Source organism: Hesperophylax consimilis, chromosome 7 (assembly GCF_061612785.1).
Source record: "Hesperophylax consimilis isolate HC1 chromosome 7, BYU_Hcon_1.0, whole genome shotgun sequence".
NCBI classification, from domain to species: Eukaryota; Metazoa; Arthropoda; class Insecta; order Trichoptera; family Limnephilidae; genus Hesperophylax; species Hesperophylax consimilis.
Window position 1 is genome coordinate 37,249,340 of NC_142842.1, and position 144,179 is coordinate 37,393,518.

General features: G+C 35.6%; 2 protein-coding genes across 6 annotated transcripts; one reads left to right on the forward strand and one right to left on the reverse strand.

Moving 5' to 3' along the window:
• Positions 1-4,236: 4,236 nt before the first annotated feature.
• Positions 4,237-104,567, forward strand: crc (bZIP transcription factor crc). Of its 2 annotated transcripts, XM_089633467.1 has the most exons (5): positions 4,237-4,446; positions 5,460-5,631; positions 15,374-15,507; positions 43,144-43,440; positions 102,359-104,567. In XM_089633467.1, exons 3-5 carry the CDS (start codon positions 15,393-15,395, stop codon positions 103,288-103,290), a joined length of 1,344 nt encoding a protein of 447 aa, XP_089489593.1. In that variant the 5' UTR covers positions 4,237-4,446; positions 5,460-5,631; positions 15,374-15,392; the 3' UTR covers positions 103,291-104,567. The 2 variants fall into 2 exon arrangements, with proteins under 2 accessions (XP_089489593.1, XP_089489594.1); XM_089633468.1 differs by lacking the exons at positions 4,237-4,446; positions 5,460-5,631; positions 15,374-15,507 and adding an exon at positions 41,012-41,329.
• Positions 96,342-100,580, reverse strand: LOC149422708 (uncharacterized). Of its 4 annotated transcripts, none has more exons than XM_089633464.1 (4): positions 99,749-100,580; positions 98,722-99,670; positions 98,436-98,570; positions 96,342-98,285 (listed from the first exon to the last, which is right to left on the reverse strand). In XM_089633464.1, the coding sequence occupies exons 2-4, from the start codon at positions 98,798-98,800 to the stop codon at positions 96,388-96,390; spliced, it is 2,112 nt and encodes a 703-aa protein (XP_089489590.1). In that variant the 5' UTR covers positions 98,801-99,670; positions 99,749-100,580; the 3' UTR covers positions 96,342-96,387. The 4 variants fall into 4 exon arrangements, with proteins under 4 accessions (XP_089489590.1, XP_089489589.1, XP_089489588.1 ...); XM_089633463.1 differs by having other exon boundaries at positions 98,722-99,428; positions 99,581-100,580; XM_089633462.1 differs by having other exon boundaries at positions 98,722-99,142; positions 99,294-100,580.
• Positions 104,568-144,179: the final 39,612 nt, after the last annotated feature.

Sequence of the window (144,179 nt, forward strand, 5' to 3'; positions counted from 1 at the left end):
TTATTAAGTCCCGTTAAACTGATCGACATCAGTTTGTCAACGGGTTGTTTTAAAAATTACTTTTTTTTAAAATACATATACAATGTTAACAAGTACATATAATACACACATAATTACATTAGTACAAAAAAATACTTTCACATTACCATTTTTTTAACATAAATTTCCTTCTAACATGTTGTAAATTACTGGAACGAGGTATTCTAGAGTTCTTTGACCGTATTTATTCAGGTATCTGGGAACTACAAGTCCATCGTTTGCAATTAGTCTTGTATTATGAACATGTGTCACTATTTTATTATGTTCAGATTTAGATGTATGCTGATCGCAATTTTAAGCCACAATATAGCAACCGATAATAAATTTACAGAATCGTATCGTAATGACTTTGGTTCGTCGTGTCTTTGTTCATATTAAGCTTTGTTTACTAATAATTTTACCAAAGAATAATGTACATTTTGGACTGAAAGAACATTTGTTTTTGTTGAATGTCCCCATAAAGTTATTCAATATCTTATTAGGGATTCCGCCAATGACAGGTATACTATTTTAAAGGTATTTGGTCTAACAAAAAACTTCAATCTATAAAGTTTGCTCACTATAGCTCTATCCGTGTGCAGACGTTTTGTATATGTATATCCCATTTAAAATTACAATCAATTGTTAAGCTTAGATATACGTATTTTGAAACGAGTTCAATATTTTTACATGAGCATGGATGTATTACAGAGTTATGGATGCAATTAAAATCATGAGAAACAATTTTAGAAGTTATTGTGATGTTATTATGAGGAGATCTGATGTGCATAAGCTTCGTTTTTAGTATTGATTATTAAACCTACATCATGTGAACATTTTTGAAGAGTGAAAAAGTCAATTAATATAATAATAATAATTGGATGACTTGTATAGCGCCGTTTTTGTGCAAAATCACCTCAAAAGCGCTGTACAAATTTATAATACATTTCTACAGTGATATATGTTATTACTAACTATTTATGGAGATAATATAAAGTACAATACTTACCTGGTAGGTCACTTGAGATTAAGATAGTTTAGTTATTTGTATAGCATATAATCTGCTGTACCCCCATGGGTGGGGTGATTTCATTTTCCTTGTATTATTTATTTTCTACTTAAAAAAATTATTTATAGTTGTCCTTCCTTAATACTTATTTTCTGTAATGTTTTAGAAAAAAATGTAAAGCAATCAAAATATTAATTCTCCGAAAGTTGTTCTCTTCTATTTGAAATTTGAAAAACAGCGTCATCTGTTGGACGTAAAAGCAACACGCGCTATTGTTTCTCTATCTGCTACATACTGAGCAACAGCAACGCGTGTTCCCTTTACATTCCATCAGCTGTTTTCTGTATCTACTTATTCATTTTTTAAATTTATTTTTATCTTCAAAAGTAGATATCGGCGTAGATTTAATAAAACCGAACTTATATTAGCGCCCTTGAGGTGATTTTGCACAAAAACAGCGCTATACAAATCATCCAAATATCATTATCATTATATTACAGCTCGAACTCAAGCCTTTATTACAAAAATGACATCATAATTTTAATTCCTTCTTTATTAATTAAACCTGCGTAGTTTGTGAGAAAAATAATCGTAAAATTTAGATTTTTTTGGCGTCCTTTACGCAACTATCATCTGTTTTATTGAGCACTCGTATTCTATTCAATTCTATTGTTTATATATCATACTCTAGACCACAAGTTCTCAAACTTATTCGACCACCGCCCACTTTGAGATTTAAAAAAAAATCTTTTGCCCCCATTGACTAAATACAACCATCAATGTGCCTCCCATTATTTTTTTAAATTTTTACATTACCATCTATTGCGTATAGAGAGACGAAATAAAACTCATACTTCATCATATTTTAGAAGTATTTTTATTAAGATTAAAACAAGGCTTTGAATTGAAAACTTAACACCAGACTCAAATTCACTTAAAAACTGCCGTAAGTCGCCGCGTTCAGTAACTTGCAGCCGATTTCTCTTTTTAGTTCAACGTTGCTACAGCACTAGATCTGCGTTCACACGAAATGCGACGGTGGAGATGATATCAGAAATCGACCATAACCCAGTGTACAGTTCTGTTTATCAAAAATGTTTTGTTATAAGAAAGTAAAACAAACTAATATTATTTAATTTAGCTAGATTCCGTCGCCCCTTTAGATATCCTTAACGCCCCCTATTTTTCTTTTAGACTTTCTACTGCCCCCCTGAAAGCCTCCAGTGCCCACAAGGGGGCGTTATCGCCCACTTTGAAAAATACTGCTCTAGACTGCTAGACTTCTAGACTGCTCCAACCGACAATATTTTTTTTTAATTAAAAATATAAGTTGGCGGTAATGGTATAGTTGCAAAAGTGTGATATTTTACAACTTCACCCCTCCCGATTGACTTCACCTCATTTTACCTAACCCAAGAGTCTTCTCCAGTTGATACCTAATAGTATGACTGATTTTCGTTTCACTTGTGATACCTATTTATTTATCTGTGATTCGGAATTTTTTATTATTATGTTTTAAAATAATTATTTTTCGATTTATTACACGTTTTGTGTCACAAGGGTACCACAGTGATAATAACAATGTCCACAGTGGCACACCAAGAATTATAATATTTAAAAAAAATATGATTTTGCACAAAAACGGCGCTATACAAATCATCCAAATATTATTATCATTATATTACAGCTCGAACTCAAGCCTTTATTACAAAAATGGCATCATAATTTGAATTCCTTCTTTATTAATTAAACCTGCGTAGTTTGTGAGAAAAAGTAAAAAAAAAAGCACAGAAGTTTTTCCAAGAAGAAGTGTAGGTATCATTTGATGCGTGTGTAATGCGTGCAGTGGTTTTTAATTACTTTAACTGGTAGGTAGGTACTGGCTCGAGAACGGTGCATTATGGGAGTTATTGTGTAATTCATGAACAATATTTTTCTCACGATTATTACGGACTGCACCTCGCGGCAGGAAAATTACAGAAACGGACTGCGCATTGCGAGAATCAAAGAATTTTCTTCTGTGCCCAATGCTTTTCACTAGTCATTGTATTTGAAGAAGTCAAGTTTGCTATTCAAAATCCAACTTTGTCTGAAAAACGCGTGCAAAGTGACAAATCAAGACTAAATAAAAATATCAAATTATGCCGGAGAAAACTTACTGATATGAAATATTGTTAATTTATTAAAAATCTTGTCAGATTATTAATTTCCCTGTTTAAAACGGGACTGTGGGTCTATATCGAATGAATCGACAAATTTCATAACAAACTTTCATTAAAGCACAAATATGTTACGAGGAAGTCGGAACACGTATTCTTAAAAATAATAATATTTTCGCATCTCGTCAATTATCTTTATTCGGACAAGGCCACCTGAACTAACACGTGGTCAGATATATTTTGAATGACTAATATTTTATTAGGAAATAGTCATGCGGCCATATTTTTAACAGTATCTAGTATCGATTAAAAGAATCCGTACGCACTCATTTTTATCCGTGAACCAGTGGCAATATCGGTGCAATAAAAAGTAATGATAATGTGATAAATTCTGTTTCCAATTTCGCAGTTCAGACATAACCTTCGAATCAACCAGAAGAATGTATTCGTACTTCCTTTTCAATTAATAATTCACCCACCAAGACAAGATCCTGGGGGCGCCACTGAGTCTCTTTCCATACAGTGGGTATCCTGCTTGTATCTTGTTACTTTCCTTAGCCCTTGGGTAGGTACCTACTTAAGGGCTTAGGGCCGACGGTCAAATAATACTAGGTTGTATTATTTTATTCAACACGTATCGGAACCCGATTGGTTCACGTGGGGAACAATGCGGAAAACCATGGAAAACAATAAAGTTATTCATAGTCCTTTTTTACATAGCTGTTTTGTATACATGTATGTATACACATGAGAGATATGTAGGAATATTATAGGTACCTAGTACAAAAAGTGATGATGTTTGTAATGACGTCACGCATTTCCACGAACTGATTGTGAAATTCTGCCTGAGAGCACGTGCAAGTCTCGCCGCAAAGTGGAATAAATCAGTTATTTCTGATCATATATGAACATTATAATATTTAAGCTTACTGTAGACAAAATAATTGAGATATTGCAGATTGCAACCATCACGAATAAACATAACAAGTTTTATTATGGCCTAATTTAAAAATGTTTCGGAATTCGAAAGTAACCTATAATTATGCCGTCTCTTTCTAGCGCTATGGAAATGTCGCCGAATGGTTGAGACAGCGATATGCGACAGCGGTCGGCCGATTCCAATTTTGCTCACTCCTTTTCCATGACACTTACAAAGAACATCAATTATTTTATACCTCTTGTGCCACCGCGGTAAAAATGGGTTACTAGTTGCGTTTTTTTCCGCAGACGCAAGTCTGCTAAACAATCACTAATCATGGAGTAAGTACAACCTATTTTCTATAATCAATTCGGTATATTTCTCGAGATATTTAGATTTTAAGTTCAGAGTTCGTGTCCCCATATTGGAATACCAGATGGATGACGCAAGGAAAATTTCATTCAAATTATATAAAATCAGTGTTAATATAGTCAAAATATTGCTTTACAATTTTTTAATGCGGGAAAAAGTGCTTTTTGTGTTTCGTTTTATCTATTTTGAAATGCATCCAAGATGTGTCACTTTTGTGTTCAAAATGGCGGCCATTTTTGTTTACTTCGTAGACTTGGAATGTTATACAAAATTTGACATAAACATAAACCCTGAAACGGCTGTCACAATAATACATTTTAAAATATTTGCAGAACATAATTAATAACATTTGTTTTACTTTAAATTTTAAAAGAAATTCAATGGAATCTTACAAAAATACAATATTGCATAATAAGCATGTCTCTAAAGAGCGGCAAAATGTAATTTTTTTAAAATTTCCAGCAAAGTATTTTTTGTAGTCAATGATTTTATTTTTTTGTTATGTGAAAACCGCACAAGAGTCCAACTGCTCCCAACCGTCTGGAGCCAGTGAGACTATGGCATCCCTAATTGAGGCATGTTTTGAGGCTGAAGGTAGTGGGGAAGGAAGGAGATGGTGAAGTACCTGGCAGTATTCAGATCTGGTCACCACACACGGCTAAAGCCATTTCAACCAATGTTTCAATTCTTAATGGTGGTCTTACACCAGGGCGTTACTGAGAGTATCTTCCACTCTGGAACGCGCCGTAAATACTAATATATTTGGGCACATCGGAATTTGAACACGCTACACCCGGATTGCTTGTCGAGAATCTTACCCCTCGACCACGGAGGCCCTATTACAACCATAGTATTAATTAAATTCATCTAAGTACCTATGTAAATTTATTCAATTCCACTAGATTTTTTTTCTTGTTAGGTACGGTGTTATAATATTGCTTTATTTGTTTGCAAAATTGACTAATTTTGATTTTCTTTTCAGAGCCATCATGGCGTTTTTAGCAAACCTTTTAGTCGTTACGACTCAAATATCATCTTTATATCAAGACATCATCATCATTCGACCTTCTCCTGAAGCATCAGCAGTATCCTCATCTACTACATCATTATTATTATCGGATAAACTACCTACGATCTATCTTTCATCTATCAAGGTAAGTTGAACTACAATCATTATTTTATATAACAAATACATGCCCCGGGTGTAACGGTCTCTCTGGGACAGGAGTCCTGGTTGGGACGGAACAATTGTATCGATTATATTATTGCATTTGATGAAAGGAGAAATCAATGACATTACAATTCATCTAGATCCGTTATTGCCTCAAAAATTTAAGACCAAATGTGGTGATTAAGAAAAACTCTTCTGTTTCCAGTAAATTTTGAATTCAAACATTGTTCATACATGATAATGATAGAAATGCAAAGAATGTGAATGTAAAAACGAAATATTTATTTATTTATTGCATCTCACTCACTCACACGTAAAATAAGTTTTATCTCATAAAATCAATCGTGACCGGATAACTCATCAAAATGACAATTCAACACACCTATAAAAAGTGATGTAAAGTTATGAAAAGTGATGAAACAAAAACTAGTTTAAATAGTTCATGTAATCTATTTAACCTAGTTTTGTTCATCATCGTTGAAGTACAGAAAGCGCTCCAGCAGACTGGGAATCCTACCAAACATAAGCACATAATATATCCGACATTCTAAATGTTAAATAGAAGAGTGTTTTTTTACTTTGTAGAAAAGTGAAGGAAAAAAAAAACAAAACATAGGCACCTATTATTTTATAGTGTTCTGTTTTATCCGGTTACAGTATGAAGCGATGCGTGACAGTAGATAATGAAGCAAGGAGTCTGTGCAAGACAGAGTCTATCCTCTCTGCGAATGGAATTTTCAGTAAAATGGAAAGAGGGTTAGTTAGTTTGTAACGACCATGTGACTGACCTCTATTACGAAAGACAAGAGATGAAACAAAAACTATATGTAATCTATTTAACCTAGGTTTTGTTTCATCACTTTTCATAACTTTATAGCACTTTTTATAAGTGTATTGAATTGTCATTTTGAGGATTTATCATGGAACCGAAGCAAACATACATAGAGTAATCACAAACATAAAGTAATACTACGTACAAACACAAAATATTTCAAAAAGAAAGAAAAAATATGTATCAAATGGTTAATTTGACAGTGTATTGTAACAAATGTACAGCAAATATAATTATGCTAAAGATATACTATTGAAACTATTCAAAAATACTGAATCCTCTACAATACTGGGTATTCATTAAGCAAGGTCAAATCACGCTGACATAAAAAAATATTCCAGGTCATAAAACGACTTTCGGACAAATTATATTTATTTTGCGACGATACTCCACAACATCCTTCTCCCTGATATAAACCGAATAGAAATTTTGAATGATTACAAATCAAGAATAAAAATCTAGCCGAAAGAGATTAATGAAAAAAACATTAAAAATGACATAAAAAACTGAAAACTAATAAAACAGAAATCAATACCTTTAGTCCGCCTCAGCAGAGGTCACCCTAGTGAGGAGGACTAAGAAATACAATTCACTATACATATATTGAATATCATATTTTGTATGTACAATCAGAGGCGGATTTGCCCTTAGGCCCATGTAGGCCCGGGCCTAGGGCGGCCAGATATTAGGGGCGGCCAATCGTGACAAAAAAGTCACAGATGATAACAAGAAATTACTTCCTAAGTACCTAAATATTCTACGTACGAAATAGCGATATGCAAGAGCGTGTTCACACACAGCACACAGCGCGCCCCCACGCCCCGCAGCCGCCCTCGCCACACCTATCATGCTCCGTCGCTCGCCCGCTCGCGTATTTCCAATCCTTAGCCCAGCTACACTACTCGCGAAGTTGATCGAATACGATAGTGTGGGCACGAACTTCACTTCGCTTCGGGCAACTTCGCTTCGCTTCGCTTCGCCCGACTTCCGATTGTTGTCGGTAAATGCGCCCGAGTCAAAGGACTCGAAGCGAGTTGGACTGAGTTACTCGCGAAGTTGCACGAGTGTGTGGGCACGCACTTCGAACTTCGGCTAACTTCGTCGAGGACTTCGTCGAAGCGTCGAAGCGAGTAGTGTAGCTGACACTCTACCGTGATTCAGTTGCGCTAGTGACTGAACCGCGTTAGGTATTGTTATGCATAATAGCGTGTTCACACACAGAGCTATAATATGCGTGGGATGGCGTATTTCAGCATATCGCTCGCCATACTTTCCAATTTGGAATGTACGGCGAATGATATGCCGAAATACGCCATCCCACGCATATTATAGCTCTGTGTGAACACGCTCTTAATCACCTTACAAAAGCTATAATAAATAAATAAATCAGAGATTATAAAATAATACAATAATAAGATGTTATTTATGCCAATTATGAACTTTCCACTGATGATAGTGAATAATAAAGTGTGACATTATAAAGGTATTTTCTTAAAAAAAAAAATATATATATATATTTTTAGTTAAAATCTATGAAAAAGGGGGGGGGTGGAGGAACGTACGAATAGGATTAAGAGGCAAAGGATTTTTATTTCTTTTTAGCATTGTTCTAAAGTAGCCTACGGAGTTCGGATTTGTGACATCTATGGTCAAAATAGATAAAGCATTGCAATAGCTTCGTGTTAAAATAAACGGCTGGCCCAGAAAATGTTTTAAATAATTACAATAAATATTTTACGAATGGTAGGAAATGTGGTCCATTTTTGGACCGAAATCAATCGCAGAAAAATAAAAGTGGTCCGTTGTCCATTTTTCGACCGAAATCGTTCCAGAGGAACAAACCCGCGTAGGGATTGGAAATACGCACCCGCTCGCGACAGGCGACAGCAGTCAGTGCCGGCAGTGGTCAGTATGCCAGTGTGCGTACAGCAATTGCAGCGAGTTGACGAGCGTTTTTCTAATTTCTTAAAGGTATTCGCGACGCGACGTGTATGTACTGCAATATTAACAAAAATCAAAATATTTTACAGGACGTGGACGATACCTCACGTAAAAAGTGTTATTTCGCATAATTAGATATGAATGGAAAGAAAAGGTTAAGTGGGGCTGAGTATCGCATCCTATGTCGTCTTAGGTGATGCTGTGTGGAGGGTCTTTTTAAGGAAGGGAAGGATAGGAAGTTCTGAAAAGGAAAATGTATGAGGGGTGGGTAGGAATCTGGGGATTAGTGCGTCCAGGAGTGACATACGTATGAATACATCCCTCCAACTGCGGTGCAAGGCGATGGGTCAAGATAGTCCGGCTGGAAAGGTCAAAAGGCCTCCCTCACCCAGTCTCTCTCGATCCGGCCCGCCACGCAGCAGGTGGGCAGACGTATCCGCCGCCAAGACCTGGACAAATCTCACCCCATGAACCATAAATGATAATGGCAGGAAAATTAAAACGGTTTTGACCCTAGGAACTTACTAAAAAGTTTGGATACTCCTGGTCAATATGATGGGTACTGAGAAAGGGGCGGCTACATGGTCTGGGGCCTAGGGCGGCCAAGACTGCAAATCCGCCTCTGTGTACAATGTTTGAATAGTCGCTATAATAAAAAAAAAATTTTTTTTTAAAAAACACCAACATTTTGAACCATAATTATTAATCATTATTCCCAAGAAGAAATTAAGTAGATAATAAAGTCAGCTAGGGTGATATTCAGTTTTTAGCAAATGGGACTTATATAAAATCTTATTATTAAAGAAAGGACAAAGATGAGAAGATTTTAAGACAATTCTCTGTCAATACAAAGAGATATAAGACCGGGGAGCGTTTAAATACTTCAAAGTCTTGGCAATTACTACATACTTCATCGGGGGTGTGATTGAGATGAGAAGATACGCTTACTCGCTTACACTAAGATGATGTATGAGACAACCTACTGCCAGTAGGTTGTCCTTCTTATATTTATGTGCTGCTAAATTCGCTATCTCACTTTGTCTAATGGTGCTGAAAATTTCCAGGAAACAATTTAAATAATTGTATTATTTATGATTTACAATAATATATAATTTGCGAATGAAATGTTATTCCTTGGATTTTTCTAGTGTTTGCCATGTAATGAAAACACTTTTGATACAATGTGCTAAATGTCCTTGTGTGTGATGGACACAAGGACATTTTAGACCTTCTTTTGCAATTTAGTTAGAGATAGCACAGAACCTTTCGCGTCATGACAGTTTAGTTCTAAAACCACTAAATCGAAAATATGGCGATTAGCGAATGATTCGCTTGCCACTTTAGAGATCTCTACAACATTTCTATAGTTTGTAATGTCATTGGTAGAAACAGTTCATTTGAGTTGATGAAAGCAAGGGTTTGTCCTAGAAAGACGGCTTGAACAAGTGAATCGAGAGTCAGTTCATATCACAACAGAAGAGATTCAAATGATTGAAATAGCATTTCGTTTCAACTAAATTACTACAAGAAACAACTGTTTACGCCGGGGGAGATGGAAAAATATTAATTTAAATTCATAATTGGTAAAAACCTTTTTTGTGGAATTTGTCGTTAGAGTTGACGCCTTGTTAAATCTTGCCGGTATAATGTATCATTTGCCAGAATTGGTACAATAGTATGACATTATCTCTATATTGATAAAATGTATCAAAATGAAAGGTGGTGGCGTTAGTTTATCTATTCGTCAGCTATGGGAAATGGTTTTAGGAAGTAATTTGAACAAAATTGTAATTTAATTGCATGTTTTTGCGTTTTCCCTGGTGTTAATAGTTACGGTAAATATCCAGATACGCTGGACGTCCTTGAAAAACACTTAGTATCAGTTCAATATTAAGATGAAGAGCATATATTTCAGTCATCGGAGAAGCAAAATATTGCATTTTAATGGCTATTTCACTGAAATTAAAATGGACAAATTCGTTGTATTCACTTGGCGGCCATCTTTTACTATTGATGTGACTAATATGAAAACCTAAAATAGGTTCTTAGTTTGGGTTTAATTAAAAGCAGAACTAACCTATCATCATATGGCGTGAACAAAAGGCGTTAAATTTTCTGTATGTAAATTTGAACAAAATAGCTATTTAAATGCAATATTTTGCTTCTCTAGAAACTGAAATAAACGCTCCTCATTATTATTAAATTGATTCAAAGTGTTTTAAAAATGATTTGTGTGTATTAAGGATATCCAGCTTATCTGGTTACCATGGTTGCTTTATGTAGTAATTAAGTTGAAAAGAAGTGTTCTTTCAAGAATTAGTATGTATTAGGATGTAAGCAGAGTATGGAAATTTTGCGTAGAATGTATGAATATGATTGAAGCAAGGTGGTTATGCCAAAACAGAGCTGTGTGGCAGTTCGTACTCTCTGCCCACCCCTGTGGAGAAATGCCTTGATTATCAGTGTACCCACATTGTTCTATGTGCATTGATGACTTTGATGCTATTCAAATGACATTGTGTGCAATTAATTAACATTATGATGAATCATCAGAGCAAAAGAAAAACATTGCTTTTTAATTTAATGTGTCTGAAAAATTGAACCAGTGGGCACAATTAAGTTTAAGGCGATCCAATACCAAGTAATGCAAAATCAGATGTTTTTGCTTTGAAAATTTGATTGCTTAGAAATACTACAGATGCTTTAATTAAATACTGCAAGTAGAACGCATCTTGGCCTTGTCAGTAAACAATCATTTTTTTGATGATACCTTTAATAATCCTAGAAAAAAATAAAGTATCAGGCCTAAAAAAAACCCGTCTACTTCAAAATATCCCATTTACAAACCCATTTTCGGATATTTTTTTTATTGTGTAATGTGGGAAATTCATTTTTTTATTCGATTATCGGAGGAAATTTTCTTAAATGTACCAGAACTTTACAAAATAAAACAAAATATGCATTTTCGCATTGTTTATTTTTACACGAATATTGATCAATATTCGGGGAGGTAAACATTGAATTTGCCATTGTGAAATAACCTGTATGCCGTCTACGTAAGGGTTTCACGCTTTTGTATTTAGTTACCGCCCAGCGCTGGCGGTATGAAGACGTTCTTTATCTTAGTGCCGCTCTGTTCTGTGAAATTTTTTCAACTAAAATCAGTTTACGTGTAATCGTTTTTTTTTAAATTCCTAGTTTTATACAATGGGGAGGAAAGATAATAAAAAACTGGGTACGCTCAGTGGCCTAAAAAAAATAAAAAAAAACCTGCTGGAATATTTGGGTTAGTTCAAATAATTTTTTTCATAATTACCTAGAAACAATAACGCAAGAAATATTTGTTTATTTTATGTTATTATGTTTTGAAATCAAACAGATATACATAAAGAATAATAACAAATATACATTGCAAAATGAACGCACAATAAAATAAGTTACAATTTAAATATAGAAAAAAAATATTATAAATCGGTCATCATCGATTATCGAACACGATTAGACTATTAGGTAAGATATTTTCATGGAGTAGGAATTAATTTTTATTTTTTCAATGCATGCAATGTCTTTTGTAATGTAATTTATCTAAATGTTTTTTACAGGCCTCTTCGTAATCTTTCCGAAAAACAATTAAAAAATACTGCTGTTTCAATAATTCCTAACTATAATTAGGTATTGTAATTTATTTAATTTTGTCGATTTATATGATAATACTATTTGACAAACAACCATGCAATAATTTCTTTGCCAAGAAGTAAAGAGTGTAAAGTGTAAAACCAATTTCAAATTTCGCGCGCTTTTGCGTACCGAAGCGACGCACAGTGGTAAAATTTAACGAAAAATCGGGACGTATTTGGTCTTAAAAGGTTCCAAGGGTTAAGTTTATTACTAGGATTGTTATAAAGTGGTCATTTATTGTCAATTCATGCATTACATATTGCTTGTGTTTTATATGTTTATTACTAGGATTGTTAAAAAGTGGTCAGTTATTGTCAGTTCACGCATTACAGATTGCTTGTGTTTTATGTTTTATTCTAAATGGTCAATGCAGGTTTTGGAATTGTTCATTTTTCGAGTGCGTTCATTTATAAGGCTTAAAAAAAGACCATGAGAGTCCTTAGATATTTTTTTAGGTATCACAATTATCCAGAATAATGATGTAAATCTCCAATAAGACAAACTTTTGATCGATAGATTGATACCATAGTTGATTCCTTTCCAAATAAAATTTTGAGACAATTGGCATTTATTATTGCGATTTACTTCACCTCGGCTTTTATTTCATTCTTATGTTTATAATTTGTCTTTGGTAGCATTTGGTTTATTTCAAATTAAATTTGAGTAAGTATTTCATCCAACAAATTTCCAGGCTTGGAGATTTTTAGTTTATTAAGTTAAAACACGGCTTTGCTCCATTCCGTCCATTACTATTTTTTTTTTATGCATTAAAGATTGATTTAATCCTATTACAATACACGTATTTATTATTATTTGAATGTTAACAAAATGTTTGCATTAATGAACACTTCTCCTCCAACCAAAGCTAATGATTCTAATTCTGTATTGTAAAACATTACTGTGATGTTAATGGAATGTTATTCCTATTATGTTGGTATATATAACCTACCTTATATATTTGGACCAATCTAAAAAATTACTTAATATAAATGATTTAAAAATTGTTACATAATTTTATTACACAAACTGTACAAATTTTAAGTACATTTCTCTCTTCAAGACCCGCATTAATATACCCTTCCTTCAACCTCTTCCTTAATCCGCCCCGCAACCCTGCCCAACCAGTGGAGATATAAATATATATATATTTTTTATAAATATATATGTACAGACAGAGGCGCTCTTGTGAGATGTCACATAAAAAAATCGAAAGAGTTTAAAAAGAGTTTTTTGTGCCTTCTGTAAAATTTGATAAACGGAAGAGTTGTGCATTATGCCGATATTATATTATACCGGATTTTTGACAAATTTTACCAGTGTGCGTTTATGGGCGTAATTGGGTAGATATAAATCTGGCGTTCGGCTTTCTCTGATTGGTTCTCAAGTTTTCTTTAACCTACCCCAATAGGCCGCGCCCCTTCCGAATTCGAAGGTCACGTGGAATATGAGATCGCCTTAATTGTTTACCTTCTGTTGGATGAGCTAATTAAGTATATACACGGTGTCCGGAAACTCGCAGTACAAGCGGGAAACTGGAGAATCTACACCACATGGGGAACCCAAAAAAACATAAAGTTTTTTGATTTGAGAATTTTCAAAAAAAAAAAACAAAAAACCAAAAAAAAATATTTTTCGGCTATTTTAGGGTTAAAGTTTTTTCTGGTGTTTAGGGTTGAATAACAGATGTTTTAACCCTGCAGAGCAGAAATATTTTATGATTACACCGGGTTAAATGAAGGGTGATTTCAAAATAATGCTTCAAATCCGAGTTTCTTCATTTGTTTTACTTTCAAATAGTTTTAATTAGTTGGGTACTTTGATCTTCAGTAATAATTTATAAGAATTTGATTAAAAAAAAAAAAAAAAAATCAACTTCAAACTCGATTTACTCGATAACGAAAGCTCAAATAAAAAAAAAATATACTACAAAATCGACTCCAAATGTGATGTAGATTCACCAGTTTCCCGCTTGTACTACGAGTTTCCGGACACCCTGTATAACATTTACAAGCTTGTCTAGGGTCATCCAATTAAAAAAAAGATTAAAAAATGAACTTTTCAAATCAATATTAATTGTAAAGCTACCAAAAAATATATTGCTTGTGACAAATTTGCTGAAAAACAAGTAACAAAAATACTTAATGTATTTTCTAAAGTTTTAGGCCATTCGTGCACGGAGATACTAGTGACTAGAGTTTTGTGCGTGTAACATACGCGACAGTCATGAGTATCCGCTGTACTATTTTGCTAGTGTTCAAACATGGTTTGAATGTTAAATTTGTTCTGGAGATGTGAATATATCCTTGTTTATATAACTATTCTTTACCGGAATGGGTTAGAAAGGATTTAGCGGAGAAGGCGTGGACTGAGGTTGGAAAGAAAAGTCAATTTGACATCGTTCCCATGTAGTTCCTTGGTGGCAACGAATACCCTACAGTTAACATTTATTTCGTTGTATGGGTTAACCCAAAATCTTATTTTATGCTTGTAAATTTGAAGAAGAGCAATATTACTGTCTTCGTCGCTAGAGTCACTTGACATGGTATTAATTCTATGGCTGCACTTGAAAAAATGCTCAAGTTCAGTATAATCTGGGTAGCACCGTGTACGGAAAGCAGTTTTAAAGAGTAGCATGTCGGTAGGCTACTACTACGGTAGGCTACTACTACGGTAGGTTGCGTCACTGTCATGTAGTTTGTAAGTATCTCTGTGTATGAAGAGCCTTACCTTAATCTCTAAGTATGAAACCCATAAAGGTATACCACAGATGGCTCTGTTGTAACCTTTCCCTTTTTCTCATGAAAGACAACATGTCTCAGAAAAAGAGGTTACATTTCAGCTTCTCAACAACCTATTCAACCAGACACCTTTTTCCTCCCAACCCTGTACAACCAGCTTCACACGAGCAAGACTTTTTCTCTAAAAAATTGGGACAGAAAATAAATCTGTTGGAAACGGAACCGGTGTCTATCGAACGTGCGGGAGCTGCTTATGTGGGGTACCTTCAGGCGCATGCGTATCAACCAATAAGTCGCCCAGCGCTATTGGATCATAACTAAGAGCTTTACGAGTGTGGCCCTATGTCACCGAAACAAGCGGACACCAAGTGAGGGAGCCTCTATGGAGCACTATATATTTTGTTTGGTGTCCCAACTGGTATGTCCCGGTGAAATAGCGCCCTAAATGAGCTCATAACTGAGCGATGATCTTCTCCATCTTCTGCTTTACTTTAACTGTGTGAATTGTATCAATAATGTGTGATGACTTATTCCAGGGAATAACAACAGCCTGCGATGAGTTCTTCAAACAACGGCTCGCAGTGGTCCGCCAAGGCGGAGCCACTGTCCCCCTTCTCCTATGATGACAACTACTGGCTACACGACGATGACTTGGCTCTCAATAATCAAGGTAGGCATCCATAACACACATACTCCTCTGTTGAACACAAGGTATTCATAGCATATAGAGACATACTATTTACAACCACTAACTTAACGGCATTCACCGAATTCTTACAAGATAATATGGATCAGCGTATACAGGTAGATGCAATATATACAGATTATAGTAAAGCTTTTGATTTAGTTATTCATGATATCTTGCTGAGAAAATTTTTACAAATCGGTGTACACGGAGACCTCCTCAGATGGCTCTCGTCCTATATTGCAAACCGTAGCCAAGCAGTAGTCGTCGGTGGCTATAAATCGAACTGGGAAACCGTGCCGTCGGGAGTACCCCAGGGGTCATTATTGGGACCATTACTCTTTAATATATATATTAATGACATTGGGAAATGTTTTCACCACTCCAGAACTTTATTATACGCAGATGACATGAAAATATTCTCCCCTGTCACGTGTATCAATGAGTGTACCCGCGTGCAAGAAGATCTAAATCGCCTAAATATTTATTGTGCAGAACACAACCTGCAAATAAATGTAAAAAAATGTGGCACCATCAGCTTCACCCGAAATAAAAATCCCATTTCTTTTAATTACTCCCTTAACGGCACAATACTGAGCAAAATGACAGAGGCTAAGGATCTGGGAGTAGTGTTAGATCCGAAATTACTTTTTGAGCGCCATATCGAATCCATGGTTGCAAAAGCTTCCAAGGTACTTGGCTTTGTACTCATAACCTGCAAAAATTTAAAAAAAGTAAATACCATGAAAATGCTGTACTTTGCTTATGTACGCAGTTCTCTGGAGTACGCCTCTCAAGTATGGAATCCCATGTATAAGTCACACATAGAAAGGATTGAGAAAGTGCAATATCGTTTTCTACGATACCTTGATTTTCGGGCCTATCGTCCTCATCTGAGTCACGAGGAGTCAGCAGCGTTTTTCAGGATTTCGTCACTGGAAAGTCGTAGAAACTCCGCAGACGTACTATTTTTACAAAAAATTGCCACCTCTGTGATAGATTGCCCGGAATTACTTGAAAGAATTCAATTAAGAGTACCCATCAGACAAACCAGACAAAATCACACATTAAACATCCCTCAATGTAACACGAACTCAAAACAAAATGCTTTTATTCACCGTGCTTCATACAATTTTAATACTTCATACAGTGAATTAGACTTATTTAACTCAGCACCCCACAATTTCAAACCTAAAATCAATAAATAATTATATTATCATTTTTATTTTTTATTACGTACATGCTACACATTACACAGACTAGATCCATCCCATACCCCTCCCTTCACCATCCCATCCCTATAGGCTAATGTAACTTTTTTTATTACATAAATATTATATATTCACTAAATAATTAAAATACTTAAGTGAAAACCTATTATTGGTTAAATAATTAACACTTAATACACCATACTTTGTAATTATTATAACTGTTGGTTTTCCAAATAAAATAAAATAAAAAATACTCCTTTGTGGAACACCAGGGGCTTGATTCTCCATTGGCGATTAAGAATTAAGGATAACGAATGATTTTACATATTTGTAGATATTTAATATACGTACATATTTGAATGTCGTAGAGTTGAAGAGATGATTATATTGGGGGCGGGACCCTGTGATTATTGTGTATGTTTCTGATATCTTTTATACATTGAATTACTTTCTACATCTAGAGCTGATGAACCGGATAGGGGTGTTATGAACGGACACACAATGACTGCCAGCCAACGTACTAAGGCTTTGTTAAGCCTAAAACTCCTAGTCTTCATCTATCAAATTGGCGAAAGAATCGAGCCACTGACGAATGTATGTACTTTCGACGGCGATTGCGAGCGGCCTAGAATGGAGAATCGAGTCCCCGGCATTCATATGGAACATTAGGAATCCATACTCTTGTGGAGCACTAGGCATTCTTAGCACATAATACATAAACATAGGCACTCTTTTGTAAAACATTAGGCATTCATTGCACATAATACATATACATACTCCTTTGTGGAACACCAGGCATTCATAGTACATATCCATAGGCACTCTTTTGTGAAACATTAGGCATTCATAGTTTTCATTATCGTATCTGATTCCTCAAGGCTTTTGTATTTTTAGGAACTAGGAAAGAAATGTCATTGTCTGTTTTAAGAATAGAAATAGTCTTTCGTCTGTGTTTCTCTCTGTATCCTAGCAATTAATTCCAAACATCATTTGACTATGTACATACATATGTATATGTAGCAGTTTGGAATCAGGTGTTTCGATAATGTCCATCTACATGTGTTAATTAATTCTTAAGAATCAAAACAATAAAAGCTGTGTTATTTGCAAATAAAATTATTTTTACGGCTCCATCTACCACATGTAGACATCACTAATGCTGACCCGTACTTAATTAAACATCCAACATGAACTCTGATCATCCATGTTTCACACAAGCTACTAGATTGTCTAGTATTTTATTCTTGCTGGACATCTGTTGATGTTTAGTTTAAACATCTTTTGAAACAAGTGTGGTTATCTTGGTGTACTAAAATAAAACTCTCGATTTAATAATAAAATAATAATAATACTTGGATGACTTTTATAGCGCCGTTTTTGTGCAAAAACACCTCAAGGGCGATTTATTCAGTTGGAGCGTTTATTTAAGAATGCACAGATAGCAATTACTTCACAATAATAACGCATTTATTTTACGGGATAAATACGAGTAGGCACTATATTATTTAGCGTGGAATGCAGGCGATATCTAGGTCAAGGTTACGAGCGCGCTAGCTGGTTGACTGAATACTCCCTCCGTCGGGCCTATTTATATGTGGCGGTAGTAAGCACGAGACAACTCGCTCAGTCTGGTACTTCTGGTATTTTCGTTGGCGCTGAAATTATGCCTAGGCAACAGGCTAGAACCTTCTAGCTAATGCGCGTAATGTGCTAGTCCAACTCGCAACGTATTGTCTCAGGTAGTTCTAGACGTCAGTAGCCCGTAGACAGGAAGGTACGTAGGAACGCTTCGCATTGTCTGGAGTATTCCTGTTACGATGCTTTTTGTATATGCGAGACGTTCTAGATGAATCTCGTCGATCGCTACACAAGCATTTGAAAAAACTAATAACAGGTTAGGAAAACTGTGTCATCCATATTCAACACGCTATAACTTTAAAACTAGAGAAGGTAGTCAAAACTGCATGCGGACAAGAATTTTGATTTATTCAAGAAAAGGGCCAGCATAAAAACAACATGTCGCGACAGTTCCCAGGTTTTCACTGTGCATTGAAAGTTATATTGACACACACATGCCAATTGGCGGATGCGGAGTTTCTCGAAACATTTGAATTCCAACAATGTACAGTTAAATTGGCAGTTATCCTGTTAAACTCTGTTTTAAAACAACTCGTTATCTTTATGTTAAAATAATTTGTCTTTAAAGAGAAGTCTCAACACGAACACACAGTCATAATTTAACACATTTTGATCGGGCAGTTTTCGGCTGCTTACTAGTGCTGGTAACGGGTGATTTTTCGCGCTAACGTAGACCTCTAGAAAAATTGCGATAACTTCAAAAATATTTGTTTGATTTCAATAATTCTTTTTGCAAATTATTTATTTTATTTCATTTTATTTTATTATATTTAGAAATGTATTCTTCATCGTTAAACTAGTGCAGAATTTCACATAAAGTAGGAAAGTTTTGAAAAAAATAATATTTTTTTTACATAACATCCTTTATTTTACAAATTATACACAAAAATTATTTTTAAATGTAAAATAAAAATAATTATTGCATGGCTACAACCCTACAGACGCTATATAGCTAAAACTCAAGTATATTGGAACCCGTATTTTAACATGACCCGCGCTCCACTAACAATCTATCAAAAACGTATAAATACGTGATCCGCTCTCTAGCATTAATTTGCTAAAAACGTATTAATACGTGATCCGATTACAATGTGTTAATAATCGCAGAACATTTTTTTCTCTCACCATCTCATTTAATATTAAGGTCAAGCACATCAACGCTTCGTTTACGTACACACATTCTTCTGTTCATATTCATATTAGCTTGCTAAATATTTGCGAAATTTGTTGTAACACATCTGGTAAAATCACGTGAAATTCGCATGCTATATTTAATTCGCTCCATAACAGATCAGAACACTGACAAATCAAAACACTTTTGAAGTGAATAAGTAAGTGATAGATAATGGCTTTATATCACTTTTTAATAGTGTTCTGATTTGTCACTGTTCCGATCTGTCAATGAGCTAATTAACCCATTCATGACGAAGGTGCCATATGGACCTCGAAAAAGTGTTGGACCTCAATTAGTCACATCATGCCGATATATTAAAATGGCGATGCGAAATTCAGTTTTATGTAGTCTACAAGCATGTACGAATACGTTTGTCTTAGAGGGGCTCAGTTCGTTTGCATGTGCCGGCGTGGACAGACGTGTATAAACGGAGTTTGAAAAAAAGTGCAAATTTTTCAAAATGTCAAAGCGAGTGAAGTAAGTAATCCAATAAACTTATGTGTAGATTTGATTTTTTTTTTCCAAAACCGTTTATGATCCGTAAAGAATGAAATTTACTAACTATTTATAGACATATTGTTACAAAAATAATCCTTATTGTATCAAAGAGAGTACTTTGAATTGAAGGTTTTGATTTTTGGCTCCATATGGACCTTTCGGCAGATCTCACTATACATAAATTGTAATTTTTCGCAGATTTCATTGTTTTTTCGTGTTTTTTAGGGGTCTGACTGTTGAAGAAGTGATGTTACTGCTTGAAGAACAATCGGATACGAATTTGGAGGATGATGAGGTAGTGGATGTGGATGTGTATGTGGAGCCGCCAAATGAGAGTGATTTGTCCGGAGCAGATTCAGCTGATGAAGATGACGGTGGAATAATTGCCAATATTTCTCGAGCACAATTGTTTTCTAATTGCCAAATCGTAAATCGCCGTCGACACAAAAAGGGACAAGATACGCCCGATTATGATTCAGATCAAGAGAACCCTAATCTAGAGCATTTCGGAGACGAGCGTTTGGATTCAACTTTCAGTGACTTCGACATAAATTTATTCGACGCTTCAGCATCACACGGTCAAGCGTCTGCAAGCACTTCTTTCGAGCCTTCTTTGAAACGATGCCGTGTTAGTACTGGAGACAGAGTGAATGATCCCGCTGAACCACCTTATTGCATTCCAAAACGTATGCCTGGTCCGAAAACTATGTTTCGATGGAAGTCTAACGATGTGACGCCAATTGTTTCTAGCATATTTCCCGAAGGAAATTATACCGACGTAGCTGCTTTATCACCGGTGGAATTATTTGAACTAAATTTTGACAACGAAATGTACGAATTCATCGTTACAGAATCCAACAAATATCAGACCCTGAAAATAGTCATAAAGTATCACCTTTAACTGTCGGGGATATCAAAGCGTACATGGGTATACTTATAACATCGGGATTATGCCCGATTCCATCAACTCGATTGTTCTGGAGCAGCTCTCGCCCTTTCTACAGTAAGCAGATTGCGTCCACCATGTCTCGTGATAGATTTGAACAGATACACAAAATGATACACTTTGCTTCACCAAATCAGTTCAATAGTGCAGACCGGATGTGGAAGTTACGTCCATTTACAGATAGGCTTATTGAACGGTTTATGCGAAACTTCCACCCAGAAGAAAATTTAAGTTATGATGAATCGATGATTCCATACTATGGCCGCCATGGATGTAAGCAATACATAAAAGGCAAACCCATTCGATTCGGATATAAAGTGTGGAGCCTAAATACACCCTCCGGTTACTTGATCAATTTTGAGATCTACCAAGGCAGCAATCCCCGGATTCCAAAGGAGTATGGTGTTGTAGGCTTGAATGCTTCACCACTACTTATGTTGGTCGATCAATTGCCAGTGGAAAAGCGCGAATTGCCATATCACTTCTACTTTGATAATCTTTTTACGGGTATGCCATTGCTGTACTATTTGCATTTTTATGGATACAATGGCACAGGTACAATTCGAGACAATCGGATTCCCAGTTCATCTCCTATCCCCAAGAAGAAGGCAACAATGTCAAAATACAACAAAGGTGTGCTTTCTCGAGGACATACTGAAAGTGCGCAGACATCATTTGGCAAGACCCCCATCTACGTTACTCAATGGGTTGATAACGCTGTTTGTTCTGTAGCTTCAACAAAATACGGAAAGAATCCATTGGATCTAGCAAGCCGTTACTCACGGAAGGAGCATAAAAAGATCAGTATACAGAGGCCATATGCAATTCATCAATATAACACGAATATGGGCGGAACTGACAGAATGGACCAAAACGTTGCATGTTATCGCATTACTGTTCGCCAACAGAAATGGTGGTGGTCCATTTTTACCTGGGCCATTGATGTAACCATTCAGAATTGCTGGCTTCTGAAGCGCAAAGCCAGGGGCAATTTTAAATTGGGGCAGTTAGAATTCCGTGAAGAAATATCAAAGCATTACTGCGAGAAGTATTCTATCAAGAAATACTTCAAGGCACCCGACAAATTCACCAAAATAGGTCAAACGGCGATGCAGTATGATACCTCCGTCCCCCATTATCCTGGGCCAATACCGATAACTGAGACTAATAAGGGAGGAAAACTGTCTTGTGCATCTTGTAAAAGCAAGCAGCGCATCCGTTGCATCACATGTAAGGTCGGACTATGCGTGAAATGCTTCGAGGGCTATCACACTAAATAATGTTGTTGAAAATTACACTTTTTGAACAATAAAGATGAAAAAATGAAATTTCTGACTAGTTATTTGCCGAAAGATCCATATGGACCTCATCCTTCTCGAGGCTCCTGGGGGATGAGGAGACGATTTTTTCAAATTCCGAAAAAAACGTTCTTATTCTACTTTCAAAACCAACCACTCTGTGAATTTTCTGCGCGAAATTCGAAAAAAAAATAGTTCGTCATGAATGGGTTAAATATAGCCTGTGCGTCTCGTGTGATTTAAGTGTTTACAACACTGGCCCGATTAGCAGAAGATCACCTGTTATAAGTCCCAGTTGCATGAATTATCCTCCTTTTCTCAATTATCTTATTTTATTACCTGTTTCAATGCCAGAATTAACACAATGAAAATTAAATTTGAATCTCTTGCCATCTGTTGTAGTATTCTCGTAACTATGTTAGCATGGAATTGCACCAAAACTGCCCATCGGCATAGAGATTTCACAGTAATTTACAATTTGTTTATTTAGTTTACTATTCGGTACTCGAACCTACGCATAATGTCTATAAATATATTGGATAAGTTAGCCGAATTTTCTAGTATTTATTTCTTTATTTATTAACCTTTTCTATGCGTCATTAATTTGTATCACTTCGTTCACACGCGGGGCTATTTATCATCAATCTAATTTATGACTTTAAACAATAATCACGCATGGATTTTAAAATTTGTTTTAAAAAATACGTCGAATTATCTTTTCAAGTATAAATAAAAAATCCGCACATCAATGGGACTTGATAAAAATTCGAAGTATATATTCATAATGTAACTGATATGGTATGCCCGGGCGGCCATGTTAATATTTCAAGGATAACGATACACATGATTATAAACAAACCGGAGTAGAGCTCTTCAACTGTGGTGCGATGTAAGTGGTTGATTTATGGGTGCGATGTCGCGTTTGACTGGATACATGAAATATTGACACACTTAAAAAGGTTCATATAATAAAAAATAACTACACTTAAATTTACAAAAATAATGAAATAATTTTTCTGTTATTATGTCACCGTAAATATGTATCACTTAATATATTTTTTTATCGTGATTTTGAAACAGTTCTCAACGCATAACGGCAGAATCATGGCTTTCATGTATTTCAGCAGCTTCGCAATTATTATCGACGTCACTGTCACTAATTTCAAAATCTGAATCTATTTCTAAAGTAGCACCAAATATTTCTTCGTCATTAAGACCACGACCCCACATTTTGTATTTTGGCAATAAAAATACTTTCAAAAATTGATAAAAAGTCAAACTTGTACAACTTTACACTTGATTTTTCACTATAAAAAAGTTTTAACCACGTATCTTTATTTGAAAATAATCTAACACTGACGAAATTTTATATTTCTTCAATAGTTTGAATGAATGTATGTAACTGAACTTATTTTAAAATATGATAAATCAGATTAATGTACACTGTAATTAAAATAGTTCATATCCACGAAAAAGCAAACAATAATTCGATAAAACAATGTAATCTACACGGCGAGCGTCTCTGTTTGAGAATCTTATAAAATGCGCCTGCGCAATAACGTGTGTAAAGACGCGGGAAGAATTCAAACTGATTCATTTTTCGCTCTGAGTTGGAAGATCCCTTCAAATCTTTGTATCGATGATTAGGATACGTATTATGGATAAATATCGTAAGATGTCAGTAGTGCAAAGATGTGAGATTTTTTAGGAGTATAAGTTTTACTGTGCTCAAGCATGTTTCATACCCATAACGCCGAAGAAACTTTGCGTCGCACAGATGTGCCACCCGCGTACAGGGCATGTACAGTGCGTCGCAGGCGTGCGTCTCCCGCAGGGAAAGGGTTAATATATGTTATCTAATGGATAAGCTATCAAAATGATGGTTAAATACGTCTATATTTGAAATGTGTATTTTTTTTGTTTAAATTTTTTGACATCATGATTGTCCCTAAAATTGACAAATTTGTACAAAATACAGTTTATTTGGTAGTTTGGGAACATTTTACGCAATTAATGTCCAATCCATGAATTTATTTTATTTAACCACTCAGAACATTAGAACGTCAAAAGACGTAAATATGATAATAGCGGTCAAGACATTAGTACGTCTTTTCACGTAAACGCGCGAGATTTTACTAAAATCGATTTATTTCCATCACTAGTATACAGATTGCCATGATTTAAAAAACAGTATCGATAATGAATAACGCTACGCGTCTGCATTCAAGAATATCTATGGAATTTCGAGGTGCATTATCTAAGTCGATTGGACTTGTCATCTTGTTTGTTCATAATTTATTGCGTTTTTAAATAATTTATTAAAAATATTTTAGTTTGGACGGTTAATATTTTGAGGTGACTAATAGTTTTTAATTATATTTCTTCAATATATAAAGTGTTATTTCTTTATGATACTCAGAAAATAGTACATTTTTCACAGCTTTGAAATAATGGTCAGCGATTTTTACATATTTTTGACGTTTTCAGAAAATGTATATTTAGAAACGCAAATATTTACGTATAACAAAACAATACGATAGTGAATTTCATAATCTTTCCAAAACATTTTTTAGAATGAGGCTACGTTTCCCAAAACGTGAGTTATGAAGCTTTTAACAAAACTCGTGAATAACACAAAAATTTTCGCGTTTTGACAGTTCGCAAAGGAACACAAAGTAAATAAAAGTCCTTTTCTGAGAGGTTAAAAATAGACCAAACTAAGGACGGGTTGTTTCGGAGAATTTGAACAATTCATCAAATTTCAACGTTCATTTTCAAGTTCTGTGAAAGATTTTTTCAAGTTCTGTTTTTATTTCAGTTTTGTCACGCAACTAGCCTACAATGATATAATAACAGAACTCGAATAGGACTTTCACAGAACCCGAAAATGAACGTTGAAATTTGATGAATTGTTCAAATTCTCCGAAACAACCCGTCCTAAGTGAATGCCTGTATCATGTTTGTTTTTAACCCTTGAGACGTTGTTGATTTGCATGGATCGAACCTTCTACAAGCTTCCATTTTTTCAAAGACACTAACAAGCACTATTTCGTTCTCTTTCTGACATAAAAGAAATAATTAATTTTTAGATGAGAGGAAGAGAGATATATGCATTTTAATAATGTGCGGTCGTTCTGGGACAAATATGGTCTTAGGAGAACATAATGCGCGCACGGCATTTGGGACTGTTTGGGTCTTAGAAGGTCCCAAGGGTTAAAAGGCTGAACTTGTGACAAATATGTATATTTTTTAAATATGTTCTTCAGCTTAACAAATCCTACAATTATAATATCCCATGATTTTTCAGTGGTTTTTGGTATATTATAAAACAAACAAAATGGTAAATTCTCTTATTTCCGACAGTTATTTTAAAGCTCTATAAGTTTATGATAGAAATTACACCAAATGCTGAAAATAGTTTCATTGACCTTGAAATTCTGTTAAATGCTGTAAGGATCTTCATACGATCCGACTTGCAGAACTGAATATATTTAACCGTCTTGTCGGGCCGTCAGAATAATAATAATTTGGTTGAAGGCTTTGCATACACACAATCGGACCTGACATGTCGGATTCTGCAAGTCCGGTTGTGTGTAGGGCCTATTATGAAAGCCATACATTGATCACTGTTCAAGAAATTGTGTCTGCTTCTATTTGTAACATAATGCTGTTTTATTCAATCCTCTTCAGTCGTATACTCTCTCTCCGTTCTGCCTTCTCACCAATTCGGTCACTCGGCTGAAGAAGGGGACAAGGAGGTGAATTTAATTATAAAGATATAATTAAGTGCATGGATTTTAATTAGGTTTGACACAATCTTTTATGGATATATCTAAATCTTAACTTACATCTACTTAAATCTTAGGCTGATTTTAGTGTCACGCTCACCGTCAGCGCTCATAGATCAGCGCGTTGTTCGTCAGCGCTGAGGCTCAGCGTGGCTCGTTTCAGTATCGTACTGACCGCCTTACTGTACAGTCGAAGACCAAAATGCGGAGTGTATTAGTTATTACCGCTTTGTACTACCTATCCCAAAACAATAAAAACCGGCGACGACGAAGACTCCATGTTCATCCATTGATTGAGCAGAGAGCCGTTGCTGGAGACTTTGTCTTGTTATTTGGCGAACCTCATCGATAACTCGACCTGTATCCACTTCGCGATTCGCCATGACTGTACATGCGATGACGTCTGCTCCGCTCGACACTAGAACGCTCGCTGAAAGCAGAGGCGCTCGTGCGATCGTCAGCGCCGACAGCTACGCGGCGCCGACGCGCGACGCGTACGGCCGCGTAGCCATCAGCGCTGACCACCTTGCGCGCTGACAGCGAGGCGTCATTCAAAAACGCTTCCTAGAAGTTCATATATCTCGACCATCAGCGCCGACGGTGCGCGTGCGGTCGGCGTGACACTAAAATCAGCCTTAACTAGTTATCACATGGTTTGGGGTTAATTCTCGCAGAGAAACACATATCTAAAATTTAACTGGACTTCTTCATCCACCGCCCAGCATTACGCCGCCGGGCGAAGAAAGCGTATTTGGTGGTCCACCACCACTCCTGTCTCGGTCTTGACTCCTCTCTCCGCCTTGGTCTTGACTGTCTTCCTTCCTGAGCTCGTAGGACCTGTCGCTCCACCCGCACTTCTCACTCCTTTCCTTGCAACCCACATCTGTCAATACTTTCTTTGTCTTTTGGTGCACACTGAGGGACACAGTCATTTTATAACACAAATTTACTTGTGAAATTTGATTTGTCACACATTCAAAGATTTTATGTCTTTACCGTTAAGATGCTTAACACGATAATATGCCAATCGTTGAAGGTGTAATGGAACACTGTCCTTAGCTATTGAAAACATATAAATATATGATAAATTCAATAATACATATTTGATTAGTTAATATTATAGAATATATTGCATCACACCACCCTTGCGTACCTTCTGGAATAATGATAATAGGAACATCATCGCAACACGAAAACAAGTTGGCCATTTATTCCATGTCAATTCTCACTTTGATATCACTTCTCCATCACACCCACATGGGTCCTGAATGAACAAGCCATGTGACTGATAAGAAACACATGTAATTGACAGCTTCGTGATTGGAGCCAACCTTTTCTCACACGGAACGATTCTGTCGATTGATTCAAGTATAAAACGTGATAATTATAATTAATTGAGTAATTCTGCCTCATTAACAAATAATTTTACTTTACATCCTGTAATGATTTTCTTATCCGAAAGCAATTATATAGTTGACGACGAGCTGGATAAAATTCGATAAATTAATTAATTAATTTTTACTATTAACGACCTTTGTATCTTCATGCCTTGGGAGACAATGGGTTTCTCAGAATTATCTCTCAAGAATGGTGAATATGTGTTTACGAATTCCTTTGGCGAAATGAGGAGACGGCCTCCATGCTTTAGTGCTATTTGTTTTTCAATGAGTTAATTATCGAAAAATTTTAAGAATTTTTTTACTTAAAAACTAAACCTTATTATTATTTACATTGTTTTCGATTTTGATTAACCCAAAATATTTTGAAAGTACATTATATCTTCCAGTAATCCGAATCCATCATATACTGAATCTCCAGTAGTATCCGAAACCACTATAAACCGATCTTCCAGTAATATGAACCTAATATAAACCGATCTTCCAGTAATCCGAACCCACTATAATTCGAACCTTCAGTAATCCGAACCATCAGGTGACGGGTTGTTAGGTGGAAAGCACAGGACATTAACCATTGAAGAAAAAGTGTAATTTTAAAGAGACTTGAAAGTGGAGAGAGTTGTAGTAAGTTAGCGAGAGAATATAACATTCGTAAATCCACAGTCGCCGATTTAAATGGTAACAAGAATAAAATTTTCGACTAAGTAGCATCTACTTTGAAAGGTCCTGGAATACTCTCAAAAAAAAAGTTCTGAAAAACTTGCTTTTTTTACATTAACCCCACACTGGAGGCCCTGGGAAAAATAATTTCCCTCTTAGTCTATGTCATCTTTGGGGATGCTGTGTGGAGGGTCTTTCAAAGGAGAGGAAGGTCTGCGAATGACAAAAGGGATGGGTAGGAATCTAGGGGTCAGTGTGTCCTCGAGTGACGTATGAATCTATCTCTCCCGCTGCGGTGCAAGTGAGTCGAGAGAGACCAGATGATCCTTAAAGATTCCAGTAATCTGAAAATCGGTTTTTAATTATTCAGATTATAGGGTCTATACTATATTTACGTAGAGAGTTGACAGACACATTCTGGAAAAATTATGGGAATACTATTTATGGGAAAATTTTGATTCAGACAAAAAGTACAAACTGCCTTGGAATACCAGGAATCGTCATGTAAATGAAACATCTGTTTTTCGTCTCTTCGGCAAGGAAAGGTTTTTTTTTAATTTTTTTTTTTTTATATTAACTCCACACAGGAGGCCCTAAAGAAAATAATTTCCCTCAGGGCCTATGTCATCTTTGGGGATGCTGTGTGGAGGGTCTTTTAGTGGAGAGGAATGAGTGAACATGGGTCTTGAAGAGTCCCATGTTGTAGGAGGGAGGAAACACAGAGGCCGGCAGTTCGTTCCACAGCCGAGCTGTTGAACTTAAGAACGAATCGTAGAAGCGACCCGTTCTCATGTGACAAATGTCAACTGTGTACAAATGTTGGGCACGCGTTTGGCGTGTATTCCGACTACGCACCGGTGCCGAAGGGATCAATGACGCTAGTTCCTCAGAGCATCTTCCATTGTAATACCGATAGAACAAGGACAGCATACCTACCTGACGCCTGTGCTCTAAAGATTGCAGTCCGTTTGTTAAGATTGGGGAATCTATCAAACGGACCGCCCGTTTCTGCACAGAGTCAAGGGTTTTTTTCAGGTATTTAGGGGCTCCGGACCAGAGATGGCTGCCAAATTCGACAGTAGGGCGCACTTGCGATTTGTACAGGGTCAGCAGTTGTGTACTATTAAAGTATCTGCGGGCCCTGTACAGTACGCCCAGCTTCTGAGAGGCCAACTTTACTCTGGCTTCGATGGAGCCCCCGTACCTGAGCTGGTCACTTATAGTTACACCAAGCATATCAATGGAAGGCCTGTTCGGAAGATTGCTTCCGTTGAAGGAGACTAGATTATCATTTAGTTGAGCACTGCGAAGTGATGCAAAATCGTGTGTTTGTGGTTTGAAAATTTGATCTCTTAGAAATATGCTTTAATTAAATACTGCGAGTAGAACATATCTTGGCCTTTGAAATAATCAAGAAGTCTTTTTATAAGCCAGAAAAAAATTATTATCAGACCTATAAAAACTGCTTCAACCTTTAAGTATGGACGTGTAGCCTCACAGGCTCCGCAACAATTTTCCATTCTTATTTTCTCACACTTACCTCCACTCTCCACGACTGAGCGGCACAGTAGCTTCAGTTTTAGTATCAAAATGACCAGCGAGGAAGGAGATTACGTCGCTCGATGCATAACACGTGTGAAATAATTTTCGAAAAATTGGAGCCTGTCAGGCTATATGTCCACAGTTGTCATATAAAATATTTTTACAAAGTGTTCATGTTCCTTTTAGATTTTCTTGTAAAAAATGGAAGAAAATATTAGGTTGTTCCCGTTGCAAACGACAATCTCAAAGTTCACTTCAGCTTTCGGCAAGAAAAATATTACGTGTAACCTAGGCCTCATATGCAACGTGTAATAAACATAAATTTGCCGATAGAGCTCAGGTCGACTCGACTCGAGTTGTAGGTAAAGATATGGTTAAAGACGATGCCCAGGCACCAGCAGTCATGCAAGAGACTAGAGGAGAGTGCAGACTTTGTCCCCCAAAGAAGCATCTTGAGTGCAGCAAGCCTGTCTGCCTGCAGTGTTCACATCCTTTGTGCAATGACTGTCAATAATTTAGCTTATAAAGTCAGTTGTCAGAATTTTAGTTTTTTGTTACCAGAAGTGCATTTTATGTTTTTTTGTTCCAAATTTGTTGTACAAATAATTTTAGATTCTTTTAATAGCGAAAAACTAGTTATAGTTGAAATTACCTAAAAATTGCCATGATTGTTGATTTTGCAATTTTAAATAAAATATGTTCACATATTTTATATGAAGTTCAGGACACAAATATAAAAATGTTTTCCTATCATTTTCTAAACACTGTTGTGCGGCTAGCTACATTTGCACAGTAGGGGTTAAAAAATGATCAGAAAACATTTTTATATTTGTGCTCTGAACTTCACAAATTAAAATGAAACATGCCTTTTGGCTACGTTTTATTGCAGAAATCAAAACAGGCGGCTGGTGTAAAGTGGGAATTTAAACCTTTTCGCCATTTACGTAAGGAATGCGTGATTTTGCCCGATTACGAATGTTGCACACTGTGGTGCATCGCCTTAATGCCGGGATCGCACGAGGTAGAAGACAAGCACGAGTACAGAAGACAATCCAATAATATCCTGTCCCAACTCCGTGAACAGCCTCAACTGCGTAGGGCAGGACAATGGGACAATACAAAAAGTCTATTGTAGTTCAAACGCGGAACAACACGGCCAGGCGCGGTGGTGGGGATAAGACTATCCTGTGGAGATAGCTTGCCCGTCTATCTCTTGTACAATTGCCTATTGTCTTCTGGCTCACTGTCCTGTCCTCCAAACTATTGTCACAATAGGAAAAAAGGTCCGGAACTGGGACAAGACAGTATTGTACTCTCCTCGTGTGATCCCTGCATTAAACAAAGGTATTACTGTCCCAAAACTAGTTGTTCATTCGTCAACCTCTTCAGAATTTGGGAATACATTTGTACCTCACTGAAGTTTGTTAACTAATTACTTTAAGCTGTATCTTGCCAACATTGTTTTCTCAATTGCATTTGGATGCTACATATCGTTTGCGTTTTCTAGAATATGTTGCGGCAAGGTCCTCTGCCCAGATTAACAATAATAGCTGCATGTCTTGACCTGCAGATAAACTTTTGACACACCCAGAAAATATGTAGCCGCGAAACGAAAATAAGCGCTTATAAATATAGAGTTGAAAATTTTTTCATCTTATTTCTTTTTTTTTTTTCTTGTTATTCAATGTAACATTTTACTTAGCAACCACTGATATGAATATTTGTTTTTTAATAAAAATACAGAATAAATAATCTAGATTTATCCGAAAACATGATAAAATAGTACGATTACATAAAAGTATTTTTATATCACTCTCTCATAATATAATTTGTGACAGAACACGCAAATAATAATGGTGAAAGGGAATATGCAATGCTCACTTGCTCTTTATTATTTTCTTTCTCACGGTATATGTACATACTCTGCCACAGGTAAAATAATGATCAAAACCCATACTGTCTCCTGTTTTACATATCAATCTATTTGTGACATTACATATTCCAAAATAATCCTACTAACAATAGCATATAAGCATTGTGCCGGGATCACACGAGGACAATACAGGAGACAATACAATAGTGTCCTATCCCTGCTCCGTGAACAGCCTCGACCGCGCAAGACTGGACAATGGAACAATGCAACAATTCTACCGTAGTTCTAATGCAGATTGCTATCAAATTTTTTGATTGCTATCAAAATTCATACACGACGACGTGCCTTAAACACAAGTTTGCCAAAAATATTATCTTTCTCTCGGTTTTTTAAACCAAGATGTATTGTAGTGTTATACAACATTTTTAAGCCGATATACAGGTCCGAGCGCAGAGAGCCGAGATACGTATGCGCTGAGTGACTGGCTATTGTCCTCCTGTTATGTCCTAACTCGTTTACACGCGCACAAAGCGGCCGGGCGCAGTGGTGGGGGTAAGACCCTATCCTGCGAATAGCTTGCCCTTCTATCTCTTGGACAGTGACTTGATTCATTGTTCTGTCTTCAAAACTACTGTTCACACCAGGACAGTGGGTCCGGAGCTGCAACAAAACAGTATTGTACTGTCCTCGTGTGATCCCGGCATCATAGTAGTCCATAAGCATTACTTTTACACCACAAAAGTCCGTCAATAAAATAAATCAAAAACTAGGTAAATACCTACTATTCTTTTTTGAATTCGAAAGAAGTTTGATGTTTGTTTGTTTGTTGTTGGAAACAGGGAGTGCTAGTACCTACCCTGATGTATGGTAGTGGGGCATGGAACTGATAGAGGAAGTATGAAAATAGACTCAATACTGTAGACTTGAGATCCCTGAGGCATATGTATATTGAACCTTGTACGATTGTGTGAGAAATGTGGAGAATGCAAGGCTTAGTGAGTAAGATTAAGAAAGGGTTGCTTTGATGGTTTGGGCAAGTAGATTTAATGAACAAAGAAAGTAGTGTAAAGCAGGTATCAGACGGTTCACTCGAGTGAACATTCATTTTTATTTCATTCCGCGTTCACACGGCACATATAGAATGATATAGAAACATTCATCTGTCCTTTCTCACTCTGATGCAAACGAAGTGCGCGAAACATGCGTCTTGGTGCACCTGCACGAATAAAACTGCAAATTGTACTGATAGAAGTGAACGAGCGTTCATTCCATATTCACATGTTTGGAGTGAACGAGCGCTACATCGGCGGATCGGTTCACTAATGAATTCATTTGGAACTTTTCTTTCATTTTGTGTTCGGACGGTTCACTTCGAGTGAAAGAGGCATAATAAAAGGCAGAAATGAACGAAATGTGAACCGTCTGACTCCTGCCTGAGGGAGAATATGTTACGCGAATGATAGAACACTAGGGGAAGCCAATTACTTGAGTCGGGCCAGGTCAAGAGCCAGAATAACAGAATAGTATGTATGAGGAGATGTATGAATATGATTGAGGCAAGGAGTGTGAGCCAAGACGGAGTTTTTTTTTGTTATATGTTTTTGGAGTGTTATGCCGTGTTGCGCTAATTCCTTCTTTAGCCAACGTTTCGGACAGCATTGCAGTGTCCATCATCAGGGCAGATGTGTATAATAACACATCTGCCCTGATGATGGACACTGCAATGCTGTCTGAAACGTTGGCTAAAGAAGGAATTAGCGCAACACGGCATAACACCCCAAAAACATATAACAAAAATACTTTTGGCCGTGAAAATCTTAAATCATATTTCAAGACGGAGTTGTTTGGCGGTACGTCCTCTCTGCCTACCCCTGCAGTGAAAAGTTGTGTTGGTTAAGCAGTTGATTAACCAGTTTGTTTGGGATCTTAAAATTATTATTTTCCATCTGTGAGAATGATCTTTGTTATCACATCGGGTCATCTCCCTGAAAATGTTCTGCAAGTATTTTATGAAATATACCAGTTTGTACGTCTTGGTTTATCTTCTCTTTGTTGTGGTAAAGAATAACACCATTATTCTGATTGGTGCGTGCGTGTGTTGACTGCATCTGTATTGATGTGGGCTAGTTTGGGATTGACGTCATGAATCTCGTGCTCGGCGCCGGTGTATCTACAGTGATAAAAGGAGTTGATTGCTGCTTGTATTTATTTACCCCTTTGAACCGCTCGATAAAAGTTGTTTCCAAAATCGAATGCATTTATTTTCTCTGACCCGTGTAAATTCTGATTACTTTCGCCACATTGTATTTTTTAGTGCCTCTTTCTATTGATAAAGAAGTTTTTTTTTATCCAGGCCTTGATAGGCAAACCGGTGTCTTTTCATTAGTCCTTGGTCGATCATTCTATATGAACCACCCAATCATTGTAACCACGAACCACCAATGAGCGATTAGGTTACTTTTTCAAAAAAGATTCGATCGTCAAAGGTGAATCCTTGTTGGGTGCAGGTGTGGCCAGCTTCCCCGCGGAATGTATGAATTTTGTAGACTGGGCATCCCGAATCTCGTTATTGCGACAGACACATGGAAAAGTGAGATATCTGAAATTTAAAATAGGCTAGCATTTACCTACATAAATCTAACAAAAGTACCCAATCAAAGATCGGTTACGACGAGTGCTTTCGATTTACAGTGGCCGGTGGCAAGCAGCGCATGTATCGATCTCTCTTCCCTTCTCTACTGCATTTTTCCATGTGTCAAAATACCCGATCTAAGAGCGGGTACTCTCGACTCGATAACTTCGCCAGTGGGTCATGAGCGACCCGGGTCCTATATACATATTTTGAAAAATGATTTGCACATTCAGACTTAATTGAATTCGTAGGTAGATTAGTCTTAGTTTTTTGTTGTTTCATTACTAAATAAGGCTATTATTAATATGAATAGCTCTAATGAACCTGGGGTGGTCTTTGATAAAACAATCTGACAAATGTTTTTTTGCTGCTTTTATCATGTTTATTACCGATATAGAAATAACATTGTAATGTCTTCTTTATGCGACCTTTATGATCACACCATTTCATAGTCAGTGTATAAAATATAAGTTGTCACAGAATGTAAGTTGGTATGCCTTATATTTTTGAAGTAAAAATAATGTGATAATACTAACAAATGACTGCAGAAATACATATCTCACACTTTCATTGTTTGACTTACTCCATTGTGTAAAAAAATCTTAACTATTATAATCTATGCTAGTTTTATTACCTGGCTTCCTCTGAGATATCAAAACCTTTCGCTATAATACAGTTATTAATATTATAGTTGTTTTGTCTTTAAAATTGAAGTTTTTAGTTTTCGGATAAGTTCAGAAATATTACATTTATTTGGATTTTATTTCAAAGAGGAATCCTCTGACCTTCTGACAGAATATGCCAGAGACCAGAGAGGTTAAAAAAGCATTTTGTTACACTGAAACAAATATAATGAGTATGTATTTGGACGTAATAGACATAAAAATAAATTAATGTAATTATGTATAAATAAAGATAAGCTTTTGCTTTAATACTTTAATGTTATCTGAGTGGCCTGAGAGGATAGACAGCCAGAATTAACTGTCGTGTACAGATAAATTAAAAATAAAACATGTTTCAACTCGTAACATGAATTATTTTTCTTAAAATGCATGGCAACATGATAGTGATACATTTAAATAATATTTTTCCCAATTTGATTAATATTAATTTAATGGCTTGTTGTTGAATTGTATTAGTTATACACACTTTGTATATTGTTCAATTTCTATGACGTTCTAAAAAATTATCAATGAGTATTTATTTTCCTAAATAATTCCCTATCTGCAATGGTTATGTTTTTCTCTAGAACTGGTTCTTTGTGTTTTTAGCACAAATCTACTTAAACAACACTTAAGATATGCTTCAATGATTACGTTTTATATATTTTAAATTAATATATAAATAAATAAAGCAGAGACGGTTTATAGATGTTTCCATTCACACTCAGCCCTCAGGCCGTGGTTGCTATCTCCCATTTTACCTCATTCCTTTGACATTAAGGTTAAACGCAACGCTCGTTGTATTCTACGTGTTCACAGATGGCGTTAATTAATTAATTTTGTTTAAATACGCTTTTGCAAGGTATTGCTTTACAATATTAAGACAAATCATTTGTTTGCGCCCGTATATACGCAATATGAATATGAATCAATAGTTTTGTTCGTTTAAAGACTTAATTCTTTCGAGAAAGGCACACAAATACAATATTTTACCTATGATTCAATCCAATATTGTATTTGTATGCCTTTCTCGATAGAATTGAGTTTTTATATGGACAAAACTATTTATTCATATTAATATTGCGTATATGAGGGCGCAAACAAATAATTTGTCTTAATACTGTAAAGCAATATCTTGCAAAAGCGTATTTAAACAAAATTAATTAATTAACGCCATCTGTGAACACGTAGAATACAACGAGCGTTGCGTTTAACCTTAACCCGGTCCCTTTGATAAAGTTCACGAGGGTCCTCATTGGACATTGGCTTCTACAATGTGTCTTCTCATGTATCTGAACCTTGGATTGTTTATTTAAATAATGCTTTTTTTTTTCTTAAGTGTATTTTTATTCGAGGTTTGACACCGCATGGTGATTTTTACTCTGCTATTGTTTTTACGCAAAACTGATTTTTTTTTTCACATTAATAATAAATAATAATAATACTTGGATGACTTGTATAGCGCCGTTTTTGTGCAAAAACACCTCAATTATTGTAAATCATCACACCACTGTGGTTATTTTTACATTAGAGGCAACTGATCTAAACAGTGAAATCTTATAGTAACTGAAACATTAATGTGTCCTGATTTTTAGTGGTTTTTCCGTCTCCAGTTTTCTATATCCATGTAGATACCATTAAGAATAAGTAACAGATGGCGTTAATTTAATTATTTTATAAAAATACACTATTTGCGAGTTATGCTTTAAAATGGGAAGAATTATTATTTGTTTGCGCCTATACAGTCTTAATATTTGAAGATGAATCATGGCAATCAGAAACCTCACCTAATACCCGTTGCACATGTTCCACCTTAAAATCATCAAAGAAAGTTGTGGTTGTGCCGAATCTTTTATCAATCCAGTTATTACAGTGCAAAGATTAATTTTAAGAATTATATTTAAATTCCAATCGACCATCCTCAAACAAACTATTTGCTAAAATTAGGGTCTTAGATATTAGCCAGTTATTTACTAAGCTTATTTTTTTTTATAGTGAATACCTCACAAGAGTCCCAACTGCTCCCGTCTGGAGCCAGTGAGACTATGGCATCCCCAATTGGGGGATGTTGTGAGGCTGAAGGTAAGTGGGGAAGGGAAAGAGGAAGGTGGGGAAGTACCTGGCTATTCAGATCTAGTCACTAAACACGGCTAAAGCCATTTGGAGCAACGTTTCAATTCTGAATGGTGGTCTTACACCAGGGCGATACTGGTAGTATCTTCCACTCTGGAACGTGCCGCAAATATACTATATATTATTTTAATTAATTAATTGTGAAATAACACAAATTAATCAAATAAAATTTATTTGCGCACGCCGGGTTCGAACCCGCGACCTTCGGAATGGCAGTCCAATGCGTTACCACTGGACTATGCCGGCCGTCATGCTACATACGGAAAAATAACCTGCTGCTGTCTCCACAACATCAAGCACACAGCCGCTTTTCATCAAACCTGGGATGCGTGCTCCCTAAAACTAGAATCAAATTCGCTCAGCGACAATTCTGGTTCATCTATTCTTAAATATACAATGCATTCAACACCGATATAAAGTCAATTTATTCTATATCCCTTTTGAATATCTGTGTTCAACATTGGGTATTTGAAAGGGGACGACCTTTCTTTAGAATGCATAAGTTCCTAGCACTGTTTAATCAATTTATTTTTTTATTTTTTATATCACTAAATTCAAATGTGACAATGTGACCGTAAATAGGTACATTTGTAGATAAGTACGTACCCCGATTAACCCGTGTTAAAGAAAAAAAAACTGATGTAAAATAATTGGTTTAATTTCTTAATTTATTTTAATCTTACATTTAACATTTAGATTTTTTTAAATTTTATTTTAATTTTTTTTTATCAATCAGTTTAATATTTATTTTTATTTCTAATATGGTTTCTATAATATTATTTATTTTTTAATTTTTGTTTTACTTATAACATGTCCTTTTCCCTTATGTTTTAATATTCCCCATAATACGGCCTAAATTTACATATAAATAATATGAATAAATAGTTTTGTTAGTATAAAAAACAATTTTTTTTTAAGAAAGGCATCAAATACAATATTGTATCAGTGATTCAATCCAATATTCTATTTGTCCCCTTTCTTGAAAGAATTAAGTTTTTATACGGACTATTTATTCATATTCATATTTGGTGTGTACGTGCGCAAACAAATATTTTTTCTTAAAATTTTAAACATAACTTTCGAAAAATGTATTTTAATAAAATAACCAAATTAACGCCATCGATGAATGTGTACATTATAAAGTATGTTGCTTTTAACCTCAACAACTAATGATATATTATGTACTTGGTCAATGACACCATGAAATGAAATGAATATGCATTTCCAATTATTGAGTTTACAATAGAAGTGAAGTTTTCCTATTTTTTAATGACGTCAATTATATTATTATCTGTTTAATATAAGAGAATATTAAACAGATAATAATAGATAACCTTGCAGAGTAAGTTATTTACTATTTCTGCCTTGGAAAATGTATTGCATGGCTCTTAGCACAATATTTTGCTGGAAAATTGTAGTTAACTTTTGAAGAATCATATCACATATTATGACTTTTCAAAATCAAAACAAAAAATATTTGGATCTCTCGCTTTGTTTTTGTGTTTATTAGAAGATAGACATAGGACGGGTTAGGTAAGTTTTTAGATTCTCACGGCCAAAAGCATTTTTATTATTTGTTTTTGGGGTGTCACATCTTCGGATCTACCGGATCTGCCCTGATGATGGACACTGCAACGCTGTCCGAAACGTCGGCTAAAGAAGGAGTTAGCGCAACACGGCATAACACCCCAAAAACAAACAATAAAAATAGGACGGGTTGTTTCGGAGAATTTGAACAATTCATCAAATTTCAACGTTCATTTTCAAGTTCTGTGAAAGATATTTTCAAGTTCTGTTTTAATTTCAGTTTTGTCAAGCAACTAGCCTATAATGATATAATAACAGAACTTGAATAGGACTTTCACAAAACCCGGAAATGAACGTTGAAATTTGATGAATTGTTCAAATTTTCCGAAACAACCCGTCCATAGATTCCGTGGAATTAGTTCTGCTGGTTAGTTCATTTTCTGTCGCTTTTAATTAATTTTAATTTCTACCGCTGAGCACTGAGATACAATTATTGAAAGACAGATCACATTGCAAGAGTGCAAGGCTGATGTAAGCGTAATGAGTAAGATCAAGAAAGGGACGCTTAGATGGTTTGGGCATGTAGAGCGAATGATTGAAGAAAGGAGTGTAAGGAGAATATACAATGCAAATGTGAATGATGGCAGAAGTCGGAAACGCCCGAAGAAGACATGGCACGACCAAGTGAATCAGATACTTGATCGGGCCCTGTCAATAGTCAGAATAATATAAGAGTATGTATGAATGTGAATGAGGCAAGGAGTGTGTGCCAAAACCGAGTTGTTTGGCGGTCCGTCCTCTCTGCCTACCCCTGCGAGGAACGGCGTGATGGTTAGTTAGTTAGTTATTCACGTCATATTGACATGTCCTACCTAAAGTCCTCTGAAAATAGTTTTTGTCTTAAATTAAAATATTTCTGAATAATTTATGACGCAAATGCTAAAAAAAAGGACACTGGTATGTGTAAAAAAGTAGCTGATTTGTGTTTGCAGTATTTTATATAAGGTTTTTTCTTTTTATATATTAACTCCACACAGGAGGCCCTGAAGAAAATAATTTCCCTCAGGGCCTATGTCATCTTTGGGGATGCTGTGTGGAGGGTCTTTTTGTGGAGAGGAAGGAGTGAACATGGGTCTTGAAGAGTCCCATGTTGTAGGAGGGAGGAAACACAGAGGCCGGCAGTTCGTTCCACAGCTGAGCTGTTAAACTTAAGAACGAATCGTAGAAGCGACCCGTTCCCATGTGACAAATGTCAACCGTGTACAAATGTTGGGCGCGCGTTTGGCGTGTATCCCGACTACGCACCGGTGCCGAAGGGATCAATGACGCTAGTTCCTCAGAGCATCTTCCATTGTAATACCGATAGAACAAGGACAGCATACCTACCTGACGCCTGTGCTCTAAAGATTGCAGTCCATCTGTTAAGATTGGGGAATCTATCAAACAGACCGCCCGTTTCTGCACAGAGTCAAGGGTTTTTTTCAGGTATTTTGGGGCTCCGGACCAGAGATGGCTGCCAAATTCGACGGTAGGGCGCACTTGCGATTTGTACAGGGTCAGCAGATGTGTACTATTAAAGTATCTGCGGGCCCTGTACAGTACGCCCAGCTTCTGAGAGGCCAACTTTACTCTGGCTTCGATGGAGCCCCCGTACCTGAGCTGGTCACTTATAGTTACACCAAGCATATCAATGGAAGGCCTGTTCGGAAGATTGCTTCCGTTGAAGGAGACTAGATTATCATTTGGATCCCTTTTAGACGTAATCAGACAGGATTGGGTCTTTGAAACATATATATAAGGTGCTTCCTTATATCCACATCTTATGCTGCATATACATTTGCGAACCAAAGTTTCTTTATTCCTTTCCCACAATGTGTTATTTTCACAAACTTCTGAACACCTAAAAATTTAAGATATAAACTTTATTTTTCTGTTTGTACTAAAAATGTGTGATTTTAATATTTTCGTTCATTGATTCGTAAACCGCACGTTCTGAAATGTTTCCAACTGGCTACAACGTCATTGTGACATGGAACATCGCTACTGGCTGGTAAGACTCACTAAGGAGCTGGTCATCCACGTTGCCCGACGTGATGTAAACACCGCCAAATTTTCGAATAAAAACGAACATGTCATTTTAGCGTTAAATCGAAAATGACACATTTTAAATTTATTCATTAAAATACCATTATAGTAAATTTTCGCTTAAATTTTTTTTAAGAAAGAAAAAACAGTGAAAATATTATTATTATCCTATTCGTGGTTTGACTCTCGATTTTGTTCGAAAATGTGTATGTAACATTATTACATGTCTTGAATTACCAAATATGTTTTAATTTATCTATTTTAATTCAATAAAAACTATCACCATTTATGATTTCCAGTTTGGGATGTCAAGGGTTAAAGTATAGATAAACACCCTTCTTGTTTTGGCAGTTAGTTAGGTCAATTGTCACGGAGCGCGTCATCTGGGCGGGAGGTTGTTTTGGAGCTTTGCCTCCCGATTCAGTGATATCAACCACAAGTTGGCAGTCGGTTGTGTGTCCCTCTTTGCATTCTAAAGCGAGGATTCATCTTGCCACTACAAACAAATAAGACATTCATTATTGGCATTTCAGATTAATAAATATTTTAATTTTATATTTAAATTGTATCGGGCCATTTTGGCAGTTATCTGATTTAATATGTTTTCATTGTGATTGAGAGGAAAGACTGATTTTATAATTTATTATTTTAACCTATAAGTTAACTATTAATTGCTTGTTGGCAATTGAAATCTAGCAACATGTGTTACCAGTGTCAAGAAATTACGTATTCGCTCCTGCAAAGTAATTACAATTTTTATATTTTTATTTGAGATTTACTAACGTTCATGCCGTTTTACCATTGGGGTATGCCGAGAGGACTTGGAAATGTTAAACTGCTCTGTCTTTGCACACACTCCTTGCTTCATTCACATTCATACATCATCTCATACATGCCATTCTGTTGGTGATTTAACATCTCATCAAAATGACAATTCAACACACTTTTAAAAAGTGATATAAAGTCATGAAAGTGATAAAACAAAAACTAGATTAAATAGGTTATGTTTATATGTTAGTTTTTTTTCATCGCTTATAGTGACTATATCATTTTTTAAAGGTGTGTTCAATTTTCATTGTGTTCAGTTATTCTCACTCTTGACATGGCCCGATTCAAATATTTGGGTTGCTTGATCGTGCCGTGTCTTCCCCAATATCTTCTACCATTTACATTTGCGTAGTTTATTTTCCTTACATGCTTTGTTTATTCCCTGTACATGCCTAGACCATCTAAGCCTCCCTTTCTTAATCTTACTCATTACACTTACATCAGCCTTGCATTATTTGCCAATCTCCATATTTCTCACAAGATCATACATGGTTTTAACACAATTTTTTTTTTTTTTAAATTTTCTTTATTCATTGAATTTTAGGTTACGTGCATTGAGGATTTTTCGACCACCATGCTAGGCACTTGCCCGTGTTATGGTGGTCAATATGACTGAATACTTGAGAATATGGGCTTGGTAACTTTGTTGTTAATTTTGAAATATTCGGAACCCCCCATTTGAACTCTGTTTTACGTTCCTAAGTTCCGATTTTAACCATTTTCGAATTTTTTCTATAAATAATTGCTTTTGAATTTTCCTTATTTAGAAGACCATTTTTTCCAAGTAATTTGAGTTTGAACGATGCGATATTTGTTGCGACGCAATGTTCTGTCTCAACTAGTGCACAATTTTTAATTTGTTTAATGTGACTATGTGTTACGAAAGTTTTTTCACACCGAAGCTGACCTAAATAATTAACAAAATGAATCAAATTCGAACCCGAATTATTACTTCAGCTGCAATATGAATGTATAATGCCCATCTCTTTCAAACCTCATCTTCTGTGTAGCAGAAGATGCTGTTTGTTAACAAATCCCAGTTGCTAGACTGTCAAATCTATGCAAATTCTAAACAATCTTTCGCTAACTAGTGGAGTGTTTTTAGCTACTAAGCTATAGTAAACAGTTTGTCGTGGAGAATCACACCATATGCATTCAATGGATAACAGGCATAGGACTTTTGTTGTTCTGATAAAAAAAAAACGCCCTTAAACCCAGAGCGACTTGTTGAATCTGACTGAAGCAACCGATTTGTGGCAACCGTGATATGTTTCAAGTATCCTTTAATTGTGTGCAGTCAATAATAATTTAATGATTTGTATGGCACCATTTAAAAAAAAAATCATCTCATGGGTACGCTTTATTAATATTAGGTACTGCGATTGATGCTCGGTGATAATTAATAATTTTATTGTTTGAATAATGACGTTTTGATGGCACTTCACAAACCCCGGGCCTGGTGATTTTTCCCTTGAACTCTCTCTTGGCGGTCCTGGGGATGGGAACAACTTCAATAGAAACTTGATCATTTTAGACATACTATTTTTTTCATCTAACTAAAGCTGGAAACAATGCCACGTATACGTCAGCACTACGTCGTCGGTCGACCGACCGTACACGTGCTACTATTTCAAAGTTTAAAGTATAGTTCAGTTTTCTGACTCGTAATTTTCTCCGATGTTGTGCAAATGTTGGTTGGTAGTTGTAATGGATGTTTATTTGTCCACAGATATATATGCATCTCTCCCACTGTCCCTGATCCAGCAAGACAAGAACCTGCGCAGTCAGTTCCAGGAGGAGCTGTTCAGCTTCGCCCAGTCGGCCTCGCAGTCGCCCACCTTCAACTACTCGGCGGCCAGCCTGTACGATGGGGCCGAGGAGTTCCTGGGGGTGAAGCAGGAGGAACAGGAGGAAGACATCAGTCCGCCTGATTCTCCACCCGACTCCTGGGGACAGGCGCCGGCCAAGCCCACACGGGCACAGCTGGCCTCCCGACTGCTAAACGAGCTGGATCAGTGCAAAGAAGGTAGGACCCACTCTATTTTACATTTAATAGCAGTTAAACCTTTCCATTGCACTTTTATTTTAATCTAAAATGTAGTTTTTTTTTTACTATAATACATCTATTTTAAAAGTCTTGCATGCTTTATATATTTTTTTGGTTATACTGAGTATTGAACCTTCCTACCCAGGAACTGGAGTCGACAAGTCTACCAATCTCGCCAAATGCCGATTGGGTAGGACCGACATTTATTTCGTATATTAACTGCTATAATGTGATCCAATTTCAGAGAAATGCGTATTTGTTTGTGTGTGTGTTCATGATTGCCACCAAAAGTTGAGAGAATGCATTATCATCAACAACGAGCCTATTTGAACCCTCTCTACTTCCACTATTCTTCTTCTTCTTAAGTCAGTTCCTCATTGCTGTGGATCTTGAAACCCACTCCAAATTCCATGGACTATGAGTTTCTCCAAGTCCCTCAAGAGTCCTCAGGTTGGCGAGCAACATGTCCAACGTATGAAAATATGTTGTAGGCAGACAGTTAAAAAAGCCTATTGTAGGGATGTCTAGCGCTTCCATAATAGACCTGTTTGTGCGTCTGGCTATCCATGGAATCCTGAGCATTATTACTAGAGCTGCTCCCATTACATACAGCTGATATTATTGCTTGTGCAACTATGGAGAACTAGCTAGCTAACAGACTCTTGAGCGCTCCTGAGGTGATTTTCTCACGATAACGGCGCTATACAATTGATCCAATCATTATTATTATTTATTGAATTGGGTGTAATCGGAATGCTCTGATCTACCTAGTCACTCTTATTGTTGTTGCTTGCTTAGTGATTTTTGCATTAGTTAGTAGACGTCTCTACTTTTTCACCAATTTTCATGATAAAGCTGCCCTTTCAGGGAAGAGTTGTGATTTTCAGTTTTTTGTGCAAATCTGAAAAAAAATTCCTCTTAAATTAACTAATTTATTATCTAAGGACCTTATTATCACACTCAATGAAAAGTTTATTTGATAAAATTCTAGTTTGTTTACGTAGTCGCCAGAGCCATCTGTGAGTTTCAACCTAAAACTAAATCTTTCGTGGAATGGTTATCATAACAAGCATAGTTGGTTTGAATCTCGACTTATACCGATTGAATTAATTTTTTAATTATATATTTAATTTATTTTAAGAATATGTGTGACGTTATTTGTTATCTATGAAGTAAAAAAAAAGTTCAAAATTATCTGCAATGGAAGTTTTCCATTGACATTGCATTTAATTTTTAATTATCATTTGAAATAATATCAAATTATGATTAAATACTTTAATATAACTTTTTTTTAACTTTTGAAAGAAAATGAATTTGAAAAAATTCTTCCGTTTGCAAATCAATCTTGAAAACATGAGGTTTGTGTGTAAAATGTTAACTACTTCTAATTATTGACACCGAATATTTTCATGCCTTCTGAATTCAGCTTTACTCTAGTTGTATCAGTGTTACTATTCATGTCGTTAGTATCAGACCGAGATTGGTACAAGAGTTCATGCTGTTGTTTTACGAGAAGTACCTTGGACTAAAGATATGATTTTCTCACGGTCAATTGGCAGACTTTGAAGGTAGTCTCTTTGCCTTTCCTCATTGTTAGGAGTTGAGCTGTAAGAATTGGGAAAACGTAAAACTTATGAATACAACAGTTATTAAATTTTATTAGTCCTTATATGTCTTGTAGTCCATATTAAATACACTACACGTCTGCCCTGACGATTGACACTGCAAGGTTGTCCGAAATGTTGGCTCAAGAAGGAGCAAGAGACAGATGTTTTTAACTTCTTTATTTTTTTATATATATTTTTTCATTTATTAAAGGAAAAAGTACATGTAAGTAATAAGTTTTACAATTTACCATGACAATATTTAATACTACTTTTCCAGAGAAGCATTCGCTTGTGGTTGGAAGAGGAGTGTACATAATGTTATTGTAGATATACATAAAGAATCAAGAGAAGTTGAAAAAAATATATATTGTAAGTAAAATGTACTACTAGTAGTTCCCGCGATAATGTACACAAATATATAAATACTAATACGTATGTATGTTTTTGAAATTTATTTAGAATTTTCTCGAAAATCAGCAACATTATAAAGTGACCGAAGTGGAAGTAATAATTAATTACGTTGTACGGTTGACCCCGGCATCATTGAGTCTTTTATCTCGCCAATATTACAGGTTCAGCATCTGAAGTTGCCGTTTCGTAAATGCTTATTATATTATTTTGTCGTGTTATAATGGATGCTAATTTATTTAAAAAATTTGTGTTATTCGCATGTTTTATTGAATTTGTTGCCAGGTGATACCAAATGGGTAGAAAAGAGACAGTTTCTGGATTTATTTATTGCTTCTCACTGTAGATAAATCATATTTTTTCACATAAAATTAACCTCACTAGGACTTCAATACCAACATAAACAAAAAATATTATAAAATCATTAATCATTATTCCCAAGAAGAAACAAAGTAGATTAGAGATTCATCTCCGTGGCAGACGGGTTGAGATCCTTGACCCGAGGTTGCGTGTTTAATACTAGCCGAATTGCAATGAATTGGCTCAGTCTGCCTGCGCAGATAGAGAAACAATAGCGTATTTTACTTTTACCTCCAACAGATGGCGCTGTTTTAAAAATAAAAACATGTTTTTACCTATCACAGGTGACATATATATAAAGTAGGTAAATAAAAAACACACGCGTATTCAAATGCAACATTGTGTCAAAATTTCAAAGCAATTTAAGATTTTGAACAACCGAACATTTACATTTTTATTTATATAGGTTGAAGAATAAGATAATTCTAATAAATCTAAACGAAACATCAAACACCACAACACACAACACAAAAAAAAGGTAACGTTTATAACTGCGATTCGAATCCAGGATAACAGAACAGTGTCTTTAACAACTCGGTAAGATAGAGATCCTGGGTTCGATTCCCAGTTGCAACCGTAACTTTTTATTTTCTGTGTCTTGTTCTTTTTCATGTTTTGTTTAAATTCACTAGCATTGTTTTCTTCTTCAATTATTAAATATTACATTGATGGGTATAACCTTAAAAAGTAATTCCAGTAATATTTATTATTGATTTGGCTTTCTCACATTATTGTAAGTTATCGCTATATTTAATGTTAGCAATGGATAATTTCGCGTACCAGGAAGCATTTTTATGGTATCGCCCTGGTGAAAAAAACATGTTACAATTTTATTTAAGTGTAGCATGAAATGTTTTGGTTTTTATCAGTAACGGTGAGCGCTAAGGAGTGTTGTACCAACACACTCCCCAAATTTCGGTCAATCTAAAAATAATAATACCACCAAAAATCAAAGCAAATAACAGTAATAGAAGTAATACTATAAAGTATTATTTCAAAAATCCACAAACATTTAAGATTCTCTGCATATCTTACGTCCGAAGCCACCTAGAGTATGCATCAACAGTGTGGAACCCTCATAGTTCTACATATAAATCAAACATAGAAAGAGTTCAGAAAAAGTTTTTGAAATATGTCTCTTATCGCATGCGAAATGATGAAAACAATGTGTCCATGAACCTTAAAACTCTTGATCAACGTCGAGATATCAGAGACCTAGTAATGCTATATAAGATAATCCACTATTTTATTGATAGCCCATATACCTTTTACAAAATATTCATTTCAGACACAGACATAGGAATTAATAGACGAGAAGATAAAGGCGAGGGGTAAAATCAACTGTTGAAGAACGAAGGGAGTGAAGATGACTGTGATTCGTCAATAAATCAATCTGACAGTAAATAGGCATCTCGCATTATAATATCACCATTTACTTCTTAAAAGTAAAATCTGCTTTGAATGAATAGACATTTTTACATGGGAGCGCAAATTACTCGCCACGTTATGAACAAATTTGCGAAGTCCAAATTCGGCAAAGTAAGGCAGCTTCTATATTCAGAGTCGTAGTTAGTTCAGAGTATTTAGTTAAGACACTTTTATAAATGTTCATAATTTACTTCCCAGCAACCAACCAGCTTTGTGTTTCGCGTCCAGACGTTTCTCGATGTGATAGTAACAACTGATTCATATTATACGATGTGAATATGCTTAAAATAAAATAAAATAATGCTTATATATGGAATGTAATACGACAATTGGGTTTATTCTCTTTTTTCGCATCTATTTTTACCAGTTTTCATAGTACAAGTAAACATTTTGCCGTGTTATTTCGTAAAATGAACCGATGATGCCTCGACCATAGTTCGCACAAGAATGATGACGTCACGTTTTCAAATATCACTTGAGGCCGTACGCGAGCCCAGCCGGCTCAATGGAACCGGTATGGGGAGTGGGGATAATACGCTTTTAATCACTTAGGGCAGGTCTACTAATATTCATATGTCTATGATTTCAGATGTCCATGAGTAACTCGATCTCCGGACACATTTTATATTCCTAAGAGCAATACTAATTATGTTGAAAATGTATTTATAAGAAGAAGCTGTAGCACCTTTAATAGATTATGCACAAATATCGATGTGTTCAATACGAGCCTCGCAGGATTCATATCATTCCTAAGAGAGTAGCGTTCGATCGTTGCGGGAAACTTAGTAGTGTTAATGTGTGTATTGTTTTTGTATGGGTTGAATCTGTAGTCTTTTTATTTTTTTGGAGATTTTCCTTTTCTACTAGTTAGTATTTATATTCATATGTTTTTCTACCTATATATAAAATGAATCTTCTGTGGAAACTTTACTGGTTTATGCAACTTGGTAAAAATGATTTGTATTAAAATATATTTGTATAACTGTTTGTTTCCCAAATAAAATTAAGTTAAATTCAACCAGCTTGAATTTTCGTTCTTTGTATCACGTGTCAATTAGTCACGTGGTTTAAGCAGATGTATCTAACCGAGAAATTTCACCTGGGAACATTGTTTATCTATACGCGCAGAATGAGCAACACTGAGCGGCGGAACTCGTCAACGAGGTTGAAATACCCGAAGACAAAACATTTATTTGTCGCACCTAGATGGCACCACTTTATAACTAAATTGCTAGTATTCTGTGAGTACAAGCCGCTACTATTTACTATGAGTAACCAAGTTCTTCCAAATCTTTTTCAATCCTTTCTCTTTTCCTGTTTTTGTTCTATCTGATAAACCGTGATCAAGAACATATGAAGTTAAAGATCCTTTTTCCTTTGCCATTTACACTAAAATATTTTACACATTTATAGCAAGTGCCTTCAATCAATACAACTCTGTCAAGCAGTCGCCCTTGAGCTGACATATCACAAATAATAAAATATATTAATTTAATGTTATATGCTCTGAACAGTTCTGAAGGATAACTGGCTAGCAATTTACATGGTAGATTTTTTAAACCATTCGTAGCGCTTGCCGTTTGATTTTATTTATTATGTTGCCAACGCCTTGAAGTTGTATAGATTCGACCTCGATTTGGACCCGCCCAGATTCGCAGGGGGATAAGGAATTCTCAGCATCCATGTGGCATTGTCTGAATTGAATTGTATGCAGAGATTAAACGGCCCTAAACCAATGCCACTTAGATTGTCCTCTCAGAGATCCTGCTTAAACCCTTTCATGAGCCTGTAAGCTAATGATGTACTTTCCCATAAAATGTTACCAAGTGGTTTAACACTTTCACATAAAGTAAACATATCCTTATTGGTAATTTAGGGTGGCCATACTTTGAGGAAACCAATATTTGATTTTAATTTTTACAAAAAATTATTAATCCGAGAATCAGAATTTGACAAAGACCTGTTATTTGAGGTGGCAATTGTTTTTACAAAGTGGCCCTGTTTGCCAATTTGTCACTAGACGTTAGACAATTTTTTCTCGCAATGGTGTGGTATGATATATCGATTACCGCGAATTTAATTTGTTATTTAAATAAATAAATATTTTCGATTTTAAAAAATCGTTTTTTAATTTTCCGGAAAATTGTAGAAATTTTCCTCTCCCTGTGTGTTGCTTGGTATTCGCCAAAATAATTTACAAAAAATGTTATTATTTAAAAAAAAAAAACATGCTAATTTCCTGAGCGAGTGTAGCGAAGTCCTTTGCATTTCGTCTGTCTGTAAATTTGTTTGTATGTTCCATGTCCGGTCAATCCTGTCAAGATGGTAGCCATGTTTGATATTCTTATCTTCCGCCAGAGCGCGTGAGCGTTGTAACTGTTGCGAGCTGTCAAGTCGTAGTAATCAACATTACTCAAAGTCTGTTTGCAGAACTACTAGTATTATTTTTAATAATTTATTATGCTTTTAAAATTTTTGTTATTTATGTTTAATGATATTAAACCCGTGTTGTTTGTGGGTCAGAGCTGCACTAATAATGCCATTTATAAAACTTATAAAATGTACGTTTTATCTGCTGGCATTGCTGTAATATTAGCAATGTGGTTCTTACGTGCCATTACACCAGTTCCTTTCACTTTCTTCTGTATTCAAATTCTCAATCAATTCTATTTTATCAGCCTTACACGGTCCGTGAGGTGATTGATTAAGGTTGAAGCACATATCGGGCGCCACCTGTTATATTTTTATTTAGTTAGGTCACGTGCCCCGCATTTCTCAGACCTACTACAATTCAACACACCTATAAAAAGTGATACAAAGTTATGAAAATTGATGAAACATAAACTAGGTTACATACGTAACTATTTAACCTAGTTTTGGTTTCATCACTTGTAATGACTTTATATCACTTTTTAAAGGTGTGTTGAATTGTCATTTTGATGAGTTATCATGGAACCGTTAACTGGACCCATTTCAGTAAAACCATGTACGTTGTCATAGTAACGTATCTTCACACTAGTGTTTCGTCTAAGCATCGGTTGACCGATGTTTGAACATTTAAACAAAATATATTCACATTTCAAATAAAAAATCTTATCAAAAATGATTTAGGTACCTTACCGCTTGTCTGATGTGATTTATACATACAAGTTCCAATTTTGAAAATTAAAATTTCTCTGTACTGAATAATTTTACGCACTACTTGAATAATATTTTACGTTTTATAATTTTAATTAATATTAATTTTTATAATTTTACGCAAGAGTACAATAATTTCAATAAATCATTATTCAGTCAGTGGCTGAGTTCAATTCCTCGGCTGGCTTAGTCCTTCATCACGACACAAGCAACATTTTCAGCTTACTGTGATGGTAGTAGGAGATTTTCAAATATTGTCTAGTTATTCGTAACATGAGAGAAAAATCTCTTAAAATTATTCGTAATCCGGTTAAAAACGGGATTTCAGGCCGTTTCCTGATAAAATTGTACTAAATTCTTAAAGCATCGAAACTCGTGTTCATGCACACGCTTTTGCCTTGATTTTAGTAACCTGCAATACCGTTTTTAACTGGATTACCAACAATGTTCAGAGATTCTTAATAAATTAGCAATACGATATACGAAAACCGAAATGAATAATTGTCAGGAACAGAGGATTTGATAGAAAAATATGTTGGGGCGTGTGCAGTGTGTCCCCTATGCATTACTGTGCATCGTACATTTATCACGATTTTAATTTATTTACAAAAAATCTGTTGACACTATTCGTCTTCAGCCTCACTATTGCCTAGAGTGGCTTGATCGATATTTTATTTTACTTATTTTTATTGGATTTAGGAATCAAGCAGTTATATAATATGATTAAGATTGTGAAATGATCACACGATACACCGGTCTAGTTCCCATTAATAATCAGTAAGAGTAAAAGCAAAGTGCAATTGGCCTAATAAAGTGGCGCGCGCAAATCTCCGGAGAATTTTTATAATTTTTTAAATGATTTAAATTTGGAATAATTTTATTATTTTATCTCCAGTAGCGACCTCCAGCACTCAAAAACCTGATTAAGCTTCCATTTAGCCGAGCGAAGGTCCGCAGACGACATTATCTCGACACTATCCTTGAACATTTCCATTTGTCAACCGACTACTGATAATGCTCGCTATAAATACGAAAAGCGTGTAATATGTTTTCTTGCACTTGGACCTACCTTGTTCCCAAGCAAAATGTTCTCCCAACGTCAAATTGCTTTCTTACCGACTCTCGATGAATTCAAAATACTTAATAGTTTTTCCGATTGCCTCCGATACCCTTGTGAACTTTTTTTATGTTTGCATTAAATTATTTTTCAAATACTAAAATTAAATTTATATTTCTAATAATTAAAATTGAAAGCGTATTTCTGATTTTATTTTTAAAAAACATTGTTTAGTTTTCGGATACATTTAAAAATAATCCATTTATTTGGATTTTATTTCAAAGCGGAAATGCAAAATTTTCCGACAGCATATTTAAGAAATTTGCCGGTTAATATGAATCAATTTAACTTTAAACGCTACTAAAGGATTTACAGGAAAATCTACAAAAATTGACTTAAAAGTATTGTATTGTTATTAAAATTTAATTATAAATGAATTTACAAGTCCATTAGCGAATGGGCGCAAATAGGGGGTCTAAAGAGAATATACGATACAAATGTGAATGGTAGCAGAAGTCGGGGACGCCCGAGGAAGACATGGGACGATCAAGTGAATCAGATACTTGAGTCGGGCCATGTCAAGAGTCAGAATAATAGAAGAGTATGTTTGAGACGATATATGAATGTGGATGAGGCAAGAAGTGTGTGCCAAGACCGAGTTGTTTGTCGGTCCGTCCTCTCTGCCTACCCTTGCGGGGAAACGGCGCGATGGTTAGTTGTTTTTTTTGTTGTTAAATGAATTTAACGCTTTCGCGTATTGCGTCTTGATATTTTTTATTGTAGAAAGACACCACATGCCCTGTTCATAATGATGAAAATCTCCGCCGTCTTTTTCTAGCCCATAGAAACCACGAAAACGTTGCTACTGCGGATAATGGTGCCAATTTATTATTGGCGACACTATTCAAAGGATTTTATTGGATAGAATAAAAACTATGGGAGTCTTTTAACCCTGTCTAAATGCGGCTTCAAGACACATACCTAACGGAAAACTAAAATTAATTCCACGGTGTTAACAGCTCTCGATTTTTACACGTAAAACATTATTGTCAGTTTTATTTACAAATAATTCTTCTTAAATTGATTCTTCACGTTGACATTGTTGATTGATTCATGGGGTTTTAGAGATTAATAATATAAAACGTCAGCGCTCTTTTACTGTCCCGTAATTTGTTTGCCTGTTCTGGGATCCTAAAAAATATCTCTCATGTTTGATTTTATATTCAATTGCGACAAATTCTATATTAAGACGATGCCATACGTAGTAATGCAAAATAATGTGTTTTTGGTTTGAAAATTTGGTCGCTTAGAAATGTTTCAGATGCTTTAATTAAATACTGCGAGTAGAACACATCTTGGCCTTTGAAATAATCTAGTATTTTTTAGATAAGTCTTTTTATAAGCCCAGAAAAAAATAATGTATAAGGCCTATGAAAACCGCTTTAAAGTTCAAAATCTCCTACTTTCGAACCCATTTTCGGTTATGATTTTATTTTTGTACAATGTGGAAAATTAAGTTATTTATAAAATGATCGAAACAAAATTAAATATTTATGCCTGAACATCCACAAAATAAAATAAGACATTTTTTGGCTATGTTTTTTCTTGCATAAATCAAAACAGGCGGGTGGTTTTAAGCGGGAATTTAAACCTTATCGCCATCTACGTAAGGGTTGTTATTGATAGCGTCTCAATTTAAAATATTACACGACGTAGTGCATCGCCTTAATGTTTTTTGCGTGTAGATAATCCCATATTCCAGATAAGACGCGGGAACTGCGAGGTTTACGCGTTCTTATTTGATAAATCGAATTATTTAATTTGAGCATCAAGCTAACCTTCACATCTACGCCACTTTCACTAACAGTAGAAAATTAATTGTATTATTTATCTTTAAAAACTAATGCGTCCGATCTTATCTCTAATCATCATTCGTTAATTATCTAACCAATCTATGGCATTATTATTTATATCACAAATAAAATCTTACAAATCAATTTGACATGTTTGTAACAAAATTATATCTCGTTATGGTTAAATGTAACGTACGTAATAATCTTCTAAGTCTTCATTTTTATAGCGTAACTTGCAAAACGTGTATTTTACATAAAATAATTATATTTATGTCATCCTTGAACGCGTAAATTATAACGTACGACACGTTTACCATTAGGAGCCCGCATTCCGAATTCTACCGAAATATAACATACTTTCCTTGGTTTTTTAAACTCTTAAAATAATATATGTTATTTTTTAAGATAATCTCTATAAATTAGCCGAGTTGAAAATTATAAGAAATTTCCTCTACGGAAAAAAATTGCAAAATATGCTCCGAAAATTATAAAAACACAATTGGTTCTCTTATTTAACATGTTATAGGTTTCGAAAAAATTCACCTTGTCTTTAAATACTTCTTAAAACATTTGTCAAGAAGATGTTTATTAGATTTTAAATATTCATGCTTTACTAAATATTTTCGCTTACACCTATAGATTATAATATTTTTTTTAACCATTAGCGCGCTCCCTAACATTGTATTTACAAATCTCTCTTCTAAACCATATTCTTATTATTTTTAAATGCTTACTACGGAGCCTTAACCTCTCGAGCGCCGCCGTATCAATATGGATCAATAAATAAATAAATATAATAAACCTGGTAAGACCGTACAATTTACAAAAACTAATGTTATTACGAAAATAGAGTCAGCTGGCAGGCGGCGAAAATTTAACATCGGTACTTCAAGATTTTTAGAAATGCGCAAGTAATTACAATTTATTGCACTTTAATCGAACTCTTTATTGCATATCTCATTGTCCTATAGCAATTAACCGCTGTACCACAGATGTCATCTATTATTAAATTATTTGTTTAAATATTGGTACAATCTGTTTTGTTGTTGTATGCATGGTTGTCTGTTACTTTAACACGCTGATGGCCAAGTACCCAAGAAACTAAAAAAAAATTGTTTCAATTGTGTAATTGAGATCATCGATGATGTGAGACTTGCGGAATGCAGTAGTTGTTATAAATTAATATTTTTACATTGTTATTTATCACCAGTGGCGCAGGGAACGTTCGGGTCCAGGGCATTGATGGCGCCCTTGGCAGGATATCGAAAATACGCTGTAGGTTATAACGGTTTATATTAAATATCTAATTTGTTGTAAATGACTTGCGCGGGGCTAGTAGTTTGTCTCTGTGCTGCTTTATAGCTCCCTTTATAGTATTATTTACTGTCTTATCTCGATTCGATGTTTATTTTCTTACACTAGTGCAGGGCTTCCCTAACTGTGAGTTGCGACGCCCCGGGGCGCCGCGGGATCATCCCAGGGGCGTCGTGAGGCAATCCTTATAGAGAGAATATCGTTCCATCAGCACTGCAGCGTTAAGGGTTTTATTACCGTTTGCGACATCACACTTGTGTGAGACAGGTTTCTCTGCAGTTGTAGTAATTAAGAATAACGGTCCCGAAGAACAATGTCGGATGTGCAAATTTGTAGTTTTGCAGTAGAACTGTTTAAGTATCGTTTCTTCAGTTTTACTGTTTGTGATAATATATTTCTCCAATTAAATAGACAGGGGTTAATTCAACAAATCAAACATCACTATATTTCTTGATCTCAAAATGTTGATACGGCACTTGTTGTGATCATGGACCAAAGCTATGTAGACAATCTAAATATGAACTAAAGCAAATATTTCGAAGCATTTCGCGTGGCAAATTTGTTAAATTCATCTTCAATAATTAAATAGTAACTTTGTTTATTTCCCGATGATGCTTGTGCTAAGCGCACGACCTCTGTGGACGAGGGGTAAGGCGCCTAGCATGCTGGAGGTCGCGGGTTCAAATCACGGCGTGCGCAAGTAAAGTTTATTTGATTAATTAGTGTTATTTCACGATTTACTCATTAAGAATAATACATAGTATATTTGCGGTACATTTCAGAGAGGAAGATACTCTCAGTGTCGTCCTGGTGTAAGACCTGGTGTGACGGCCGGCATAGTCCAGTGGTAACGCATTGGACTGCCATTCCGAAGGTCGCGGGTTCGAACCCGGCGTGCGCAAATAAATTTTATTTGATTAATTTGTGTTATTTCACAATTAATTAATTAAAATAATATATAGTATATTTGCGGCACGTTCCAGAGTGGAAGATACTACCAGTATCGCCCTGGTGTAAGACCACCATTCAGAATTGAAACGTTGCTCCAAATGGCTTTAGCCGTGTTTAGTGACTAGATCTGAATAGCCAGGTACTTCCCCACCTTCCTCTTTCCCTTCCCCACTTACCTTCAGCCTCACAACATCCCCCAATCGGGGATGCCATAGTCTCACTGGCTCCAGACGGGAGCAGTTGGGACTCTTGTGAGGTATTCACTGTAAAAAAAAAAAAAAAAGACCACCATTCAGAAATGAAACGTTGCTTAGAATGGCTTTGGCCGTGTTTGGTGACCAGATCTGAATAGCCAGGTACTTCCCCACTATCCCCTTTCCCATCTCCTTCCCCTCTCCACTACCTTCAGCCTCACAACATACTCAACTGATTATGCCAGTCTCACTGGCTCCAGATGGTTGGGCAGTGGGGACTCTTGTACGGTTTCATTATTAATTAAATAAATTCATGGTTATAAACATAGTCAGTATTGTTTTATTTCATCAATATGTATGTCAAACCACAAAGTGACCACAAGCATGCTTTTACCAAAAATAGTAAATATAACATTTGTTCGTATCCAAGTCAGTAGTCTAGTAACAAGGTGTATAATTTTTGATAGCTCACTAAAATGGTTAGAGATACGAACTTCTACCATTGTAAAAAAGAGAGGATTTAACATTTCTATAAGTGGTGTTCAATGAACCAAAGCTCCCAGAAGCTGTTTTCCTTAGCAGCAGAACACCACAAAGCAATTTGCAATACCTGTTTGTCGCATAATCAATAATTTAGAATATTATTACCATTAAGATTATAATTTTTCCATGAAACCAGTAGTGTCCTAAGTCGGTCTCGCCTCCATCGACCATCGGTGCTGCTGGGCAGTTTCCTAACCAATATTGCAGATTTTATCCGAATTGATGCTAGATCGGGGGACAACAATTCCAATGCTACCTATCACTATACTTTCTGTCCGGATTTGAAGTACGTATAAACAATATTGCAGACTTTATCCAACATTATAGGAAATGTTATGATGGATTGGGTGATAACAATTCGACCGCTACATGTAGCTATACTTTATGTCCAGATCAAGTGTAATCAATAATGCAGATTTTATCCGACGTTCTAGGAAAAGCTAGATTTGGAGACAACAATTTGCAATACCGCTAACTATACCTTTACTCTGTGTCAAGATCGGAAGTAGCTCCAGATATTGTGCGTGCTTCGTCTTCTCCCATTCCTAACCCTTTTTCTTCTTCCTCGCATTCCTCAGTTAGGGTTACCATGATCTCACTGATTCCATATGCGCTTGATTCATCTCCAATTATAATCACCGGTAGTTTTACCGTGATATTGAAGGTTTTTAATCGGTTCAAATGGTAGCAGGATGAAAGTTTAAGGAACATCACGATAAAAACCCCATCTAAATTTGAATTTCGTTGTAGCAAAGAAAATAAATACACCCTCACATAAGTCTATCGAACCAAACCAAATACCTCGTTGTATTACTTTCCTTTGGCACGTGACGTAAATTAAGTTTCGAGGCCAAATTCGATCAAATTGTTTATTTGCGAGGGCGTAGTTACTTTATTATGTCTTTTTGATTTTATAGAAGACTTTGACACATGGTGTGCCTCCCCGTGAAACAATTGACTTGTTATTAATATTATCTTGTCACAATAATTAACATCTACTGCAAAATTATCTGATTATCATTTATGTTATAAATATTATTGTTATTAGAATACAAAATGAAACAAACACTTAGTTTTAAACCACTTTAATTTCGAGTTATATTAGTCGACCGGTTTCGATTGGACTCAATCTTCATCAGGACAATAAAATATAATACTAAATTATAATACAGAGTAAGGTATAAGGTAAACATAAAAGAAAGAGAAAGTATGTAGTAGAGGGAGAGAACATCAGAGACTGGTTGGTGGTGGGGATGGGGAAGGGATAGGGGGAGGGGTTGGGGGAGGACCAAAGGAAGGGTGGGGGTTATGGGTTAGGTTGGAGCAAGGAAACAACTTTAAAATCGGGATAAGTTATTAGAATAGTTGTAACACGAGTCGCTCCGACACATTAAATATACATAATACCGCAATTCTTCGAGGGTGTGTCAAGCTTGCACGCTTTATTACATATACCCATAGACTAAATACTACATCAATGCATATACCACAAGTTGGGTTAGCACCTAAGGATTGAGAACCTGTGCTTATTACAACATACATTACAATGCGAACCATCAACAGATCTCCCTTGGCTCCTCGTACTTAATTACTTAACATAATTTACATAGCTCCGGGTTTGTGAAAAAATTCTTAATGACGTTTATAAATAACCGCGTTTGCGCTTGCTGCAAAAGTAGATATTAACCCCTAGAGCAATTTTAGGAAATGTTTCTCCCCGACTTCAAAAACCCGTGGAGTCTTTTTGTGAGATATTTCCCCCAGCCTGATGAAAGTCTATGCTATCTTATTTTGTATTACGGTGAGTTATATTATTTAAACATTGTTAGAAATAGAGAACCTCGCGCGTTGTATTTTTATTTCAAAGTTGACAATAGAGGCTCCGAATTAAAAAAAAAAAACATAAAATAAGATTTTCATCATTTAAAAAATATTTGCGAGATTTCCAAATTTCTGATTATGTACATATTTTTAAGTAAAACGAAAAAAAAGTGAAGTAACAATAAATTTATAATATCTTTGTCTAATGAACTATGTTTTTTTTACTTTCGTTAAGTGGAAATTTTAGTTTACACGACAGCGACAGTTAAAAACTTTCTTTGCGTAAAAAAATTCTTTCATTAGCTTTCGAAAACATTATTTTATTTTGAAATACGGCCTAAAACAGCGAATTTATTCTGAATCGAATGTAATACGAAAATGTGTCCCACGTAATCCGCATTTTGACAGTTCGCTTGAGAAATATATCGCAAAATGGGTTAAATTAGTTTTAATTTTTATTTCTAACCTAAAAAAATAATTAATAAAAAAGATTGAATTGTAACTTTTTGATCCTGATAACGTCAGAGGACGGGCCTAGTAAATAATAAGTATATCTTGGCTTAGGTGAATAAGGCCGCATGAGTAATAAAAGTTTTATTTTTAAATTATTATTAGTGTGTAGAAGGAAACATTGTCATCGAATATGCCGAACCACTCGTCGTTTTGGTAATATCGTTTCGAATCAAAAAAGTAGATCGCTGGCCTAGAGAAACGGTCTCCCGTCGAAAACCTGTTTTTTTAGCCGTAAATACATAAGCATTTAGGCATATTTTTCGTGCTGGATTTTTCCACAAGTATATTTACGTACCGTAGCAAAAACATCTTTGTTGTCAATTATAATAACGAACTGAAATGTGATTTTATCTACCTTCATTATGAATACATGGCACCTGTTTTCGACGACGCTTTACTTTGTCGTGCTTTTAAAATGAAATATACTAAATCAACCCGTTTTGTTCGTAATCGAAGTTCTGCATTGTAAAATTATATTTTTACTTTTCAACAATAGGGATAAGGCTCTCGATAAGCAAGCCAAAGGTCGCGGGTTCAAATCCCGGCGTGCGCAAGTAAATTTTATTTGATTAATTTGTGTTATTTCAAAAATTACTCATTTAAAATAATAAATAGTATATTTGCGGCACCTTCCTGATTGGAAGATACTCTCAGTATCGCCCTGGTGTAAGACCACCATTCAGTATTGAATTGTTGCTTGAAATGGCTTTGGCCGTGTTTGGTGACCAGATCTGAATAGCCAGGTACTTCCCCACCTTCCTCTTTCCCTCCCCAGCTCCTTCAGCCTCACAACATACCCAAATCGAGAATGCCATAGTCTCACTGGCTCCAGACGATTGGGAGCAGACTCTCTGCTTTATACAGGGTGTATCGGCACGTACCCGACAAACTTTAACCAGCTATTCCTTAGCACATTTGGAGTAAAAAATGTTATTGGCACTTTGCTGTCCGGTAACATTTTTTTTAATAAAAAAAATATTATTTATATTTTCACCACATGTCACCAATGTTTTATCCTTTGTCAAAGTTTGAAAACCCATCTGGCAATATTTTGTTCGAGTTTCGTTGAATAATGTACGTACGTATCTACGTTGGCGCGCTTTTACAATCACAACGAAATGGCACGGCACCATTCGTCTCGTTTTTAACTATTATTATTTAGTGAGTACGAAAGAGCGAGGACACTTTTTGACACACTTGTTAATAACAGCTGTTGAACACGAGAAACAATGCAAATGACAGTGACGGAGTGTGGATTTTTTATTTATTTTTTGTTTTTAATGGAAAAAAAAATTTACCGGACAGCAAAGCGCCCATAACATTTTTTACTCCAAATGTGCTGAGGAATAGCTGGTTAAAGTTTGTCGGGTACTTCCCGATACACCCTGTATGTATAGTAGATAGAAATTAGATCAATATTTTATATAATTAGGTACCCATTTATGATATCAACATCACGCCGGCAACATAATGAATCTAGAACATGAACGAAATAAAGAAACTGAAAGTATAATTATGGGTAAAGAAAACGGTCGGGAAAAAACAATAGAATACATAATTATTTTTATTTTTGTTTTATAGTAAATTATTAGTTTTTCTGTTTTAAAGCTCTCTGGCGTGAAAATCACCGACCGCCACTGCTACCGACGCCGATTATAGACAATATATATCCCTATGCCATAAACATAAAAGATGCATCAATATTGCTGAAACGATCGCTTTCAGTTCAAAAATAGGTGTATCGTGTTGGTATTTGCGTTCAATAGCCCTTTCGATGCCACGCCATTCTAAACCTTGACACGGTTAATCATTGTGTTCATTGCAATTATAATTAATTTACCATAAACTGCTTTGAATATTGCGAAAATTAATTGAGGCAAGATTCTGAATTGGACATTAAATAATTAGGTAAGTTTTTAGATTCTCACGGCCAAAAGCATTTTTGTTGTTTGTTTTTGGGGTGTTATGCCGTGTTGCGCTAACTCCTTCTTTAGCCGACGTTTCGGACAGCGTTGCAGTGTCCATCATCAGGGCAGATCCGGTAGATCCGAAGATGTGTAAGATGTGTAATTTACACATCTTCGGATCTACCGGATCTGCCCTGATGATGGACACTGCAACGCTGTCCGAAACGTCGGCTAAAGAAGGAGTTAGCGCAACACGGCATAACACCCCAAAAACAAACAACAAAAATTAAATAATTAACTATTGAGAAAACGTACCTTCGTTTTGGCCTCAATAATTTTATAAAATACCTCACTTTGATCAGCCTACCTTATCATAACTGGGTCTAATTGATGTTTCATTATTCGATATCGGCATTTATTCGGATAGGTTTCATTTAGTTAATAATTAATTATAAATTCATACTCGTAATACATCGTATAAGATGGTCTCACTCGCGAGTTTCTCGGTGGCACTGATATGATAATTTATATAGCGCCGTCTTTGTGAAAAATCACCTCAAGGGCGCCGTACAATTTATTACGAGTTTTTATTATTAACAGATTCAGAAAAAAAGCATATTTTTTATTTACAAACAGATACAGAAAAACATACATACCTGGCTTGTCAATTCAAATAGAATATCCTAATCAAGTAACTACCGATGCTGTCGACTGGCCTTTGATTTATGCAAGAAAAAAACATCGCCAAAAAGTGTTTCATTTTAAATTGCGAAGTTCTCTATCATTTTCTAAATAACTCAATTTTGCCATTTTATGAAATAAAAGCAAAATTGCAAAGATTCGTAATTAAGAGATTTTAAAATTTAAAGTAGTTTTATATGCCTGATACTTAATTTTTTTCTGGGCACAAAAAGTCTTATAAAAAACAAAAAAGTTCTCGATTATTTGAAAGGCAAGGATGTGTTCTAATCGCAGTATTGAATTAAAACATCTAATATATTTTATAAGCGATCAAGTTGTCAAACCAAAAACACACGCTTTTGCATTACTTCGTAAGTGTTTCGCCGTAAGCAAATTTTGACACCGTTTTACTTTTTAGAAGAATTACACGTCGTGTTTTAGTCATAACTCATAACCGTAATCAAGTAAATATTAAGTATCTACAAAAAACCTCAATGTTTCCGTTACAAAATGATTCTCTACATTTTAATGTAAATGTAATATACATATTATTAGGGATGTAACGATACATGAATTTGCCGATACGATACCGATTCTTAACAAAAATAATCGGCGATACCGATAGTGATGCCAATATTGATTGCCCTTAGGAGTGTGAAAGAAAAATAATCAATAAAAATGCAGAAATTAAATTGAAAAAAAAGCATTTATTTGTTTGGAATTTAATAAATCACATTGTTATAAAAAAGAAAGATACATAAAGTCAGTAATTAAAATTTACTTTTGGTAGATTTTTGTTAAGGTTAAACGCAACGCTCGTTGTATTCTACTTGTTCACAGATGGCGTTAATCAATTAATTTTGTTTAAATACGCTTTTGCAAGATATTGCTTTACATTATTAAGACAAATTATTTGTTTGCGCCCTCATATACGCAATATGAATATGAATAAATAGTTTTGTCCATATAAAAACTCAATTCTATCGAGAAAGGCATACAAATACAATATTGGATTGAATCATCGGTAAAATATTGTATTTGTGTGCCTTTCTCGAAAGAATTAAGTCTTTAAACGAACAAAACTATTGATTCATATTCATATTGCGTATATACGGGCGCAAACAAATGATTTGTCTTAATATTGTAAAGCAATACCTTGCAAAAGCGTATTTAAACAAAATTAATTAATTAACGCCATCTGTGAACACGTAGAATACAACGAGCGTTGCGTTTAACCTTAAGAAAACGAAGTTTCAGTTTTTTGCGTGTTGTTCGTTTCGCGCGCTTGATATCGGCTGTTATTTGTTATATAGCTTTCCGATTATATCGGCCGATATATCGGTATCGTTGCATCCCTTCATATTATTAATAACAATGCAGTTTCACGAACTGCTTTTCGATTCGATGTATTTTCTCTTATCTCGTTTTTGCTCTACTTTAGTGGTAGCGGGTGTTTATTTACCCCAGTTAGGGGGCTCATAGTGCACTGTGTCGCCTATCCACATTATTATTGTGATTTCGACTGTTTCTGTCGCCAATAACAACTAATGCACTCTGTAAAGTATTGGTTTAATAAGGTTCTTATTATCTTGATGTCTACAAGTATCCCCGTTCAGGGAATCGATTCTCCAATCCAGGCCGCTCGCAATCGCCGTCGAAAGTACATACATTGGTCGACATTCTTATTCTTGAGTCTCGTCGAATGGAACACTTTTACATACGCCAAATGTCAAAAGTCATTCCACTCGAACAACAAGTGGGTCTAACCCCTCGTTCGGGTGGAATGACTTCGTCGAGAATCAAGGCCTTGGCGCATGTCAAGCATGGTATGATTACTTTTTTTTTTAGTTTTGACTGGTTTTATGATACAACCCTTTTGATTTAATTACTAAAATTCGCTAGGTATCCTCTAATAATAATAATAACAACGTAATCTTTCTTTACTTTTCTGGAGGATAAAATATCTGATTAGGTGACCAGTGACAAACACAAAACTGTTTTGTTTCAGTTCTGAACACGAGACGTTGGCTGACTTTTAACACTTAAATGCATCTTGTGATAGAATTACAACATCCCATTATATCGTCTTCTTTATTTGCAGGCGGTGTACGCTTCTTTTTTACAAATTAACAGTTGTTTAGTTGAAAATGTTGGCCAATATAAATTAGAAAAGGTTGAAGAAATGCACTTAAAAACCATTGACAACAGAATACGCAACCTTTTCAGCACAGATAATAATAAATACGAACTAATTCATATGAAAAATCCCCTAAAAATGACGTTAATAAATGCAAATTATTTGATTATATTTATATTTTTAAGATATGATATTTTCCGTTTAATACCACTCGTTTAATATCACCGGTTTATATAATGATAATTGGAGCATGGACGATTTCCAATTACAAGATGCCAAGCATTTTCAACGCTCCCTACTTTAATAAACGATAATAACAACAACTTTAGTTATTGCAAATTCGTAACCAATAATATCGAATGCCCTTCGACTTATAATTATAAAATAACACCGACCTTTGAGACGGGTTCTCAAACTTTTGAAGAACAATAATTTAATTTTTTTGTTTGTAATATTAGCACTCTAGTAGGCCCAAAAGTCACGCCACTGCTTGTAAGTGCATATCTGTTGGTCTCCCAATTAAAATAATCTATCGATTATGCCCGTCGCCACCTCCATACCTGTGTTTCTCTAACCTGTAATAAAATAACATTTTTCACTCTGTACATAAAGGTTAGGTATATGAATATGTTTATACATCATTACTTACATGTTGTAATGCAGGTCGTTTGCATAATGATTAGTTTTATATATGTCTTATTATCTCGGTGTAAACACAATACATTATGCCAGTTGCATCTATTGTCTGCTACAAATTAATGTTATTGAGTGACTATATGTTGTACTCAAGGCCGACGAATATTTGGTTTCCCCTTTCTGTCAACGGTCAAATATTTGACAAACGGAAAAAAAAACTTGTTAACTTTTGTTATTCATTGTTTTTTTTAATGTGAAATCGCACAAGAGTTCCAACTGCTCCCAACAGTCTGGAGCCAGTGAGACTATGGCATCCCCAATTGGGGTATGTTGTGAGGTTGAAGGTAGTTGGACGAGAAAGAGGAAGGTGGGGAAGTTCCTGGCTATTCAGACCTGGTCACCAAACCCGGCCAAAGCCATTCCAAGCAACGTTTTACTTCCTCCGCTCTGCAACGTGCCGCAAATATTCAATATATTATTTCAAATGTGTAATTTCTAAAATAAAACATATTAATCAAATACAATTTACTTGCGCGAGTCGGGATTTGAACTCGCGACCTCCAGCTTGCTAGTCGAGACCTTACCCCTCGACAACGGAGGCCGTCGGTTTGTCAGGCATACCAGGACACGTTTCCGTATGGTGAAAATTTATCACCGGTGCAATTTTGAGAAGGTCTCAAATCGCGACTTAAAAGTCAAACAGTGGTAGTCGATATCGTTGAACAACCTTGGTACAAGTGATTGATAGCAGTTACACATTGATCTTAGATAATTCTTTTTTGGAAATATCAACACGTGTTGTCCTGGCTTCGGATTCAGTGTGCGTTTCTACTCCTCGCGATGTGCTCGCTCGCGGGAGAACTCCTGAAACCTGAAAGTCGAATTGCCTGAAAATATTTGTGCCAAATCCGTCGGTATCTTTTCACTCGGAAAATCTGGCTTGTTCTTATCTCCGCTCGGAACGATGACCCAAAAAGCTCGCGGTTGCGTTTTCAGATCACGCCGTCCGTCGCTTGTGACGCGTGCTCGCCGTGCTGCTTCGTACTCTGTAGTTCTGTAGTCGCCAGCGAGAGACAGCCAGCTAACTGCTCTACTGGTATTCACCCTCTCCGCCCAGCGGCCAGCGCTCAGCTCAGTTGGTTACCGAATAGCGACACGCGCACACGCGTTATCACTTCTCTCTTTCTACACTCATTAGCGACTGGACCCGAGACTCTCGTTTACGTTATATTTTACGTAATTATAGTATAGTGCACTTCTCGACGGCATTCCGATATCTCTGTTATTTGTGACTTGATTCCGCGATACCGAGTGAGTGGACTTCATGTTTTGTTTGGGACAGTTATTGTGCCCAGAAAATATTATTAAGTTTTTGGCTATCGCTTATTCTTAGAAGAAGTCACTTATCAGTTATCAACTTCATTGTGGAAATCAAAGTTGAAGAGATACGTTATCTCGTTTGTAAACATTGACTTGGTTGACTTTGCACAAGTGTCGGCATCGTCTTTGTGTTTATTGAACCTTTATCCGAGAGTGCGCCCAGGACTCGGGCAAGTGCGTCCAGTGTGTCCAGTGGCTCCAGGCGAGCTGTGCACGTCGTGCACGTGGTGCGCGCGGGAAGAGGAAAGGACCCAGACAGCTGCGGGTGGAGACAGATCTTCGAAAATTCTCCTCCAACTAGCCATATGCCCCCTGCGTGCCGCGCACAAGCGCCGGCCCGGCGTCGCATCTAGAATGAAGTTCGTTTACCGATGCAAATGGAATAGGGAGATAGTGTTCAACTCTCAGAAACTCGTCAAAAGACGCTGAGTCCTCCTGCCTCTCCACCTCCGGCTCCCGACAGGACCAGGCTAGGAACAGGAACTGCCCAATTGCCCCACTGCCCGCTTACCTTCGGACGAACAATCTCTGTTGAAGATTCAGAAAGATCTCTAATCGGTGGATGCAACCCGCTGCCGATGACAAATTTTTAATTTAAAAAACGCACTGAGCTCAATGAAAAATAGATAAATTTTCTGGTGATATTTGTGACATTAGTAGTATAAAATAATACTGTTAGATTCTATATAGACTATCACTAATATTCAATTTACTTAAAATATAAGAAAAGCAGACTGTGTAGTTACCAAAATTATTAAACAGTGATAGTCGCCTAAGTTATAAGAAGATTCACCGCCGTGCCATACATGCAATTGCAATATTTGCTATAAGGAACTTGGATAAGTTATCAATAAGGAACTGACTTTGACATTTGTCCAGCGCAGAAGTGTGGCATTCAACATCCCGAGACGATGGCTGCTGCGTACTATGGTAGGTCTATATACCACCACCTTACTTGTCAAGTTGTCAGGCTTGTCACTGTCATGCCTTCTGGATACCTCATACGCATCCGTTTCGTAACATCTCCACAAACACTTTCACAATCAATTTACCCATTTAAATCTTATCTGTTTTGTAACGGACGACCGCAGGTACCTACGTCTACCTGTGTAGCCAATGCGTGCACGTGTAACGCGGAGAGAAAGCACTCGAAATCATCATCATAATAATATATTGATTTCTTCATCATTAGAATCACAGAACAAGTGTCCCCGTAAAAAACCATAATAAGTACCTAAATCTATTCTAAAATGTTTTTTTACATTAACCACGCACAGGAGGAGAAGATTATCTTTTGTGATGCTGTATGGAGGGTCTTTTTTGATGAAAGGAGGTATATGAATATCTAGGAAGGTAAAATGTATGAATATATCCCTCCCTCTGCGGCGCAAATCGATGGGTCCCTACCCAGGAACTGGAGTCAACAATTCTACCAACCTCGCCAAATGCCAATCGGGTAGGGCTGACATTTATTTCATATATTAACTGCTGTAATGTCATTCGATTTCAGAGAAATGCGAAAATGTCCGCGTGTGTGTGTACGTGATATAATATACGTGTACGTGATATCTGCCTAGTTTCAGCTCTATCAGGAAGTGGCTTAATTTCCGCTCTAAGATTTGCATTCATTGATTTCGGAAAACAAATTGAAATTTAAATAGATATATTTAAAATATTGTTCGTTCTGTATTATTCGTCTTGAAAGAACATAATATAAATTCCAGAATGCAGCTGGCGCTTGAAATGAGTCGGTATTTGCTCAATATGTTCTAGTATCAACCGCAATAATAATAATAATAATACATATTTCATCGCGCATTTTCATATTAGGCTTTGACACACGTACACTTCGGAGCGGCGCGGCGGTACCTCGCGCCACTCTGGAATGGCCCGTGTTACCGCCGCTCCCGAAGCGTACGTGTGCCAGAGCCTATTTACTATTTGCCTAGTGGATTTCGTATAAAAAGCGTGGGTATTATCCAGTTACTACGTTATACTACTTCAATTCTTATTAATAGATAGCTTTCAATTCCTAGAAGACTGGCGTATTATTAATTCTATCTTTGTTGTAACACGCATTTATGTAGGTAAACAAAAACAAGTACATGTCACACGGAGACAAATGAGTATTGCTGATTTATTAAAATTCTGTTCAAATCGTGATGGTTAGCCATTTCCTAATAACACGTGTTTATGCAGCTACGCTTATCCTGATAAATATAATGACGACGTGAGAAAATATTAGAATTATTATGAACACGTGTGACATCCTCGTAACACATTCGTGTTTTACTGATGGTTTGTGAGGAAATCTGCCAATTCATTCGTTAAAGGCCTGCAGTGCTGTTTTTAACAGAAATACTAATACCTAATTTAATCTATCCCCTAATCCCAAGAGGAACAGCTGAAACAAAACTAAATCATATTTTTTTAAATGAAAAATTATAGCAACTATCTAGTACGGATATGTACTCCTTTTTATTATTATTATTATTTATTGGATAATTTGTATAGCGCCGCTTTTGTGAGATATCACCTCAGGGGCGTGTATTATGTTTCAAACTATAGATTCTTACCTTACTAGTACTACTTTTGATTAAAAAAATACAAATTTAAGTTTAGTATGAAAAGGGTCGCGCAACCTTTCCTCCAATAAAATATACGAGGAGATATTTTATTTGTATTTAAATGCTACACGTATAATGGTTACGCGTTCTTGTTGCTAATGAGGGCTTGGCCACAGATCGGAAAAACCAGACAAGATTTATTGGGAAGTTTTTAAACCGGGAATGTTTTGGTTATTTTAAAACACATGGTAAAATATAATTACAGTATTTTTCGTGTCACGTATATGCTACAGCAAAAATTTCCATCAATATTTACCCTCTTACAACCACTTTTGTGTGATAAACGGTTGTTTATCAGTTGTGTCAAATTTAAAACAGGTTTATTAGTTTTTCTTTTAATTGCTCCCAACCGCCTGGAGCCAGTGAGACTTTGGCATCCCCAATTAGGGGTATGCTATGACGCTGAAGGTACTGAGGAGGGGAAGGTGATAGGGCGAGAAACGTAGGAACTACCTGAATATTCAGATCTGGTCACCAAACACGGCCAAAGCCGTTTCAAACAACGTTTCAATTCTGAATGGTAGTCTTACACCAGGTCTCAAATGTACCATATATGAGTTATTTGTGAAATGTCGCAAAATTAATCAAATTAAATTTTCTTTCGCACGCCGGGATTTGAACCCACGACCTCCAGCATGCTAGTCGAGAGCCTTACCCCTCGACTACGGAGGCCGTCAATGATTTTTTATTTTTCTGCTGTTATTCTAGTCATTTTACTATCCCTCGTTGGTTATTGTTGAGGATTAACATATTATTGGGAAATCGAGGAAAAACTTTTTGTTGAATACTGCATATAAGCAAAAGGTTGCTATTTGTCACGTAATTTTGCACTCTTTCAAGCAATTGCTACATATGGGATTGTGGGATGGGGAGGTTGTGCATCTTCAATTCTCCGTCCCTTTATTTTAACTCAAAAACTATTGCTAAGATAATACAGATGATACTAGAAAATCGGAAACTGAACATCTTTATATAAAAAAAATATTCAGAATTGACTATTGGTAAAGGGAAGGAACTATTGCAAAGAATGTCTCGTGTCATTAAATTAAATTAACTGCTCTTTTATTCCATTCAATTCACATGTTTTCTTCCATCTTAACATTGTAATCTAAAGAAATATGGCTACCATAATACGGGCATGTGCCTAGTATGGTGGCTGTAGAAACAAAAAACTGTAAACATTAAAATTTTTATGAATAAAGACAAAAAAAAATAATTAATAACAGTATCACGAATAATATGAGTAGGTATCAGAGTTCTCGTGGACCTAGGAAGTAGACAGAACACCCTGTAGAATGTGGAGTTCCTACCAGCAGACAGAATTCTGTATTAGATACGCTATTATAATTTCAAATCCTGGTAAACAGTATGGTAATTTGCCTCTAAGACGTGAACAACCACGGGCCTATGGGAGGATTTTCAGTTGCGTTCACTATATTTTCTTGTTGCTACAAGGTACGCCAAAACAGACAGTGTAATTTTCAAAGGCCTTAAATGGGGTTTATTTTATTTTAATCCGTACATCATGACGTTTTATACGACCGCTCTGGACACCCAAAGCAATATTATTGATAAGATTATATTAAAACATACTCGTACCTGCCAGACATTGATTGTAAATTAAAACTGAATATTTTTTAAAATGCAATAGTTTGATAGTATCGTAAAGATACTTCCAAACATTCGCTGATTAAGTCCCATAAAAAAAATCACAAATCTTTTCAATTGTTTAAGAGGAACGGCGGTACTGCCTTTTCCATACAAAACATATATTTGTTTCGGAGGCCAAAATACTTAACCTAACTGGATAGTTATTTTTTTAAATTAAAAGGTATAGCAAATATCTAGTATGGATATGTGCAACTTTATTTATTTGTGTTTCAAATTATAAAATAGATTCTATTAAAGAATTCATATTCACCTATGTGTTTTATAAAGTTTCGCTTGAAAAAGGCCTCACAGCCGTTCCTTTGGCGTCATAAGACTAATAATTGGGTTTTTTTCGACGCTCACATTTTAATTATTTTTGATGAACGTATTACTAAAATCTCATATGTTTCTGGAGGGATCCCTACGGATGTAAGGTATTTATATTTAAGATCAATAAAAACAGGACAAAACCATAAAAATATTTAATATAAAACGGTTTAAAATTTTTAAAACTTTATTCAGTTATCAAATTAGCAGTAAGCACCCGATTTTTTTTAAGATGATGAATTAGTTACTTCCCGAGGGATCCCTCTAAAAATATTTGAGATTTTAGTAAAAGGTTCTTCAGAAATAATTAAAATAAACACCATGGAAAGATCGATTTTCTAGGCCTGCTAGGGCAAAGTCGACCGTGGGTCCGTTAATTACGCCGCGCTGCGCTTCGAATATTGTTTTTACACGACTTCATCACTTATGTCGATTCCCACTTTATTTTAGAGATTTGATAAGGCAAATTTAACCGCTCGTCTGTCCAATACACTGTGGCCGCGCGTCGCATATTTTTGTGCCTCACTTACGTCGTTAAGATTCTGGCTTTATTTTAGGGTATTGTCTCGTCTTAAGCTCTTATTGTTGTTATCTGCTAATCTATTATGTATAATATATCGTAGATATTGACAAATTAATTCAGCAGTTGGAATTTGCAGACCGTTGTTATTGTATCACGTTCACTATGCCGAGTATTTTCGTATCAAAAGCGACATGCACACGACAAGGTCGATTGAACATTTTATACAATTTATACCGACACTCAGTATTTCTATTGCTAGAAATATTTAAAGGAAACTGAAAGAAAAGATTTATTATAATTATTTACTATTTAACTGACAAGGTCTACTTATAATTATTATATGCATACTTCACTTTAAAGCAATCGTGTAACTTTCTGTACATAGAGACAATAACTTAAAGGTAAACGCGACGTTCGTTAGAATCTATGCGTTCATAGATGGCGTTAATCAGTTATTTTATTAGAATACGCTTTTTGCAAGTTATGCTTTACACTATTGAGACGATTTAAAAAAATTCTAATAAGGAATTATACAATTCGGCCAAAGAAACGTCAATATATCATGTCTATTCTTTATTCAAACTTTTTTCAGACAGTGAGTACCAATATTGACAAATGCGTATAAGAATGTCCACATGAATGCGACGATTTCACATTTTTAAAACTAATCTACTGAGCCATTAAAACGGCCACCATCTTGCACCGGAACGTACAAACAAATTTACAGTCACACGAAATGCAAAACGGTTGAGTTGAAATTCCAACTATTGCTTCCTGGAATTAGTCAATTCCAACTAATTGGGAGTATAATACTAGTGGATTACGAATAATTTTTTTGTGTAAGTAAGAATGCAAATAAAAAAAATTATTATTTTGGTATCTTAGGGCAAATAAGATATTACGATTATAATATTATTTATATTATTAAATTATAGATTATAGTTTTGCCTTGTAGGTTTGTTGGCATCAGACTAGCTCACGTATGTCAGCTTTGTTTCTCTTTACTCAATTAAAAACATGTTTTGAGAAATACGCCTGGATTTCGGGAGAACGTTTTCATAAACCGTAAAGCAATATATTCGCTAGAAAGAGTTTTTTTGTCGACTGTTGCATTTTCAACCTAAATGGCTGCATTATTATGTTTTTTCAAAGTAGTTCTTTAACGACCCGCTATTATTTTATTTTATGGATCCGGTTTACCTCCAGAAGCTAATAAAGTCGGAGTGTCCGCTTCGCAGTAAGTCGTTATAAGTAAGCCACAATGGTTATTAGTAAAAACCTCTTGTCATTGAGGTATTATAATGTAATAAGCATTCTTAGCAAAATTAACCGAAAACAGCGTTGCCTATTTGAAAATCGCGGGTAGTGGATGGAGGGGTGTGGTGATATCTCACCGGTAGCAAGCCATCTCTGTCGTGCTCAGTTGACCGAACTTAGAGTAAACGAGACAGTCCATCACTCTATGTTTTGAGTTTTTGAAGTGAAACTTCTTTACGCGCGTCATGCAATTTCGAGGACCGGAGTAAAACCGACTCATGACCGAAACGAAAATGCGGGTACCCCCACCACCGATTAAAGTTCATTTGATCTAGTCAAAATTTTGAAGTAACATATAAATGCTTCTTAGCTCATCCCGACAACTGGCGTTGGTGGTGTAATGGTCAGCATAGTTGCCTTCCAAGCAGTTGATCCGAGTTCGATTCTCGGCCATCGCACATTATTTTTTTGTTTTTAACGCCTTTTTCATTCAATATCTTATTTTTTAGTAGGTCAGAACATTTTTTAAAAGAAAATAATATTGCAAAATAATAAAAACACTTATCTCACTGTGATAAAACATTACTCCGCTAGAGCGCGCTTTGCGTTATTGTGTTGGATTAAAATTATTATCTAATCCGTATATTATGATAATTGTATTACATTTATTTAATTAATTTATTTATTTTGATAATATGTAATAATTTACAGAAAAAAAAATTAAAACTATCTCCCTCTGATAAAATATCCGTTCGCTAGAGCGCACTACGCGATCTTGTGTGGGATTCTATTTCTGTACATTGTACATTATTTTTAAAAATATATTATATTTTGGGTGTGATGTAGGTAACATTATAAAACATAACAAGCTCTCATATTTTCAGAACCTACATAATATAATCAATTTATGCGGCTTTGCTTACAGTTGGTGCTCAGCGTGGTTGGCTTTCGATCAGTTAAGCGAGGTTCGATTCTCGGCTGTGGCATTTTTGAAGTGAAACCTTGTTGAGGTGGGGGAGCCGCTCACGAACGTTCTCTCTCTTCTCTTCTTTCCTCTCTCTCAGACACCAGCGAACTGCGCCACGCCAAGCATCAGCTGAAACTAGAAGTTTCACTTCTGTCTTGCGTAGGCTTGACACACCCACTTTTTTTAATATTAATACTTACACCATTGCTTATCCTATTTCCAGTACGACTTGTACAGTATCTCAGCGGGCATTTCAGACCCATACCAGGCTAGCCTGTGATACCTCAAAGAGGTCTATTGACCGATGTTTATGGCCCATGTTTCGAACGCTAATGTTAGCTCTATCTTAATACATCAATGCTTCTTGAAACGTAGTAAATCACTCCGCAATTTATAAGAGCATAAATAAATAGTTGACGTTTTTATTTCTATTATTTACTAAGAAAAAAAATCGTCAATCGAGATAATATTTTTTATGATTTGTACAGAACCATAAAATTGGTTTGATGCAATGTCAGTTTGACATAAACATTTTTTACGAGATTCATAATAAAAAAAACTTGCATCAGAAATCATTCCCACTACGTAAATATATATTTTCTAATTTGTTCATTTAATATTTTAGGCTGCAATTGCATAAACGCGTACGTCATACTCTCATTATTACGACCCGGTGAAAAACTACCATTCCGGATATCTGAAACTAAGTTTAATTTTCTTAATTTTCCCTTTACCACTTCCCTTACCTATTTTCGTCTGACAATATTCTCCGATATTGAGGTGCAAATGTCTTACCCGAATAGATAGGAGAATTCCGGGAAGTTGGGAATTTTTTTACGTTAAAAAAAACTAATGGATTTTGTAACATTTCGGAATCAATTACGTTGTGTAATTTAATATTTTATACGGAACATTACTATGAAATATTTGTTAAACACGCGAAAGGTTATAAAAAATATGCCTTATATGCTTTTTAGAGGTTCTACCACTATAGAATAAGACCTTGGACTCCACCGCGATCTCTAGTCGCAAATATAAAACTCGTTGTTTTAAATAAGAGGGGACATTGCGACTAATGTAGATTTTCCGCGACTGGAAATCGCAATGGGAGCTCAGGCCAGATGAATACAAGAAATGCGATGTGGGCGTGTCTCGTGATTTAAAAGTCGGTCCGGTCAAAATCAAATTTAATGGCGATGCACGATGTCAGACAGTGTAAGAGATACGGAGTACGCAATGTTGATTGGCTGTAAATTAAGTTATAAATAATATTATATTGTAACAAGTATTTGTTTCACTTGATTGTGCCAAGTCTTTCTCGGGCGTCCCCGATTTCTTCTACCATTCAAACTTCCAAACTCTCCTGTCGCTAATAAGAACAAACCAGTAGTTTTAGAGTGTATAGTGCACATCAAAGAAATATTCAATTTAATTTTTAATGCATATAAATATTAGCTATTTATATCCTCGCTTTCTATTTGCCGTTTTGCATTATCAAACACACTATAAAATATTGTTTACGATTTACGTGCATGAAAGAGGATATGGCAACATTATTTATTGCTAATTTTATTTAGTGAAATATATAATCTCCATACACGTTTCGAAAATTTTTATTTGATATTATAGAAACAAACAGTACATGATTTACAGAGATGAAACAATATACAGGAATAAGATACTTCATGTTGGGTACCTATGATATGTTTCCAAACAATATTTAATTCAGGAACAACTTGTTTTCTTTTTGTCTTATTTTGAATCAATAACTATAATTGAATATAACCGATCAATTTAATATATCATGGAAGAAGAACATAATACTAATAAATCTAAACAAAAAATATAAATAAATAAAAATCGGATATGTTTATCCAAGACACTATCTAGGTTACAAAACACTTCATTAGAAATTTGTGACCATTCAAAAATGTAGCAATTGCCAAAAGTATGGGAAAATCTTTTTGCTAAATAATTTTATTATTTCAGAATTTGAAATGTGAGATCGTCAAATATGACGTTTAATAACTAGGTCCCGATGGTCGAGTGGTTAAGACGCTGTCCCGGCAAGACGTTATCTTTTTATTTTGTTCGGTTTCTTGTTTCGTTTTGATTTGTCAGTATTGTTATTATTAGTATTGTCTTTTTCAAAGATATATTACATTGAAGGATAAAGTTTTTCAATAAAAAATAATCCTTTATTTATTTATTTAGATTTAATGAAACAACTCACGTATCCTTTGAATCCTTGATTTAATGCCGGTATATGTATTTTTTTCCGTTAAAAGCAATTAGTTAAATATTGTCCTCAGCAGTGTCGGCTTTCCCATACAGGTTTTAAGCCAATCATTCAAACGCCTTTTAATAATGTATAATATTATACTGTTGCCAATGCTGAATTTTATTTATAAATCCTTGATCATCATATTAATTGCCCAGGAAGTATTTCGGCCATTGCAAATCAATACGTAATGCTCGTTTATTTCATTTCTCAAGGTGTTGAATAATTCAGTTTAAAAATCATTGGTCTTTGTTTTACGGTGTTATTGTCACCGGTCATGTAGATTATTTGATAGGCTTATAATAATTAAACTCGTGTAAAAAATGACCTTTACATTACGAAGGAGGTAAATGATTTGAAGCAATACAGAAAGTAGAAGGCGAACACGGAGCACGTAGGCAAGGCTGGTATCGGACGACGCTTGTGAATATAACGCCGGAAAGCTAAGATCTGACAATTAAGGAAATTCACCCCAATTTCTTTTCCTAGTTTATCTTTCGCAATTACTTTACTTCAGGTTTTCAAATATTTTTCCTACAAGTCCCAACTTTACTGTTAAATTTCACGGAATTTCGGAATGCTCCGAGGTATCTAAAATGTGCTATATATTTATTATTTTTGAAGTTGTAGAAAAAAAATACTATTTTAGTAACTAGGTAATCTTAGTTTTTTCCAAGCAAATGTTTGTATTTGAAATGAACATTAATATTTCTAAAAATTATAACTTTAATATCAAACATGAAAATGTTAACAAAAAACAACAATTTATACTCGAAATGTCCACAATTTTGAAAGAATTCGAAATTTTGAAAACACATTTTTTTGTAGGGAATTAGTAGAAAAGCTGCCAATTCACTTTTAATACCGTTTATACTAGTTTTTTAACTTCATCGCGTATCACGTATTGAGACAAACTGTCAATCACAATTATTTATCTTTCCAACAACGAACTAATCGCACATCTACGCATTATAGAAAAAAATGTAAAAACCTTTTACAATAAATGGACGCCCCGGTCATATCTGTCCTTCAGAGCCTAAAATGGAATAAGATGTTTGTTGCTCTATATATTTTTTATTAGTAAGGCTGTGTGTGAGGTTATCACATAAGGTCTTCAAAATAAATTCACTGACTTCTATACATATAGCTACTGGTTTGCAAAATAGCACCGTACCCGTCACTAGAACATTTCGTTTCGTTTGAGATACACAATTGGCTAATACTATTAAATCTCGTTCACCTTATGCTTCGGTCGAGTGAGAACTAATTACCTGTCTATGTCCGTTTTTGCACCACGCTGACGGAAACCAATACACATGTTGACAATATTAGCGTATAAATAAATACATCAGACACGTCTGGAAAACCGGAAATTCTTTTTTCAGTTCATATATATGTTTATCTGTATTATAGATGCCCCATCGCGGACTATCGGTAAAGTTCAATACTTTTGATCTTGTTTGATTGCAAATTAATTTTCATCTATATAAATAAAAATGTTTGCTCAAAATCTTAAATCTCCGAAAGTTCTTCACTTTGAAATTTTTTCACAACATTGAATTCAGATGCGCATGTTTTATATACCTATATTATGTAGATGTCATCTGTGACAGGTAAAAACACGCGCTATTGTTTTTCTATCTACACAGACAGACTTAGGCACAGTAACACGTGGCTTGGTACAACAATTTATAAATAAACTAATAAATACATAAATAATATTTATCTGTTGACCTGAAACGATTCGGACGAAATTATCATCGAATTCTGGTAGAGTACCTATCGCGCCAATACAATGAACTTTATTATTATTATAAACTAGCTGATGTGTATCAGGCGTTGCTTGGGGTTGTCTTTAGGAGATAGACATATACCATCGCGGACTTTTATCCAGGCCTTTTTAAGATGTACAATTCCGTCGTACATTATTTTGATGTATCTCATGAGGTTTAGCCAGCGTTAGCAATGTAAATATCCGAAAATATTTTCTTTTCTCAACTTTCTATAAATATAATATGCAATATATATATAAACCTTTCGGAAAAAAAATCTCTAAACAACAGTGAAAGCCCTATAAAAATCCGGTGCGCAGTTTAGACGAACTAAGCGCACAAACAGACAGACGCGGATAGTGACTTTCTTTTATACTATCTAGAGATTAATATATGTATATTAATATTACTTGTTCCGAAAACGTTCTCAGAAGGTTGCTGAGCAATTATTGTATTGAAATTAACTTAACTTAATTATTTCAGTGCGACGCAAGTTTTCATATTCTGCTTGAAATGTTAAATAAGTTAAACCAATTTTATAATCGGTTTTTCAAAATGATAATGTTAGTAGAATATCTAACAATTTTTACTGTGTGACCTTGGATTAAAAAAAGTAGTGCGAAATTTTCACCTTTTTTTACATTAACTTCACACAGGCCCTGAGAAAAAAATCCCTCGGGGCCTACGTCATCAATGGAGATGCTATGTGAAGGGTCTTTTTGATGAGAGGAAGGAGTAAACATGGATCTTGAAGAGACCCGTGTTGTAGGAGGGAGGAAACACAGAGACCAGCAAATCGTTCTACATCCGAGCTGTTTTCATTTTTTAATTGGTTTCTTGAAGGCTCGTGACGACAGTCGTCTTTTTACCAATAATATACAAAAAGAGAAATTATTTGTCAGTATCGAGATTCAATACCCAATTTGATTTATTCCTGGGCGATTCTGAGCAGTAAACCGTATCGCGCATTTAGAATTCTTCTTCTTGTTGTTGGTTGGTTGCTCGCGATGTTTCAGACGAGGTCACTAATTATTCAACAATATAACATCCGACGATACTCGAAATTCGGGTTAGCCTTCAGTTTGTAATTTAACTCGGAATTTAAGCAGTTTCTTTGGTCAGTTTGCCCATAAAAAAGTTACCGAATCTACGCGAATTAGTTAGTTGATGATTGTTGAGTTTTAGATGTTAAATTAAGTGAATTTGAATTGACACTGCTATTTATACAAACAACTATAGTGAATAATATATTACTATATAAATGTAATATATTATTATTCACTATTGTTTTCTTCTTCAACCGCCTTCTGTTTAGCTTTGTACATGAACCTGTCTCAAATATCTAGTTTTCAGTTTCTTTGCGATTGTCACCCATCCGAAACCGGCTGTTCTCATCGAGTCATCAGCGCATCTCATTTATGGGCGAAATCGGTTTTTATTTTAGTTTTGATTTGTTAAAAATAATCTTGATCGTGTCTTCTTTCTTCTGATACATGCTGTTTTTACAATAATGTGACATAAGACTTTAATAACGTGGGATTGCTCGAAGCTCACATTTTATTTTTGATGAACGTATTACTAAAATCTCAAATATTTCTAGAGGGATCCCTACGGACGTAAGTTATTTATATTTAAGATTAATAAAAACAGGACATAATCGTTTGAAAATTTTATAAAACATTTTTCAAATGTAAAATTAGCGTAAGGACCAGCTTTTCTAGACGATGAATTAGTAATTTTCCGAGGGATCCCTCTAGAATCATTAGAGATTTTATAAGCCTGCTAGGGCAACGTCGACTGTAGGTCCGTCCATTACTCTAGGCCGCGCGCCGAATATTGTTTTACACGACTTCATCACTTATGTCGTTAAGATTCCCACTTTAATTTAGAGATTTGATAGGGCAGATTTAACCGCAGGTATGTTCAATACACCAGGGCCGCGCGTTGCATATTTTCTTAATCAGAAATATTCATCTCGATTTCTATCTATCTTAAGAATCTATCGAACTAGTATCGCTAAAACATTTAACAGATTTATAGTAAGTGCGCGTTTCATCCACGTTTTCGAAAACACAAATAAATGTTCTTTATTTATTTGTAGATTTTATAAGTAAACTAGCTGTACCCCGCCACGCGTTGCTGTGGCTCAGCCTGTCTGTGGATAGAGAAACAATAGCGCGTGTTGCTTTTACGTCCAACAGATGGCGCTGTTTTTTTAAAAAACTGTTTTTCCCTGAACGGGTGACATCTATATAATATAGGTATATAAAAACACGCGTATTTGAATGCAACTTTGTGTCAAAATTTCAAACCAATCGATGAAAAACTTTCGGAGATTTAAGATTTTGAAAAAACGAATATTTACATTTCTATTTATATAGATTAGTTATAAACCAATTAAAATCTTATAAAATGTCCTCGATTCAGTCATTCTTAATGTTGACTTTATGATGTTTGTCATTTTAATGATTTCGAGGTGATCTTTTTGCAACGTTATCGTTATCAAATGAGGAAATACTTTTTCCTGATAAATACAGCGCAAGGATTTTATCCTCTGACGTGTGACTATGTTTTTTTAAAATTAAACACCAAATAACAGACTTATGCAACTTGAATCAACAAGTTTATATAACTAGGTTGTATTACACGTTGATAGTGTGCGAAGCAACATCAATTAGGCCAATCAATAAAGAGTTTGAGGTATGCAAAAATTCCCCCGTCGATGAAATTTTTGCAGTCACGTTTAGTATCATTTAGGGATGACGAATGACAAGAGATCCAACAAAATATTTAACGGGAAGTTAGTTATTTTTAGCAAAAACTGAAAAAAAAATTATTACTCTCGCTGGAAAAGTATTTCTTTCGAGAACTCTTCACATATTGTTAGTATTAATTAATATCCACCTGATTAAATAGAAATCCAACAATATTTTTGTAGGGAAAATGTTTTTTTTTAAAGGGATTTGTTTTTTAATTCTATTGTTACCGGGAAAATTACTCCCTCCAATTTTTGATCACGGAGTGTTTTTATATTGGTGTTTGCTTTATTTAATCAAGAGATCCAACATTTTTTTCTTTTGGAACATGCTTTTTTGATATCAGTCAAAAATATCGCTCCGGAAAAATCATCCGTCCAATTTTTTTACGCCAAGTTGATGGGATAGCTATGTAAAAACGATTTCTGCAAAGATCCAACAAAATTTTGAACGGCAACCTATTTTTTAAAATTAATTTCGAACGCACGCTCATTTCGCGTGATTTTTGGATGAACGGGAGCCCGCGGGGTAAGGGGAGGAGTGGGGCTAGTCGCACGGGGGGCAAGCGAGCCGTTCGGCGCGAGATATAGCTGACCGCTGCCCGCCGAGTAAGCCGCGGTGGGGACTTGGGGAGGGGTGGGAAGCCGACTTGATGTTTTTTGTGTTTGGTTGTCCGAAAATGTGAAAAATGCATTGAATATTATACCTCAATGGAAGAATGAATGTTTTAAACAAAATCTGTTTCTATTACTGTAAAAGTGTTTTATAGTAACCATAGAATTAAATTAAATTTTACTAGTGGTTTATATGCGAAGTGCAATATAAACAAACTCAATATATATTTTTAAATTATTGTGGCATTGTAAATGAGGTTGTTTCATAATTCTCAAATTCTCAAATTCTCAATAAAAAGCAACACAAACAGGCATTTCCGAAAGCGTTGTTAAAACCAATGAAAGAGACGTAAAGCTTCTATAATATCAATTTTAATTTTAAAATACTTGCATAATATAATGTTATTTTAACCAATTCATTATTTTGACAACTGCCTATTTATGTGACAGAAAATTAAATGGGTGTAGTTAGTGTGGAATAATATTAATTATAAGACATTATAGGTAACTACAATACAATGACAACAATTGGGATCAGTTCTTATTTTTAACGTTTTATTGTTGAATAAAAATCTATTATAATATGAAAAAAAGTTTTACACCTTAAAAACATTACTCTGCGAAACTAAAATTAGAGATCATTTACTAACTGACCAAAAAATAAAACAAAAATACAATAAAATAAGGTACAAAGGTTGATATTATTTTTGTTATTATAGAAACAGAAGATAGAAAAAATATAGAAATAGAACTACATTTTAAAATACACATTTTTTTCACAATAAGATCATAAGAAATATTTTCATACTATCTAGAATCTAGATAAAACAAATAACATGTCCCACATAATGTGTTAATTGCGAGGAAAAAAATTAAATTAGCTGTTAATATAAAAAAAATCTGTGTTTCAAAAAAGGTTTGTTGAATTAATTCGGATGAAATAATTACGCTGCAAACTTGGATTTTTTTGAAGAAGATGGTTGTTCACTTTGCAAATCATTTTCACTACTATTGTCATAATTTAAAATATTGATGCCAATGTATTTAAGAAAACATATGGGAGGGGATCGAATAATGGGCTTGACTATGGGAAACGGCGGACTAATGACCGAGCCTTTCCACGCGGTGGCTTCGGTTAGTACTAGACATGGGCAGATTCATTCACAATAATGAATCAATTCATTCTTATTCACCTGGTCAAGTGAACTAATTCATCGAATTCATTCATTTAATTCCTTGATTCGACACTTCATTTTGGTTTTGTACCTAGATTGCTCACATTTAGGAAACTTAAAGAAAGCAATAATGAACCATTTTTTCGCATTCACATAAATGTGTTCGTTTTGAAAAAAACATTTTAAATAAACACACAAAAAATATCAAATATAGGGATTTATTTTGTACATTGCAGAAGTACATTTATAACTTTACTTAGAAAACCTGTATTTGTAAGCTTTACACTTTATAGCACAGAGTTCTTAAAGCGAGGAGAGCTTTGGAGTAACTTTAGTAAAAAACAATATGTCGTTCCACAAAATAAACATATTACAAACTTTATAATAAATATGTTATTTTACGAACAAAAATAAAAAGTAATTTTACAAGTCACTAATAAAATCGTTGAGATGGGTGCCGCAAAGGAAACGGAAGGCGCAGGGCGCTGGACCTGGAGAGGAATAGTCGGATGTTTATTTTTTAACTCCCATTTCTAAATTGTGGAGCAATGCATCCCTCCATCTACTTCAGAAAAGTAACACCAAAGTTCGATCCTTTTTCTGGAAGACATCTTGGCTATTCAATATGTTGCTTTTTCCTATAAAAAACGACAAACATCATTAAACAATACCAAAAATAAAAAGTCCCACTCGATTTTTCTTTTTTTTGCATAGAAATTTTTTGCTGGCAAACTGAATCCCAGAATAAAAATTATTTTTATCTTTCTTCGTAAAACTATCTTCATATTTACTACTAAAAGTAGGTAAAATATATTATTTTAGGGGCAATGAGATACGTTCTTAAAGCAATTATAAGAACTACATTATTATTATCCCACTTTTGTATATCCGACCCGTTCACCTGGAATAAGCTTGAAATAAATATATATTATATATATTTATTTTAATGTTTGCAGGTACTTACCTCAATGGTAATTTTAAATCCATGCGCCAAATAAAAACTGATTGAAAGTCTGAAATTGAGTGGCATACAATTCAGTACAAAAATACAGAAATCAAAACATATTACTTGTTATCATCACACACAATTCGACAGTCAACTGATCTCGTTTTACGTCTACAAGTAGGCAGGTACATAAAAAACATACTTATAGGAACAATAACGTAAACATCGTTTTGTTTCTAGGCGTATTGCAATAATTTTCGTACGTGGAAGGGAGAAGAATATAGGAGATACTTTCGCGTTTTTACTAGGATTCAGATTTATTTTGTCTGGTTGGTATTTCCAGCAAATGTCATATTACTTTGTAGTTGCTTTGAAATCTCGCGAACAAATGTAATATGGCGTTATGATTTTGGTTGACGACCGGTGTATTATCGTATATGTGAAATAATTAAAACGAAATAAAAATTTGAAGTGTATATTTTTTTAGGTTTTCCTTAACATTAAGAGTCACTTTTAGTAATAATATAACTAAATTCAAGTATCAATTCAAATAAACATTCCATATTTACCGTGAAGCGGAATTCCAAATTTACCAAATTTTACCAAATCAAATCAAATTTACCAAAGTGTGTTATGTTTTGTTATGAATTAAATTATTAATAAAAATGTATTTTAATTATCGTTGAATGTGCCAACCCTTATCATAAAGCAACATTTTTTTATGGTTTTTACCCGGTTTCAGGGCAAATATCAATTCGTTTCAGAATTGTGTTATTAATTATTAACTTATTAACTGCCAACTTTATTTTCGATTTTAATAGAAGTATTGTCATGTTTTTTTTCTTTTCAATGTAACTATGTAAAAAAAGTTTTTTGAAAAGTGTAATCAATTTATTGATAAAATTGATGAGTTCAGATTCTTTTTCGAATAAAAATGGAATTTACAAAAAGTCCACATTGGATTTATTAATCCATAAGGAATTGTGGTTTTAAAAGCTCGAATCGAAAGCAGATATACGAAGCGTTGTCAATAAACCATGCAATTTGCCCTTTGTTAATTTTACACAGACTCTAGAAGCGGCCGTCAAACGCGTAGCGTAGTCCCGAATGGAACTAGCCCTACCCCTCCCCTTACCCCGCGGGCAGCGGTCAGCTATATCCCGCGCCGAACGGCTCGCTATCCCCCCGTGCGACTAGCCCCACCCCTCCCCTTACCCCGCGGGCTCCCGTTCATCCAAAAATCACGCGAAATGAGCGTGCGTTCGAAATTAATTTTAAAAAATAGGTTGCCGTTCAAAATTTTGTTGGATCTTTGCAGAAATCGTTTTTACATAGCTATCCCATCAACTTGGCGTAAAAAAATTGGACGGATGATTTTTCCGGAGCGATATTTTTGACTGATATCAAAAAAGCATGTTCCAAAAGAAAAAAATGTTGGATCTCTTGATTAAATAAAGCAAATACCAATATAAAGACACTCCGTGATCAAAAATTGGAGGGAGTAATTTTCCCGGTAACAATAGAATTAAAAAACAAATCTCTTTAAAAAAAAACACTTTCCCTACAAAAATATTGTTGGATTTCTATTTAATCAGGTGGATATTAATTAATACTAACAATATGTGAAGAGTTCTCGAAAGAAATACTTTTCCAGCGAGAGTAATAATTTTTTTTCAGTTTTTGCTAAAAATAACTAACTTCCCGTTAAATATTTTGTTGGATCTCTTGTCATTCGTCATCCCTAAATGATACTCCACGTGACTGCAAAAATTTCATCGACGGGGGAATTAATGCTTGGGTTAGCCTCATTTTGAACCTTTATTGACTGGCCTAAATTGTGACTTAAAAAGATTGGCTGTTGTGCCATAAAACAATTATATAAATCATTCAGGCTACCATACTTCGTTATGTACTGCTACGAACTCGAAGATATGGTATAGAATTCTGTTTTAAAATGTTTAGGCGTCATGAAAAGTACCAATATTATCACAAAATATGTGAAAATCAATTAGTCTCTTTTAAAATTTCAAATATGTGAGATACGTATGCGGTGGTAGAATATAATACATTTCTAAATAATGGAATACTTTAAGACACGCTATAAATATTAGGATTCTTTCGATAATTTTGTGCAATTGGTAATCGAGATTATATTTAAAATATAATCAAAGGTATTCTATGTCATAAAGCAACGCCGAACGAAATCTTTCCGTTATTCAATTTTTTAACGAATCTTTTGATTGTGTCCACAACCACAAGTCTAGTTTTTACTAGTGTAGCGCTATCATTTAGTTTATTACATTCCAATGATTTAAGTGGCCCAATTTCACCTTGCAAAACCCCCTAATCTCCATACATCATGGGGCCCTTAAGTCAATAATAATGTACGTAAATTTGGCCTCTGAATCGTCAGTAAGTACTTGATTAATATCGGGTTTTTCCACAGAGTTTAGCACATCAGATTCCACAAACCCAACAACACGCATGAATGTGACCATCCTTTCGCATTCTTTGGTCCCTGTTTTTTTACAAATAATGTTTAGAAAAAGTATTTTTGTTCGAGCCTATCGAGTTTGGAATCCACTCAAAACCCTTTATCAGCCGGAATAACAAGTTTTTGTTTGTTATTCTCGACACTCAAGGTTTTTCTTATAATCTATTACAGTAAGACCACGCCTACTTTATTCGTCATATGGGCCCTACAGACCATTCAATTTGGTTGATCGGTTGCATCAATCTGTTCGAGTTGAAGATGATTTATGCCATAAGCGGGCCTAGGTATCAAATTAAACGGTTGTACCACCAGAGCATCCAACCACCATCTAACCGTCCGACAAATTTGGATCTTCTTGTAGCGTTGTTAGCGGTCTATTCAGTCTGCCTAGCGATCTGTCGTGCATAGTATATTTGTGTTTGTGAGTGTACATAAATATATAAAATGTCAAGCATGACTGATGAACCTCAAGTTTTGACAGATTTTTTTTACATTATAATGTAAGGATTTAGCTTGCAAGATGTATTCTGATAGAGATGCCAGGAACGAAGCTTTTGTGATATTTTTGTATCATCATATGACTGAAACATTTTCGTTCGATGAGTCGATTTTGCCCACGTTTGTTTTCTTCCGTTCGTGTTAATAATTAACGATACTACTAGAGCGATGCTACTAGAGCGACCGCAAATATATATTTTTTGTGTCACCCAGAGTGGCAACTGACAAAATTGATCCAACCATCGCGTCGTCTGAACGCAACACTACGGTCGACACACAAGAGTTGAACCAACCAAATTGAGTGGTCTGTCGGGGGTTTAACATACATTAATTACTATTGCGATGAGATTGACAACTCATGATATTTTATTATTGTCAGTGGTTCAATTGATTTTTTTTACTAGCTACCATGGAACCAACACCGATAAACGTTTTTAGTAAACAAATATTTATCTTTAAATAAATCAGGTTTCAAAAATCAGATCGGAAAATCTTTGATAAATTCAGAAAAAAAGTAGGGTGTGCCAGTAAGTAGGTGCATATTTGATTACATATTGTATTACATTTTCAATTCACAGCAGCCACTAGTTGCTTGGAAATAACATTAATAATTTATGTATTTCAATTTTTAGAGCCAATTACTATAATGTCAACCAAATTCGTCTTTCGAGGAAAATTGACACATCAAACGACATCTGTATAAATCTAAAATCGTTTGTTTTTCTAACCTACATATTTTATTAATTTCTTAACTTTCTAAATATTCTGATACGTGTAACGTGGTGCTCTTTTTCACTGTTCCAGCTAACGGTAAAATATTTTAACTTTCACCCTGTTGCGTAATTTAATTTTTTTTTTTCCAAACTAGCTTTCACTTGTAGCAATTTTGGGAGGGTTTGGTGTTCCAATAAGTTCACGTGTCTTAAGCACTGCTTGGATAAGTTGTCATTTTATTCTCAATATCTACCATGACTGAATTCCTATACATTTCATTAATCTTGGAAAAATGGCGTTTCGTAGGGAATAAGGTTAATGGTATAATTACGTATGATTGTCGAACAATTTGAGCCCATTAGCTGCTGAGCATATCAAACAAGTTCCACAAAGAAAAGGTGTCCGGGTCAATTGTTTGGAAGGTTGAACGGGCAAAATATACAATAATATAGATCACTGGACTCGTGGAATGAACGGAATATTGGCAAGAGATCTTCTAGACACCCATCTCAGACACTTGCCATATTGTCGATTGAAGGACTTCATAAATCTGTCGATCTTCATGATACGGTTTGAAGACTGCCTCGTTCGCACGTGCCTAATTATTATAGATGTACGTCTTTTGTAACGTCGCCTTTCCTAACACACGTCTTCCATGAGAGATATAGAGTGAGAGGGGGTTATAAGGAAGGTCTAAACGAGTTCCAGACTCGTACATTTGAACGTGAATACTTCGAACTTGGGCAGACAATATGTTAGTGTTGTTTTGGACCGACTGTATGCAATCGTAATTTAACAAACCATTCGATAAACGCGGGTTGGTGTAATTGACACTGTCAATTCGCATCAATGACTTGCAATACTTGTTGTAAAAAAACAAATACCTATAGTACATTTAATAAATCTTCCCATTAGCGTCATCTGTGGTACGACACTGAAGAGCAGTCATAACAGTTTCAGTTCAGTTTTCCAAGGACCGTTGTGAACAAAGATCTCACATCTCAACAGTAAAGGTAGAGAGACACCGGTTCGCATGCACGCATTACTACGTTCCCAGGTCAATGTGCACATTGTTTCTACGCACGCAACGCGTGTGACCACGTGGACAAGGGGTCTCTAGTTCTCAGGAACGCGGCGCACAGGCATGTCAGTTAACTTGACGTTTATTTTTTAGGTTATGTTTACTTGTCAGCAGACGTAATTTGTAGCCTCGTCATGTCTTGCGATACAGATAGTGAATTTGAGGACGATTTACTTAGTTTATTATTTTAAAGCCAACTGTCAAAACAAACACAACAGTAGATTTATAGATAATAACACCCCCTCCATCCTTGTACGTCCCACGCCAGACAGCCTAGATCGGTAGCGTGGGTTTCGTTGCGTGTGACAAGTATGTTTCTAAAGAAACTGTTTCCATAGCAATGGATTACAATTAGTCCAATATCTTAATGCGTTGCTTACGTAGCGTACGTTGACCCAGTGTGTTCTAACTTAACTTGTGTCATTCCATCATTACTGCTTACCCCTTGTAGCACGTTAGTATTACCTATGGATCGAAGTGTTACCTGACTTGATGGTGTGCGTGGTTCACGCCCACCTGCTAAAAGTAGAGATTGGGGCGAATGTTGTTATGTCCGCCAAGGACGCGCCTCACAGCACGTATCTACAGTAGGCACCCGACTATACCTGCACCACTCTCCAGCACTCGCTAACCTCGTGGCTCGTCTCTCGACTCTTGTGGTAACGTTGCCAACAGCCAACTGACTCCATAACACCGTACAACCTCCAATAGTCCACTGAAACCACAGCCTACCGTTTAATAATTTCGCTTATCTTGTTCTTATGACCAAACGAGTTTCAGATCTTTCCCAGGTACATAAATACTAGTCTTTTGTACGATTGAAACTTCGTGACAATGTAGAATTTATAATAATTGAAGTGACACGCGCTAGAAAAAACTTCTGTATTATACCAATCAAATTTTACCACCGTTTTCGTTCTAATGTGTGTTATTAAATTTTATCACCGCATATTAATCTAATAATATTATATGAATTATCTATATTGATACTGTGAGCACATAGGTCGTCGTTCGGGGTAGGCAGAGGGACGTACCGCCAAATAACTGCGTCTTTGCAGACACTGTTTACATCGTTCACATTCATACATCGTATCATTCAAACTCTTCTGTTGTTCCTACTCTTGACATTGCCCGACTCAAGTATTTGGTTCACTTGATGGTGTCTTCCTCGGGCGTCTCCAACTTCTTCAACCATTCACATTCGTTTTTGGGGTGTTATGCCGTGTTTCGCTAACTCCTTCTTTAGCCAACGTTTCGGACAGCATTGCAGTGTCCATCATCAGGGCAGATGTGTAGATGGACACTGCAATGATGATGGACACTGCAATCCTGTCCGAAACGTTGGCTAAAGAAGGAGTTAGCGAAACACGGCATAACACCCCAAAAACAAATAACAAAAATCTTAAATCATATCATTCACATTCGCGTCATATATTCTCCTTGCACTCCTTTCTTCGTCCATTCGTTCTACATTCCTAAACCGTATAGGTGTCCCTTTCTTAATCTTACTCATTACGCTCACACCAGCCTTGCATTTTTTGCGAATCTACACGTTTCTCACACGATCGTGGCTTTGGCACACATTCGTCACAGGGATTTCATTTCTACAGCGATCAGTCTTCTTCCGTCCTTCCTCTACCAGTTTCTTGCCTCACTGCCATACATCAGGGTATATACCAGTCTCTGTTGTGGACCCGCTAGCTTCGCTTCTTTTGAATTTTTTTTTGTTTGCACCAACCGCGTTCAGTCCTCCATTTACCCTTCTTTCCATTAAACAATTTTATAATTTTACTAGCTTACGTGTAGTCGCTTGGGGTTGTCTTTAGGAGATAGACATATACCATCGTGGACTTTTCTGTAGGCCTTTTTAAGATATACAATTCCGCAGTACTTTATTTTGATGTATCTCATAAGGCTTAACCAGCGTTAGCAATGTAAGGGCCCAAAAATTTTTTTACGGCTTGATTACAAAACATCGACTTTTCTCTACTTTCTATAAATATAATATGCACGTTTAATATATATAATCCTTCCGGAAGAAATTCTCTAAATGATAGTGAACCCTATCAAAATCGGTGGCGTAGTTTAAGAAGAACTAAGCGCACAAACAGACAGATGCGGATATTGGAGGGGACCCACACTTTCCCGACGGCTGTGTGAGGAAACTGATTGTTTAACCTCCTTAGCCGCACACGTCAGGACTCTAATTTTTTTTTTTTTAAAGAAGCCACATTTATTTTAAAACGATTCTAGACCCTCCAATGTCCCTGCATGCATGATTGTTAGTACGAAATAATGTATGCATACTTACATTAATAGTAACACAAAATAAGAACACATATGAAATGTGTTCGCCTGGTGGTTTGGCATCTAAAATTAAATAATAAATAAGGAGCACAAATTTTATAAGTGGAAGTATGAATGAAACATAAAAATATACAAGCCGCGTATCGAGGGCAGTTTACCCCACTATCACGGGGCGGTCCCGGCAAGATCGATTTATCGAATTAATCGCTCAATTGAATTTAGAATAATCTCCCCCCTGCGATGGCCTAATTATTTGGCGTCTTCCCCACCGGGGTGTCGGGGCGTCGTTGTGGGACGGGAAGAAGATATTCGGAAATGTTATTTTGATTCTAACTATTCCATTCAACTAATTTATTCTTAGCTGCTGTAAATACTACGTAACGTCTGTCGCAGATGAATGTTCTAGTCTAGAATTTAGATGTAGTCCACTGTTGGTAAACAGAACTATCAGTTGAAATAATTGGGCTCACTAAATTTCTACAGCTGTTTTTTTTAAATTTATTTATTAGTATTGAGTTCACTCACATAATTTACAAACATACATATATATAACACACATTGACATTTTGACATCTTTTCTACTTCTACCATCATGTAGAATCACCTCCCAAAGTTAGCGCACTTTACCCCCGCACACCCTGCATAGTTGGACGACCCAATGGAATTACGGGAAAGGGACCAAGCAACTACAAGCTGCGTTTCGCGCCATTTATGGTTGCTTTGATCCTTTCCCATAAGTTGATGTTCAGCTCGGCAGTTCGGCTCACTTATATATACGTAGCATTAAACGACCCGGTACGTGAGAGGTTTCTGTGTGCTTGATTTTTTGCTTGTTGGGTTGGCAATAAGACATCAGTCCCTGGGGAGGAAGGTTCAATCCTCAGACATATACGCTTTCTTTGAAATCGGATGACATTACTGTTAATATACGAAATAAATATCGGTCCTACCCAATGTGATTTGGCTCAGTTGTTAGCGCGGTTGACTTCAGTTTTGCATTTGTCGTCTAGTGTCCGTGTATATCGTTATTGTAATATATTTTTCTTTTGAGTTTTTTAGACATGATCTTTTTTTTAAATTTTACTTATAAAATATTATTCGTAGTGCTATATTTTGCAGTAGATACATATTTTCATTTTTTTCTCTTCAATGCATAGAAAAATATTATTTAACAGTGTGGTGATATAATTGTATTGTATATTGTCCAATACGTTCTCTAATTACTTAAATACCTAATTCTGACAATTGACAATAAATCATATATTTTTACAATTCTTTTAGAAGTTCAATTTTGAGTCTGACACCTAAGTATTTATTTTCTTCCACCTTTTTATGTTTTTTTCTTCATTGATAAACCTTTGGATGTATGTTTAATAAAATCTAATTAAATTTCACTTTAGTTTTCTGTTACGCACGAATGCAAATCTTGGAAGTGGAAATTAACCCATTTACCGACAACCTCGGCAGATCACTTACACACACGCGGACATATGCGAATTTCTCTGAAATCGGTTCACATCAACAGCATGCGAAGTAGGTAAATACCGGTCCTACCCGATCAGCATTTGACTAGGTTGTCAGAGGTGTTGCCTCCAGTACCTGGATGATAAAGTTCAATCCTCAGGCAAACCAATTTTTGTTTTAATTTATTTGGTTTGGGCCGTATTGAGGGTATCAAAACAAATATTTATCTTTCAATGTTTTTACTGTCATTTATCTAATAACCACCACCAATGGTTTGGTTATAATAAAAAAAAACTACAAAATCTAGGTCAGAACGGGTTATTGTCTGTCTGGTTTGGGGCAATGCAATAAAGCTGTTACCCGTTTTCTCCCACCATCTTCTCTAGTGTTTATTTAACTTTCGGTTACATGATGTGATTCATATGCTCTCTATTTTTGCACTGCACGAAATTCATCCTAGTTTTTTCTGTTAAAAATAATTAAATAATGTCGTAGCCAGAACACGCTTTCGTTTTGAAAATGTAAATATTATTGACTATAACTTAATTAAGAGTTCACACTAAACAACTCTGTCTTGCGGCACACTTCTTCCTCGATTCACATTCATACACACATTACTACTCATGTATTTGATTCTATTAATCTTGATTTATCTTCTTCCTCGATCTCTAATTCTATTAACGTCCTGAGTCCTCGATTAACTATAAAAATGGGTTTAGAGATATAAACGCATCGACAGGAAGCAAAATAAAAAAAAGATTTAACCGTTTTGATTTCTGTTTTCGAAGTTTTATCTTTCAATGGCAACGTATTTCCCCACAAAATACTATTAAATAGAACGATCATTTCCTATCGGATCATTACACTGCACATTTAATTTATCTTAGGATAGATTAGATAAAATAGATTAGTCATGGAAAAATACGTCTGTCATCAACAATAAGCATTGATTTTGATGTTTTCAAAATCTAGTTCTATAATCAATTTGATTTAAACATCTGTTAATGATCGTTTATAATACAATATAAATATTATAATAATCTGTTGCCGGTTGCTATCCGACTTTTGTCTGTTTTATAATGATGGTTAGATAGGTACCTGCCCTGTGTAATATTGTTTATGGCCTAGACTGTGACGTCAGAGATAAGTGAGATTATCGGCAGCTACTGCATATTGGTATTTGATTAATTGACTTTCCTATTAGGCTGTTAATCGCACTTGGCAACACCGAACGAGATTACTATATTTCATTACGAACTAAACCCAAAGAAATTAAACTAAAAATCACATCATACGATTATGATACGCGTCGTAGATTTGTTTTTTTTTTTTTATTTTTACTGTCTTATTCTTCGTATCCCACTACGTCCGCGTTATGTTCTTGACCATAGACGATGTTTTTTTAAGGCGATGCACTACGTCGTGTAATATTTTAAATCGACCCGCTATCAATAACACCCCTTACGTAGATGGCGATAAGGTTTAAATTCCCGCTTAACACCATCAGCCTGTTATGATTTATGCAAGAAAAAAACATGTCCAAAAAGTGCCTTTTATTTTATTATGTGGATGTTCAAGCATAAATATTTAATTTTTTTCCGATCATTTTATAAATAACTTAATTTTCCACATTATACAATAAAATCATAACCGAAAATGGGTTCGTAAGTAGGAGATTTTGAAAGCAGTTTTCATAGGCCTATACATTATTTTTTTCTGGGCTTATAAAAAGACTTATCTAAAAATACTCCATTATTTCAAAGGTTAAGATGTATTCTACTTAAAGCATCTGAAACATTTCTAGGCGACCAAATTTTCAAACCAAAAACACATGATTTTGCATTACTACGTGTGGCATCGCCTTAACTGAATTATTTTCATCTACCGGCACATCTTCGTGTTTTGTATGGGCTCGACCACCTGATTGATACCTGTTTTCTTACTTTTGCACTAGGTTAGTATTTTTATAGTAGTATAGTTAGTATGGGTTAGTAGCAAAGATTAGTACAAAACCCTGCTAAACCCAGTGCAAAATCTTAAAAAAGGTCTTAAATTAACTGTCAGTTGATTTTCTACAGCACGGCCTGTATTAATAAAGGTGGCGGTGGGTCGACCCATACATTTGAGAAAAGCATTAATTTACCACGTAGGTTAACTTGCTATTATAAAGTTTTTGCGGTTCTAACCACAGCTATCGCGGCAACCTTCAGATTCATTGCGAATTCTTATCTAATTTTTGTGTCAGTATTTATGGGGGATTGTTTGTTGGTGACCCCTGAAACTGCGTTCTACGCGTGTCGTGTGAGTTATTATGACTTTTTTATAAATAAAAATGGCCCAGTTTTCTTTCCGATGCAAACCGAGTTTTCTTTTGGTCGAAAGCCAGACACTGACGAAGATCCACGTGACTGCGTAAAACGCGTAATTTTAGCTTGGTAAACACGAATCCAGCTGATGATTTGTATTTCTTTACCTAATTTGTCTTTTACTTTCATTGTCCATGATCGTTTTCTTGAGTTTCAATTTTAGTTTTCTGGTGGTTTTTACGTCTGCGTTTTTCAAATGCGTGTCCGTCGTAATCAACTATTTACCTTCTTAAAAAAATTAATTAAAAAAGTCACAAAGTTTCTTAATTTTATCTCATGCTGTGGTCGGAAACATTCGGTTTCATAGAGGTGTACATTTTAATTATTCTGTGGTTAACTTTGATTTGATTATAAAGCGTGGTGTTTTCTCTTTCTGTTAGATCTCATTTCTAACCATGGCAGTAAGGGAGATACCACAATTACGAGATTCTAAGAGCACGCGTAACAAGTTGAACAGATTTAGATGCCATGAACTGGTGCATCTTCCTCTAGGCAATTAAGAAATCATATTATTGTTGTCTGATGATTTTTTCGTCTGCGTTTTTCAAATGCGTGTCCGTCGTAATCAACTATTTACGCAATATCACCTTCTTGCTTGATTTCTAAACAGCTTCCTCAGAAGCGGAAGTGATTATCGATAACACCTGTTAGTTATTAACATCTGATATCGCCTTGGGTGTTTTAAACTCTAGACAAGAATCCTTTTATCTTCTCAGGCCTCTGCATTATTTTGACAGAAGGTCGGAGTATTTCGGCTTTGCAATAAAATCCAAATAAATGGAATATTTCTGAATGTATCCGAAAACTAAAAGCTGCTTTTGAAAGCTATTTTAATTCTTCTGCGGGTTATCTTTTAGATTTGAATATAAAGCTTGGCGTTTTTTCTTCCTAACACCGTTTAGATCGCGTGTCTCACCATGATAGTAAGGAAGATGCAACAATTTCTATGAGATTATCGAATGAGCTGTTTCGATAAAAACCGAAACAAATGACTCTTCGTGTAATAATAGCTGTTAGTTCGCTAAACCGGACAAATTTAATCCGAGGAGTTAAAAAAATTATTTCATTAAAAAAATAATAAAACCCAACAAACTGCAAAAACTGTTTAACCTAAAAAGTTAATTGATATTTTTACACGGAGTAATTAAATAAATGGATTTTTTTTAAATATTTATTTATAAGTTTTATTAATTTGCTCAGTATTCCATATTTATGCAAATTAATGAATCATCACGCCATTTTATCAGTATATCACAATATGTGTGTGTATAGCAACAAGATACCAACTGGAAAATTTCCATCAAATCATTTGCTTATTTACTATTTATTCTCGTGAATAATATTTTATTAATGTACTTTTAAATCGACTACTTTTATACTTGCTAATGAGTTGAATATTCTCTCTTAATTATGCATTCGATTTCTGCTTTTTTTCAGCAGATAACAATCTACAATCAATTAAGTCTGACCTCTCTGCCTGACATTCTGCATTAATCAGACTGCATTTTGATAAACTTTTTATCGTGTTTGCACTGTACGGAATAAGTTATGTGTGCTAAACAAGCAGAGACATTTGCCATCTACTATTCAAAGATATATTATTATTATTATTTTTTTACATTAACCCCACGCAGGAGGCTCTGAAGAAAATATTCATATTTTGGGATGCTGTGTGGAGGGTCTTTCCTTAACGAAAGGAAGGTGGCAATGGGTCGAGAGACCAATTTATTTATTTATTAAACGCCATAAAAGGCTTTTACAGTAATGTAATACATTAGATTATAAGTACACAGTGGTACATAGGCGAATATTAGTATTATATTTAAGAACACAACAATATGTATATAAAACGACATTGAATGTGATACAGCTGAAATTTTCTTAAGGCATAGAATGCTACAATAATAGAAAACACTTCATTTAAACAGGATAAAATATACAGAAAAGGTGACTTGCCAACAGATATAATCTAGCAAAATATTATAGTAGCGCAAATCGTCGCCGTAGATGCCAAGAGAGTCAAGCCACAAAACCAGAAAGCTGAGAAAACGGCCCTCAAAGATTTTTGGCTACAAAAAAATCACATTTTTTTGTCATAACTTTTTTGTTTTTAAAGATAGAAGAGTGTAATTTTAGACATAGATATTTTGTGATGTTATCTTTTTATTAGTTAGATTGAATAAATGTAAAAAACAGTATTATAAAAGTTATTTGGGTTATATCTCTTGACCACTGAATATTGAAATAAACAGATGGTACATTTGTGTGGTAGTCAAAAGAGTTAAGCCTCTTACGCCTGTTGACTACTGAGAATTTGCGGACAAATTACTAACTTTTTTTGGACTATACTCTAAACTCTAAAGGAAAGTCTATTAACTATCTAACCACCGCGCTGTTTCTCTAAGGGTTGAGCAGAGAGGATGGACCGCCAAACAGAGCTTGGCACTGCTTGCTTCATTCACATTCATACATAACCCTTCAGTTATTCTGACTCATGGCACGGCCCGACAATAGTATCTGGTTCACTTAATCGCGCCAAGTTTTTCTCAGGAGTCCTCCTACATGTCATTGTTCATCCACTCTACATGCTTCGTTATTCCGATCACACGCTCAAACCATCCTTTTCTTAATTTTTCTCATCACGCTTACATTATTTGCAAATTACCACATTTTTCACACAATAAAAACATGGTTTTACCACACATACACCTCAGAGATCTTATTTGTCCAAAATTCATTCAGACAAGATTTGAGATTTTCACGACCAAAAGTATTAGCGATTGATTTTTGGGGTATTATGCCGTGTTGTGCTACGACCTTCTTCAATGTGTCGAACAGCGTTAGTGTCCATTATTAGAAGAAGGTAGCGCAATACGGCATAAAACCCAAAATAAATCAGGCTAATCTATCATTCTACGCTCATAGTATACTTCCTCTGCCAGTTCTATGCCTCATTGCCATACACATTAAGATTGGTATCAGCATTCCATTTTTTGCATTTTAAGTCTGTGAATGTACTACTGTATCATCCCTTAAAATTTGGTCCATAGTCAAGCAATCTATCGTATGGTTACTATGTTTATACCTGTTGAAATAAAGTTGGCTGAGGTACATAAAAAAAATTAATACAAAGTTAGATTCTGAAGAAAATATTTATTACAAAAATGTTATAATAATTTTTAAATTCCATCTTCTCCGTCACTCTCCGAGCCATCATTCTCCCGAGATGGACCGTCCTCAGGCTGCAAATTTTTATAAAAATCATGATAGGTGGACGGAATGCTGCCTTTATCACACAATTTGAGTAGGTCCTTTAATTTGTCTTGGCCTATTTTTGGCTTTGAAAAATACAGTCTTTCTACTTCTACGCTTGCACAGGATAACGTTCGAAGCCGTCTTCGCTGAATGTTAAGGGTATCAAAGTCATTTCGGCTCAATTGATACTTATAAAAAACAGTAGTGGGTTCACCTTTTCGGTATTGAAACCACTTTACTTTGAGCCACTTTAATTTGTCTCCATTTTCTGATATATTTTTGTTTGTCATAACTTTATTGCTGTATTTTTTATAGTTAAGGAAGTCAGCATAATCCATTTCCACAACCTTGTGGTATGGTTTAGAAGTTTTTGCAGTACGGGCAACAACGTACCATCCATCTGGTGTGAACACGTCTATTTTTCTTCCTCGGGCCTCTATTGTGGAGTGCACAGAATCGCACTCCATCTCTGAGTGCCCTGATTCCATAAATTTTTGATTGATGACGTCAATCGGCAGCTGTTCCACTGCACGTAGGAACATAGCGGATACTACTGAGTTCCGATTTTGACCAGAAGCCGTGTCCGAGTACAGCGTCACTACTTTTTTGGGGCCTAATGACACCAAGAGGTTCCACAGACACGTAGCGATCTCCGAAGCACCCTTTGTGCCCACACCTTCGTGCCACATGTAATTCGTTGCTTGTCTGGAAGCCAGCTCATACACCGTGAAGTTATACGTTTTTAATTTTTTTGTATAATATAACTGTCCCACTTGTAAGCTCGGAGTCAATAATATTTTTTCCAGATCCATAGTGAAGCAACTGATGCTAGGATCATTCATAGCTTGGGCTTTGTCAATTTGTTTGTGTTCCCTTGCTTCTGTTTTTCTTGTTAAATGAAGATTAAATTGATCTTCGTCTCTTGACTTCTCTTCGTCAGACTTATTTTTGTACTGCGTACAAAAATCACACTGATCCTTTTTTGGTGTGTGAAATCCATAATTGAATTCTGTCACAAATATTTGTTTGTAGAAGCCGAGCTTTTCTGGTACCACGTTACGTTCTTTACAATACTCAACATAGTCTAAGTAAATTCTTGTCTCGCTCAAACCAGATGGCAAGTATTTTCTTTTACTGCTGCTCCGACAGTAATGCGAGGCAACTACGGGCAATGACTTGATGTGGTCCCTGATTATATTCCTAACTTCCTCGGATTTTTTGTTTGGCGGTTCCTTGCGACCTCTCTGATCTATTTCAGTGACACCTGAAGGAGTCAACTTTTTCATTGCACTTTCAACTTTTGTTCCCGAGATGACAAAGGTGGCCAAAAAAAATTTTTTGCACACTTGGACTCTCTCTCCATTTAACATTACCGTATATTCGAATGTATGTTGTCGTTTGATGGTGTCTCCACTACGGTATCGTCGTTTTACTGGAATACAATTTACATTGCCACCAATGAAGGCCCATCTCGCTCTGTCGGAATCCAGACTCAGATAGTCAGCCAACATTTGCTCCTGTTGAGATTTTCCTATTTTGGATGCGCAATTATAATGGCATTTACAGCTAACATCTCTAATTGTCCTTGCTTGAACTGTCTTTCCGGATCTGCTTTGGTATTCTTTACCTGCCATTCTCAATATCTTTTGGGAATTCCGTTTCCATTGGTTTGGGGTTCTCTTGCGTTTCCTACTTAAATCATCTGTCTGTTGGTTGCTTTCCAATATTTCAGAAATGGATGTTCCTGAGGCATTAACGTGGTGTTGATTTGAATGTTCTTGCCTGTTATTGTCTTCATTTTCGGAAAGGTTCACGTTCAAGTCTGTAAAACCGAACAAAGTGGTTTATTTCTTTGAAACACTGAAATAATTATTGAATTTTACAAGCAAATGATTCGCTGATAATCACAGGTTTTACAAGCCAACATAACAACTAGTATGCAGTAGTATTGTTAACAAATAAAAATACTGACCTCCCACATGCGTGCTTGGAGCGAAGCTTCGGAGCTCTGCGTATAATGCTGGGACAGCAATCTCATCCGGAACTTGCATGCCACCGTTCTGGCTGTGTTCTGCACATCCAGCTTGCACACCATTTAGAGGAGAGCCTGTAAAACAAAACAAAGTAGTTTACTTCTTTGAAACACCGAGATAAACATTGAATTTTACAAGCAAATGCTTCTCTGATAGTCACAGGTTTTACACAGCCAACATAATAACTAGTATGCATTAGTATTAATAACAAATAAAAATACTGACCTCCCGCATGCGTGCTTGAAGCGAAGCTTCGGAGCTCTGCGTATAATGCTGGGACAGCAATCTCATCCGGAACTTGCATGCCACCGTTCTGGCTGTGTTCTGCACATCCAGCTTGCACACCATTTAGAGGAGAGCCTGTAAAACAAAACAAAGTAGTTTACTTCTTTGAAACACCGAGATAAACATTGAATTTTACAAGCAAATGCTTCTCTGATAGTCACAGGTTTTACACAGCCAACATAATAACTAGTATGCATTAGTATTAATAACAAATAAAAATACTGACCTCCCGCATGCGTGCTTGAAGCGAAGCTTCGGAGCTCTGCGTATAATGCTGGGACAGCAATCTCATCCGGAACTTGCATGCCACCGTTCTGGCTGTGTTCTGCACATCCAGCTTGCACACCATTTAGAGGAGAGCCTGTAAAACAAAACAAAGTAGTTTACTTCTTTGAAACACCGAGATAAACATTGAATTTTACAAGCAAATGCTTCTCTGATAGTCACAGGTTTTACACAGCCAACATAATAACTAGTATGCATTAGTATTAATAACAAATAAAAATACTGACCTCCCGCATGCGTGCTTGAAGCGAAGCTTCGGAGCTCTGCGTATAATGCTGGGACAGCAATTTCATCCGGAACTTGCATGCCACCGTTCTGGCTGTGTTCTGCACATCCAGCTTGCACACCATTTAGAGGAGAGCCTGTAAAACAAAACAAAGTAGTTTACTTCTTTGAAACACCGAGATAAACATTGAATTTTACAAGCAAATGCTTCTCTGATAGTCACAGGTTTTACACAGCCAACATAATAACTAGTATGCATATTGTATTGATAACAAATAAAAATACTAACCTCCCACATACATGCTTCGAGAGACGTCCAGATTTTGCATGTTCAGGTCGTGTTCTGCACGTCCAGCTTGTACAGCATTCCCCTCAGAATCTACAAAACAAGTAAAACTGTCAGATTGTCGCATTGTTTTCAAACAATCGGAATCAACATTTTTAACTAGATTCTTACCTTTGAGGTTATGTTGATCCTGTGGATTTAAAACTGCTGCATCCATTTGTTTAGCACGTGAAGAACTCATTAGGTTCTGTGGATTAGCAGCTTTAGTTGATGCAATCATTTGTTTGCCACGTGAAGATTCCAATATGTTATGTCGAACCGGTGGATTTAAAGCAGCTCTGGCTGCTGCAACCATTTGTTTTCCGCGTGAATGATTCATTTCTTATCACTGTTTCACTAAATAAAGTTGAAAGTACAAACGTTTGTAGGCACAAAACGAAATAAAGCACAGAATCGCTGAACGAACCGAACTGATGTTGTATTAAAATAACACTGACCGACGCACTGAACACTGAACTGACAGTTCGCGATTCGCGATACTGTCGTGGGCGCAGACGTATGTGCAAGCGTGAACAAACCGACACGATAGGCATTTTGCTGAGTTAGAGGAAGACAACACTATAAATCATTGTCGAATGTGAGTAGAGGTGCGCACGCTTTCGAGAGAAGTTTGTGTTGCCAATGGCGTCAAGCCACGCATAAAATTAAATTATTGGGAAGTCAAAAGATCTATGTGGCTTGTCGTCATAGACTGCTTTAACTTGTGTAAAATTATTCGAAAGTCAAAAGTCTATGCGGCTTGTAGTTTTTGACTGCTTTGATTGTTTTCATCGATGTGTGTTAGATCTATTGGCAAATTTCAAAATACTCAATAACGGAGTGTTTTATGGCTTAAATCTTTTGACCACGGCAACTTTGAAGGTTTTCAAACACTTCTGCATACTTAACTCATTTTCGCCAAATTTGTGGCTTGACTCTCTTGACATCTACGGCGACGAAATAGTAGTGAGTTTATTGTTACAATCAAATTTATATCTCCATTTGGCCATTATGGCCGGAGTGTATGGCAAAGTAGCTACAACAATTCAGGGCTGTCAGAGACTTGACAATTAAAAATAACATTTTTCATTAAAATAATAAATCCGTTAGCCAACACTATAAGACACCTGAAGCAAGCAGTTTATATTGATGCTATACATATACATTTCACATATATGTGGAATGTATATGTATAAGAACACCATACATATGTTACACATAAAGAAGAACATGTCAGTATGATGCAGTACAAATAGACATTTAACATTTCACAAACATATCAGTTACATTCACAACCAAGTATTTTTGCCTTGATGCAAGACGGTGAGGTTTTGAAAATATCAAAAAGGTCTGTATATGTGTTGGCAGTGCGGTGAAAACGCGCCAACGGTGAATGATACAAATAGTTAGTGCTATGATTGTCACTGTGGAAAAGATGGTGGAGTCGAGTTGATTTAACAGGGACACGAAAATTTATTACACTTAACATTTGAGGGCAGTCTATGAGATTGTTCAGTAATTTAAAAAGTATAAGAATGTCATTAATAGTTCGCCGGGTAGAAAGAAGTGGTAGATTTAGACCAGACATTAATGTATTGTAGCAGATATCAATTACAGGCTGTCTCAATTTGAATTGAACGTATCGAAGAAATTGAAAAAGACAAAGACCAATGGGAGAGGTTTCAAAGTATCTCACCAAACCAACCACGCAGCTAGCTAGTGAGCAGGCGCATCTTGAACATATCTCACCTGATGAACCCGGGCACCCCTGCTAAGTCACCTAACGTAGCGAACCACTCTGGGTGACCTATGGCAGAGTTGTCGGTGTCGGGACCCAAAAACTCGCCTCTCAAGTTGAAAGAAAATTATTTGTTTAATTCTATGAAATGATGTATTAAACACATTGTTATTATACATATTTTATGCAATATCGAACCTGCTGGAAAATAATAATTTAATCTTTGGAAAAACACAGAGTGAAGCAATTTCAGCTTATCACAACTTGATGAGACTCGGTATCTCTTTAGATAACTTCGTCTGGTGCAGTGTATAAAGGCTTTTATTAAATATGTCTGTTGTACATACAATTATAAAACTATCATAACTGATATAACGGTTATAATACTAGGAACACAAGGCAAAATGTAACATTCTTCTGCAATACATACACAACCAACTATCAGACACTCACTAACCAATAGGATGCATGTTGCATGATGTAGGCAACAAGTTTGGGGGTACTATCGATATATTTAATGACACCATTTATATAACTAAATGTAATCTGTACCGGCACTTTGTTGAATCCAACAAATTATAATAGCGTTGGTAATGCACTTTTAGTGTTTTGTCTTATATTATGTAGTATTGTTCAAGTTTCTGTTTTATTTTATCTTAGTGTTACATGTTTCACTAATATTGTTTCATGTTTGCTCTGATTAATATTCTAAATTAAGATTAATGTATGTAACAAAAATAAAGTATTTCGTAATTTTCTTTGGATATATTTTTTGGTGTTCTTTAGTGTTGCGAGATAACACTCCACTTGACCTCAATTGAGTTTTCTTACTTAGATATAATATAATGATCCCCTCCTGGTGGGACACCACTTAATCATCTTCAAGTGCGATAAGATCCATGATAAATACATTAATGATTGCTATCTTTAAAGAAATTCATTTGTTGCTAAATAAAGTGTTTGATTTTTACAATTTATTTATGATTTTTTTGTTTTGTTTACAGAACCCTTCTCAGAATGGCTAGAAGAGAAAGTGGACCTGCCTATATTTGAGGACTTCTCTGCTCCCCATGACACCTTGCAGACTCAGACCCTACTGCAGGAGTTTGAGAATGTATGTGGCGCCGTGGGCATAAACCACCAACACCAGCACCTCACACACCTCACCCACCTCACCCCGCCCCAAAGTCCCCCCTTCCACCAGCCTCAGTACACCTTCCAGCCCTCCCACACCGCATACCCCACGCACGTGCCGCAGCCCAGTCCCATCCACAACTGGCAGCCAGACATCCTCGACCTGGGGCCGCAGTCCCAGACCGAGCTGGCCAGGGAACTAGCCGTGGTGGAGGAACTGGTCCTCCGCAGGGCGGAAGACGTCGCCTGCAACGATCAAGACATCAAGCCTATTCCATCCCCTGTCTCCAACGAATCCGATAACTCCGTTTCCGATTACTACCATCCTGTCCAACAATACTCCAAGGAAGACGAATATGGTTCTCAAGTTGCCGTCACGCCCCCGGAGCATGCCTATGCCAAATCAACAGTAGACGACAATCTTCTATCGGGACCGTTCTCTCCAAACTCCAACTCATCTTGCAGCCTTTCAGGAAGCTCGGAAAACGAGGACGAATGGGGACCTTCTTCTTCTTCATCCGGTGCAAGCGTTTCCGGCAGGCAGAAGAGCTACTCCCGCTCCAAACCTTACTCCAGGAACCCCGATGATAAACGATCGCGCAAAAAAGAGCAGAACAAGAATGCGGCAACACGATACCGTCAGAAGAAGAAACAGGAGGTGGAGGTTCTGGCCGGGGAAGAGAAGGAACTGAGAGACGTTCATGATGAGCTCCAGGGCAAATGCTCCGACCTGCAGAGAGAGGTTAAGTACCTGAAGGGACTCATGCGCGACCTTTGCCGAGCCAAAGGGCTCATCAAGTAAACTGGATCTCAATCCAGTCTTCACCAGGGAAATATCACCAGAGTATAAAGCTTGGCTCCCATTTCCGCGCTCTCACAAACCCATTAAAGAAATATTCTTTTGACGATTATCACGCTATGTTTGTCTTTATCTCTTGCCATTTGTCAAAAGTCCAACATTCTACCGTCACTTATTTGGTTTATAAAACTGTATTTCTATTTCTTTTTTTGGTTTTTAAAAGAACCCCTCTCATTATTTTACTACTGGTGTACGCTTTATTGGGTTTATTCAATCGGAGAGAGCTAAAGTGGGTTCCATTTGCTGCGGCTCGGGGGACAACTAACTGAGTGGACACTGCACGGCGAGTGGCGAGGGTTTGTTGGCTGGCAGATCAGCGGGGATCTAATGGTTGGTGAATACACACTGACGGCAGTGGGAGATTATTGAGATGTATACATAGAATATTTGTACCTTAATTGATTCATTATAAAAGTAGTAATCATACTACAGTTATTTTATAAATCTTATATTTTTAACAATATATGTACTAATTTAAGTGTTCTCTGTTTCCAGTCTCTTGGAAAGGCTTCACAAAGAGGCTCAAATGTTACAATAACACATTTGTTTTACTTGCTTATTTCTTTTTTATGTAAGACAAACTAATGTTACCCCCATTGATTTAATATATGTGTTATATAGAGATATAACTTAATGTAATTAGGTCACTTCCTTCACCTGGTGGCATTACAGTTGCCATCCTAGTTATTTAAGAAGCCAAGTTGTCGTAGGTTTTGTCTTGTAAGTTCTTCATAAAGCAGTTAGTTGTTCATCCCAATCGTATGGACCGTTGATCTTGCTACAGATTCTGGGAAAGGACTCATGCATTTCTTTACCCGATCTTAGAGTAATATGCATTATTGACAATTTCAATTCCATTTTGTAAATCTTTTGTTTTCAAATTGTCTCGTTTCATAGAATGCGTGCACGATTTTTTGCCCAAATCGAGTTAATACATTTTTAATGATGTCGCAGCCTTTTCATATCTTTATTGAGTGTTGCGCGTTTTTTTCATTATATTCCATTTAGAATCGTAGATTTTTTTTCCGTTTTATTCAAAATCTGTTTTTTTACATGCACTAAGACCAATATTGATTATTTTAAATATTGTGCATCCTTTACTGGCTCCAACATTAAATTATATTCTGTTTCAATGCAAAAATATTTTTATATGCTACGGATTGTTTGTTTTGAATAATTATGCTATCAGAATGAGAAATCAATAAATGTTACATAGGAAAACGGAAATGTTTTTTTACTGCTGCTGCTGGCCTCATTATTCTACACATTTATCCAAGATATGAATTCTGTTGTTTGATTCTAAAAGTGACGACGTCTTTTTTCAAAATTCACAAAGCCTATATTAAATTTTTATCTTTTTAGCAAGTTTTAATTTTAATAATAAATCGAAAAATTCGTTCAGAATTCTAAAGATAACCCAATTTTGAGGTGAAATCGCAAAAAATATATGCGTAGGTATTGAAATGCTGACATTAGGCCTTTTAGAACCAAACTGCAGAATTATTCCCTCGATCTAACTTTTAAATGGGTATATATTCAAGACAATTCATTATCTGCTCTATCAGAGATGGCGCCATTTTAATTATTTTAGGAAAAAAACGCTTTGCAGGTAGTTGTGATTTAAAATATTATGATGATTTATTTGTTTGCGCCCGTACACAGGCTATATAAATATAAAAAAATAATCATGTTAAACTCAATTCCTTCAAGAAAGGCTTACAAATATAATATTGTACTGAGGGAACTGGTAGGACTACTAGGGACACTGCCATCTCAGGAGACACATGCAGATATTGGGAGTAGAAAACACCAATAGGTGCAGGAAATGTGAAGAGGATGAAGAGACTCCAATTCACCTTTGGTGCCAAGTCCTGCCCTGGTGGGAACTAGGCTCAGATACCTGGGGAGACATACAGTAGAACCAGAAGACATAGCCACATACCCAATGACAACTCTGGTGAACTTTATTAAAGGGACCGGGTTGTTAAAGGAATGAGGTAAAATGGGAGATAGCATAATGGACCTATGGCCTAACTGCTCACGGGAAGTATGTGTTAACCGTCTCCGCTTTAAAAAAAAACAAATAATAATAATATTGCATCGGTATACATTTCTTGAAAGAATTTGGTTTGTATACGGACAAAACTATTTGTTCATATCCACGTTGCGTATGTACGGTCGCAACAAATTATTCATCTTAATATTTTAAAGCCTAACTTGCAAAAAGTGTTTTCCTAAAATTATTAAATTAGTGCCATCTTACGAATTACTTTATGTTCTCTTTTCCTTCTCGCACATCTTGTATAAAAACGAAAAAGACAGAAGCTACTAGATCCCTCTGGGACTACTTCATGAATGCGATTTTCAAATGAGTGATATTAATCATTCTAAATGAGTTATCCTTCATAAATGACAGTTGGTAGATGTTACTTCCCCTCCATAAAGTTATCAAGAATTTCCAACCCTTTTCTAATCTGCATCACAGATTTTAAAAACTGTTTCCTTTCCTGATAATTCAATTAAAATCATGTGTTTAAAACAAGTCTGTCATCATTCACATCAGAGAAATAATATGAGAATTGATATGGCTTATTAGTTCTAGAATTATTTTTGGTACAAATCCAAATTGACTTGGTATAATGAAGTAAAGAAGTACTGAAGGTTATTTGAATTTTTGAGTCTTTTGTAGTGACATCTAGCGGATATCAAAAGAAACAGATGAAGAAAAGCTTGTGAAAATATTTCATAGATGGCAGACGCGGTAAGAAAAATAGAAAGGTTTTGTATTTTATTTTGCACTATTATTGTTATTGAACTTGTTGGATACTCCGCGTCGTAGCATGGTAGTCGATGATAGTTTTGAGTGGTTTGTTTACGTTGATAGTGTTATGAAGGTATAATAGAGGAACCTACTGCTATAAACACTAGTGACATTTTATTTTGCGATGTGTAACGCAATGTCACTCAAAAGGTCTAGAAAAAATCTAGCTCATTTCTCCATGGAAGGTAGCGAAATATTTTTCTTTCAATTATCGCGATCGAGTGAAATATGTTTTTCGTGTACTTTTTGAAGATAAAAATTTCCTCCGATCTCATAAGGTTTTTTTGTAGGTACTAGGTACTACCTACTTAATTATAAACCAAAACAAATAAGGAATTATACCTACAATTCGTCCAAAGTAACGTCACCAATCGTCACTGTCTAATCTACGTATACATACACGAGCCTAACTGTCGAACTGAACCTCAACTAACCTTACACATTCCCGTGTGTGGTTGTGCTTTATGGGTTAGGCTTTTTTAATGAAAGGAAGAAGGGGAACTTCTGGGTAGGCCAAAGTTACGAGGGCTGGTTAGGAACTAGAGATCAGTGTGTCAGGAGTGATGGATGTCTGAATATGTCTCTCGATGGATCGAGAGACCAGTTTAAGAGGTTAAAGGATCTCTCCAAACCAGCCTCTCCCAATCTGGCACGCCTGGAGAGGGCAGGCGCCACTTAAACAAATCACACCCAATGAACCCGGGCACCTCTGCTAAATCACCAAACGTCGCGAACCGTCTCAGGGTGACAGATGGCAGAGGTGTTGGTTATCCAATAGATGGTTCCTGGGGCGGCGGTACCCCAAACCCCCTCTCAAATCTCGTAAATGTACTCCCATGTGTTTTCCGATATAGGTACCTATACCTACCTAAGTAGTTTCAGAGTTTGCTACCGTCGACTATCTTGGGTTACCCATTATGTACAATGACTTGGCTGAATATGTCAAAATGACAGACTGTACTGATCTCTGATCATGAATCAATTCAAAATCTTCTCGTCGTAGAGAAGAGTGCGAGGAAGAAGCTTGGTTATTATCTCGTTATAACGACTAGTTATCGTTGTTTTGTAGACAAATTAACCTTCGAAGTTACAAGAGAAATTAAAGATTTAACTATCATTAATTTATTGATGAGCTTAGCTGTGTTGTTATTTTATTAGTGATACGATATACCTTGATCCCACCATTATTTTTCACGAAGTTATTTGGATTTGAAGGAATGTTATTATTTCAGGGTTGCAGCATGCGCCATTTTTTAACAGCCACACGTCTTGAATATATAGCATTTTTGAAGCAATGTTCGATAATTTGTCGTTGACTTCTTTTCCAAAAGAATTGAGCTTGACATTAAAATTTACAATTTCATATAAATTAACAAGTCTATTGTACAAGTCTGTACATTAAATTAATACTCGTTCACTTATAAAATAGTATAAATAATTACACAGGTTTGCTCTCGGTGAAAAATAGTGATGTGCCTGTGCTCAGAAAATCTCATTTAATCCAATGCTATGCAAGCAAATCCCAAAAAAATATTTTTTAGATGTACAATCAAGGTACTGAAACTTTAAGAACATAAATTTTTCTATAGTTTTTGACAGATTTGGTGAAATAAATGCGAATTTTTTTTTATTTTTGAATTCTTAAATTGACAAGTGGCAGTGTAAAGACACTATACATATTAAAAAATTAAAGTATATTTACGAGAATATCGATGATATAAAAGGTATTTTTCTGCTACTACAATACTGACATTTGATATTCGCAATATCGCTCCGGGCTAATGAATATACCTATGGGTAGGTAACCTATCCGCTCTATCGATAGCACAGTTGGGCTGAAACCAGTTGGCGTGCTGTTATAATATATACAGGGTGTATCGGTAAGTACCCGACAAACTTTAACCAGCTATTCCTCAGCACATTTGGAGTAAAAAATGTTATGGGCGCTTTGCTGTCCGGTAACATTTTTCTTCCATTAAAAACAAAAAATAAATAAAAAATCCACACTCCGTCACTGTCATTTGCATTGTTTCTCGTGTTCAACAGCTGTTATTGGCAAGTGTGTCAAAAAGTGTCCTCGCTCTTTCGTACACACTAAATAATAATAGTTAAAAATGAGACGAATGGTGCCGTGCCATTTCGTTGTGATTGTAAAAGCGCGCCAGCGTAGGTATGTACGTGCATTATTCAACGAAACTCGAACAAAATATTGCCAGATGGGTTTTCAAACTTTGATAAAGGATAAAACATTGGTGACATGTGGTGAAAATATGAATAGTAAATTTTTTATTAAAACAAATGTTACCGGACAGCAAAGTGCCCATAAGATTTTTTACTCCAAATGTGCTAAGGAATAGCTGGTTAAAGTTTGTCGGGTACGTGCCGATACACCCTGTATACCAAGGTGATGTAAACATACCAAAGATACAGTACTCCAAAAATCAATTTCAAATTACTGATAATGAAAAATTAAAATTCGTATTACCAATTTTATAATCTAACTAGCTGGCATTGCTCGGGGATGTGAATAAATTGGAGTAAAGTTTGAGGTTTTTAATTCCGTGCTAAACGTCGATTTTACTCTAATTTCTATAAATATAACTTGCATGCATTATATATAAAAGCCCTTTGGAAGAAATTCTCTAAATGATAGTGAAAAACTGACTGTTGTGTCAATAGTTATGTCTGCCTTTACTTATGCAGACTTCGGGTGTTGGGAACTCTTTAAAAACAGAAAAAAAGTTCTAAATATAATTGCGTTTATTTACGTTACAATAAAAGGTCTGGCTAGACTACACTGTTCGTTACTCAAGAGTAGGTAAAATCTCTGAACCTCCAGATGCTCGCACTGTCCGATAATATCTATCGCAAGTACCTGCTATACTAGAGACATCTGGCTGGGCCCTGGCGTAAGCTTTATGACTACCGCCATCTATCGATTAAGTACTCAACCTTATAACCATACATCACACCTACAAAAATCCTTAATGTAGTTTGTAAGAACTAAGCACACAAAGAATCAGACGCGGATATCTACAACGCAAGTACATATCGACTGTAAGTATTTAAAACGCTTCAAGCCTCAAAATTAAGACTTTACAGGAGATGATAAAAAATTATATTTACGAATTCGTAAAAAAATCAATTTTGATGTAAAATATTGCAATTCTATTTACAAATTATGGGATACTTGAGAGTTTAATAATTTCTTATACGGTTTTCTAGAAATAATCAAAACAGTCCGGTAGCCCGGAGGACATTTCTAATCATAGACCCATTTCACTCTTATCTAATATATCGAAAATTTTTGAAAAAAATTGCTAAAAAAAGACTAACTGCATTCTTAAAAAAAAAACTTGATTATAAATGAAAATCAATTCGGTTTCACAGAGGGAAAAAGTACCCAAGATGCCATTGCAAAAATTTCATCTAGTATTCAGAGTGCCCTAGACAAATCAAATAAATGTATAGGAATTTTTATTGACTTAAAGAAAGCATTTGACAGCATTTCCCATGAAAGACTTATATTAAAATTAAAAGAAAATGGCATTGACCACTTAGCTCTTAAATGGATAGAAAGCTACTTAACAGAGACACCTCAAATTGTAAAATTAAACCAAACCTTTAGTACACCACTAACAAGTACATTTGGCATTCCTCAAGGCACGGTCCTCGGACCATTACTATTTCTAATGTATGTAAATGACATTTTCCAACAGAAAATCAAAGGTGAATTAATCTCTTATGCTGATGATACTGTTTTATTAATAAAATGTCAAACATGGGAACTAGTTAACAAACTTGCAAATGAATGTATTAATATCTTAAAATCATGGTTTGATAATAACCTACTCACACTTAATGCCAAAAAAACAACATATGTTTTATTTTCACTACAAAAAATACCTAAACACAAAGTAAATATCATAATCCATGATGAAAATTGTGACAATGTCAACTGTAAACTACTTAATCCTATTTGTACTGTAATCAACCCTTCTTCTGAAATTAAATATCTTGGTGTGATCATCGATGAAAATTTGAAATGGAAAAGCCATATTACGGAGTTAGTAAAGAGAATAAGGAAATGTATATATATATATATTTGTTAGGTTAAGAAATATTTTAAATGTGAAAATACAAAAAAATGTATATTATGCTCTTGTCCACTCCCTGCTTATTTACGGAATCATAGGTTGGGGAGGATCTTATAAAAACAACCTAAACTCAGTAAAAGTCTCGCAAAAAATTATTATAAAGGTAATACTTAAAAAAAACTCTTTCCCAACAAAATTGCTTTTTAAATTGTTTCCAGTACCAAATATTGATAATATACAGGGTGTCCGGAAACTCGTAGTACAAGCGGGAAACTGGTGAATCTACATCACATTTGGAGTCGATTTTGTAGTATATATTTTTTTATTTGAGCTTTCGTTATCGAGTAAATCGAGTTTGAAGTTGATTTTTTTTTAATCAAATTCTTATAAATTATTACTGAAGATCAAAGTACCCAACTAATTAAAACTATTTGAAAGTAAAACAAATGAAGAAACTCGGATTTGAAGCATTATTTTGAAATCACCCTTCATTTAACCCGGTGTAATCATAAAATATTTCTGCTCTGCAGGGTTAAAACATCTGTTATTCAACCCTAAACACCAGAAAAAACTTTAACCCAAAAATAGCCGAAGAATATTTTTTTTTGTTTTTTTTTTTTTTTTTTTGAAAATGCTCAAATCAAAAAACTTTATGTTTTTTTGGGTTCCCCATGTGGTGTAGATTCTCCAGTTTCCCGCTTGTACTACGAGTTTCCGGACACCGTGTATATTAGGAAAACTTCAATTACAAAAATGTGTAAAGAAAAAAGTAACACAGAATATCAAGAATTTTACAAACTGATGAGAAATGGGAATCAATTTAATACGCCAATCTTTAAAACAACTCAAATGCAAAACCATTATATTTACCAAGCCATAAAAAAACTACAATAATCTCCCTTCCGAATTGCGCTGTATTACGAACCAACAAGAACAAATAAATAAAATCAAACTTTTTTTCCAAAAAAACTCATATTAAAAAAAAAATATGTATATATATATTATATTTATATATTACACATAACATAATATTGTAACATTGAATCTAAGTAAGAATCGTGGCTCCCTATCAGGCACAAGAGCTCCTCTTTTCTGATAAGGCATACATGACCAATTATGTACCTAAATATTATATTTTGCAAAATATGTATGTATTAATGTAACTATGATCTATATTAAAATAATAAAAAATAAAAAATTGCACGCATATATTAAGTTTTCACTACTTTGTACTTTGAATAATATTTTTATATGAGACCAGTGAAAAGGAATGTTACCCAAAATATGGCTTGAATTTTTTTTACCAATTTACAGTCGGTATTTATAGATATTCGCCGATGAAAAGTATTTTTAAACACGTCTTGAAACGAAAACGCTGGTGGTCTACAGAAATGCACAATAAAATCAAACGTTTATTTCCAACGATCTCAGAAAATCTAGAAAAGGAACGATCTAACAAATAAAAACTATGGAAAAAATAATAAAACCAATCTCGTTGAGAGCAAAATAGAATAAAGGAAATCATTGTGTGGGAGGCAACGGGGGTTCCCTGACCGGGAGGTAACACATTGTAGGCAAATGTAATTGTGCGGGGAATGCAAGTTCCGTTTCTCCTAGCAACGAGAAGAGCACCTGTTGTTAAGAGTGTGTTATTTGCATGGAAATGGCCGCGCAAATTCTTTCAGAAAAAAAAGTTTTTTCAACAAATGAGCGCTCCACCGATATCTGGAAACGCCTGAAACGTACAACAAATAACATGTCTATTAAATGAACCAGAAAGAAACAAAACAATTACAATGAAATTAAAGGAAACGTTATATACTTCTTAGTAGGACGGCCGAAAGAAGAACACAAGACGAGGTGGTTTCATACACTCGAGCGATTGGTGAATATACATACGTCGTTTTTTTCACATTTTTAGATTCTGTAAATTTGGCACATTATGGCAAGCGATGGCTCAAAACGTTTTTGCAAACTTGGCATAATATGCCAACAATCGCTCGAGTCTCAAGAAGATACAACAAAGGGTATATGATAAGGTTTTCTTGATAATCTAATAATAATTATCTAACAACTTCTTTTTTCAATGTGAACACCGCACAAGAGACCCAGCTTCTCCCAATCGTCTGGAGCAAGTGAGACTATGGTATCCTCAATTGGGGTATTTTGCGAGACTGAAGGTAGTGGAGAGGAGAAAGAGTTGGGGTAGAGGTAGGTTGGGGAATACCTGGTACTCTGGAACGTGCTGCAACTATTCTTAATGTAAATTATTAAATTGTGAAAAAACTAAAATTAATCGAATCAACTTTAAATCCGCGACCTTCGGCTAGCCAACGGAGGCTTTATAATAAATTATTTTCTATTTTTTTGTATTTCTTTGGCATTCACTATGTAAAAATTTCTAGACATTTTTAGTTTTTAATGAGTTTTTATTATTCACAATGTACATTTGTTACGTATAATTTTTTTTATAAAATTAGCGACCGGTTTCGACACGTCCGTGTCATTAACTAGCTATTTAAAAACTAAATTTTAACTGCAGAAATATGGGGTTTTATTTAGTTTGGTTCTTTGGTGGGAGGGATTTGAGGGATGGGGAGGGGGTTGAGAGGGAAACGGAGGGAGGAGTCAAAATAACGGGGAACATTGTCAATAGAGGTGATTTGCAAGGTGCTATTATTTTATTTACTATATTAATGCTTGAATTAATTTTTTTGTTGATTTCTAATGTTTCTAACGCGCACAAATTAAAATATTTGTTAATGTTAGAATGTTTAAACTTAGTTTTATCCTGGTTGAAGCTATGGCCTGTCTCTATCAAATGATTAGCGAACTCGGAGAAATTATTATTTTTTAAACATAGTTCGTGTTCCCTAATTCTGGTTTTGAAATTTCTTGTAGTCATACCTACATACTGCGAGTTACAATCATTACACTCTAAAGTGTATATCCCATTTTTATCTAATTTATTTGAAACATCCTTGTTATTAATTAAGTTTTTATTTATTTTAGAATTAGTTTAAAAAGCTTTCGAAATATTAACTGGTAACATGCGGGATATTTTTAAGGATAAGTCGCCTGTATAAAGAAGTTTTTTATATATTAGATTTTTACTAGATTGAGTGTTATTATCTCCACTATAAATGTACTTTTTAGAAAATATTTTGGTTTGTTTCTTGTTAACTAAACGATTAATTATGTCAGGTTTAGGTCTAATTAGGTCGCAAATTTAATAAAAAAATTTATACGTAACAAATGTACATTGTGAATAATAAAAACTCATTAAAAACAAATTATTTTCTAACTACGTACGATTCACGACAAGATAATTTAAAGAAACCAAAATAAAACCTATATCTACATAGATAATACGTCTTACTTTAAAGTCGATTTTAATAATTACTCTGCCTAAAACATCATTGCAGTTTTCTTTTTCTAATATTTGTGAGAATAGACCTTCAGGGGTCGGCAGACCACGACTCGCGAGCTCAGGCGTCTGCGGCTCATGAACTCCAATTTCCAGTATCACCCCCACTCAACCAGTCTTGTGGGATGGAACCGCCGAACGAATTTTGACTTTGACAACATCGGTGTTGCCAGCTTAGCTCTTTTAGTGATTTGAATACATTTAGCTCTAAATCTAGGTAAAATAGCTTCTTAGCTCCGTTTTTAGTTATTCTAGTTTTATATTTTATGCAGGACTCATTCACGTAAAATAATTATGTAATAGGTATTTCTGTGAGAAACCGGACATTTCTATTCAAATCATATTTTTTTATCTCAGAAATTCTCTAATCAACCCCCCCGGATTATATGGTTCTCAGGGGGGTGTAACGTAGTGAAATCGATAACGTTACAATATCGTATTGATAGATAACTATCGTTGATTTTATACCGATTTCCCACTCATGGTCATACTGTTGATACCCAAACCAATATTGTGACTGCAAATGTGTGTGGTTTATTTATTAATTTTCTGGAAATCGAGAGTTTAAATTTACTTCAGTTTGTACATAAGTATTATATAGCCGAAATAAAACCAATTATGGATATCCTCCTTGTGACTTTACATCTACTGAGACAGCATAATAAGGAAAAAGTAATTTAAATTTCTAAGAAAGGAATACGAAATTTATACAAAACAAAGATTATATAAAAAAAAACTTTTATCAATACATTTATAGCCACGGAGAGTGGTTGTAGATATAAGTCAAATCATAATAGAAATATAAACAATAGAGACGTAAAATTATTCACAAACCATCAGAGAAATATTATTTTGTGGACCTTTTGTATTTGATAAGTTCGCAACTGAAAATATCTACATTGCATAATACGCAATTGTAATTATTGCATGTTCAGGCAAGAATTCTGCTTAGAGTTGGTTTCGCACTGATCCACCCTGAACAGGGCATAAGAGCGCGTACATTGAATTGAATCTTATTTAGCAACTCTGGGCATTGAATATTATTGTCAAAGCGAAGCTTGATGCCAAATCACTATTATGATTAATCTTTATAAGGAATTGGTGTACATTATGAATACCAAAAAATATGCCTTAGATAAATTGAAGGTTTTCCTATCGCTTCGCTTGAGTAGAAGACAAATACAAAATTAAATTACTCAATAAAAAATATAAATGCAAACTACTAAAAATAGTTTTTTTCAACAGAAATGTATGAACGCATAAAGGAAACAACTTTTAAAAAATACAGTATTATAGATAAGATTATCTGTGTCATTTGGGTAAGTTTTTGCTTTCTTATAAAATTATTTACAAAATAAATAAAAAACAGTTTTTTGCTTGAAATCGAACGTTTCTAGACTGCGTGCGTCAAGCGATTTTAATGCCTATTATCTACGATATAAGGTATACCAAGAATACACACATTTTTGGCATAATTATTTAATCTTTTATGCTGCAAACTGATAAAAACGCTGGTAACACTGCCGCATTTATCGATGAATTGACATTCCTGAATGTCAAATTGACAATGTCGAATAGAAATATTAACTTTTATAAACATTGGCAGTCCGTATGTTCTTTTACACTAAAACAGAATTTATTAGTTAATGAAGTCATTAGTCAAAACTTTTTATTTATTTATTTATTGTTTTATTTATTATTTGTTTGTAAATATTACATAATACAATTAATGAACTTAAAATGTCCAACTAGGCGATTGCCCGTTTTAGGACATTCCAATATGATAATGTTTTTACATGTAAATTATGGTACATTATAGTGTTGACTATTCTGTTGTTAAAAAAAATACATATGTATATTCATATTCTAGAATACTTCCAGTTATATCACGACATATTTTACTATTATTTAGCTGACATAATAACTGAATTAACATAACATAAGCTGAATTAATAGATAAAAACAAGAAAATGAATTTGAAAAATGAAACTGAATTGAAGAAATTCTGTTGGTAAAGTAATACAAATGTATATTCATTTTATTTTTTTTTACTATTGTTTAGCTGATATATTAAACTAAAGAAATATTAATATATAAAACAAGGAAATGAAAAATAACAAAAAATAAAAAAATGAAAGTAAAGAAGGAACTTTTCCTTTAAGGAAAAATATCACGAAGAATTGAACAATTTTCGAACTTTCTTTATGTAAAAATACAGTTCCTGTAATGCTAATATAATACCAATATAAGTTAAAATGTAAAGAAGAATGTAAAGAAAAACAAAATTTACAATTTAATTACTGTTTTTTAGCATATTCTCGCATTCAACTCTCCCTAAAACTACAACTATTGTTTCTCCAAGTTGGAACGGAGTCAATTGATTGTAAATTGATTAGTTGGATTAATTAAGTCTATATGTAGTTTATCTATAAGTTTATATATATTATGTACCTTGTATATTATTTCTTTTAGTTCTCAGTGCTTACTTAGTTCACCCCCATGTCGTTTATTACCATTAGTTAAGCGTATGTATGAGGGAGAATAGAACACTATGTAATCACTGCACCGTAATGTTTAAGCAAATATGCATAGTTTTTATATTATCGTTGTAATAATCAATCATTCAAAAAACCCAGTTATTCTGCGTAACGCAACGAACAAAAATCCAAAAAGTTTAGCATATTGACAGCTTATCCGAGACCTTGGAGAACGCACTAAAATATTGATTAAAAAATATATATTTATAAAAATGATCTCCAAAGTAGGGTCACAGAGTGTGCGGTTATTGGATGTAATGATTACAAATAATTTCAAGTCGTTTTTCGATATTGAAAAAACGTTGATAGGTTAATTGGTGAAATATAATACGAGTTCATTAAGTCCTCGCAAATACAATGTTATTGATTACGTAAAAAGTGGATTATATGATGAAAAATATTAAGGTAAATTCAGCAAAGCTGTGTTACTTGTAGCATTATTTGTTCACGTAGAAATTATAAATCATCTTTAATGTTGATGTTCGTCATTTTATAAAACATTTTTGCGTGTAACTTATTTTTTGTTAAATTTATCACAATTATATAAGTATTTTATTACCTTTGCGACCCATCAAAGACAGAGTGAATAGCTGCTTTAATATTTTTTTATGTATAAGCAAAGAAGCAGTAAGGTCGTAGGTGGGTTATCTATGTTTTTCAATATGTATAATTTATTACCATAAAATAAAGAGTAAATATCACATAAAATAGATTAAAAATTATGAGAGATAACCAAGGCACACGACTCATGCCGCTAGGAGGCGCTAGTGTAGCATGTTGTGTAGCAGTCATTTCCTGCCCGCTACAGAGCATTAGCATTATTCACTGCCCATCTCTATTTACAACTTGGCATCTATGGCAACTCTGGACAACGGGAGACGGGGCTCGCAAGCTAGACGCGCACCTCGACATTTGAGTATTCAACTGGCTGGCCTTCCGGAACATCGCTTAGCAGAGAGGACACGAACTGCACAATGAGCTGACAAAACTTACGAACGGTGACGATGCCGCAGTTTAATAATTTGCCTTTGGTCATCCATCGTTCAGCTTATAAATATTAGTTTTGCTACCGCATCACTTGGCGCCCATTATTACATTCATCAGGTTAGTTTATAATAAATGTCACCATCCAATTGTCGCTTTCAATGCAATTTTTAAATTAGCAATCGTGCTTTCAACCTTCGGTTGTAGCACACGCCTGAGTTATTTGTCATCAATTAAAAGAGTTCTCATGTTGATTAGATGTTGTAGTAATAAATGTTGTATAGTGGAATTCATTTTCTCCTCTCTTTTATTTACTACACTTACTGCCCTCGTGGCAATAACCCCTCTTACAATGACGCCCTACGTGGTAAATCTCGTTACAATGGCGCACCACGTGGTTTAACCCGATTGGCATTTAATTAATTTAATTATTTCGTTCTTGTTGGCATTGAGAGTTGGCTTTAATTTTTTTTTGGTGTGTGACATTTTTTAACTAACTTGATAAAGGTTTTTATTTTATGTCGGCTCATGGTGGTCTTCCTCTGTTTTGCGACGTTCTCGTCCGTATTTAATTTAAGATAATTACTATAATTATTTTAAGTTATTTTTGGCCGTGAATACTCTGCGAGATGTGGTGGGTATCTCGTATATTTTTAATTTTGTGGTAATCTTGATCCAGATTCCCACATCCGTTTCATAGTATCGGTATATGTGATGATTCACCTGGCTGTGTTTCTTTTAAAAATTGTATTCAATTTTTAAAAAAATTTTTAATATTGCTTTATACCTTTTAAATTTATTTTTTTAAATTTTTCGTACATATTTAATTTTATATATTAAATGCTATGCCAGTTGATACTCCGGGATTCGGTTAGCGGATTTCGTTATTTGTTTAATTGTATTATTTGTTCTGTTATAATGTTTCACCTTGATATAATTTTATTTAGAATGGTACTCCGTCCACGGACGTGACTAATCGCTGCACTATGCTTACTTTTGTGTTTCTAGCTATTCAGGTACACCTATTGACTATGCATTTAGACGAGACGCAGTTTTCTAAACGCCGTTGCTAAAATGGGTAAAATTTCATAGCGAGGGCCGCTCTAGATTCTTGCTGCCGCACAAAACACGGCTTACAATAACATTTATTGCTTTTATAGCGAGGTAAGTGAAATATTATGTTCACGGTTTATTATTGTTTTGTGACTCATCATTTTGCACGCAAAATGCGTCGTAATTTTATTTTGCTAATTACTTTCACCTTTATTACGTTTTGAAAGTTTTGATCGCGTATATTTTTTAAAAAATTTTGTTAAATTCAAAGTAATTTAATCATAACTGCCATGTGGAATTTTTTTTTGATTTGGGAGATTTTTCATTTTTGTTGTAATAATATTATTTGGCGGAAGGTTAGTTGTAATTCCGTTTTGTTCACTCTGACCGACGGGTTATGGTGACCACAATAGAATTGCTGACGTGTTTCGACACAATTAATAAATTATTTTTTGTAATATTCATTTTGGGAAGGGAACTTTCCTATCTTTTATTAAATATTGATTATTTATGTTGTGCTTTAATTACCATCTCTTCAAGAGGATATATTGGAATTAATCACACATAATTAATTATTTGCTATAATCTTTAATAATTATTTTTTGAAAATCTCTCCAAATTAAATTCTTCCATTTTCGAGTTAATCATATGTTACAAACATAGTCTCGTAATAATTTCATATAAATTCATATGTTACATGTTTCGCCTTTTGTGTCCAACTCTTTTTGGAGGATTTATTTGGTACATTTGATCGAAATTCTGTACGTTAATTTTGTTACATAATATAACTTCGTAATAATTTTACATAAAATTTAATTGTTACATTTCGTCGTTTGTTGTCCAACTCTTTTCGGAGGATTTATTTGGCACATTTGCTCGAAATTTACATATTTATTTTTGTCACAAAATACTAACTTCATAATAATTTATTTAAAATTTTAATGTTACATTTTACAATCCCGATAATAATAATTCATAAGTTATTATTTTTAATTTCACGATGTTTGCTGTTATTTAAATAATAATTATCCGCGGTAGAAATTTTTTTTCTCTCATCAAAATTTAGTGTTGAGAATTTTTAGTGTTGAACATTAATATTGTTGACTCCAATGTTGAACTGCATTGTATTGTCACGGGTTTTGGTAATCCAGCTTGTAATGAGGGATCATTGCATTCCGATCGCAACTGAACGGCGAGTCTATAATAATGATCTATTTTAACTACGCAGTAGCAAATATTTTTAATAAATTTCCGATTTTATTTTGTAGTGAATATTAATAAATTATACATTTATTTTGAGTTCCTTCTTGGAAATTGTCTTCGTAATTTATATTATAATAATTAATAATGAAATAATTATTTATAATTATTTTTCATAAAATATTTTTGGAATTTTAAATTTTTACATTTAATTTTTTTTAAATTATGGATTTTTAAGTTTTAAATTTTTCATTTTGCGTTACTGTTTAATTGGTGAGTTTTGTTATCTATCTCACATTGAGGATATATTAGATCTCAATTCACGCTTTTTGAATGTTATCGGATTTTGGAATTTTAATTTTTAAATTTAATTTTTTTTCGTAAATTCTTGATTTTTAAATTTTTCATTTTGCGTTACTGTTTAATTGGTGAGTTTTGTCATCTATCTCACATTGAGGATTTATTAGATCTCAATTCACGCTTTTTGAATGTTTTCGGACTTTGGAATTTTTATTAATTAATAAATCTTAATTCTTTTCACGTCATTATCTACAACTTCGTTTAAGAGGATCTCATGGTTATATTTTAGGTCTCTTTAGTGGTTTTATACCGCGCTTTTGTTTAAATTCTTCGTTTTGTCAATAATTTTGCGAAATTATTTTTTGGCTTTTATATTAATTATAATATTGCTACCGCCATCTGTAGTAATTCTACACTACTTTTAACTTCGTGATTTTTTTCAACTTCTTGGGTTGGAGTTTTTGATGGATTTTTTCTTCAACTTTACTTCATTGTTCTTATGAACATTTTTAAAATTCTATTTATTGAATTTTTTTTTTTTTTTTGCAACTTTACAATCAACTGATAGTCAGAGTTTCTATTACATTTCCGAAACGGATCAGTGGGCTCGTTTTCAAGAATTCATATTTTAACAATATTCTTTTGTTCTGAATTCTTTTAATTTTTTTTAGTAAGGTGAACATTATGACGTCCTGTCTTGTATTGTCGGTGTATGTACTTGTGTTGGTTTATTTCGATTATTGAGGATTTGGTTCTCATCTATGGTTGAGTCTGCAAATAATGCGCTCTAATACACCATAACTGGGTTTCGTTATGTGATAACACCCATGTTATAAGCTTTTAGCTTTAACATTTACCATGATAGCTTATTCAGCTTACAATAGATACAATACCATGATAGCTTATTCAGCTCATAATAGATACAATACCATGATAGCTTATTCAGCTTACAATAGATACAATACCATGATAGCTTATTCAGCTCATAATAGATACAATACCATGATAGCTGATCGGCTGATAACAGATTTATTTTATGTGTTTATTTATTATGTCATGTATATGTCTACGTATTTCATGTTTTGTGTTTTGTTTCGTCTATTTCAACGGTATTCCTCAGTCTCTGACTGGTTCGCTCCGTGACGGAGGAATATGGGCATGAAAATGAAATTAATTAATAGATTAATTTCTAAATTATTTCTATTTGCTTTTGGCATACTCCTCAATATTTCTTGCAAGAAGATTTATTGATATTTATTTTCAATTTAATATTCATTTCTACTCTACTGCCATCTATTGTCAAGTAGTGCAAAACTTTTTAATTACCATTGCTTTGGTTTGAACTGCCATCTGTCGACAAGATGAGCCGAATTTTAAAAACAAATTCTGATTTCAGTTTAAACAATCATCTTCTACTTGCTGCCATCTATTGACAAGATGTGCGTAACCTTTTTAAATACAAAGGCGTATTTTGATTTGTTTATTAACTTTTATTATCTACGGGTACACGGTACATATATTTGCATAATTAATTTTAAATTTTTCGTTTATGAAAATTCTTTTACTTATTTATTATCATATTATCAGTCATCATGACATTTAACTATTATAGGTTTTTTGACCTTTTATTTTTATATGATCATTGTCAAAGTACAATTCTGTGATAGCTTTCGTGTTTTTACAACATAGTTTGTTAAAATCCTTTTTTTAAAATTTTTTTTTACAACATATAATATCATTGTCAAAGTACAATTCTGTGATAGCTTTCGTGTTTTTACAACAAAGTTTGTTAAAATCCTTTTTTTAAATTTTTTTTACAACATAAAATATCATTGTCAAAGTACAATTCTGTGTTAACTTTCGTGTTTTACAACAAAGTTTGTTAAAATCTTTTTACTCTGTTGCAAGTTTTGCTCAACTTTTTAAGATTGTTTTAAGCTATTACTATTAAATCTTTTGTGTTTAGAACAATGATTCTTTTATATACACTATTTTTTCGATAAGGGCCTGCCATTTTACTCAATATTTCTTTTTATTTATTTCAACGGTGACCAAGGGTTGAGTAGGTGTAGACTTCTTCAATCTTCAAGGAACTTCGCTATACTACGTCAACTGAAGACATCTGGACTACACTCTTCTCTCGTCATCGCCAGAATACGTCAACCAAAGACATCCGGACCGCTCTCTTCTCTCGTCATCTCCATGCGGGGTTTCGACCGCTCCAGACCTTACCGAACCTCAGGGAATATTTGGATTCGGAACTCTGCAATGCCGAAGCCGCTACTACCCGCCTAATCCGCACCATACATTTCTGCTGCTGGAGGGTGCATCAAACTTGTCAGGAGGTGTCAGGCGAACCTCAGACTTATAGCCATAAGTCCTTTGGCTGAGGGGGCATTGTAGCAGTCATTTCCTGCCCGCTACAGAGCATTAGCATTATTCACTGCCCATCTCTATTTACAACTTGGCATCTATGGCAACTCTGGACAACGGGAGACGGGGCTCGCAAGCTAGACGCGCACCTCGACATTTGAGTATTCAACTGGCTGGCCTTCCGGAACATCGCTTAGCAGAGAGGACACGAACCGCACAATGAGCTGACAAAACTTACGAACGGTGACGATGCCGCAGTTTAATAATTTGCCTTTGGTCATCCATCGTTCAGCTTATAAATATTAGTTTTGCTACCGTATCACTTGGCGCCCATTATTACATTCATCAGGTTAGTTTATAATAAATGTCACCATCCAATTGTCGCTTTCAATGCAATTTTTAAATTAGCAATCGTGCTTTCAACCTTCGGTTGTAGCACACGCCTGAGTTATTTGTCATCAATTAAAAGAGTTCTCATGTTGATTAGATGTTGTAGTAATAAATGTTGTATAGTGGAATTCATTTTCTCCTCTCTTTTATTTACTACACTTACTGCCCTCGTGGCAATAACCCCTCTTACAATGACGCCCTACGTGGTAAATCTCGTTACAGTTGCCGTCAGTATGTATGGGAAATGTCAGAAGTTGGAGATATTATTAATATTATAGGGTAGTTATTATTATCAATTTTTTATTACATTACATCATTAATTTTCACACCAACACTTTCAGAAGCCATTAACATCCGCTGTCAATAACCCGATACGTCCGCACTCCGCACTCTGCACTCTCGCTACACGAAAATCCCGCTTTCCCGAAGGATTAGAATTCACTTCCCACAGTAATCGTCGATCGCGCGTTCGAAAATCAATTACAGATCCGCATATATGGCGGAAAAAGCCTCTATGGTTATTATTGCTTCGACGCCGGCTATCCCATTTGGATTAAAAGGGCCGGTAATCAGATTAAGGTCCGTCGTGACGCGGCGCATTTTGGCTGAAGGGGCCACCGCACTACGGTCAACAAGCCTAAAACAAAAACAAAGTAATAAATGGCGTAAATTTGTGTCATAAGACTTAAGATTCTTATGGTCCAAAGTCTCATTTCTTTCATTCGCATTCTCCAGTGGAATTGGTGAGGTCCACAGGGCGACGCCGGACACACGGAGAAAAATCCGTATTGCTGATTTGTTAAGAATCTCTTCAAATTATTCGTAATAAGTTTAAAAACGTGATTGCTATTGATAGGTTTTCTGGTAAACTTTGAGTAAATGACGAATGTATTATCACGATGTCGGAAGACATTTTCATGAAAATCCTAATATTTTCACATTTTGTCATTTGTGTAGGGCCGTTTTTTTGTGAAAAATCACCTCAAGGACGCTGTAAATAAAAATAATGTTTATGTATAAATATATAAAATTAATGGTATAACTGGTTTACAACTAAGATTTATAATATTTTCAACTAATGACTTACATCTAAGACTTAAAGCTAGTGACGACATACATTTATTTTATTTATTTGGACATTCACAGTACATTTTACTACAAATTAAATGGTTCTATTATGCATAATTAATATACCTATTACGTATGTCCAAAACAAAGAATACGAAATAGAAAGAAGGTGTGCAAATACATATTTATAACTGCGGCTTAAAGTTAGGGACTTACATTTAAAAACCTTTTGGGGTTATCTGGATTTATGTAAAAGTATACAGAATGATTTTATTGATTTTGTCACTGTATTTCAATATCAATATAATCCCCTTGAATTCGGTAAATCGACCAGTGTGCGCCGTGGGGCTAGCGCAGCGGGGGCCGGCGCCCGAGGCCTGCCAACAGCTCTACTCAGACCTTAATGTGAAGACCGGTGCGGTATCATACAGGGTATAAGGTACAAGTGTGTATATTGGAAACATTGTGGCGTTATTTGGGTTCAATATTATTATTTGGTCGTTGACACCCGAAACATGGAGGAACAAATCGATAACCGAACAAAATGATTATAATACTGTCACGGGTTCGCTGTTCTCTACAGTAAATTCGCTCTTATTCGCTCTGCACTAGCTGAAATCTTGTTCATAATGACGGGGAAGGAGAAATGCGAAATTTCTTAACACTAAAAAACCTTATCGTGATTTATTTTTTGGATATTATGCCGTGTTGACCTTACTCCTTCTATACCTGTTGTCCACCGAACAAAACAAAGATTAAAATCCAAGAACTTCTGAGGACTGCCAAAACCGAGTTTCCTCTTGAGACAGATGAAGTTTATGAGCTGCTCGTGATGTAACAAGATGTATGTAGGTCGGACAGGATAAACCATTTCTAAAAGGATCTCAGAAAACTTTCGAGCGTGAAATCTCTGTCATCCGGACTAATCAGAAACTGATGAGCACTTACTTTACACCGGCCATTACCATGGATTTAGTCCTGCGAAGACCCAAAACGCATCGTGCAAGTCTAATTATAGAGAAAACACAAAAACCCCATTAATATTATTAGAGGGGCTAGGCGTAATAGTTCTTGATATCCGGTACTTGATGGTTGCACGAAGACTGAACGCTGAAAGTCGCAATAATTTTAATTATAATGAACATTTCTGCCAAGAGCTCTCAACACGATATCGCTTCTACATACATAAATACACACTTCACCGTAATCTACACATCTGCCCTGATGATGGATACTGTAATTCTGTTCGAAACATTGGTCGAAGAATGAGTTAGCGCAACACGGCATAGTAACCCAAAAAATTAAAATTTCAAATAATATTTGACAAAAAACTTTTTATTCTATTTTTTTACATGTAATTTCTTTTAACTTTTATATTTAGGACGGTTTTTTTCACAGAGTTTGAACAATTCGTCAAATTTCAACGTTTCTTTGCGAGTTCTGTGAATGTCCTATTCAAGTTCTGTTATTATATCATTATAAGCTAGTTACTCGACAGAACTGAAATAATGACCGAACTTGAAAAGAACTTTCACAGAACTTGAAAATTAACTTTTAAGTTTGAAGAATTTTTAAAATTCGCTGAAACAACCCGTCTTTAGAATCCAAATGTCGCCAAATGATGTAAATAAAGCCAGATAATGAGTAACATAATGACAATACCTAATTTAAAGATAAAAACAATTTAATTGATAGTAATATGATAACATTTGAAGGAGATTTACGATTTTTAAACAGTATCCGATTTTTTAAAAGCATTACGTAAAAGTGTAATATTTTTACGTAATTGTAAAAAGCATTCACTTTGTGGCTCATCATTATTTACAATAAAATCACATAAATTTGTTTTTGACCACTATAGTTTTATTTTCAGTCTACCGGTTTCGGAAGAACCCTTCCTTCGTCAGGAGAATATTAAAAACTGAGTTTTTAATAATTTAATAGTTTTTAAAAACTGAGTTTTTAATATTCTCCTGACGAAGGAAGGGTTCTTCCGAAACCGGTAGAGTGAAAATAAAACTATAGTGGTCAAAAACAAATTTATGTGTTTTTATTGTAATATTTTTACTTTGGTGAAAAAAACGACATTGTATGATTTAAATTCAATCGACGTGTAAATAGTCGACTGGTTAAATAAAAAGAAATGCTAGAGAGTATGTTGCATGGTTTTTTTGTTCTCCTGATTAGCAATTGAACTTGGCAATTTGTAACTGAGAGGGGCCAGAACTACGAACAGCCAACAGTGAAACAAGCGAAGTGCGTAATATCGAAAATAGCATGTATTGAATAGTGAATAGCGGACAGCGTACAGCAAACCGTAAAGATGCAGGTTTCTGGCGGCGATTCTTGTCCTTCTTGTGGGTCAGTAAAACTACAAAGATCTCTAACTAGATTATATATCTATGCGAATATGTGAAGGCGGTTTGCAGTGTGAATCTGAAACATCTGGCGTAATTCCCGGAAGGAGCTTCACCAAATCCAACATCAGATGTTAGTTCGGGTCCGAGACATAACAACACAAAACCTCTGCACGAACAGGTGACCAATATTTGTATTAAACTTTATACCCAATAATGTACAACTAAGGTATTACATCGTATATATAAGTTTATAAATATTTCGTTGTTCGTAAAATTTACATTATTAGTCACTGGAGCAGACCCGTGAAAAATATGGAATATTATAATTGAAGGATTTGTGTTGCAGAAAATATTTGCATCAGGATTATTGTGTTTCAGAACAAATATATTGTATAAAAAATAAACTTTTTAAAATATATTTGTATTTTTCTTGACTTGTTAGAATTAAAGAGACGATCATAAATTAACCTTTCGAATGAACACCGTTGTAAACATAAAAAAAATCACGAGATATTTTCAAAAATTTAAACAAAAGAAATGCAAATATGATTTAAGATTTTCACGGTCAAAAGTATTTTTGTTATTTGTTTTTGGGGTTTTATGCCGTGTTGCGTTAACTCCTTCTTTAGCCAACGTTTCGGACAGCATTGCAGTGTCCATCATCACATCTGTACACATCATCTACACATCTGCCCTGATGATGGACACTGCAATGCTGTACGAAACGTTGGCTAAAGAAGGAGTTAGCGCAACACGGCAAAACACCCCAAAAACAAATAACAAAAAAAAGAAATACAATTTTTTTTCAGTTTAAGCAACGTTTCAAATCTGATTGGTGATTCCACCAGGGAGATACTAAGTATTTTCCACTGTGGAACGTGCCACAAGCATATTTATTTTTACAATAAATTTGTGAAATAACACAAATTCAAATAAAATTTACCCGCTAAAAGATTGACCCGTTCAAAGATTTGAATCCGCGACCTTCGAATTGAAAAGTCGAGAGCCTTACGCTTCCAGGCCGTCAATATGGAATTATTCATTAATTAAGTTTCTGATTATTTTTTTATAGAAAGATAAATGTTCCCGGGTTACTGTTAATATTCTAAAATCTCCTACTACCACCACAGTAAGCGAAAAATTTTGTATGTGTTGTAATGAAGGATTTAGCCAGCCGAGGAATGGAATTCACGACACCCGTGTGGGTCCAAACGCGATGCCAACTCGGCCACTGTCCGGTTGCTTGGGCCGATTATAGGTAGGTTCTTATTAAGCAGTCAGTTCCAATTTAGAAAATGACACTTTAATTCGTAACAAATGAGAGTGCATTGAAAGTGAATAATTTCACGCAGGTACAACTCACAAGTTCTGTGAGCTTGCTTTCGGAGTGTCAAGACCTAAAGCCTTGAATGGACTGCCACATGATTTAAGAATGATTACAGACTCGACAAAATTCGGAGCTAAACTTAAAACGCACTCTTTTAGACATCCACGAAGGTTCACAGTCTTCACCTTCATTGTCCCCGAATTGTAAATAACGAAATGTGTAAAAAATGTGAACGACTAAGAATTTGTAAGCTTTTTAGATCACTTCATAAAAAATCTCCAGTCTTTTCTATTTTGCCACTAATATTCCAATAAATATAATATCAATTGTAATGGAGAGCACAATAAAGCAAATGTATAATAAGTGATAGTGTCCAATGTTTTTACTAGTGTCCTCTGCATGCAGTCATAAACTGTTTAATAAAAGTGTGTTTATCTGAAGTGACCTGCCAGGTGAGTATGTTAATCTGAAGAGACCTGCCAGTAAGTATGTTAATCTGAAATGACCTGCCAGGTAAGTATGTTTTTTCTGAAATGACCTGCCAGGTAAGTATGTTTTTTTTTATTTTTTTTTATTTTTTATATTTACTCCACACAGGAGGCCCTGAAGAAAATAATTTCCCTCGGGGCCTATGTCATCTTTGGGGATGCTGTGTGGAGGGTCTTTTTTTGGAGAGGAAGGAGTGAACATGGGTCTTGAAGAGTCCCATGTTGTAGGAGGGAGGAAACACAGAGGCCGGCAGTTCGTTCCACAGCCGAGCTGTTGAACTTAAGAACGAATCGTAGAAGCGACCCGTTCTCATGTGACAAGTGTCAACTGTGTACAAATGTTGGGCGCGCGTTTGGCGTGTATCCCGACTACGCACCGGTGCCGAAGGGATCAATGACGCTAGTTCCTCAGAGCATCTTCCATTGTAATACCGATAGAACAAGGACAGCATACCTACCTGACGCCTGTGCTCTAAAGATTGCAGTCCGTTTGTTAAGATTGGGGAATCTATCAAACGGACCGCCCGTTTCTGCACAGAGTCAAGGGTTTTTTCAGGTATTTTGGGGCTCCAGACCAGAGATGGCTGCCAAATTCGACAGTAGGGCGCACTTGCGATTTGTACAGGGTGAGCAGTTGTGTACTATTAAAGTATCTGCGGGCCCTGCACAGTACGCCCAGCTTCTGAGAGGCCAACTTTACTCTGGCTTCGATGGAGCCCCCGTACCTGAGCTGGTCACTTATAGTTACACCAAGCATATCAATGGAAGGCCTGTTCGGAAGATTGCTTCCGTTGAAGGAGACTAGATTATCATTTGGATCCCTTTTAGACGTAATCAGACAGGATTGGGTCTTTGAAACATTAAATTCGACGAGATTACTTTTACCCCAGGAGGAAATACTCTCGAGATAACCGTCCATTCTCTGCTTCAAAGCCCTCCGAGCCGTTGGAGTTTGTGTGCCCTTTGGGGGCTTGTCAAACAAAAAGCTATCATGAACTGTACTGTCATCCGCGTAACAATGAATCGGTGCACATGTCAAAAGGTCATTGATGTGCAACAAAAACAAAGTCGGAGACAGAACCGATCCCTGTGGGACGCCAGCATTTATGGAGTGCGAGGAAGAGGTGAAACCGTCAGCAACCGCCTGAATCGACCTATCCCTTAAAAAGTCAGCAATCCACGTACACAGGGATGCGGGAAGTCCGTAAGAATGCAATTTGTTGACAAGTCCTCGGTGCCAGACCCGGTCAAAGGCCTTGGATATGTCTAGTGCGACCGTTTGGGTCTCACCGTGACGTTCCAGGCACCGCCCCCAAACATGCGTCACATACGCGAGAAGATCACCGCACGAGCGGTTCCGCCGGAATCCGTATTGACGGTCGTTGATAATTTTGTTCTTCTCGAGGTATGTGAGCAGTTTGTCGTTGATCACACGTTCCATCACTTTGGACAGAACTGATGTGATCGCTATGGGGCGGTAGTTGGCCGGGTTGGAGCGGTCACCTTTCTTGGGAATAGGGTGAATTACCGCTTTTTTCCGACCAGAGGGCACAGTGCCACACTTCAGGGACATTTTGAAGAGCTTTGTCAAAACTGGAACTATTTCCGCAGCACACCTCTGCAATACCAGGGCAGGTATTCCATCAGGTCCACTAGCTTTGTTAACATCGAGCCCCCGTATGACGTGGAGTACATCCCGATGCCGGATCCTCAGCTTTTTCATATAGAAGCCGCAGTGAGGAACCGACGGCGGAACAGCACCCCCGTCGTCGAGGGTCGAGTTTTCCGCAATCATTTTCCCTAATAAGTTAGCCTTTTCGGTGGCGGTGTTTGCTAGTGAGCCGTCAGGTCTGGTAAGAGGTGGCAAACTGGGTTTGCAAAAATTTCGACCTATTTAGCCCGCAAGCGACCAGAATGCTCTGCTGCCATGCGGGCAGGCAGCCAGCTTTTTGCTGATCTGCAGGTCGTGTTCGAATTTTGACCTATTGATGATTCTCTTGCATTCCTTTGCCGATTTGTTGTATGCTGATCTGCTTTCGGGCGTTCGAGATGTGTTGTAGGCTCGGTAAGCCGCGTTTTTTCGTCGGACTGCTTCGGAGCATTGTCGACTGAACCACGGCTTTGAGCCCACACCAGTTTCTTTAGTAGTCGATTGTATGAAGCCATCCATCGCCGATTTGATGACTTCACCAATCTCCTGGGCACATCTTGAAGGGTCCGAAGTCCGAAAACAAACAGCTGACCACGGAAAAGCGTTGAAATGGGCCCGCATACCGAACCAATCTGCTGACCTATAGTGCCACACTTTTCTCCTCAGCCTCTCATTGGTTGGTCTGAGGCTAACGGGGATTAATGTCGTCACTAGGCAGTGGTCAGATGATCCCAGAGGCGCTGTGACGTCAATCTTATAACCGTGTGGCACAGTAGTTAAGAATAGGTCTAACAGATTGGAGCGGTGAGTCTGGACATCAGGAACCCTTGTAGGCTCCTGAACCAATTGCTCTAATCCGTAGCAAATGGCAAAGGATTCCGCCTGTCGGCCAGCCGAGTCCGTTGGGCCTGAGAACTTCAACCATGGTTCGTTATGAACGTTGAAGTCCCCCAGAACAACAAACTCGGCCGAAGGGTAGCGGGGCAAGAGATCACCAATAGTATCGCTCAAATGTTTGAAGAGCTCGGAAGTGTCTGATTCGCTATGGTTCGGTGAGCGGTATAGACATGCGTAGAATCTTGCCGTACTGGCAAGATTGACGCGCACCCACATTACGTCGAATCTGGAGTTTTCCAGACTCAATAGTCGCACACAGTTGACGTCAGCTCGACTATAGAGGCAGACTCCTCCTTTCAGTCGGAATTTGCTTGCGAGGGTAAAGCCCGGGCAGTCCAGATAGGAGGAGTCTGGCGGCTCGGCTATCTGAGTTTCGGATAGGAAAAGAAGGTTGGGACGTTGGGACAAAAGATGGTGATGGACGGAATTTAAATTTGTGTGCAGGCCGCGAATGTTGGCAAAATTTACCAACAGTTTTGGCCCGCACCGGGGACGCCTGCTACTCGCCGCTGTAACGATGTTAAAATTGTTGTGTTGTATGTTCATGAATTTTTTTTTTTTTTTTTTTTATAAGGGTAGGAGGTGAAAGGAAAGGTCTGGAAAGGAAAGGTATGAGGGGTGGGTAGGAATCTGGGGTTCAGGCTGTCCAGGAGTGATGAGCGTTTGGTTCCACCCCACCCACTGCGGTGCTAGGCGATAGGCTGGGAGAGTCCGGCTGGAGAGGGCATCCAATGCGCCCCAAACGCTGCTGCTGGGTCCCCTCCGGTCACGAACCGGCACAACAGCAGTGGCGGGGTTTGCTCACTCGCTGATGGGGCAGCCCACCCTTAGTCGTGAGCCTGAGGGTCGGGCCCCTGTACTATCGAGCGGCCCGGACAGCGGTAACCGGTTGTAAAGGGTCTCCCTCAACCAGCATCTCCCAACCGGCCCGCCACGCAGAAGGTGGGCCGACGCACCCGCCACCAAGACCTGGGCAAACCTTAACCCATGAACCCGGGCACCCCTGCTAAGTCACCAAACGTAGCGAACCACTTGGGGTGACCTGTGGCAGAGGTGTTGGTAATCCAATAAATGGTTCCCAGGGCGGCGGTACCCATTCCCGCCTACCAAATTGAAGTGACCTGCAAGGTAAGTATGTTTTTCCGTGTCTGTTTGTAATTGATAAAATTAACTAGTGCCTATTAACTCCTAAAACTAACTAACTAATTAACTTTCATTCACATTCATTCGTCGCATTCATAACTCTTCTATTATTCTGACTCTTTCCGTAGCCTGACTCAAGTATTTGGTTCACTTGATCGTGCCATGTCTACCACGGGCATCCCCGTCTTCTTTTACCATTCACATTCGCATCATATATTCTCCTTACACTCCTTTCTTCATTCATTCGCTCTACATGCCCAAACCATCTATACGTCCCTTTCTTATTCTTACTTATTACCCTTACATCAGCTTTGAATTCTTTGCGGATCTCCGAATTTCTCACACGATTATACACTATTTTACTACACATTCGCCTCGACAGCATTCAGTCTACTTTCATCCTTCTTCTGCCAGTTCCATGCCTCAATGCCTTACACGAGGATAGGTACCAGCACTCCATTGTGGACTGCTAGCTTCTGCTAGTTCAGTCCTCCATTAATGGAGTTACCTTCTATCAACATCTCTGTTAGCCTTTCCATGTCTGTCATAACAGCAAACTCTCAAATAATAATAATTAATAGTGACGTTTCGTTTAGAGTTTCAGCCATAATTATTCATAGATAAGAGAGACAATTCCTATTTACACAAATAACATTAGCCGCGTCGAAGCATCTCGACGGGAAATTAATTGCTTTTTTCTTCTTTGTAAAGTTTCCCAACGGGAGGAAAAAAACCTCCGTCCACCCTAAGCCGCTCCGAGCCGAGCTACTGCGAAACTAATCATATGGAATTAAGACAAAGGGACATTATGGCGCAGAATGATTTTGTATTCATAAGAATAAAAGCATACGCGGCAAGAAACGAGTTGTATGAATGTTTTGACAGAATGTCAATAACATTTTTATTATTATGCGGTCGACTTTCTGCGAACTATTTCCCACATTAAGGGGGGTATTTCCCATCGAAAAGCTATCAAAAGCACTATCCCCAGGATTAGGGGCGTCGCCAGATTTCAAGCTAGGGAGGGGGCAGCTTAAAAATTTTAACTTACAATGAAATAAAAAACAGATAGTCAAAATAAACTAGAAATGTTAACGTACTAGCTAACGTGTACCTGGCCTTGCTCGGAGTTATGAAGGCGTGGAGGTGCCCATAGGCATACTAAGTTTCGGAGCCCCCTTTGAAAGCGTTAACCTGCGGAAAAATAAATCCCATATTTTGTCTATAATTTTATTGAAAGGGTTCGTGCAGGAGAGTGCTCTGCCACCTAATCGAGCTTAGTTTGTGCTGTGATTAGTCCCAATACCTCAATAACTGGAGTAAGTGACGAGAGCGAAGATAGTGCAAAATTAATTATAACTCTCACAAAAACAAGTAAAAACGCCTCATGCGAAATTTTTTCTAAGATATTTCCAATTATTGGGGTAAATGCCTCTGGGGTAATGCGGAATTATTAGGATTACAATTTGTCCTCTAATTTGCTCCCAAGGCTCCAAAGCCGAACGCTCGGAAACTACAGATTTCTGCGCACTGTTACTCACGTGATAACAGTGGAACACGTTTCGACAAGATATGAGTACGCAATAGCACCTCTACAACTATCCCCTTATTTCCCACGGGTCTGGGCAAGTATTTATAATAAATTACTTATTATACCTACAACTTAATTTCGGAGAATATATTTTACAATGGGCGTAAAAAAAATATTTAACTTTGTACAGATTCGGATTTCTTCGATAATTTCTTAATTTTTTTTAGGGCTTCCAAAGTAAATAAAAATTAATTGAGATATCTCTCACTATATTTCTGAAGGATCCTTAATCATGTCCTTAGCGATTTTAAAATATTGACTCGGAGAGCGTTTTAGCAAACAATCTTTTTTTAAATCCTCCGAAATATCTCCATTAATATTAGAGGGGGTTGATTAGTTGGCAAGAGTTTCGGAGAACTGGGATAAGTAGGAATTAGGAAAGCCTTAATACCTACGGGAAAATAATTATTTTAGGATATTCTTCTAGAAAATAAGACATGATCCCTTTTGAAAAAATAATTGCTATAGATATTCCATTATTCGAAAAAGTGCGAGGGTGTTATAATCGTTTGTTATTCTTTTTTATTCTCAAAGGAAGAAAATCATTTGAACAAACAATAATAGAAAGTGGAAACGAAGGTTTTTTCTGAGTTTATTTTCGCAAATTGTATTCAATAATGTTTCATTCTCTGAATAAGGTATCATTAGGCATATTAGTTTTATTGCTCCAAAAATGTATAATTCTTTATGTACAACCTTAAAAAGGGCCACGTGTGTAAACCTTCAATCTTTTAAAAACTACATCAAATCTTGGCTAAAAAACGCTGAACTAGATATTTTTTTCTTATAAGTTTAAGCAAATCTATCTGTAACATTTATATCCATACAGATTATTTTTTATTATTTCACATACATACAAAACAGCGGATATATTTTATGGATTGTTATGCTTTGTCTGCTAATTCACTTTTTAAGATGACTTCTTTAAAAACTAGTATTTACCTTTTTTATGTTATTTTTAAAACTCTTCCATATTTAATGCTTTAGTTTCTTGTATTGCATCTGTTCAGAAACTATTTAAAAATAACTTATATATTAATTTATATTTGAAATTGTATCTCCACTTAAACCATGGAAATGAGATAAAAATACTTATAATACCCACACTCTGCTTCGCCTTCGTGGGATTTTTTTTTAATTACGTACATTTATTACAATATTTTTATACAGTTTTCATTATTTGATGTAACTATCCACGTATGTATAAAAAAAATCAATAATAAGTTAAAAAATAAAAAAAAATTGTAAAAGCGCATTTCGTATTTAAGGCGATGCCATACGTAGTAATGCAAATCATGTAATGCAATGCAAATCATGTGTTTTTGGTTTGAAAATTTGGTCGCCTAGAAATGTTTCAGATGCTTTAATTAAATACTGCGAGTAGAATACATCTTGGCCTTTAAAATAATCGAGTATTTTTTAGATAATTATTTTTATAAGCCCAGAAAAAAATAATGTATAAGGCCTATGAAAACTGATTTAAAGTTCAAAATCTCCTACTTACGAACCCATTTTCTGTTATGATTTTATTGTATAACGTGGCAAATTAAGGTATTTATAAAATGATCGAAAAAATATTAAATATTTATGCCTGAACATCCACAAAATAAAATAAAAGGCACTTTTTGGCCATGTTTTTTTCTTGCCTAAATCAAAACAGGCGGATGTTGTTAAGCCGGAATTTTAACGTTATCGCCATCGACGTAAGGGTTATTATTGATAGCGGCTCAATTTAAAATATCGCACAACGTAGTGCATCGCCTTAAGTTATATTATTTAGTGTATATTCATAATTAATGAGAAAATGTATGAGTGTGAATGAGGCAAGGAGTGTGTGTCAAGACCAAGTTGTTTGACGATCTGCCTACACCTGCGGAAAAACGACGTGATGGATATTTGGTTGGGTATTATTTCGGCTTTCATTTATTATAATTTATAAACAAGAAGCTGACAAGTACCTGGCATTGCTCGGTTGTGAATGATTTGGAGTAAAGTTTTCGAGTTGCGAATTTTATAGTGAAAACTTTATCAAGATTCGTTGTGCAGTTTAAAAAAACCAAGCGCACAAACAGACGAATAGCGACTTTATTTTATACTATTTAGAAATATCGGTTTACTCAATCACTGAGTTTAATTTATACTATACGAAAGATTAATACGATTAAGTAGCGTAGACCTGTGAAAAATCACGGGATATAATAAATTGTAGGAACAATTGACGGACAATGAAGAATACAGAATACACGAGACAATATACAAGAAAAATATATTCACGAAATTATAGTTTAAATATTAATCATAATCAATTTTAAAAATAACAATTTAAATAATTTACAGATAAAATATTATATTAAAGGTAGGTAAAATATTATTTTATCTTAGTTACAATCACTCACAAACAGACCGATAATCAAATTTATTATTTTTAAACAAATTATATTTGAGTTTCCCGGTATTCAGAGAATAAGTTTTTACACATACATGTGAAAAAATTAAGGATACGCATTGTTATAATCGCAAAAGTCACTAATAATTTAGGAAGGGTTTTGGTAAGATTTCTTTCTTCGCCAGAACAAAACTTAAATAGATATAGAAATAACATGTTAATAATATATCCTCCGTCAGCAAATCTCCTCATTGCCTTCTTGGTCTTGTTCATTTGAGGGAAAAAATGTTAGATTTACTTAATTTATTTCATTTTATTTGGAAACTATTGTCATTCACACCGTTAATTGAACCACAATATCTGCATTACAATCGCAAGATTCAATATTTCACATCTACAGAATTCCGTAACAGAAGATTAAACAGTTTCATACACCAAGTTTTTTTCTGTTTTTTTGTTCTATATTCTACTATAACAATTTTCCCTCCATAGAAATGGGTGATTGAGTTCACTAAAATGATTATGCCAGACAACTGATAACAGAAGTAGACAATTGTTCAATAGTAATACTATATTTTTTAACTACGTATTTTAAATAACTTCTCGAGTAATTATTTTCTGCAGCATCTGGGAAGGCGGTAGACGTTGGTATACTGCACGCGAAGCTTCTCCGTGCTGCTCTGCTTAAAGTTCTGCCCAAAGCTCGCACGTATTTTTACACGTGGGCTGCAGAGCCGGAACCTTTGACTAAGCATATTCGAGTTTGCTGCTCGATGTCATCGTCGTCCATCAGCTCACTGTTGATGATGTGCCCAAGATACTTTGTTTCTTCTACTACGTTCAGAAGCTCGCCGTTTGGGAAAACTGGTGGATTGCTTAAAAAAGTACCTACCTACGTAGTTATCTGTGGATTAACTTTTTCGTTTAGTACGTAAAGGTACGTTTCATGGCCATAGTGGGCAAGATGCGTACCTATATAGATCATTTTTACTAAAATTTTCTATTTTTGTTTACTCTTTTCTACGTCATGGGGGTATTTTCAAGTGTCAGGTTCAATTATTTCCTCCATAATAATATTCTTCTCACAGCATCACCTAATCTATCGTTGGTTCTGTAAAAGAATTTTTGTGCTTTTCTTTTGGAAAAAAATCAAATATGTAAAGTTATATATGTTAACTTAAATATGTAGAACATGCCTATCGGAACCGTCGTTATTGAAAATGAATATTACCTGTTGACTAAAATAATCTATGGATTAAAATAAGTTCTTAAAATCTCTTTTGAGCGTTTTGTTGCTAAACTATGTTATTTAATACACTCAAAAACATCGTCAAAAATAAAAATATATTCAGAAAGATCACGGTACCTATGTACGTTGTCTATTCAGCCAAATTATTATTTTTGTCACCGAACTGTTAGCAGACACTTTGAAGGAAGACATTCTTTCCCCGGGCAATGGGATAATCTTTCTGTGAAGCATAATTACCTGCAAATTATGCTTCAGAAAATTGCCCCAGCTGTGGAAGTTAAAAATATAAAACAGGACTATTTTAATGTTTCTTTATAAGAAGCCAGCTACGTTTCTTAAAGAAAACATTTCTACAAGATAATTTGTTTTAAAAATACGTAAAATAAGTTTTGTGAAATGAAGTTGTCATCTTGCCAGTTTACCTTCACAATGAAGCATTGTTTTTAAAAGGGTATTTTAGCGCGATGCATTTTTAGAAATCCGAAAGCAAATCTGGTGAGCGATTTTTTTTAAATGGTTTTAACTGAAATCTCTAGTGGTCGAAGTTGGTTATATTTGACATGAAAATAATACAACATAATTTTAACATCCCTTAAAATGACCAACACTCTGAAGAAAAAATATGATTTAAGATTTTCACGGCCAAAAGTATTTTGTTATTTGTTTTTGGGGTGTTATACCGTGTTGCGCTAATTCCTTCTTTAGCCAACGTTTTGGAAAGCATTGCAGTATTCATCATCAGGGCAGATGTGTTATTTTATTTGCTCTAAGGAAAACTTCTGGCCTCCCGAGGTGGAGTTATTATAAAAATATACCCCGGATAAAAGGTAAGTTAGAAATATACAGAAAATAGGGAAACGCAATTAAGCAAAAAAAAAGCTTTGTAGTTGTTTGATAATAAAAAGAAGTGAGTATTTATGGAATATATTAATGGAAAACAATGCATTTTGTTGAAAATAAAATCGTTTGTTCACTTGGCGGCCATTGTTATTGATGTGAAAGTTTTGAGGTTAGTTTTTATCTCTTATTTAACGCAAAATATGAACTTACGATACTATAATAAGGTTCTTAGATTTTTTGTTTGTGTTAAATTAAAAAAAAATAACATTATTACGCCAAAACATAATCCGTTTTTTTTAACGAAATAGCTACTAAAATGAATTCCATTTCCGAAAACTGAAATACTTATTATTATCTAACTGATAAAATGTGTGTATTGAGCGTGTTCCTATTTTCTGAAGGTATATTTACGGCGATATTTCCCTTACTAATATTATTGCTATAAGTGAGTAGGGGTTTGGGAGATCCACCTCGCCTAACCTAACCTAACCTAACCTAACCTAACATTTGAAATCGAATAAAATAGCCATATGCACTCCTTACGCACATAATAAGGTTCGCATAATAATATTACGCACGCGATAAAGTTCAAATTCCTGCTTAACACCGGCCACCTGTTTTGATTTATGTAAAAAAACATCACGAAAATGCATATTTGTTTGTGAAATTCAAGCGAATTGTTAAAATATTTTTTTACATTTTTTTTAAAGAAAGACACACATTCCCGGGTTACGAATAACCTTACAATTTTTAAAAATCTACTACCACCAAAGAAAGGTTTTTTTGTTTTCTGTTCATAATATAAAGAACTTAATTTGCCACTTTAATATAATAAAAGCAAGTCTGAAGAGGAGTTCATTAGAGGAGATATTGCACTTCAAGGCATTTTTAATATTTTATACTGTGACAAAATCATGTTAACATCCCCGGCATCTAGCTCAGAATCATAGTTAAATATATTGCTGTTATATAATTACCTCTTCAGCCGTATACTCTGCTTTCTCACCAGTTCGGGTTGCTTGGGTGTGGACTAGGGAGGTGAATTTAATTAAGAACATGTAATAACTATAAGTCTCGATTTTAATTAGGTTTTTCAAATCTTAATACTAAATCTAAATTATGCTTATGTCTACTTACATCTAAATCTTAACTAATTGTCATATGGATCGGATACAACTAACTTCGTAGAATCTTCTGTGTTCCGCGGGGGCGTTTCCAGGCGCGGTGTCGTCCGAATGCAACAATGGGGTTGTGGCGGTGGGCAGTGGGTGGCGCGCAGTGTTTATTTTTTTGGTTTATCACCATTTAATGTTCACAAGATACATCGGCACTTTGCAGCACTATCCGTTGAACTGTTAGTTTTGCAATGTTTGGTTGACACTTTAAATCGCAACAGCACTTTACAATACGTTCGTTTATTATCCTCTTTTAGTAATGTCCATTTCACTTTTTATTTTAACCGGCGATATCGATTGTCCACTTTGTACAACTCACTTTCTTTGTTTCTTAGGAACCTCCTCCTAACTAGCTCGTCTCTCTCCTGTCTCCCTATATACTGTCCTAGTTCCTCTCGTCGGACCTGTCGCCCTACACCGCGTCGCCCTACCCCGCACCACTCACCTCTTTCTTTACAACCCCCGTCTGTCAACACTTTCTTTGTCTTTGGGTGCACACTGCGGGACATACTCAGTTTAACGTTCATATTTATTTGTGACGAAATTTGATTCGTCACAATACCCCCTTCGTTACAAAAGAAAATTATGGTTTCCTACAAACATAATTTTCTATTTCCCTTTTCCCATATGACAACCTTCTTTACTCTAAACATGGTAAATCTTAAATTATAAACAATTCAATATTCTAAATTTAACATTTCTTATCATTACTTATCCTCATCATTTTTTTCTCTTTTTCATCATATCTCATTTTCAACGACAATCCTTTTCGCTACACGCTCTTTCAAACCCACAACAAAACTCAAGTCAAAACATTTAGCCTATCAATATAAAATAACATGAAAACAATAAAAGTGACAAAAAAACACATTAAAATCAACGATGAATACTAACACCTCGACTAACATAAACACTTTTTATTTAAACCAAGCGATCTAATCCTCTCCAGACACTTGAGGATATAAACCCTTTCAATTTTTGTTTACAAATTTCTTCCCAGGCATGTGACCAAAAACTAATGACAAGATTTTAAATGACAACATGAAATGACAACATTATTAACGACAATATTATTAATGACAGCATAAAATTTTCAAAGAATCAGGATAGGGAAGGAGTTGGGAATTCATACCTACCACTTCAGTTTAATCTCCCCTCAGTTCTGCTGGCATGTCTGAAGTATAATAGAATTCTATACTACTTACTTACGTATAACTCATTATCACTACAATTTGATCACTTAAATCTAAACCTTAGTTGTACTTTGCAAAAGAGGCCGTTACTAATCTTTATTCACTCCTCATTTACCTTAATCTATTAACGCCTACATCTTCGATAACAGAAACAAGAAATCTGGTGTACATACGTAGTACATCTGAAATGAAATGAATGATAAAAAACTAAACAATATATGGTAACAGAGTTGTAGTGTATCTCCCGACGTGATACACAATGGAAAATTGAGCGCCAGATAGTTTCTATTACACGGAGAAACCACCAAAACCGGATACTCTGTCTCTCATTCAACCGCTTTTAAGATGCAACCTCAACATGTCACATTTTATCATCCCTGCTGGCCAATGCTTCAATGCATCATCCCATTTTATTTAAAATTTTCGCACTTTTACATATTTTACGGTCTTTTATCACGCGCGCAGAATTCTTTTCAGATATGGAGACGTTTAGGTACACACATACTAATTTCAACGAACGCGCGTATTTGTTCCACTCAAATCATGGAACGTTCAGTGCTCGCTTTCGTATTTTCGCTTGTGGATGCACTTCTACAACTACCGGTCTTTTATCACGTATGCAGACTATTCAGATATGGAGACATTTAGGTACTCTCATAGTAATTTCGTCAAACATGCATATTTGTACCACGCAAATCGTGGAACGTTCAGTGCTCCTTTACGTTTCCGTTCGCATTTCACATTTTTTAACTTGTGGACGCACCTCTACCAACACCGGTCTTTTATCACGCACGCAGATTACTTTTTAGATATGGAGACATTTAGGTACTCTCATACTAAGTTCATCAAACGTGAGTATTTGTACCTCACAAATCGTGTCGGTGGTAAGTGCTCCAATTCGTAACTAACTCAGTTCGTCATCACATTTGCGCGCGCCTTTTTATTTTCTCATCTGCGCAGACTACTATCCGAAACATTGCGAGACTTTAGATACAAGATAATGTACGGTTTCGCCGAACGAAGATATTTGTTTTCCTCAAATCGCGTTAAGTGAATGCGCCTTGATCCTTTCTCTCCCCTCTCTATCGGTCGCCTTCCGCCATCAATTTTTAATTATCGGATTTTTACCGAACACATAAAATTGATCGAAATTGTGGTATGAAAATGAATTCCTCCGAATGACATATAGAAAATACATTGTTATTCTTATGCCGTTCATACACAGCAAATTTTTACTAACTTGCACGATATGAATGCGCTACAAAATCCTTTTGTATCATCTTCGCGGTTGTTCTATTTTTACAGTGAGATATTACAGAGTATCGCGTTGTACGTTACAACATGTTGAAATATAAAATGGAAATTTAATCTAGCCAAAACTTAAGTGTAAAAATGGACTAAATATATATAACTTACTCTAACCTATTTTCCGATCACAATCGTGGGTAGCTCCGATTTCACTAGATCCTTAATGTGATATCTACCTGTCTCCTTTCCGTTTGTATCCGCTAGTAGATATAAGACGTCGGAAATTTTTTCTTTTACGACGTTTTGGATGAATCTTGGAGCTAATTTACTTGAAAAGTATGCAGCAGCATCAGAGTGCACGAAATTTTTTCTCCACACGACGTCCCCCGGCTTATAAATTACTTTTCTTCTACGTAAGTTGTATGCACCTGCATTTCGTTGGAAAGCTACCAGCAAATTATCCCGCACTATATCGAAAACAGTTTGGAGTTCCTTTAAGGATGATCCATAGAATTGTGTATCGTTTATTCTAAGGCCAGTTTTAGATTCTGATGTCACATTATTACTCTGCGGGTGAAAACCTCCGTTCAGCATTTGTTCTCTGCCGTGAAATAGAAAATACGGTGTAAATCCGGTGGAAAAATTTACCGTGTTATTCATTGAAGTCTGTTCCATTGGCAAGTGAGAGGTCCACGCCCGCTGATCCTCCTTGATCATTATGCTTAGTGTCGTCTCAATTGTCTTATTGTAAGCTTCAACTACATTTGATTGAGGAGCGTAGTATGCGTTGTAGAACAAAATAGGTACATTGTATTTTCTCGTGAATTCTTTCAACTCTCGAGATATGAATTGCTTCCCATTGTCCATTTGTAGCACTCTCGGAGTCCCTAATGGTAAGAATATACCAAATTCCAAACACTTTATGATGGCCGCGGAGGTAGCTTTACGTAGGGGAAACAACCAACAGTACTTTGTAAATACGTCGATGCAACTCAATATATACGAGTGTCCAGACCGGCTGCGAGGTAATGGGCCAACTAAATCTATGGAAATCATTTCCATGGGGGCGCTGACTGACTTCGGAGTGGACATTTGACCTAAAGGCGACCCTGTTGATGGTTTGTACGCCTTGCAGGTTCCGCATTTTCTAACATATTTTTTAATATCTCTGTACATCCCTGGCCAATGAAATCGCAATCGAGCTTTCTTAAATGTTTTAAATGTTCCCGGGTGACCTATTGTAGGAGAATCATGACATTCTCTTATCGCTTCTTCTCGTTTAGCATAGGGTACAACCCTTTTCCACTCGAAATTTCCCGTCAAGGGGGTTTCACTTTCAACATTATAGTAAAGAATGTCTTTCTCAATACGATAACGTAAATTTGCAGCCGGATCATTTAAAAATTTTTCATATAAATCCGTGTACCAACAATCTTCGTTTTTCTGAGACGACTTTTCTTTTATCTCGCCGACTTCCATCCGAGATAAAGCGTCGGGCACAATATGTTGGGATCCTTTCCGATGTATAACTTTAAATTCATATTGAGAAAGTCTGGTGGCCCATCGAGCCAATCGGCCAGATGGATTTTGTAGGCTGTGCAGCCATTTAAGACTCGAATGATCAGTGACCAATGTAAATTCCTTGCCATCTACATAGGATCTAAAATGATATACCGAGTCCAATGCAGCAAGCAATTCTTTTTCGGTGGTACCATAATTTTCTTCGTGTTTATTTAGGGATCTAGAATAGTAACTTATAGGGTGTTCTCCGTCCTCAAAGATCTGAGTCAACACTCCTCCTATTCCTAAGTTACTGGCATCCGTATGTATGGAGAACGGTCTCTCGAAGTCAGGGCATCGCAAGATCGGTGCGGACGTTAGCGTATTTTTTAGTGCTTGAAACGCATTCTCGGTTTCATCAGTCCACTTAAACTTAGTTTTTCCATTTTTAGCACCCGTTATTTTAGTCAATGGTGACGCTATAGTAGAGAAATTTTTGATAAATCTCCTGTAATAGCCACAAAGGCCAAGGAAACCCTTTAATTGTTTTGAATTTTTGGGTGTAGGATAATTTTGTACACTTTTTATCTTAGCTGGGTCCGTTTTAAGTCCGTTAGCATCTACCAAGTAACCTAAAAAACGCAGCTCTTTTTTACAGAATTCGGATTTGCCCAGATTAATAGTTAATATTGTGTAGTAGTTGCTCGTGATGTTCGAAGTCAGGTGAAACGATTATGAGGTCGTCTACGAAACAGAAAACGTGATCATCCCACTGAGGTCCAAACAACTGATCTGACAGCCTTTGTAATTCAGCCCCAGCATTTTTTAGGCCAAATGGCATGCGCTTGAACTCGAACAATCCCCTCCTTGGTACTACAAACGCGGTTTTTTCCCTTGACTCTGGGGTGAGTGGTATTTGCCAGTAGGCTTTTGATAAGTCTATTGATGATATGTATTTTGCGTTGCGCAGGTTATCAAGGATTTGCTTAGTGTGTGGAAGTGGGTAGGAATCACGACGGGTAACGGAGTTGAGCAATCTAGAATCGAGGCACAGTCGTGTAGATCCATCTTTCTTGGCCACCATCACAACAGGACTCGACCATGGTGAACGCGATGGTTGAACCACCCCCATCTTTAGCATTTCTTCTAATTCTTCCTCCAATCGTTTTTGTCTGACCGGTGATAGTGGGAAGTATCTTTGCTTGATGGGCGGTCCCTCAGTCTGAATCGAATGTGCAATAAGATGTGTTCGTCCTAGTCCCTTCTCTTCAAATGAAATGTTTCGCGCTTTTTCAGTAATCAACATCATCCTCCTTGCCTGATCCGGTGTTAAGTCGACTCCATTTTGACTCTGCGCCACGGTATCAATCGCATTTTCATCTGACGTGCACTTAATATGCTTAAAAAGGTTAGGTGCAACGTCGAAATCAACCCAAAAATCTACTCCCAAGATAAGTTTGGTAGTTAATGTGGGGACAATGTAAAATGTCAATAATTTGGTAACGCCTTCACATGAGACAGGAAGTGTAATGTA

What these genes read in the sequence shown, in the direction of transcription:
- LOC149422708 (XM_089633464.1), bottom strand. Translation starts at nt 98,800, where the DNA reads ATGCAAGTTCCGGATGAGATTGCTGTCCCAGCATTATACGCAGAGCTC. An exon ending in TTCAAGCACGCATGCGGGAG is followed by an intron (nt 98,571 to 98,721) that starts GTCAGTATTTTT and finishes TTTGTTTTACAG; the next exon opens with GCTCTCCTCTAAATGGTGTG. An exon ending in TCCAAGCACGCATGTGGGAG is followed by an intron (nt 98,286 to 98,435) that starts GTCAGTATTTTT and finishes TCGGTTTTACAG; the next exon opens with ACTTGAACGTGAACCTTTCC.
- crc (XM_089633467.1), top strand. Translation starts at nt 15,393, where the DNA reads ATGAGTTCTTCAAACAACGGCTCGCAGTGGTCCGCCAAGGCGGAGCCA. An exon ending in CTTGGCTCTCAATAATCAAG is followed by an intron (nt 15,508 to 43,143) that starts GTAGGCATCCAT and finishes ATTTGTCCACAG; the next exon opens with ATATATATGCATCTCTCCCA. An exon ending in GCTGGATCAGTGCAAAGAAG is followed by an intron (nt 43,441 to 102,358) that starts GTAGGACCCACT and finishes TTTTGTTTACAG; the next exon opens with AACCCTTCTCAGAATGGCTA.